The following is a 144,179-nucleotide window of genomic DNA, read 5'->3' as shown; positions in this document are numbered from 1 at the left end:
GGAGTCTGCTTCTCTCTCTCCCTCTGTGCACGTGCTCTCTCTCATATACGTGCACTCTCCAATAAATAAATCTTTTAAAAATTTTTTTGAAAATTGTGATGATATGGTGATCCATCCTGTGAAGAAAAATTTTAAAAAGGGAAAAAGAATAAGGAGCTGGAAGGGAAATTACTTAGCCAGAGGTTCCCAGTCCATGCCCCTCAAAGTAGGGGCTTTGAGGAAACAGTACCTTTCTGTATTCTGTGGCTCACTAGGGACACAAAAGTAATTACTATTATGATAAAATAACCCGAGTATTTATTGGGTGCCTATTACATGAAAACCCAAAGCATTATTCCAATCTGTTCACAAATATTATTTTACTCAGCCTCCATTTTATAGATAAGGGAACCAAAAGCCAATGATGAAAAGTAAGCCACCCAAGATGGCATGGTGGCATTATTTCTGGACCTAGGTCCATTTAGCAACACCCTGTTTTCCTTTTTGATTGTATGATGCTTAGTAGAGTCCAAAGTCACGTTTCTCAGCAACTACCAGCAGTAGTGTTAGAAAAGACAAGGAAAGAGAAAATGAATTCATTATGGAGGCTATGTGTGATTAGATGAGTGAAATCTTTCAGAGGTATCCATGAGAGGAAGTATAAAGGTTTTTAAAGGGTGAAGATAGGGGCGCCTGGGTGGCTCAGTCAGTTAAGTGTTGGACTTTTGATTTCAGCTCAGGTCATGATCTCAGGGTTGTGAGATCGAGCCCCATGTGGGACTCCACACTGAGTTTGGAGTCTGCTTGAGGTTCTCTCTCTCCCTCCACCCCACTCACTCTGGCTCTCTCTAGCTCTCTAAAAATAAATTCTTTTTTAAAAATAAAGGGGAAAGATGTTACAGGATTTCTTTTCCTTAAGTGCCTGCAGCTTTTGGTCAGACCACTTGTAAGGACAAAGAGGTAGACCAGATGAAGAGTGGTGGGCAATAAAGCAAAGTTTACTGAGTGAAAGCTACTAAAGAGGGAGGGGACCTGAGGGGGTGGCCACCGGAGTTTCTAAGTCTGGGGGTTTTTATGGGCTCGTTGGTAGGTTGTTTTAATCTGATTAACCCTCCACGTGCCTGTCATCCAATAAGGTTTTTGTCACCTATCATGAGGGAAAGGGTGGAGGGCTCCTTCCACCATGGTGTAAGATCCTTTTAAGGGTGGTTTCCTCTTGGGGGGGGGTTGTCCCTCCCTGCCTTACTTCCAACTCTCCTTCATCAAAGATAGTTAAGCCTGACCTCAAGAAGCAGCTAGCCTTTTCACCACAATCTTGATTATCTCTATCTCTGTGGCCCCTACATTCCCCCATGTGCTCCCATAGTCATCACCTCCAGGGGCTGCCTGGGGTTTGTCAGAGGACAGGAACAGACCCAGAACATGAAGATCTTTGGAACTTGGAACACTGAGTTAACCAGATTTCAGAGAAAGGACTCCTTGTTCCTTTCTCAAACAAACAAATATTGTTATGGAAACCCCTTGGGGGCAAAAGACAAGGGCAAAAAGCAAAGGGTGCTTTGTGGATACCCTTACTTGGGGCCACTTGACTCTCTCACCCACGTGTGTGTTTTTTTTTATTGTGAGTTAAGTTGTTGGAATGCTATTTTAATTGTATACGTAATACTTGAATGGATTCTCTTTTTAAAAAAGAATCAGGGCACCTGAGTGGCTCAGTCACTTGAGTGTCTGTCTTTGGCTCAGGTCATAATCCGAGGGTCCTGGGATCGAGTTCTGCATCCGGCTCCCTGCTCAGCAGGGAATCTGCTTCTCCCTCTGCCTCTCTCCCTCTGCCCCTCCCCTCCCACTCATGTTCTCTGTCTTTCTTTCAAAAATAAATAAAATCTTTTTAAAAATTTTTTTAAAAATTAAAAAGAATTAAAAGTGGCAGGTAAGTCTAAAGTCCCCTTTGGTTGCCCTCACCAATCCTGGGCTTCTTTTCCCTGCCCTTATTCAGTGTGTTTGGAGTATATCCTTCCAGATGTTTCTCCAAACAGGTCCTTTTGTATAGAATCTATATACTATTTGCTATATGCTTTTTTTTTAATTACACAAATAGTGTCATACTATACATGTAATTCTGAAATTTCCACTCTTTATTTAAGAGGTAGTCAACCGTGGGGGCATCTGGGTGGCTCAGCTGGTTAAGCCTCTGACTCTTGATTTCTGCTCAGGTCATGATCTCAGGGTCATGAGATCAAGCCCTGCTTGGGCTCCACGCTCAGTGAGGAGTCTACCTGAGATTCTCTCTCCCTCTGCCCCTCCCCACCACACCTTTTCTCTCTCTCTCTCAAATAAATAAATCTTTAAAAAAAAAGAAGTAGCCAATCCTAGATATCTAACACCTCACCAGGAATTATTTTTCATGAAGACCCAGGGAAGAAAGCTAATATTTATCACAGTTTCAATAGGTGCCAGACACTGCACTGAACCATTTATCACAAATCTCAGATTTGAATCAAAGCTGTATTTACCTAAAGGTAAATTGGTAAATACATTCCTAACTGCTGTATATTTAAAATAATAATTTAATAATACTATGAAAAAATGATAAACATACTCATATGATAACAAGATGTATTAGTAAGCTATGGATTCATAGTTTGTTCCCAGAGGATTTTTTCCTCCCTTGCTCTAAGATGAAAATCAGACTCTGTGTTCTCTCACCTGAAGGGGCTTGATTGGTATGGAAAAAAGCAAAGCCACCATCTCTGGCTTTGTTCTCCAAAATATTATTTGTTGTGGGACATACGTTGGGTCATCTCTGAGGATGAGGGGAGAAAGACAAGTCCTAGGCCTCAGGACTAGAAATGAGCTGGAACCTGGCACCTCCTTCCACCCTCCCCTCCCCCCTCCATCCCACCTCTTATGACACCTGGGAAGGTAGCAGTGCCCCCAGGGAAATGACCTCATGGGCTCATTTGGACTGTGGCCTGGGGCTCCAGCCTAGCCAAGGCCCCTGCACTCAGCATGAGAGCAGCCAAGCCACTTAAAGCCACTTATCTTTAAAAACCCAACATGTGGACTCAGACAATGGTGCTAGCTACAGTGATCCAAGGGCCAGACCCGAGAGCTGTCCCCAGCCCAGCACCCACTAATGGCTGAACTGACACTTCCAACAGGTCCACGGAGCTGTTCGGGCTCCCAGGCCTTTCATGTGATGTAGGAAAACCCACAAAGTACTGTGACTTTCCTGGCACCCGAGCGTGCTGGGCCTGTCCCACCAAGCTGGCTTTCTCCTTAGCAAGTAGTGGAAGGACGAGTCCAGTGGAAGGAGGAGTCCACTGGAAGGACTCTCCAGTTTGTCTGATGCTGGAGCCATGTGTGTAATCACCCCAGAGTACGATGCCTCCCTGTACTAGCCACGGTGCTTTCAGCTGTATTGTATCACCAAATGAAATGGTCCAAGGGACCATGGTGTACGTAGGTCACAGGACTCTTCTTTTTCTCTGAGTCTCCACTCCACTCCACTTCCTCAGAGTTGGCTGGGTTTTCAGTTACAGTCACCTCCTTGGGATTTCAAGAGGGCTTTCTGAAGTTTCTAAAGCTGTGGCCATCTTTGTTGACATGCAGCATGGAAAAGCAAGTTTGCTTCTCCAGCATTTCAACCCCCAAGCACTGGATTGAGTCTTTTTAGCTCTGGTGATTGGTTTCACTGATGAGGTTTGGTGGCCAAGATGAACATCTCTCCTTGACCCCCACACACCCTCTCCTGATCCTCTAGGTGCCATGATGCCCAAGAGGCTGCCACTGGGGTCACTCCCTGAGAACACCCCTGTTAACATGCCCAGATGTTCCCAGGAGGGTAGCCCCCTTACCATGTAGCTGGGCTCATCAGATTGACTGCCTTTCAACTGGTAATGTCAGCCATTGTGTGTGTGTGTGTGTGTGTGTGTGTGTGTTGGGGGGGGAGTGCCCAGCAGCTCAGATCTCTGGGGACTCAGTTCTGCTGACTTTAGCTCATCTCTCAGAGCAGCAAAAATGCTAAAGAGACTAATAATATGCATCACTGAATAAAAATAAGGGGTAGATACAGGCATAGGAGCTCACATCTCAGAGTATCTTGTTTCCAAAGGACATGGCATGGTTCAGAAGCATTCTTAGCCTTGACCCTGGTTCCTAGTGCTGAAGCATATGATCGTGCCAGTTTTCAACCTGATGATTGATTTGGCCCTGAACCAATCACTAGTAGTTTAGTGATGTGGGGCACATGGATCTGGCTCGGTTACAGGCTCCACCCCTTGAGCCTGAGGTTCATCAGTTTGCCAAAACATAGAGGGAGGCCATGAGGATGGGGTGTGGGTGTAGCATAACACCCTCCAGGCAGTGTCACTATGCTATTGCCTCAAGAAGGGGAATGGCTGATTGGGGCAGGGAGGGGGGGACGGTGGGGGCTGCGGAGGGGTGTGGAGGGGATTCCACTGCTCTCTTCATGTATCTGAGTGTTTGAGAAGCTTCCTGGGGAAGAATTCATGCTGAAAGTGTTTGTTTGGGCTCAAAGATAATGGATCAGAGGTGAGACTTCTGAGACCAGCACTCATATGATCTTCCCACCATCCCCCCCTTAGACACAGCCTGGAGCTTTGGAGGCAGGGAGATACTATTTTACTAATCCTGTAATCTGAGTGTGACAAGAAGTGATGTGTACACTGGTCTCTGGGCATAAGCACAGACGGTGGCTGAAATTGCCAATTGCTTACCTAATATCGATTCTTCTCATTCTTCCCTGTTTTGTTTTGGGCAGGACTGTGCACAATCACCTTCCCATCCTTCTTTGAAGCTAGTGGTGGCCACGTGAAGGCATTCTTGCCAATGACCTATAAGCAGAGCTTTGCTAGAGGTGTGTGGGATAGCTTTGGCTTTTGTATTAAAAAGGTGCACTCAGAATTGGCCCTCCCCTTTATCCATCTCCCTTCTTTTTGCCTTGATCACTGACTTGATGGCCGGAGCTGAAGCAGCCATTTTGTGGCCAAGAGAATCACAGAGACACAGACTCTGATAATGTTAACGTGTTAAAACAATGGCAGATACTAGCTACCTCTTGGTATCTTTTCATTTTTCTTTTTCATCCTCTTTCTAATGTTTGTTTATATGCTTGCTTCTTGCAAATTTGTGAGAAATACAAATCCTTACTATTTAGGTCCTTGTCTAGTAAGTGTGAGCCACGGACCCATAGCATTGACATCACCTGGGAGCTTGTTAGAAATGCAGAATCTCAGGGCTGCCCCAGATTCCACATCAGAATTTATAACATCCTGAGTTGATTCATAGGTACATTAAAGTGTGAGCAGCCATGATTTCAGTAATGTGTAGGAGTGTGGCTGAATGCAATTTAACCAATGCACAGAGGTTGCCTGGACCCCGGCAAGATTGGATTAGGTGCCATTTTTGGCATCATCAGTAGTGGGAGATCATCACAGGCATCAAGAGTGGGGAAAGAGGAAACATGGCAGGGCAGCCAGAGGGACTGGTTTGTGGAGCGTTTTCTGGATATTTATTAAATACTTATATGGTGGTTACAGTTCCAGGCACTGTTATAATGGTTCCCCCCAACCATCTTTGGGGAGAATATTAAGGGAGCCAAGGAACCTGTTATAGAAAGGGATAAATATTCTTTCATGCTCTTATTTTTTACACCCAGCTAATGTGGTCTGAGAGGCCTGGGCTAAATAAGTATTACCTCATCTCGCCTTCAAAGCTTCATTCCATCAAGATGTATTTGTTGAGTGCCTGGTATATGCCTGGAACTGGGGACACAAAGATAGGCAAGATAGCCCTCCTGCCTCCACAGACTTGTGGGGGGATGGACAGGTAGAGAGTTCTGGGTGTGGTGTGATTAGTCCTATGCAGAGGACAAGCAAAGTGGGTAGCACTGTGGGAGCATGGAAGAGGGACACCTGACCCAGGAAGTCTTGAAGGAGACAGAAAAGAGCCAGCTGAGGCCTGAAGGATGACCAGGCGAGATTCAGGCAAAGCTGGAACATGCCAAATGTTAGTGTTACATGGCAAATAAGTAGCAGACACAGGCTTTAAAAATTTTTTTTTAAGATTTTTAATTTATTTGTCAGAGAAAGAGCATGCATGCGCGTGCAAGCGTGCACAAGCAGTGGGAGTGGCAGAGGGAGAGGGAGAAGGAGACTTCCCACTAAGCAGGAAGCCTAACACGGGACTCAATCTCAGGACCCCAAGATCACGACCCGATCCAAAGGCAGACGCTCAATGGACTGAGCCACCCAGGCATCCCGAGACAGGCTTTTAAATCTAGACCTGACACCAAACGCTATTTTCCCTCCACTACACTTTATCCAGCCCCTTCTAGAATCAGGAACCCTATACCTCCTGGTGTCCAGAGCCTTTAATCCAGCAGTTACCCCAGTATCTGATAATAACTAACATCAAAAGTGTCCCTGCCGGGGGCACCTGGGTGGCTCAGTCGGCTCAGCATCCAACTCTTAATTTCAGCTCAGGTCATGATCACAGGGTCATGAAGTCAAGCCCCCTGTTGGGCTCCATGCTGGCGGGGGGAGCCAGCCAGATTCTCTCTCTCCCTCTCCCCCTGCCCCTTCCCCCCTTTTAAGAGAAAAAGGTGTCCCGGAGGGACACCTGGCTGGCTCAGTTGGTGGAACGTGCAATTCTTGGTCTCAGGTCATGAATTCAAGCCTCACATTGAATGTAGAGATTACTTAAAAAATTGGGGGGTGGGGGTGCTCCTGGGTGGCTTAGTCAGTTAAGTGACTGCCTTCCAGGTCAGGATCCCAGGGTCCTGTGCTCCAGCCCGCCCTGGGCTCCCTGTTCAGCAGAGAGTCTGCTTCTCTCTCTCCCTCTGCCCCTCCCCCGCTCATGCTCTCTCTCTGTCTCTGACTGTCTCTCATAAATAAATAAATAAATAAAATCTTTAAAAATATATATTTTTGAGGTGTCCTGGAGATTTTCCTCCACTCTTCCCATTCTCTTGCTGATCCTGGCCCCGGGGAATATCCCACCTCTGAGTTTCCATCCCTGATCCCTGATCTCACACCATTAGACATTCTCCATTTCTCAACACATTAACCATCTCTTCCAGCTTCTCTAACAAAGCTCTGGTCTCCTCCCATCCCACCTTCTCCTGTGGCTAATGAGGAGGACTGACACATTATCACACAGATCTCCCTCTGCTCTTTGGATTTCTTTGGCACTGACCCAATGCCAGGAGGCTGCCAAATGGAATCTGGTCATCCCAGGCTGAATTGATGAAGGCATAGGGCCCAGATCCCGGGAGGTGGACTTGGATCAGTCCTCATAGGGCAAGAACATTCAGTTCTGGGAGGAAGGTTGCCAAAGGCAGACAGTTCACAGGAGATTGTCCAGAGTGAGAGGCCCAACGCCAAGATGTATGAGTAACATTGAAAGAATTGGGGTTGTCTGGCCTGAAGCAGAGATGACTCAGGAGGAGGTGGCTCCAAAACAGGGCTGCAGGGAACTGGAGGGGAACCCTTCAGGAGCTGGGTCTCCTGCCACTCCAGAATTCCTTCCTCTGCTGGCCACAGGGCCCCTGATGCTCCCCAAGCCCCCCCCTGAGTTCCCCACCCACTCCCTCTCCCCTTACTAAACTCTCAGCAACTTTCCCCTCTCCTCAAACCCACCCTCCTCCCCTCTCTCCTCTCCTTTTTGCAAATGATTGTGCCTCCTTTCCTGAGAAAATCGAGGCCAGGAAGGAAAAAAATTCCCTACACCACCAACTAATTAGTATCTGACCTCATCTGTTCCTCCTTCCTCTGGTCTTATGGAAAAGAGACTGGACTCCCTCCAAGGTGATTTCTTCCACCCAGACGCTGGGTCCATCCATCAACCTTAGGCCTGCTCCTTCACCTCCCATTCTGTTGTTTCTTTCTTCTTCTCCCATACAGAAGGCCAGGCCTCAGACACAAGCTCCAGTCCATACTGGGGCGCCTGGGTGGCGCAGTCAGTCAAGCATACAATTCTGGATTTTGGCTCAGGTCATGATCTCAGGGTTGTGAGATTGAGCCCTGCATTGGGGCTCTGTGCTCGGGGGGAGTCTGCTTGAGATTCTGTCCCTCTGCCCCTCCCGCTTATGCTCTCTCTCTCTCTTAAATAAATAAATAAATAAATAAATCTTAAAAATCAAGAAAAAAACTTCAGGCCATACCATAGTCTGCGAGGGCTATTGAAGACAACTGTCAAATATAGGTTGAACCATATGAAATTGCCTTTTTTTCTGGCAATAGCTTTATTGAGATATAATTCACATACCGTACAATTCACACATCTAAATTGTACAACTCACGGATGCCTGTAACTAACGTAACATTATGTGTCCACTAAAACTGCAATAAAAAAAGTAAAGCCTGCTGTTCAGTGGTTTCTAGTATATTCACAGAGTTGTGCAACCATCACAATCTTAGAACACTTTTATCACCTCAGAAAGAAACCCCAATATCCTTTAACTGTCACCTCCCAGGCCCCCAACTCCCCACCCATACTCTAGGCAACCACTAATTTACACGTCTCTATGGATTTGCCTGTTCTGAACAGTTCATATAAATGGAGTCAGTCATAGAATATGTGATTTTTTTTTTCTGCCTGGCTTCTTTCTCTTCACGTGATGTTTTCAAGACTCATTCATGTTGTAGTGTGTGTCGGTAATTCCCCCCCCCTTTCTTTTTTAAAGGTTTCTTTATTTATTTAAGAGAGAGAGCACAAGCAGGGGGAGGGGTAGGAAAAGGAGGAGAGGGAGAAGCAGACTCCCCGCTAAGCAGGAAGCCCAACACAGGGCTCGATCCCAGGACCCTGGGATCATGACTTGAGCTGAAGGCAGACTCTTAACCTACTGAGCCACCCAGGCATCCCCAGTACTTCATCCCTTTTTATGGCCAAATAATATTCCACTGAACGGATATACTCCATTCGTTTATGTACTCATCAGTTGATAGACATTTGGGTTATTTCTACTTCCTGACTATCATGAACAGAACTGTTAAATACATTTATACACAAGTTCTTGCCTGGATGAATGTTTTCATTTCTCTTGGGCAGATACTTAGACGTGGAGTTGATGGATCCCTATGGTAACCATGTTTAACTTTTTGAGGTACTGCTACATTGTTTTCCAAAGTGGCTGCACCATTTTATGTTCCCATCAACAGTATATAAATGTTCCAACTTCTCCAGATTCTTACCAGTCCTCGTTATTATCTGTCTTTTTGATTACAGCAATCCTAGTGTGATGAGTAATATCTCATTGTGGCTTTGATTGACATTTCCCTAGTGACTTATCACGTTGAGCAAATTTTCACGTACTATTGGCCATTCGTATATCTTCGTGGTGGACTGTCCGTACCCATCCTTTGCGCATTTCTTATTTGGGTTACATGTCTTTTTATTCTTGAGTTATGAGTTCCTTATATTTAATTTCTAGATGCAAGTCCCTCATCAAACTTATGAGTTGCAAAGGTTTTTTTAAATTATATGGGTTATCTTTTCAATTTCTTGGTAGTGTCTTTGGATGCACAAAGTTTCTAATTTTGATGAAGTCCAATCGATCTATTCAATTAATCTATTTTGTTGTTGTGTTGCTTGTGTTTTCAGTGTCATATCTAAGAAATCATTGCCAAATCTGAGGTCATAAAGATTTACTCCTGTATTTTCTTCTAAGAGTTTTATAGTTTTTAGCCCTTACATTTAGGTCTTTGATCCATCTGGAGTTAAGGTTTGTATATGGCATGAGATATGGATCAAGCTTCATTCTTTCACATTTGAATACCCTGTGTCCCAGCACCATTTGTTGGAAAGACTTCTCTTTCCCCCATTGAATTGTTTTAACATCCTTGTTGAAAGTCATCAAATGTGAGGTTTTACTTCTGTATTCTCAATTTTATTCCGTTGATCTATGTGTCTATCCTTGCATTAGTATCAAACTGTTTAATTACTATGTTTTGTGGTGACTTTTAAAATTGAGAAATGTAAGTCTTCCAACTTTGTTCTTTTTCTAGCTGCTTTTAGCTATTCTGGGTCCCTTGCGTTTCCATATAAATTTCAGGATTGGCTTGTTAATTTCTATAAAGAATACAGCTGAGATTCCAATACAGACTGTGTTATATCTCTCGGTCAAGTTGAGGAGTGTTGCCACTTAAAAAATATTGAGTCTTTTGGGTGTCCTTCCATTATTTAAATCTTTTCTGACGTAATTGCTATTTTTGTAAATCCAAAACATTGAATATTAGCAATTTGGTATGGTTCAACTTCACAGTGAAAAGAAAATCTTTCAAACTTTTCCACAAAGCCAGCATAATGTTGATACACAAATCAGAATTAGTAGCACCTTAAAACCATAGTGCACCACAACCTGTTAGCAAGGAGGACGGTGGTTTCCTGTGTGGGAGGGATGTAGTGTTGAAGCTGGGAGGAGGATGTGGGGATCTTCTGGGGGTAGAGTTGCATGTGTGTTATTAACTTTTACAGCAGTGCACCCAGCTTTGCACTTTTTGCTCCCATAAATACATAAGTTTGTTTGTTTATTTATTTATTAAGATTTTATTTATTTATTTGAGAGACCACAAGCAGGGGGAGGGGCAGAGGGAGAAGCAGACCCCCGCTGAGCAGGGAGCCTGACACAGGGCTCAATCCCAGGACCCTGAAATCATGACCTGAGCTAAAGGCAGATGCTTAACCCAACTGAGCCCGCCAGGCACCCCTGGTTGATTGTTTTATAAAGGAGGGGACAAAGGCGCAGAAAAGCTAAGAAAGTTTCTAAGTGGACAATTGGGAGATCTAGAACTTGAACCAGGCAGAGTGACCCTCAAGTTCTTTGTCACACAAATTCTTTATTGATATTAGAGAAACCCTTCATACTGGCTGCAGAAGAATGACCACATGACCCTTCTTAGAGACTAAAAGAGTATTTAATAAATTTCAACATCCATTATTGACATGATAAAAACACATTTCAGTTTTAAAATGCATCATGTTTAAGATTGGACATGAGAAGCATTTTCCATTAAAGCTGGCAACGAGATAAGAGGAATATATTACAACTATTATTTAACATTATTCTAGATGTAATAAGATTTAAAAATAAGAAGTTTAAGAATTCCAAAGTAGAGACAATCTGATAGTTATCTTTAAGTAATAGAATTGTATATCTAGATAATCCAAGAGTGCTAATTGAAAATCTCTTATAAACAGTGAATTTAGTCAGAAAGGTAGTTGGTTATAAAATGAATACCCAAATCAACAGCATTTCTATGTTTCAGAAAAAAGCTAGAAAAAAAGAAAGAAAATATTGTACTTAAAAAAACGCCAACACCAACTATTACCACATCAGCAACAACGAAAATGAAGGAAAATGAAAGAAGAAACAAATGAAAGACATACCCTGTTCACCAGTAAGAAGATTTGATGGTGTAAAGATGCATGTTTTTGCTACACTAAACTTTACATTAAGTTTATACCAATAAAAAGTATAGTATGAGGGTTTTTTTGGAAGTTGACTCACTGAGTCTAAAGTTCAAATGGAAAAATAAACAAGTGAGACTAGCCAGGAAAATTCTGAAAAAGGAAAGTAATAAAGAAGGATTAACCCTAGTATGTATCAAAGCATACTATAAAGCTGAAAAGAGTTTGGTACTTGTACATGGAGACAAAGGTAGATTAACAAAACAGATTAGAATCTGGAAATCAACCAAAATATATTTGAGAAGCTAGTATATAGTAAAGCTGTTTTTGAATCAGGGAGGAGGGCTCCCGGGTGGCTTAGTCGGTTGTGTCTGCCTTTGGCTCAGATCATGATCCGGGAGTCCTGGGATCAAGTCCCCCATGGGGGGGGCATCCCTGCTGAGCAGGGAGACTGCTTCTCCCTCTGCCCCTCCCTCCAATTTGTGCGCGCCCTGTCTCTTTCAAAATTATTACATAAAGTCTTTTAAAAAAAGAAAAAAATGAATCGGGGAGGAAAAAATGAAAATATATAGTACAGTAATTGGTGTAGGGGTGATTGGCTAGTCATTTGGAAAAATGTAAGTTAATACTGGATGCCTATCTGATTCCAGATACCAAATAAATTCCAGACAGATAAATAATTTAAATGTAAATACATGAAACAAGTAAGGGAGCCTGGGTGGCTCAGTCAGTTAGATGTCTGACTCTTGATTTTTGCTCAGGTCATGATCTCAAGGTTGTAAGATCAAGCCCCATGTAGGGCTTCATGCTGAGCATGGAGCCTGCTTAAGGTTCTCTCTCTCCCTCTCCCTCCGCCCCCTCACGTGTGCATGCACACATGTACACACATTCTCTCTCTAAAAAAATTTTAAAATAGCTGCACAATATAAAAATATCACAGACTAGGGGCACCTGTGTGGCTCAGTTGGTTAAGCGCCTGCCTTCGGCTCACGTCATGATCTCAGGGTCCTGGGATCAAGCCCAGAGTCAGGCTCCCTGGTCAGTCTGCTTATTCCTCTACCGCTCCTGCTGCTGCTTCTGCTTTCTCTCTCTCTCAAATAAATAAATAAAATCTTTTTAAAAATTGCACAAAGTTAAAAGGTAGGTAACAAGCTTAGAAAAATAGTGTTAAAATCCAGATAACAGATAAAAAAACCAGTGTCTTCAATATACAAAGAGCTCTTAAAAATAAAAAGGAAAATAGGAATAGCTTTAAAATTGGACAAAGAATATATAGATGTAGCTCTTTATATGAATACAAATTGCTTATAAATACACAGAATGTTTCTCAACCTCACTAGTGACTAAAGAAATATAAATTTAAATGAAATAACAGATTGGCAAAGATACAGGTGTTTCATAGTGCCCCAAATGAGTAAGGAAATAGGTGCTTTCATAAATTGCTGGCAAGAGTATAAATTGGCACAATCTTTTTGAAAGGCAGTTTGGTAATATTTATTATATTTTTAAATGTTCATATCGTTTGACCCAACTAGTTTACTTCTATGAATCTATGCCACAGAGATCTCAGATACGTAAACAAAGCTGTAAATAGAATAATTTTCTTTAACCGTCACAAACTTAACAGAAAAGTTGTAAGTACAGAAAAAGAACTTTTTTCTGGAACTAACCCACTGACAAAATCTGGAAATAGACCCAAATACATGTGTCATCACCTTGGAGTAAGTTCTATTTCCTACAAGCTAGGAAATTCTCCTTAACACAATCACTGAAATCAGGAAATTAACATTGATGTTATCTAATCCTGAGACACCTTTTAAGCCCATTATTATCTTAATAATGTCTTTTTAGCAAAGGGATCCAGCTGAGAATCCCAGCATTGCTTTTTTTTTTTTTTTTTAAGATTTTCTTTCTTTATTTGAGAAAGAGCACACAAGTGAGCAGGGGGAGGGGCAGGGAGAGGGACAAGCAGACTCCACAATGAGCAGGGAGCCCAATGCGCTACTCCAGCCCGGGACCCTGAGATCATGACCTGAGCTGAAATCAAGAGTCAGGTGCTCAACCGACTGAGCCAGCCAGGCGCCCCTCCCACATTGCTTTTCGTCAACCGCAAACAGCTCTTGAGTCTCTTCTTGACTTTCCTTAACCTTGACACTTGAACGAATTACAAGCCAGTTTATTCTGAAGAATGCGCCATTATTTCATTGGTCTGAGTTCTCCTCACGCTTCGGTTCAGTGTACGCACCTTTGAAAGGAATCAAGCTAGAGCTTCTTCTCAGTGCATGCTACCAAGTGCCAGATTTTGAGGTGTCCCATTCCTGACAACATTCACTTTGGTGGCTCTGTTAAGGTGGTGTCTCTCAGGCTTCTCTATTGTAAAGTTACTCTTTTAAGTGTCTTGTGGGAGGTGTTTTGATATTATGTAAATATCCTGTTTCTCATCAAGCTTTTTGTTTGTGGAAATGGCCTATTGCATATTTAAAAATGTGTAATCTGGTAAGTTTTGACATATGTACACAGCTGTGAAACTATCACCACAATCAAGATAATAAACCTCCATCACCCCCCAAAGTTTTCTCCTGCTTTTTTATAATCTTTCTCTCTCACCTTTCCTGCATCTTCCCCATCCCCAAGCAAGCACTGATCTGCTTTCCATTGCTATAGAATAAGTTACGTTTTCTAGACTTTTATTTAAATTGAATGATAGTTTCTTCTTTCTTGGGGTCTGAGTTCTTTCTATAGGCATACTTATTTTAAAATTCAATCCGTGTTGTATACAATAGTTCATTCCTTTTAAGTGCTGAAGAATATTCCATTACATGGATATACACCAATTTTTTTCTTCTGTTGATGGACAATCAGGTTGTTCCTAGTTTGGGGGTATTACAAATAAAGCTTCTATAAACATTCACACACAAATCTTTGTATGAAGAAATGTTTTCCTGTCTCTTGGGTAAGTATCTAGGCTGTAATGGCTAGGCCATATATCAGGTATGTGCTTATTTTCTTAAGAAACAATCAAAATGGCTTTCCAAAGTAATCGAGTGATTTTACATGCCTGCCAGCGTGTATGAGAACTACTGATGCTTCACATCGTCACCAGCAACAGTACGACCAGTCTTTTTAATTTTGGACACTCTTATAGTCGTGTGGTGTTATCTTACTGTGGTTTTAATTTGCATTTCTCTAATTAAACTAAAGATGTTGAGCATGTGGTTATCTTATGAACTGAAGTGTCTGTTCAGATTTTTGGCCCATTTAAAAAATAGGTTGTTTTCTTATTATTGAGTATTCTATCTCTTTTGTATATTCTGAATGCAGATTCTTTATTGGATACGTGATTGGCTGTATGCATATGTCAAAACTTATGTCCCAGTCAGTGGCTTGTTTTTGCATTCTCTGAATAGTGTCTTTTGAAGAGCTGAATTTCTTAATTTTTATGTGTTATGGATTATGTTTTTGGTAACTATGAAATCATTGCCCGACTCAAGGTCACAAAAATTTCTCCTATATTTTCTTCTAGAAATTCCATAGTTTTTGTTTTCATATTTAGGAATAAGATCTGTCTGGAGTTTGGTTTTGTATATGGTATAAGGTATGAGTTGAGGTATTATTTCTTCCATATGTATATCCAGCAGAGTTGTCTTTGTACTCTTTGCTGAAAACAGATTGACCATATGTGTATAGGTTTATTTCTGGATTTCTTGTTCTGTTACATTGACCTATTTGTCTCAGTTGATGCCAATAACCCACTGTCTTAGTTATTGTAGCTTTCTAATAAGACTTTTTTTTTTTAAAGATTTTACTTATTTATTTGACAGAGATAGAGACAGCCAGCGAGAGAGGGAACACAAGCAGGGGGAGTGGGAGAGGAAGAAGCAGGCTCATAGCGGAGGAGCCTGACGTGGGGCTTGATCCCATAACGCCGGGATCACGCCCTGAGCCGAAGGCAGATGCCCAACCGCTGTGCCACCCAGGCGCCCCAGCTTTCTAATAAGTCTTAAAGTCAGGTTGTCTATATCCTCCAATTTTGATCTTTTTCCTTTTAAAACAATTTTTTATGCATTCATTTTATTTTTAAGTAAAGCTCTACACCCTCTGTGGGGCTTGAACTCACGACCCCAAGATCAAGAGTTGAGTGCTCTATATGGACTGAGCTGGCTCAGTGCCCCAGTTTTGGTCTTTTTAAGATTGTTTTGGCCATTCTGTCTCCTCTGCAGTTCTATATGAGATTGAGAATCAACTTAGCAATTTTTACCAAGCCAAAAAAAAGCCAGGCCTCCTGGGATTTTTATTATTGTTGAATTAAATCTATAAATCAATTTGGGAAAAATTGACATCTCACCAGTATTGAGCCTTCTGATCCTTAAACACAATATGCCTCTCTTTATATTTAGGCATTCTTTAATCTGTCTCAGCAATATTTTCTAGTTCTCTGTGTATAGGTTTTGCATGTGTTTTGTCAGATTTATCTCTAAGTATTTCATAGTTTTTGAAAATGGCTGTGCTTTTAGTCCCAATTTCCTTTTTTTTAATTTTATTTTTAAGTAATCTCTACACCCAACATGGGGCTTGAACCCACAGCCTCGAGATCAAGAGTCACATGCTCTACCAACTGAGCCAGACACCCCGTTAGTTCCAATTTCTGATTGATTGTTTCTATTGTATAGAAATGCTACTGATTTTTTCTGTGTTGCTTTTGCACTCTATAACCTCATTAAAGTCATTTATAAAACCTTGTAGCTTCTTTGGAGTGCCATAGAATTTCTGCCAAGATCATCATGTCATCCGTGAGTAAAGATGGTTATACTTCTTCCTTTCCACTCTTCTGCATTGGTCAGAAGCTCCAGAACAATGTTGAATAGAAGAGGTTCAAGCAAGCATTTCTGTCTTGTTCCTGACATTAGAGGAAAAATACTCAGTATTTCATCATTAACTGTGATGTTAATTGTAGAATTTTTGTCCACATCTTTTACCATGCTGAGCAAATTCCCTTCTATTCCTAGTTTTCTATGAAGCTTTTGCTTTTTTGGGGCTTTTTTGTTTTTAAAGATTTTATTTATTTATTTTAGAGAGAGAGAGAGAGAGTGCTTGAGAAGGGGGAGGGGCAGAGGCAAAGGTAAGAATCTCAAGTAGACTGCGCTCTGAGCACAGAGCCCCACACAGGGTTATCTCACAAGCCATGAGGTCATGACCTGAGCCGAAAGCAAGAGTCAGATGCTTAACTAACTGAGCCACCCAGGCACCCCACAAAGTCAAATTTTTAAATAGATATAGGACTATGCAGGCCATTGATTTCTTCCTGAGTGAGTTTTTTAGTTTGTGTCTTTCAAGGAATCTGTTCCTTTTACTTAAGTTGCTGATTTTGTGGGTATAAACTGGTTCACAGTATTTCCTTATTGTCATTTTAGTCTCCACAGAATTTGCAGTGATGTCACCTCAGCTATTTCTGATCTTACTACTTTGTGTCTTCCATCTTTTGTCTTGGCCAAAAGTTTGTAAAATTTTTTTTATTTTCTCAAAGAACTAGTTTTTTGTTTCATGGATTTTTCTCAATTACTTTTCCCATTTTCTGTTTCACTTCTTACCACTCTGAGCTTTATTATTCCTTTTTTTCTCTTTAAGTTGATTTTCATTTGTTCTTCTTTTTCTGGTGTCTTAAGGTAGAAACTAAGGTCATAGATATGAGACCCCCTTTTCCTAATACTGATATTTAGTCTGCTATAAATATCCCTCTACTGCATTAGCTACATTCTACAAAGTGTGGTGTGCTGTGTTTTCATTTTCATGTATTCATACATTCTAGTTTTCCTTTTGATCACTCCTTTGACCCTTGGGTTATTTAGAAGGGTGTTATTTTGTTCCAAATATTTTTTTCCCCATCAGGAATCACTGTCTTTCAGTGCTTGATTTTCAGTGTCTTAAAAACTGTTGTTTCATAAATTCTGTGTGTGTCTTTAGTTGTTTTAGGAGGGAGGGCAAATATAGCTTTGTTTGCTCCATCTCAGTTGGAAGCAGAAGTNTCCAAATATTTTTTTCCCCATCAGGAATCACTGTCTTTCAGTGCTTGATTTTCAATGTCTTAAAAACTGTTGTTTCATAAATTCTGTGTGTGTCTTTAGTTGTTTTAGGAGGGAGGGCAAATATAGCTTTGTTTGCTCCATCTCAGTTGGAAGCAGAAGTTCTTGTTCCTCATTAAACATTGGATGGATGGATGGATGGATGGATGGATGGATGGATGGATAAATGTAATACATTTGTGTCTATACAAACATATAGTTTCCTATTTTATTGAGTGGGTTATAATACTTTACTGTCCTTATTTTTTTAAAGATTCTATTTATTTATTTGAGAGCGAGAGAGACAGCTTGCACACAGAGGGAGAGGGGGAGGGAGAAGCAGACTCCCCACTGAGCAGGGAGCCAGATNGGATGGATGGATGGATGGATGGATGGATGGATGGATGGATGGGTGGATGGATGGATGGATGGATGGATAAATGTAATACATTTGTGTCTATACAAACGTATAGTTTCCTATTTTATTGAGTGGGTTATAATACTTTACTGTCCTTATTTTTTTAAAGATTCTATTTATTTATTTGAGAGCGAGAGAGACAGCTTGCACACAGAGGGAGAGGGGGAGGGAGAAGCAGACTCCCCACTGAGCAGGGAGCCAGATGTGGGGCTCGATCCCAGGATCCCGAGATCATGACCTGAGCCAAAGGCAGATGCTTAACCGACTGAGCCACCCAGGCATCCCCTTTACTGTCTTATTTATTTTAATGTTAAAACTATCCTAAGTTTGGTTATTGACTCTAAAAAATTTAAAACATAAAAATGTTTTCAATGAAACATTTCTCCACCCAAATGAATGGACTGAGAGTGAAGAAGTTTGGTCCTCAAACTTCTTGGAAAAGCAGGATGCCATTATCACTTGGTTCATTCATAGAAAAAAAATCAGGAAAGAACAACAGATTATTTTTTTGGAAAGATTTTATTTTTAAGTAATCTCTACATCCAACATGGGGCTCGAACTTACAACCCCAAGTTCAAAAGTTGCACTCTCGGGGCGCCTGGGTGGCACAGCGGTTAAGCGTCTGCCTTCGGCTCAGGGCGTGATCCTGGCGTTGTGGGATCGAGCCCCACATCAGGCTCTTCTGCTGTGACTGCTTCTTCCTCTCCCACTCCCCCTGCTTGTGTTCCCTCTCTCGCTGGCTGTCCCTATCTCTGTCGAATAAATAAATTAAAAAAAAAAAAAGTTGCACTCTCTACCAACTGAGCCAGCCAGGCACTGGAATAACTAATTATTTTAACAGTGAATGTCTAAGAGACCTAGTAAGGGGCAGAAGTGCCCACTTTCTTCTCAACAAAACAGTGAAGGGACCTGGTGGATCTGATGGCAAACAAGTGCATTATAGAAAGAATGTTGTTTGCATCCACAAGATAAAGCAAAACCCAGCAGATCTAAGAAGCCAAGCAGATGTTTAGATGAATTTAGTTCTTGCTGGCAGTCAAGACTGTAACAAGCAAGTACCTGGGAGAACAATGATGACACACATTATGGAACTGCTTGGAACAAAGACATTCATTCTTCATCATTCAACAAGTATTAATTCAATGTTTCATACCTCCTAGGCTCTGCTGTAGGTCCTGGGGAATACAACACTGAACAGACAGGTCCCCACTCTCTGGGGCCTTCCATGCCAGCGGTGTCTGGATAAAATGAGTTATCTTATGAGAACATGTGAAATTCCAGCCATAAATGCTCACAGGGTTCTTTCCAGAGGGCTGAGTTTCCACCTGAATAGGAGGGGACAAGAGTCAGTGAAGTCTAAGTTAGGATTGGTACATGAATCCCATCTACATTGTTATGAGGTCCAGAGAATCCCAGGGAAGGCTCGTCAGAACATTGGAACCAGGCTTTGAAGTAGGAGTTTGTTAGGTGGACATAATAAGGAAGGCATTCCACTCAGAAGAAATAACATGTTCAAGTCACAGAGGCAGTGAAAAACACGAGAGAGTAGGGATGATTCAGTATCACTGGAACACAACATAAGAATTCTAAGAAATTGGGCAGGCTTGCTTAGTAAGAATTCCTGAAGGGCCTTTTATGCTAGGCAAGGGGTTTCAGATAGTATCCTATAGAAGATAGAGAGCCATTCAGGAATTTTAAGCTGACCAGATTTACTTATTGAAAGACCACTTTGGGGGCATTGTGGATGTTTAGATAGAGGGAGGGGAGTAATGCATGGAAGAACCATTCCTTCACTTAGTATTGTTAAGGACCTAATACGTAGTAGGCTTTTGTGATAGATGCTAAAGATACTGTGAGAACAAGGCAGACATGGTTCTTGCTCTCCTGGAGCTCACAGAGTATCTGGAGAATCGAAGATTAAACAAATACTGACAGAAATACTACATTACAAATGTGCTCATGCTATAAAGAAGTAGAGAATGCCTTTAGAATATGTAACTGGGACACCTAACAGGTGGTGCTCAGAAAGTCCTTCCTGGGGAAGTTACAGAGGGGTTGGAGAACCAATGGATGGTTAGCAGTGGGCGGGATCAAGGAGCTGGGCACCTTTTAGAAAGTGAAAGAAGGGCCCTAGAAAGAATCTTACCTGGACTTAAGAACAGGGGGAATAACCAGAGATACCATTGAGGAGGAACCACAGACCATGTTAAAGCTATTAGGCTTTGAATCAAGAGCCTTGGAAAGTCTTTGAATTATTTTAAGCTAGAAAGTAAGATGATTAAGTTTTCATTTTAAGAAAAAGTCATGAAAGATGCTACGTGGAGAATGATGTCAAGAGGCAAAGAGTGAACATGTGCAGTCCTGGCCAAGGATGAGGAGCAACAGAACTCTTCCCGGGCTTGGAAGGGTAACCTGGTGGAACCATTTTAGAAACATTCAAGAGTTTCTCATAAACTCTCATCTACACTTATCCTTTGATTCGGTAATTGTGTTCCTAGTTATTTACCCAAGAGAAAGAAAAACATATGTCAAATGTCCACAAAAAAAGATGTGTACAAGAATGTTCTTAGCAGCTTTATTCATAATAACCCCAAACTGGAAATAACCCAAATGTCAATCAACAGAAGATGGTGAACAAGCTGTGGTGCATTCATTCAATGGAATACTTCTCAATAATAAAAAGAAACACACTTCTGATACTTTCAACATAAATGTTTGTCACAGACATTGAGCAGGAGAAGCCAGGCATGAAGGATAGATACAGTGTATGACTCCATTTGCAGTTCTAGAACGGACAATACTCATTGATGGGGATATAAGTCGAAGCACAGTCTCCTGGTGTCAGGTGTGTGTGTGTGTGTGTGTGTGTGTGTGTGTGTGTGTGTTGCAGGTAGCAGATGAGCGACTGAAAAGGGGCCCAAGGGAATATTCTGGGGGTGATTGACGTGTTTATATTGACTGTGGTAGTGGTTACATGTGTGTGTTTATTTGCCAAAACTCATTGAATTTTTCACTTCACACACATGCATTTTATTTTACATAAACTGTACCACAACCAAAAAATAAAAGAGGGAAAAAGGAGAGAATCTGTGGAGTTTTTAGGGAGGTGGCAGTGGAGAAACAGAGGAAGGGAAATAGAGAAGTTTGGAGACGAAATGATTGATGCATTGGGTGAGGTGGAGGGAAAAGTTGAAACTGATTCTTAGGTTTCTGGCTGGGCAGTTCAGTGACTAATAGCATTATTACTGACCTAAGGAAAACTGTCCCCTTGGGGATACATTTGTGTGTGGTGGGGGAAGGGAGTAGAGCAGGATGAATTAAGCTCAGCTTTGACATGTCAGTCTGAGATGTCTGGGAGGCATCACTTGGCCCCATTATACTACACTTACCCTGTTTTCCCTCCTCCCTCACTGGTTTCTTCGCTGGAGTATCAAACTTCCTCAAGACTATTCTCATTCCATAGCAATGGTTCTCAATAAAATAATACCTCACCTCCATTCCTCAGGAGATTTGGGAAAACCGTTAAAAGTGGTTTCAGTTGTCACAAAGTGGTGGGGGTGTGTGTTAAGATTCAGTGGATAGGAGTCGTGAGTGCTGGAGAGTCCCACAAAATGGAAAATTCCCTGTCTTGCTGGACACTGATGCAGGTGAAAGGTGTGTTTATAATTATCTGAGGACCTAACCCCTTAACGTTTTCAGTTTTAATAGACCCTAACTTTCATGCAATTACCACGTCAGTTGAAGGAGAATTATTGTCTAGTTGTTCAGAACTTGAGAGTTGTTCTGTGTTCCAGAAAAACGTTGCCTCCAACACCACTACAGTTCTTGGTGTGTGAGTAATCCGTGTGACACTACCATGTCAGTCTGCATTTGGAGTTGGGATTCTACATGAAGCTTCCAGCATCTCCCTGCTTTACTAAGGCTTCCAGGGGTCACCATTCCCAAGCATTTACTTAGTGAAAGACATTTTATTTCATATTTACTTTTATTTCTCTTTTAAATCAGAGGTAAGTCATTATATTTGTGTTTTGAAATTATGTGTTAGGTAGATTATATTATCTATGCTGATAATTTTGGGATAGTGAGGGGTGGTGTTACAAAATATTTGTTATCAAAAGGCCCTGCAGAGTCTACTATGGTTGAGATAAACCAGTCTACAATGTAGTGGTTAGTGACATGGGCTCGGGAGTCAGATTGCTTGGTTTTACTACGACAATTTATGTGACTTTGGGCAAGTTAATTAATTATCTTCATCTGTAAAATGGGGATCACATTCCTACCTCATGGAGCTGTGAGGAAAACAATGAATGTTTAGTTAATACTTGTAAAGCACTTAGAACAATGCATGCCTGGCACATAGTAAGTGCCAAATAATTTTAAAAGAAAAGAAATACTGTCTCCAGGAAATCTAATTTATGTTCATGCCTTCAACTCCCATCTATACATTATTGTGGGAAATTTTCTAAATTTAAGAGTATTTTGAGTGAGCTTTGCCTAAAAAATACATATATAGATATATCATGATGACATTTGGTAAAGACTTGGGAGGAAAAAAAATCATTTTCTTTCAAGCACAGAATTTCCCGAGTCAAGCTAGTCATTTACTCTTCCCAGTGAGATAAAGAAGAGAGGGTTGGAGAACATTTATGTTCTGGTAACCTCAAAAACCAAAGAAAGAAGAACCCAAAGAAGAAAGACAAATGGAGAAAAGGTCTTACTTATATTTAAATTTGTACAGCCTCTGCCTCTTATTATGCTCACTAAGAAGAAACAAGAAGTTTTCTGAGATAGTTACAGGTTATTTCATAAAAAGTTATCATTGGAAAGGCATTTCATGCTACAACCAAATTCTCAACAATGTAAACTTCAACAATGAGCCATGCAAAATATTCTAATATTCACTGAATCTAGGGAATATGCTTGTTATAGGAAATGGCATTTGCTTACTTCAGTGAGCAGTGGTAATGAAACCCATTACTCTATATACAAGACCTTGTTCCTGGTTTTGTTCTGAATTGATTATGTGATTAAAATAAAAATGGTGGCTCCAGTGGATTTAAAGCCAAATGCAATGCAAAGCCTGTTTTCCATCCGTAAGGAGGATGCCCAAATGTAAACTTCCAGCCTGAGAACTTTCCTCTCCTGTCCCCTGGGTCCTGGTTGGCTGCCGCTCAGCCTTCCTCTCAGGTGAAGCTTGACATTTTCAAAGAAACCTTCTTTGACCACATAATCTATGTTATGTTCCTTTGTTTTACACATGCTTAGATCAACATTCCTTCTGTGCCCTTGTCATCATTTGTAATTATACACTTTATAGTTTGCTTAAAAAAAAAATATCTCTGCCCCATTAGACTTAATCCACCGAAGTAGTTCCTCACAAATGGCAGGGAACCAGGCCCTAACCCAGTAGCTAGCATACAGTAGGTGCTCAATAAATATTTGTTGCATTGGTGATCTGTCATTTTGGTATTCTGGGGTATACAAGTGAGATATGGGCTAAAGTAGGAATTTGAAAATCATCTGCATTTAAACAGCATTTGGATACAAGAAAATGTATGAGATAACCCATCCCAAGGAGAAAGTGGAGAGAGAGGGGGAAAGGTCTGGAACAGAGCCTTGGGGATCCCTACATTTATTTGGTATACATCGGGAGATGCTGGCAAAGGATACCCAAAAAAAGGGATGCATAGAGAGATAAAAAGAAATTTAGGGAGAATGCGCTGCCAAGACAGCCAAAAGAAGAGACTCTCAAAAGAAGGTAGGAGCGGCCAGTTGTGGAAATACAGCTAAGAACTAAAGACCATGTGAGAAATACTACCATTGAGTTTGACAGCTTCAAGGTCATTTGTGACATTAATAAGAGCAATTTGGGGGGAGGAATAGCAATGTCAGGCAAAAGTGGGTTGGGACAGGAGGTGAGCAGGTGGAAGTAGCTGGTGTAGAACACTTTCCCAAGAAGCTTTGCTGGGAAGGAGAGCAGAAAAACGGAGCTGAGGAGGAGTGAGGAGGCATCAACTGAGTTTTTGTTGTTTTCATTTGTTCGTTTTTTACTCTAACATCTTTATTGTTTTAAAACAATTGTCTACATGAATTACAAAATGGTCAGCAAATCCATTAAAAGAAATAACCCATATCTCCATGTAAGGAGCAAGGAGCATTTTTAGAAAATTATTTGAACATGTATCTTTTAAAAGATAAAGTATAATTAGCATACAGTGCTATTTAGTATCAGGTGTACAATATGACGATTCAACAATTCTGTAGGTTGCTCAGTGCTCATCATGATACATGTGCTCTTAATCCCCTTCACTTATTTCACCTATCCCTTTACCCTGTTTTATATGTTTTCTTTTTAAATTTTAATTCCAGTATAGTTAATATACAGTGTTATATTAGTTTCAGTTGTACAATGTAATGATTCAACCATTCTATATGTTACTCAGTGCTCATTGTGTTAAGTATTATTTTTTGAAGTGGAAGTTACTAGAATATGTATGATACTACGAAATATTCAGTAGAAAGAGAGACTACTTATTTAGTAAAGAGAAATGATAATAAGAAGACAACATTCCTTCGAAGGTTACTGGTAAGGAATCCCTGCTGGTCTTACAAGGTCATTCTTCTTTGATCTACCTCTATCCGTAAGAGCTCATTAAAAAGTGATTAGCATGACTTCATAATGCAGCCCTGGAGGGGTCATGTCAAGTCACTCTGGAAAAATCTTTAAGAAATCCTACCTTCTCAACTTCCCCGGGGCTGGGAATTAGTTCCAGGGCATCTTGGTTCAGATACTCTTGTGTTGTGGGGCTGTCCTTTGCATAGTAGGATGTTTAGTTTAACCCATGACCTCTACCCAGTAGATACCAGTAGCATCCAGTTGTGATAACCAAAAACCAGACATTGCTAAATGCCCCAATTGACAACCATCAGGTTACTCAAACTTAAGGAAGTCTAATTTTTAAAAAAATCGGCTAATCTTAACAGCTCTGTAAATGTTGATAAATATTGTTTTCATTGTGTTATGTTGTCATGGAAAATTATTCATAAACCTGGTATGAAAGCATACTGTGCTATACATACATGTTCATATTTTTTAACTCCTAAGGAAATGATGTAATATAATTTTTAACATTTTAAGTAGAAAGAACCATAAAGGAAAACCAAACCAAATATATGTATGGATGGACCTTAGGGATGATGGCCGGAAAAGGAAAGTCACTTAGCATGTATTTGGTGCCCTTTACATTTTACATTGTTTAAACCTGATTTTTTTAAAAAAGATTTTATTTGACAGAGAGAGAAAGTGCACAAGCAGGGGGAGAGGCAGAGGGAGAGGGAGAAGCAGGCTCCCCACTAAGCAGGGAGCCCCATAAGGGGCTTGATCCCAGGACCCCCGAGGACATGACCTGAGCCAAAGGCAGACACTTAACAGACTGAGCCACTCAGGTGCCCCACCTTTTTTTTTTTTTTTAAGATTTTATTTTTGGGGTGCCTGGGTTGCTCAGTTGGTTAAGCATTGGATTCTTGATTTCAGCTCTGGTCATGATCTCAGGGTCCTGAGATCAAGCCCTGCCTTGGGCTCCGTGCTGGGCATTGAGCCTGTCTAAGATTTTCTCTCTCCGTCCTTCCCTCTGCCCCTATCCCCTCTCTCTGGCTCTGTCTCTTAAAAAAAGATATTTTATTTTTTAAGTAATCTCTACACCCAATGTGGGGCTCAAACTTACAACCCCAAGATCAAGAGTCACATGCTCCACCAACTGAACCAGCCAGGGACCCCCATAAACCCGGTTTTCTTAATTGTATGTGTGTTTTAACACGCTCATAGTATATAAATGAAACAAAACAAAAAAGCCAGATACATTAAGAAAAGAAAATTAAAATCCTCAATACCAACAGTTAACATTTGGTGCATATGCTTTAGGACTTCCTGTGCATTCATTCATTTATTCATTAACTTACTGATTACGCATCTCCCTCAGAACTGGGCAGGGAAGGAAGGTGTTTTGTTTTGTTTTGTTTTTTTAATGGGAGAGATTTGGGCATGTTTTAAAGCCAGCGGAAAGAAAGATCTAGTTTAGAAAGAGGAAAATGGGATGATCCTTAGAGTGAGGTTTCCGAGAAGGAATGGATTTTAAGCAGGAAAGGAGGGATCGTCTTTTGATTAGAAAAAAACAAAAAACAACAACAACAAAAAACGCGTTTTGAGAGGACATAAGGAAGAGCCACATATACACCCGAACACATGTATCTAATTGTAACTGCATGTAAGTATATTGCTGTATTTACCTGTAGGTATGTATGAATCTCCCACGGACACTTACGTAGATATTTTTACTTTACTACACGTATGTATCGTATTGTATCTACATGTTTCCTACCGTGGGACCGAGTTTGGAACCCGCTTTTTCACTTACTCTATTGTAACCACTTTCCCCCACGCCGTTACTCTTCCTCCCCATCATTTCTGCAGTACCCTAACGCCCGCCAGTAGTTCAGTTTTTAAAGCCATCTCGGTGTTGGACATTTTGGCCGTTTACAATTTTTCACCGTTATCGTTGCCGCGACTTAACATGTTGACGGTGAAATATTTGTAGATATCCGGGATTGTTTTCGGAACAGAAATTCATGCCAGTGGAATTGCTGAGTCAAACGGTCTGCAAAATTCGGTGGATAAAAATCGCTTTTAAGCCTCATAGTCCGCCTCAGGTATGCATTCTTTACCTGAGGAGGAAGCAGAGGAGCAGAGAGGTTAAATAACTGGCCCAAGGTCAAAAATAATTACAAGTGGCGGATTTCAAAAGCCGCGCGGGCTCCTCTTGCTGCGGCAGGGGTAGAATTCGCGGTTTAGCCTTTTTTTTCCCCCCCCCCTTGGTGTGTTTCGGTGGGGGAGGGGCCGGGCGGCAGGGAAGGAAACTTGTGTCGCAGCAAAGAAGGAGTGGGAGGGGCGGGACTCCAATCGGATCGCAGCCGGCCGCGGCGACAGAAGCTGGGCCCGGGGCTCGGCGGGCCCCCCAGCCGCTGTGCGGGGCGCCTCTGAGGCGGTGACCCCCGCCCTCTCAGGGAGGTCCGGCCGCTGGCCACGAGCCGCACCCGGGTGGTTGCCAAGGGCCTGCCCTGGCTGCGGGGTTAGTTGCTAGGGCCTCCATCTTGAGGCCAGTGGCCGCGGCGCCCCCGGAAGGGGTTTGCCGAACAGGGCATTCACTNTGAGGCCAGTGGCCGCGGCGCCCCCGGAAGGGGTTGCCGAACAGGGCATTCACTTCCGGTCTGGGGCCTGCGGCGGCGGCGGTGGCGGCGGCGGCGGCGGCAGCGGGTCGGTGTAGAAAATGGCGCTGGTGCAGCGGCTCGGGCCTCTCCCCGCGGCGCTGCGGAGGGCTTGAGGCTCGCGAGCCTCACTCGCCGCGCCCCACTTGCTCGTGCACTTTACACACATGAGGTGAGCGGGGCGGGGGCCTCCCTCAGGGCGGGAGGAGCCTGGGGCGCTGCCGCAGGGCCCGCGACTGCGGGCGGCGGCGGCGGCGGCGGCGGCGGGCGTCCCCGAGACCTCGGCTGCGCCGCTGGGGCCGGGCCGGGGGCTGTGGCTCGCCCGCGCAGCCTGCCCGCAGTCGGGGCTGCAGCCCCGCAGCTTTGTGAGCACCCCCGGGCTCCCCTCCCCTCCCCCATCCGCCCCGGCGCGAGCCTCTGCCGCAGCAGCTCCGTTTTCACGCGCATCTCTCTCTCTCTTTTCTTTTCTCTTGCAGAGAATTGGAAGCTAAAGCTACCAAAGACGTAGAAAGGAATCTTAGCAGGTAAGATGGGCGAGCTTCCGTCTGTCGCCCCGTTAATCGTGTATTTCCACTCTGGTTCGCCCTTTCTGGGTTTAGAAGTTCCCCCGTGTCATTTTCTTTTCGCACGCAGGGAATAGACATTCGGGAAAGGAGGCCAGAGGGAATACTGGATGGAGGGATTGCGGGGAGATGCGTAATTACGCGTGTGTTCTTTTCTTTGGGGGAAGAAAAAACAGTGAAAAGCAATTCTTGTAAACTTAGTTAAAGCATTCTCACCCTTTTAGAATTTAATTAGGGGACTTGTGCATTAATTACTATTGTAAATGGTTGCAGGCATTGTGTGACTCATGATTGAGGCGGCCCTTATGGCGGGCTGTCAAACTGTTTTGGCTTCCCCGTTATTACTTTGTAACTCAAATTGTTGCCTTTATAAGAAGATACTATGTTCGCATTTTTTTCTCCCAACACATTGTAGTCAGGCAGATTCTGTTGCACTGGAAACAGTTTTGCCCTTGAACTTTACCGAGCATAAACTGCGTTTTGTTTTCTTTTGAAACTGCATTTGTGTCTGTGTTCGGTGTGTGCTCTTTTTATCAACTGGTAAAATAATTAAAAATCTGTTACCAATAAGTGGTTATTGTTTCTACTGGGCCTGAGTATTTTTGCACTGGTAACTTAAATCATCACCACAAAGGGAGTTTTTTGGTTTTTAAACGTTGCCTTTATGGAAACGTTTAGCTTTAGTGAGCTGTAATTGCTTAAAGCATCAGAGCATTGCACTGTATTTAACTCTTTTTCAAATTCATTTTCTTACGGTCTTTGTTGGTCGTTTTCTTTTGAATCGTATGGGGAGACTCAGAGAAACTTCTAGATGAACCTTATCAGTGAGCAGCTTTCTTTTTCACTTGGACGGGATTAAATAAAATCTCTCTTATCTCAGGTCTTAATGTAGTTTGTCCTTGACGATTGTAAGTTTTCGGTTTATGGTGAGGTTAATAACACTCCGTTCAAATCATGTGAATATTTTTTCACTGTATAAAATCATCGCAAATTGCCGGTCTTTTGAGGTTTATAGATGTTAATCTGTTAAGGTGATAGTTAAAAAAATCTTTTCAGTGGGTGAAGGTTGGGGATCATTGGCTTATCAAATAAGAGATTTTCTTATAATTATCATTTCTTATAATTATGGGGACTGGTTCAAGGAAATTAAGCCTAACATCATTGATTAAACAACTGTTCTTTGGATATTTAATAAGTTTTGTTGTCAAAAGCTTTAAAAAAAATGTTAAGATACAAGACCATTAAAGAAAACAGGTTGAATTTTCAGCAGCAGAAAGGAGCTTGGAGTCTATTTCTCCTCCCATTTTTGCTTTGTCAGGTAACTGTATCAGTATAATTTCTATGGAGGTTTTCTGGGGCTTAATTAAAAATTGCCTCTACCACAGGTATAATTTTCATATGCTGTTATAGTGGGAGAGAACTTAGAGTGTCTATATCGGTTATGTATCAGAGTTTGAATCCCAGCGCTGCCACTTAATATGACCTTGACTCTTGGCAAATCACTTAGCCTCTTTGTGTGTAACCTATAAAATGAGAGGTTTGGGCCACTCAGTTCCCAAGTTGTGTGAGGCACCTTGGGTTGTATTAAAAAGGAGTTAAGTGTCGTCCCTGGCCACAGAGAGAATGTACAGTCTGGTAGGAAGATTGTCATGTGTACATAAATAACTAATACAAGGTAGATGGTGTAGAGGTTAAATTACCATCTCATTCCATACTTGAGGCTGCTTCTACAGTTGGTAATCAGGCATAAAAAGGAGGAACAGTTATTAAGGAGGTTACAGGGCAGTGTATCAGGACTGTGAGAGAGTAGCATTGCCTAAAGGTTAAAAGGTTCCAAGGAGGGAGAGGTGTGATTAGGTGGGCAGATGCTTTCCTTCAACTCCGTCTCTAGCTCTGTGCGTCCTTTTTCCCAAATAAGGAGAGTGTGTATGTCTTGAAGCATTTATGCTTTCCTCAGGAAATCAAGGCGTTATTCTGTATTCCTTTAGCAAACATTTCTTGAGCATCTTCTATGTTCCAAATGCAAGGCTAGGCTCTTGGGAGGGGAAGAACAGAAGTAGCTAAGTGTACTGAATGCTTACTGTCTGCCTGGCACATTCTTCTGAAGACTTTGCAGGGACTCCTCCGATCTCTGGATCACTGTGTGAGGTAGGTACTATTATTCCTGTTTTACAGATGAAGACTTTGAGGCACAAAGAGGTTAAGTAACTTTCAGGAGTCCACGTCACTGGTATTGGAGGAGCTGTCAGGCTTCAGATCATATTGTATCGTCTCTTACTAGAGGCATGGTTCTTCATCTTGAAAAATTTGAAAATATCTTTGAGGAGGCAGAACCCACAGGTACATTCGATACTTCTAGATCAGAGTTTCTTAACCTGGGCTCTGTTGACATTTTGGACCAGCTAATTGGATCGCGAGGTCTGCCCTGTGCCTTGTGGGATGGTCAGCAGCATCTGCCTGTAGCACTCCCCACCCAGTCGTGACATTCAGAAATGTCTTCAGATATTGCCAAATGTTCTCTGGGGGGCAAAATCACTCCCAGTTGAGAACCGTCATTCTAGATCTTCATATTCCCAGAATATAACCAAATGTATGAATTTTTAATGTCAAATATTTAAATGTTAAATTAATTTTTACATGTTTTAATACCATGGAAATCCACATCCTGTTGTGTAGGCCCCTAGTTTGAACCCTCTAGTTTCTGAATGTCAGCGTTGTGTTGCCATTCTCCTTTCCCTCTGCTAAGTGGCAAATCCTCGAGACAGTGTGCCAGGTAGCCAGTGCCAGTTAAACAAACTTGGCACAAGAGAAATTTAGTTTACTAGCTGGGGTAAGCATTATTTCTTAATTCACTGTTGGCCATTAAAATTGTCACTTTATGTCAGTATCATGGGCATTCAAAAGAGGGAACTGTGATATCTAGATGGGGGTGGTCACCACTGGAACTGAACTTTAATTTTTTCAAAAAAGATTTTATTTATGTGAGACAGAGGGAGAGAGTGCACAAGCGTGGGGGGAGCATAAGGAGAGGGAGAAGCAGACTCCCCGCTAAGCAGGGTGCCTGATGTGGGACTCGATCCCAGGACCCCGAGATCACGACCTGAGCCAAAGGCAGATGCTTAACTGATTCATCCACCCAGGCACCCCTAGAACTGAACTTTAAAGGATGAAATCAATTTTGAAAGGCAGAGAAAAGGGCAGTGTAAGAAGAATAGAACTAATGGCACAAAAGTCAGGAAGTACAGGGAATTTTGAAATAGCAATGGGCAGTTTGGTTGGATTGGCACAGAAGAGCAGGGTCAGACGCTGAGGTTCTTGAATATTAGGTGGAGGATTTCTGGCATAGATCTTTTCGGTAGTATGGAGCTATTACGTGCTCTTGGGTAGGGTATGTGATATGCTAGCATAAGGCAGGTGTTGATGAAGACCTGAATTACAGTGGTGGGGGAAAAGAGCTGAGAGTGGGAGATACTGAGGAAGTGGATTCTGGGATTTGGCAGCTAACTAAGCTGGGATTAGTTGTTTGAGGGGTCTAAACGCCATCCTGGGTGAATGCGAGATTGACGTAGGCTCTGAACAGAAGAGGGGACAGAACAGAAATAGGAGTTTGGTGAGAGAAGTTGGTAAGTGACATTTTCTAGTTGTAAAAAAATCTAAGGCAACTGATCTAATTTTAAAAAATATTTTGGAGGCCAAAGCCATAGAATCATTCAGTATTTAGAGCTGGACCATGACATCAGAGAGACTGGCCAGTATTCTGATCTCTTCCATTTTACAAATGAGAAAGCTATGGTTGAGACATCCAGTAACTCAGTCAAGGTTATATTCTCTCAAGGGACAGAGCTGGGATTCCAACAGGCCTTTTGACTCTAATACTGAGGTCTTGCAAATGTACAATATTTTATTTTATATTGCACAATAGAAAAGTAACTTTGATTTCTCCTTTCTTTCTGAAAATGTTAGAACGCTTATCTTAATGTATTTTGTGCCCATTCTGGTAATTAATTTATTGCTATAACATAGGGTATATTGTCTAACGTAAAAGTTACACACTTCGTGTTAGCTGATTTTTTCCCCCCAAACCAACGATTAAGCACCATCATTTAAGAAAAATTGTTAAAAATGCTGTAATGTCATATAATGTAGCATTTAAACTGGGACATGGTTATCTGAGGCCCTTTTGCTTGGGACAGGTGCTAAATAAGAGAAGACTAGGGACAGCAAGAATAAACCAGAGCATTAGGTCTTGCTAGATACGGTGGGCCCTACTCCTGCAATTCATCAACGTATATCTGAAAAAAAAGTTATCTTCCAGTTTGTTAAGCTTCTCTGTTGCCTTCCTGTGATACGGTTTGTAGGCCAACAAATTCATATTGGTAGGTTTCTTTCTAGCTTAATTTGACAGCTATGTGGTAAGTCAATTGATAGAATAAATGAATCACAAACTGTAAGCTTAATTTAAAAATGCGTAACAACGCTCCGTGGAAAATTTAAATATGAACATCATTAAAAAGTCTGAATGCCACTCTGTAACCTCTTGTGCTTTTAGCATCTGAAGTCCGCAAGTATAAATTAAAGTCCCTTACAGTTCGTTTTCTGACAACCTCAGAAGTATTGCCCGTGATTGGAGAGACTAAAATAGAACGCGCTGTATGTTTTCTGCTCAGACTGACTTATGACAGTCTCTCACTCAAAGTCAAGAAAATGTCCTCCCCTTTAAAATTTTTTAAAAGTCATTCTGATCTTCGGCAAAATAGCAAGAATAAGGCGGTGAACACCTGTATCTCTCCCCAGGTTTGCCGAATATTAGTATTTTGCCATATCGTTTTATCATGCCAGTTCATCCCTAAGTAAAGCCAACACGCATCTCTTGAGAACAAGGGTATTCTATATAGCAATCACATTATCACGCACGGGTAAGTTTAACTTTGTCTCAATGCCTTTCTGTCAATATTCAAATTTTCCCAACCATCCCAGTAATGTTTTTTAAAATATGTTGGCTTTTTCCCCCTTTACTCCCTAACCCGGGGTTGCTTTTAGTTGTCTATAATTTCCCTACATCAGGAGCAGCCCCTTGCCCTTTTCTTCCCCTTTCATGACATTGACATTTTGGAATAGTCCAGACTGGTAGTTACAGGCTTCAGTTTGGATTTTTCTGATGGTTTCTGTAGGATTAGATTCAGTGAAACCTTTTTTGGCAGGAATAGTGCATAGGTGATGTACTCTCAGGACATCACATTGGGCTCCTTCCCCCACCATTTTTGAGCAAATTAGCTGAAAGTGGACCCAGTACTTTTACCTTCGTGCTCGCTCTGTCTCTTTCATTTTCGGACATGCCAACAATTAGGTCAAACTGAGATATAATTTTAAATAGTTGAGGTTGCAGTAATTACAGGTCTTCATGTTTAAACTGATCTCTTGTAACGATTGCACTTTTTGAAGGGTCATTCTGAAGGTTGCTTCCTAATTGTTAGACATAAAAGTTGCTTGTTTTCAACTTTCACCACTGATAAACTGATAACCTAGGTAAGAAAATGAAACATAGGGCTTGGGCTTGTGATCTGCCTCCTGAAAAAGGATGCCAGCAGAACGGAGATTCTCCTCTCATGGTGGATTCCACACAGGGATACGGATGGTGTGAAGTAGTTTGAAAAATTGAATGTGTGCTTTAAAAAAAAGATGGTCCTTAGCATTTATCAGGTTTCAAAGGGTCGTGGCTCCCTGAAGAGTAAGCAACGTGTTACAGGAGCTGAATAGTGGCAACAAAAAGGGGGATTTTAAGATGTAAAGAGAGAAAGTAACATTCGATAAAGGCATAGTTTCTCTCTTAAAAAAAAAAAAGACCCATGGAAATAAATATAGTTTAAATTTCCTATGAAGGTGGTCTTATTTTAAAGTTGATTTGCATACTCTGGGTGTGTGAGCTGGCTCTGAAGCAGAAATCCTAGCCTTTCTACTCTTCTAACTAGGGAAGAGCATTTTGAATCTGCAGCAGTATGTTGGACGCCGATGACTCAGCTGACTTCCCGCTTCAGATGGAATGTTCACAACAGATTGAAACCCGGTTAAGGAATTTTATACTTTGAACCCTACAAGATATTTTCTGCAAACAGCGATTGATTGGATTTGGTATAATAACCAACAAGATTAAACCGAGTCACTTGTTTTGCTGTTCTTACTAGGGGTTTTGAGTCAGCTAGCATTTACTGAGCAGCTTGCTGCAGTGATAATTGAATAGTTTTATAATTTTGACATCTGTGTTTTGTTGACTTTGGTCTTTTCTCATTCTTTTGAAGTATCCCTCTAAAACACAAGGAACTAGTACTATGTGGTGCTCAGATACACACTGCTTTTAAATGTGTTTTTAAGCATTACTTCACTGTCTGTCATTGACCATACAAAGGATGTCAGAGAGAAAGGTTTTGCTTAGTATTCTACTTGTGAAGCTTTAGGTGATATGAGGCATCTGTGTGTGTGAGATTCTTGCCATGTAAAGATAGGAAGGGGCATCAAGTACATCCTCTACGCTGCTGCAACTTTTTTTTTTTTTAAGGTTTTATTTATTTGAGAGAGCATGAGAGATAGAGCATGAGCAGGGGGAGAGGGAGAGGAAGAAGCAGACTCCCCACTGAGCAGGGAGCCTGATGCGGGACTCAGTCCCAGGACCCTGGGATCATGACCTGAGCCTAAGGCAGACACTTAACCCACTGAGCCACCCAGGCGCCCCTACACTGATGCAACTTAATCAGCCTCAAGCCACAGTTCTGAGCTTATCCCTTGCTATTTCTTTGAAACCTTGGCTAACTCCCCAGTGACTGGAATTTAAGCCCAAACTCTTGCTGTGCTCAGCTTATCTATCTCAGTTTGTCCCTTCTAGTCTTGCCCTATCCTCAACTCTTCCTCTGTATGTTTCCCTCAGTTTCTCCCTCATTTATTTATTTATTTATTTAAGTACACTGCATACCTAGCATGGAGCCCAACACAGGGCTTGAACTCACAACCCTGAAATCAAGACCCGAGCTGAGATCAAGAGTCTTATGCTCAACTGACTGAGCCACCTGGGTGCCCCCATCTCCCTCAGTTTTTTTTTTCTTTTAAGATTTTATTTATTTATTTGAGAGAGAGAGAAAGCAAGCAGGAGAAGGGGGAGAGGCAGAGGGAGAGAGAAAGGGAGAAGCAGACTCTCTGCTGGGCAGGGAGCCCGATGCAGGGCTCCATCCCAGGCTCCTGGGATCATGATCTGAGCTGAAGGCAGTCACTTACCCTACTGAGCCACCCAGGCATCCCTCCCTTAACTTTTTTTATTTTATTTTTTTTTAAGATTTTACTTATTTGTCAGAGGGAAAGGGAGAAAGTGAGAGCACCCAAGCAAGGGGAGTGGCAGAGAGAGAGGGAGAAGCAGGCTCCCCACTGAGCAGAGAGCCCAATGTGGGACTTGATCCCAGGACCCTGGGATCACAACCTGAGCCAAAGGCAGACACCCAACTGACTGAGCCACCCAGGTGTCCCTCCCTAAACTTTTTAATAGCAGCTTTATTGAGATGAAATTCACAAACCATAAAATCCAGCCTTTTAAAGTGGCTTTTAGTGTATTCAGAGTTGTGTAATCATCACCCCTACCCGGAACCCCTGGCAGCCGCTAATCTACACTGTCTCTATGAATTGGCCCATTCTGTACATTTCATATAAATGCGATCATACAGTATGTCTTGTCTGTTTTACTTAGCATGTTTTCAAGGCTCATTCATGTTGTAGCATGCATGAGTACTTGTTTTTATGGTTGAAAAATATTCCACTTTATAACACATTTTAAAAAAAAAGATTTTATTTATTTGAGAGAGAGTAAGAGAGCACAAGCATGGGGGAGTGGCAAAGTGAGAGGGAGAAGCAGGCTCCCTGCTAAGCAGGAAGCCTGATGCAGAACTGGATCCCAGTCTGGGATCACTACCTGAGCTGAAGGTAGACGCTTAACCAACTGAGCCACCCAGGCACACCATACCATGTTTTTTTTTTTTTTAAGTTTTTCTTCGTTTATTTAAGTAATCTCTACACCCAGTGTGGGACTTGAACTCAGACCCCGAGATCAAGAGCCCCATGCTTCTCTGATGGAGGCAGCCAGGCGCCCAGATATATCATATTTTCTTTATCCGTTCATCAGTTGATGGGCGTTATTAGGGTTTTCACTTTAGGGCTATCATGAAGAACGATGATGTGAACGTTCCTGGATGAGGGACCATAATGTTTTCAGTTCTCTTAGGTACATACCTAGAAGCAGAATTGCTGGAACATACGGTAATTCTGTGTTTAACTTTGTGAGAAACTGCCAGACTGTTTTCAAAGTATCTAAGCCATTTTACTCTCCCACCAGTGAAGTACAAGGGCTCCTGTTTCTCTCCACCAACACTTGTTACTATTCCTTTTTATAATCGTCATCTTGGTGTGAAGTGGTATCTCATTGTGGTTTTGATTTGCATTTCTCCAATAGCTAATGATGTGAGCATCTTTTTGCATGCTTTTGGCCATTCGTGTGTCTGATTTAGGGAAATGTCTATTCAGATCCTGTGTCCGTTTTAAAATTTGGTCATTTTTCTATCGTTGAGTTATAAGGATTCTTTTTTTTTTTTTTTCAGATTTTATTTTTAAGTAACCTCAAGGGGCACCTGGGTTGCTTAGTCGGTTTAGCATCTGCATTTGGCTCAGGTCATGATCTTGGGGTCCTGGGACTGAGCCCCATGTTGGGCTTCCTGCTCAGCGAGGAGCCTGCTTGCCCTCTCCCAGTGACCTCCCCCAATCATGCTCTCTTGAGTGAATTAATGAATGAATTAATTGAATGAATTAAATGAGTTTAAAAAATCTTTAATCTCTACACCCAACATGGGACTTGAATTTACAACCCTGAGATCAAGCAAGATCAAGAGTCTCATGCCCTATAAATTAGCCAGCCAGTGCCCTATAAGGTTTCTTTATATATTCTAGATACAAGTCCTTTATTAGATACACAATTTACAAATATTTTCTCCCATTCTATGGGTTCCCTTTTATCTTGATGTTGTCCCTTGAAGCATGAAAGTTTAAAATTTTGGTATGTTCAGTGTACCATCTTAACCAATTCTGAGTGTGCATTTCAGTGACCTTAACTACATTTTCACAGTGTTGTGCAACTGTCACCACCATCCATCTCCACAACCCTTCTCATCTTGCAAAATTGAAACTCTGTACCTATTAAACAATAGCTCCCCATTCTTTCATCCCCTCAGCTCCTGACAACTACTATACTGCTTTCTGTCTCTGTGAATTTGACTGTTCTAGGTGCTTCGTGTGAGTGGAATCATATAAATATTTGTCCTTTTGTGACTAGCTTATTTCCCTTAGCATAATGTCCTCAAGGTTCATTCATGTTTTAGCACATCAGACAATTGATTTTTTTTTTTAAGAGAGAGTGTGTGCATGCTCTCATACGTGCTGAGAAGCAGGGTGGCAGAGGGGGGGGATGGCAGAGGGAGAGAGAGAATCCTAAGCAGACTCCAGCCCAGCAGGGAGCCTGATGTGGGGCTTGATCTCGCGACCCTGAGAGCATGACCTGGGCTGAAATCAAGAGTTGGACCCCTAACCGACTGAGCCACCCAGGTGTCCCACTCAGTCGATTATTGTATGTTGATCCTGTATCCTGCAGCTGTGCCAAACTTGTTTATTATTTCTAGTAGTCAGTGTGTGTGCATTCTTTAGGACTCTCTCTCTAGAACATTGTATCATCAGTGAATAGAGATGGTTTTATAACTTCCTTTCTGATCTCGGTGCCTTTTGTGTATTTTTCTTGCCCAGTTTTTCTGAATGGAACCTACAGTACAGTATTGACTAGAAATGGCAGGAACAGTCATTCTTGTCTCAGTTCTAATCTTGGAGGAAAAACATTCATTTTTAACCATTATGTGTGTTGTGAGCTGTGGGCTTTTTGTAGATGACCTTTATCAGGTTAAGGAAGTTTCCTTCTATTCCTAGTTTGAGTGTTTTTATCTTGTTATGAAAGGGTGGATTTTTGTCAAATTCTTTTTCTTTACGTAGTAAGATCATCATGTAGTTTCCGTCCTTTGTTAATATGTTGTATTACATTGATTTTCATATGCTAAACCAACCTTGAATTCCTGGAGTAAATCTCACTTGAGCATGGTGATTAGTCCCTTTTATATGTTGCTGGTTCAGTTTATTAGTCTTCTGATGAAGATTTTTGTGTCTGTATTCTTAAGGGTTATTGGTCTGGAGTTTTTGATATCTTTGTCTTCTTTTGGTACCTGGTATTTGGTTTGGTCTGGTCTGGAATCTGGGGTCTTGAATTGTTCTGGCACCTACCTCATCCTTCATTGTGCTATAATAATTGTTTTTATGTATTGAGTTCTGTTTTCATTTTTGCTTTTTAATTTTTTCCAGCTTTGTAAGGATATGATTGACAACTCATTTCCCCCCCAGTGGTTAGTGCATTGCCCTTGTGTACTGTTTTTTTTTCCCCCCAAGATACTGGAATCTAACTTTGTGTAAGTTGAAGGTGTAGAGTGTGCTGTTACGACATGTTTATGCATGTGGTATGATTAACACCATAGTGTTAGTTAACACCTCTATCATGTCACATAATTAGCATTCCTTTTTGGTGAGAACATTTGAGATCTAGTCTTTTAGCAACTTTGAAGTATATAGTATAGTATTTTGGGCTATAATCATTATTCTGTTCATTAGATTTCTAGAACTTAGTCCTAGTTGCAAATTTGTATACTTTGACAACATCTCCCCAATTCCCCCATTTCCTAGCCGCTGGTAACCACTATTCTTTTTTTTTTTTTTAAAGATTATTTATTTATTTGACAGAGAGAGAGACAGCCAGTGAGAGAGGGAACACAAGCAGGGAGAGTGGGAGAGGAAGAAGCAGGCTCCCAGTGGAGCAGGGAGCCTGATGTGGGGCTCGATCCCAGGACCCTGGGATCACACCCTGAGCCAAAGGCAGACGCTTAATGACTGAGCCACCCAGGCACCGCTAGTAACCACTGTTCTGCTTTGTTTCTACAAGTTCAACTTTTTTTAGATTTCATGTATAAGTGATATACAGTTTTTGTCTTTCTCTGTCTGACTTATTTCACTTATCATAGTGCCCTAAAGGCCCATGCAGGTTATCGCAAATGACAGAATTTCCTTCTTTCTTGTGGCTGAATAATATTCCATCGTGTGTAGACATGCACAACACAGGCACACGTGCGCCACATCTGCATCATTCACCAACGGACACTTGGGCTGTTTCCATATTTTGGCTGTTGTGAATCATGCTGCAGTAAACATGGGAGTGCAGATACCTTCTTGATACCTTGGTTTTATTTCCTTTGGATATATATCCAGAAATGGGATTACTGAGTCATTGGTAGTTGTATTTTTAATTTTTTGAGGAACCTCCAAACTGTTTTTCATAGTGGGTTCACCAGTGTACATTCCCAGCAGTGCACAGGGTTCCCTGTCTTCTGTGTCCTCACCAGCACTTGTTTGTCTTTTTGATGACAGCCATTCAAAGAGCTGCATCCATACTGTTTTCTGCTGTAGGTTCTGCCTTCATTTGGAACCTTTGTGTCCTAACTTTAGCTTTAGTGCATTTTGTACCTAAGTCTTGTAGCTAACAATGAATGTGCACATTATGTGCGTCTCTTAAGCACTTTCTCTGCATTACTTAATTTAGTTTCCACAACAGCCCTTCATGGGAGGAGGTACAATTTGAGACTTCTCATAAATGAGGAGATGGAGGTTTAAGAGAAAAGAAACAAGTTGCTTACACAAGTAGGTAGTGGAGACTGAAGCCCTTGAGTAGGATGGTCCTTAAGCAGAATGTGGGTGGAAGGAAGAGTGAAAAGAATGCCTCTTTGGTGGTGGTGGTAAGGTTAGAGTGATAGTAGAAGCAGGGAGGCAGGAGTTTAATTCTAGTGCTCAATGCTGGGGAGTACAACACAAGTAGAACTGGTGTTTGCCCTCAGAGTAGCAATTAGTCCTATTTGGAAGAGTGAGATTAACATCTGAAATAATTTGAAAATGAGCATTGTTTAATGAGAGGTCAAGGGTGAGGTTTTTGGGAGTTGGAAAGAATCATGAAGGAACTAGTAATTAATTACCTTAAGCCTCAAAAGAGGAGTAGAGTTTAGGAGGGTAGTTTAGCAAACCAGGTTTTGGGGCAGCCTTACCAATACCTCGTACTTAGCGTACAAGTCACTTAGACTTTCTGATCCTTGGTTTCTAAGTGTCAAGGAGGAATGACGTCAGTTGTGTGTGTCAGCATTGCAGGTTCCAGTGGATAATCTCTCAGAGCGCTTGCAAACGATAGAGTGCTTCTGTCATTGTGGTAGGGTATCTGTTCTCCTGTTTCCAATTTCACCCAGCTGTCTTCAACCTAAGCTTTTTATTTTAAAATAATTTCAGATTTAGAGAAATTTTGCTAGAGCAAAGAATTCCTGAATTTCCTTCACTTGTATTCCTCAGATGCGAACATTTAACCACACTGACTTTACCGTTCTCTCTTGTTACATACATACTGTGTTTCTCTGAACCCTTTTAGAGTGACCTGAAGGCGTGATGTTCCTTTAGCCCTAAGAACTTTTAAATAGTTATTTCCTAAAATCAAAGACTTTTCCTTTCTTTCTTTCTTTCTTTTTTTTTTTTTTACTTTTCTTTTTCTTTTCTTTCTTTATTTTCTTTTTTAAAAGTAGGCTGCCAACAAAGGGCTTGAACTCACAATCCTGAGATCAAGACCTGGGCTGAAGTCAAACGCTTAACTGACTGAACCACCCAGGCACCCCAAAGACATTTTCTTAGTAACTACAGTACCATTATCAAAATTGGGAAAGTAATACTGGTGCAGTCTTAAAAGCGAAGCTATAGACCTTACTCAGATTTTGCCGGTTGTTTCAGTAATGCCTTTTAGAGAAAAAAAAATTTGTTTTTGCTTGTCAGATTCAATCCAGGAATACAGGTTGCATTTAGTTTTCATGTTCGTTTAGTCACCTGCATCCTGGAAGTTTCTCTGTTTTTGAAGACCTTGATATTTTCTAGAGAGTCCAGGCTAGTTATTCCGTAGGATGTCTCTTAGTCCATATTTGTGTGACGTTTCCTCTTGATTGGGTTCAGGTTATGAATTTTTGGCAGGAGTAGCACAGAACCGATGTTGTGTGTTAGCTAGTGTGTCCTATCAGGAGGTGCGTGGTGTTCCTTTATCCCATTATCGGAGATGGTAACTGCAATTACTTGGTTAAGGTGGTATATGTCAGGTTTGTAACCATAAAGCTTGGATTTTTGCTTTTGTAAGTAATAATTGTTGGGAGAACTTTGAGACCGTGTAAAATACCTTGTTTTCATCAGGATTCTTGCCTGAATCAGTGGATCACTAAATAGTGACTTTCCAGGGCCGTCATTCTTTCTACATTTGTTGACATTCTGCCTTAAGTTCTTTCCCTTTACCCTGTTCGTTCAGCCACCCATCTGTTTATTAATATCAGTAAGGACTCATGGATTCTTATTTATTCTATTCAATGGGTTGTAATCCTTTATTTGCCTTATTTTGTTGCTTAGATTATGGGGCCAGTGGAAGCCCCCTTTATGCTCAACCTCTTACTTTTTGAAGACACCCAGACTCTGTATCATCAGATAACACACTGCTGTCTCTGTCCTATTTTCCCTTCATTCTTAAGAAGAAGGTATGCTGACTCTTGACTACTACCCATGCCTCCAGCACTAAGCTTTCGATCTGTGCTTTATGGTTCAAAATCAGATAGTATCTAGAAATATACCGTATTGTTGCCATCCTTTCTCTGGTCCTTTTTGCTCCCCATATTCCTGCCACAAATAGATATTATTATTTATGTGTGTGTTTCCAGAATTTCTTTATGTAAATACAAATATCTAGGAATATACATTTTTCTCTCTTCCTTCCTCTTAACAGAAAACGTAGTATACTGAACTTTAGTTTTCTTGCAATTTACTGCATGTCTTCCAGGTCCTTTCCTACCAGAACATGGAGGTCTTCTCTGTTTTATAGTTGCATAGTATTCCATTTTGCGGACACATCACTTTTACTGAACTCCTTCAGCATTTGTGGAGATTAAACTAGCTGTGACTGGAAGCTAGCCTCTCTTGTGCCATCCTCTCTTACACCACTTCCTCCAGTACTTTTATTCCCTGACCCCTTTTCTACCTGCAAATAAGTACTAGTCATCTTTATTTGTAAAACTTCATATTATTCTGTTTTCTTCATATCACTGCCAACGGTTTTGAAAAACTTCTCCAAAGCCCTGATTTCATTCTTGACTATTTTTGCTGCCGCTGGGTTTCCATCTCTACCATGTGGTGAGATCATAGTTTTGACGGTTACCGGTGGCTTTGTACTGTGGGGTGCTAGACTGGCTTTGGTGATTAATTTACGTGTAGGAGGACGAGAAGGACAAAAAGAGAAGGGAGGGTTGGCAAGCAGCTAGAAAAGAGGAAGCAGGAAGGCTGGGAGAAAATAGAGTGTAAGGGGAAAAGTAGGAGAAGAGCATTTTTGGCAGAAGATGTGAAACGTATTTTCATAACCAGCTTGTCACATCCAGCTGGCTTCTGCCTGGTGATGAGCAGCCTTATGGTAAGTTGCTGACCGATAGGATAGTTGGGCCCTCTGGAACACTGCCCTGGGTCTTCTGTTTCATAAAACAAGATCTAACCCCTGTCCCATTACCATATGATTAGTTTTAACAGCGGAGCCTCCATTTTTAAATGTTTGCTTTCTAAAATCTGAAGTTGACATTAACCTACCTTTCCTGTCATTCTTAACACTGTCAACTATTCCAGTTTCTCATGATTACCTTGGTGTTACTTTTTGCTTTTCATTTGCAGTTCAGTCTGCCATTGTGGCTAGGGCATTGCACCTTTACTCAAATTGCAGCAGCCTTCTCACCCTGTTTAGCAATTCATGTCCTACTTTTACACAGCTTTTCCTCCCCTTTTCTTTCCCTGTTGTCCTGTTCTCTGAAATCACAATGCTGACAAGTCTCCCTGCTTTGCTGGTGTCTTGTGCCCTTCTGTGCTCCCTTGCGTGCAAAGGCCCACTTCTCTGTCTATAGAAGATTGTTCTTTAAGATCCTTCAAGATCAACTGCCTACTGCTCCTTGAAGACTTCCATAGCTGTAACAGTTCATGTGCATGTCTTATTTTCCTAAACTTGGCTTACAGCTTCTACCAAATGGCTGCTTGTTTCCTTATTTCGGGTGTGTTCAGTTGTTTCTACAAAATTATAGTTTAAAATCATGTTTTCTGCTTAGGTTCTCCCAGTCCACAGAGACTGCTTGGCTTATAGGAATTCCTAAGCACAGTTTTATTGGTTTATTGACTAAACATTGCATAGATTATCACTAAATAATTTTGGGTACAAAGTCAGCTCATCCAGGTACCTTGAGGGTCTGCTTCCCTACTGTACTGTGGAAAATGTGTACTTTTTAATGGCATTTTCTTTTTGTTTTTCTAACAAATGATACACTGATCTGAATATTGCCCCTTTTTTGACTCAGCAGTGTGTCCTAGAGGTCTTTATCTGTAAAGCCGTGTTTGTCAGGTGGTCCCCAAGACCACCCTCAGGTTTGGTGATTCCCTGAGATTCAGCGTATAGTTATACTCATGGCTATGATTTATAACATCAAAAATATCAGCAGAGGGAAAAAGGCACATTGGACAAATTCCAGAGGAAACGAGGTGCAAGTTGCCAAGAGTTCTCTCCGTCATGTCACACAGGACATGCTTAATTTGTCTAGCATCAAATTATGACAACATGTGTAAAATGTCTACCAGGAAAGCTCATTAGAAATTCAGTGCCCAAGTTTTCTGTTAGGGACCGGTCCCATATGCATCCTCCTGCCTAACATGTACCAAAATCCCAGATTCCCAAAAGGAAAGGTTTTCAGCATAAACTGTATTGTTTGTACAGTTTACCCTTATCAGTTAGGGAATGCTGGGAACCTCTCTGAAATCCAGCTTCCTCGACACCAGCCAGGGGCCAGCCTTTCTAAGGATCACAGTCTCAGACCTGCTTTGTTAGCTCTTCTGCACACCATGGAAATCTACAAGCCCCCTTCCGTTTTTTTTTAAATTACTGTGTAGGAGTCCATGGTATGAGTACATTATGGTTTGTTAACTTTTCTCTGTTGACTGGCTGTTAGGCTATTTTGCAGTATCTAGTTTTGTACAATTTCTTTTTTATGGGCTTTGATTGGAATTGATGGGTCATAACATAGTGACTTTTGAAAATCTGGTATTAGATACTTCCAAATTCTTCACCAGTGGGCTATATTAGTCCATACTTCAACAGCAGTTTACAAGAGTACCCTTTGGAAGTGACTACTTTTAATGATAGTCATGTTGGGGATGTAGGAAAAACTGACCTGTTAAGCATCAGAAAGAGCAGGACAAGGAGGGGCATTCTAGATCCCAGCTGTGTCCTGCTGCCATCATGGGCACTTGCCTTACCGATTCTTGTCCTGCTCCCAGGACTCTTGGTTTTGACACTCTTGCTTCTTCCTCTGTCTCTAATCTCCCTCCTTGTTGCCTTTAATCATTCGTGTGGAGGCTTGTAATTTTTTTGTCTTTTATTATGGAAAATTTCAAACATACACAGATAAGAAGAGAACAGAATCAGGAAGATACATGCACTCATTATCTGGTTTCAGCAGTTGCCAACATTTTGTCAATCATGTTGCATTTTTCTCTCTTCATTTTTTTGAGCAAGGGGGTGGTGCTTGGATAGCGAAAGCAAATCCTGGACATTATGGTGTTTTAAACATTACTTTGGTACTAATTTACAAAAATAATGTACATGTAACACAACATTTCAAATTGAGATATACTTTTTTAAAAGTTTATTTAAGTAATCTCTACACCCAAGATGGGACTCAACCTCCTACCCCAAGATCAAGAGTCTCATGCTCTTCTTACTGAGCTAGCCAGGAGCCCCTGAGATGCACTTTTTAAAAAAATGTAATAATTTCCCTAAATACTTGGTCCAGTTGTGTGGTTACTCTGATATTCCTAGTTCAGGAGGGTGCCTCCTTGTGTCTTTCTCTAAATTTGTGTGAAGTTGTTCATATACACATACAAACAGCTTGAAAAAAGTATGGGATAACATGTTCACATTTCTGCAACTTGCTTTTCTTATTTTAAAAAAGGAACGTTCCTGGGATGCCTTACTGGCTCAGTCAGTGGAACATGTGACTCTTGATTTTGGGGTTGTGGGTTTGAGCCCCACGTTGGGTGTAGTGGTAACTTAAAAAAAATAATAAAAATCTTTTTAAAAATTTTAAAAAAAGGAACTTTCCTTCAAATCAATAAACAGATCAACTCCTTTTCAATACAACATGCTATGCTCTGCCATAGAAAAGCCATTTCTTTATCGATAGATATTCTGTTTTTCTGCTTTTCAGCCCTTGTGAACCTTGCAGTGAACTTTGACGTGCACATGGCCTTGCGTACTAGGGGCTTATTACCATCAGATGCGTTCTGCAGAATGGGGTGACTTGGTAAAATATGTATAACTTCAGTTGTTAAAATTCTTACCACAATACTTCCCAAAAGATTATAGTAGTTTTCCACCGGCAATGTAAGAGAGAACCTCTTAACTCTCATTCTTGCCAGCACTAGATATTATTATTCTTGAACATTTTTACCAATAAGATTAGTAAAACAAAACAAAACAAAAAAAAAAAGGAAAGAAAAAAGGTATAGCATTATAGTTTGATCTTTTAATTTGCATTTATCGAATAGAAAAACTAGCAGTTTGTTTTTTAAAAATAGTCTTTATTTTTCTTTTTAAAGATTTTATTTGAGAGAGAGAGAGCACAAGTAGGGGGAGCAGCAGGCAGAGGCAGAGGGAGAAGCAGGCTCCTCAGTGAGCAGGGAGCCTGATGCGGGGCTCGATCCCAGGACCCTGGGATCGTGACCTGAGCTGAAGGCATTCGCTTAACTGACTGAGCCACCCAGGCACCCAAAACAACAGTATTTAGAATTTGGTTTATACTAACAAATGCAAGCTTTGTTCACTGCTAGAAAATCCATCAAAACAATTAATCTTATCAGCCATCAAAAGGTGAAAATCATATAACCATTTCAATAGATACTGGAAAGAAATCTAACAAAGTATAGCATGCACCCAAGACCGAATCTCCCAGCAAACCAGAAACCAAGAACAGTCTTTTACTTTTTAAATATTAAAATTTACTCATTTAATATTAATGTTTGACATTTTTTTAATATTTAATTTTTTAAAAAAGATTTTACTTATTTGAGAAGAGGGAGAGCACAAGCCAGCACAGGGGGAGGGAGGGAGAATCAGACTCCCCACCCAACAGGGAGCCCAGCGCAGGGCTTGATCACAGGATCCTGAGATCATGACCTGAATTCCAGGCAGATGCTTAACCTACTGAGCCACCCAGGTGCCCCTAATATTTAATTTTTTACTTCTGTCATTCACAGATGAATCAGAAATTAAAATATATGAAAAGGTTTGTACAGGGAGAACCTTCCTCACATTCCCCACCTGCCCAGTTCCTCCCTCCTCCTCCCCACAGTCACTATTTGTTTCTTAGGTGTACTTTCACAGTCATTTTGTACACGTACAGGGGAATGGGAGTCCAGATCCTCTGTCTTGCTTTTTACACAGATGATAGCGTAGTATGTACTCTGTCATGCACCTGGCATTTTCCATGATGAGTTTTTCCTCAAGGACAAACATTTTTGCTCATTCGGGTACCATTCTAGCTACCTTCCTATTTCTCTCTCTGTCTCTCTTTTTAAGCTGTTGAACTCTTCAGATGTGGGATCTTAACAGCCATTCACTAGTTGTGTCTAGTTGTTTCTCCCACATCATCCCCTACAGAGCTTCAGAAAATAAGTGCTGCAGTTGCTGTCTTAAAGATCACCAGTGCCTGGTCGCCTCTTGAGACCAGTGGCTGTTTAGTCTTTCTCTCTGATTTTTTTTTTCCCCCTGTTCTTGCTCCTGATCACACAGCCATGGTTCTTGGAACTGTAATACTTTGTCTTTCCTGCAGTATATTCTGTTATAAGTGTTCTTATAAAAGGTGGAAGGAAATAAGGGAAGGATTGTGGAGTCACACAGTCTGAGGAAAAGATATATTGTAAGTAAGAAGATCTATCAGTCTGTCTAAGGCAAAAGGATTTGTTCTCTGTGGCTCCTTAACGGAGCTAGTACTTAACAGTGGAAGGTTTCATGCTGTAGAGATAAAACCAGGACTTTGAGAGCCTTGATTTGAATCTTGTCTCCACCCGGTACTAGCTGTATGACCTCAGACAATTCATTTCACTTTTCTGTGCTTCAATCTCTTCATCAACGTCTTTATCATTTTTAAAAAAGTGATAATGAAATGGGAAAATATACATAAAGTGCCAACATAGTTACTTACGTTTACTTGCTTATTTATTTATTTATAGAGGGAGAGATGGGGTGGGACGGGGAGGGGCAGAGAGAATCTTAAGCAGGCTCCACACTCAGCACAGAGCCTGACTCGGGGCTTGATTTCACAACCCTGTGATCATGACCTGAGCTGAAATCAAGAGTTGTATGCTTAACTGACTGAGCTACCCATGCACCCTTAGTCACTGACATTTTAATCACTCCGAGGTTTGTTCTCATTCCTAGGTCCAGGACTCGCAGATTTGGGGTACTCTGCCACTAACTTTCAAGGAATGAATGATTGCTGACTGGAATGTTGTCTTTGTGGAGCATATGTTGAATATGATGGACCACTTAGACCTATCAGATCCATCAGCCCTTCCTCCTTTTGATAGATCTGTAAATGATAGGGTCAGATGTCTTAAATGAGTCTACTAGACTTTAAATCCTGAGAGCCAAAGTGGGCACAGGTGGCATATTTATATATTTTTCCACCTGAGTTTCTGAAGGAGGAGATGTGGGTCCAGTATGTTGGCTGTGATGACAGTGCTGAAGAACAGAACTTTCCTCTGTGCTTAGAGTATCAGCTGATACTGTAATAGTTCTTTGAGAGGTAATGTACTACATCTTTTAACTACTAAAGCCACCATTTTGGGCCAGGAAAACACTTGCAAACCTCATTAGGAAGCCTTCAAAATGAAATTTGAGACAAAAAAAAAAATTCTAGGTAAATAGTGAAGGAGCATACCGTAGGGTAGAATTATAGTGACAGAAAACAAGATTGGACAAGGACTTGTTTCTGTAATTCATAGGAGGACACAGAGAACAAATGCTGAAGATTCCTGATGTTTCTGCTTCATAAGTACCCACAAAATCTTGGCCAAAGTGGGGTAAAGACAGTTGTGAGTGCTGCTGAGAACTGGTGAGAGGAGTTCGTAACCGGGCATTTGAGTAATTACTAGGGGCACTGTGTTGAAGTAAGCACCCTTCCTTTAACCCTCCACGTTACGAAGTAGCAGTACAGAAATACTGTCCAGCTGTAAGGGGGACGCTGAGGCCGTAGAAGGTGAAGTCGCTGGAGCTAGTAATGCGCTTTTGGTGGATGACATGACAGTGATGTACGTTCATTTGTTTACTGATTTTACTCTTAATCGTATGCTATGGCTAGCTTGGTGCCTGACTTACCCAGGTTTACAGTGTGAGCTCACTCGCTCGCTCACTCTCCTTGCCTCCCTCACACAGAAGAGGCGAGAATGAGTCATGGTTGTGGTTGGCGTGAGTCTGTTTTGCTACTCCGTTAGCCACATGGCAGTTCTACTTGGAACAAAATGACAACGGAATATAGCAACAGTTCTACTCTCCTTCCAGCTTCTGATTTTAGCAGTCACATACTCAACCTTGCTGGATCACCAGCAGTCATCCATGATGGCACTCAGTTTGTTTATCACTGCCTACCTGTGGCTCCTTCTCAGTTCCTCCATCAACAAACCAGTGTAAGTTGAGTGTGATCTCATTGTGCTCCCCATGTGGCACCCCTTGCAGTTTCCTCTCTTTGCTTGTCTTTCTCATTTTCTCTTCTGCATCCCCACTGCCATCTGCATTTCAGCCTTGATAAATTATTTGCACTTCCTCAGATGTCTACTTCATGTTCCTCAAACCTTACCTTGTCTGCCTGTTATTTATAATGTTCCCTCTGGAAGTTTCCTTGCTTCCTCAGGGCAGAGTTAGGTATTTTCTCTTTGCTGATTTTCTTCTAGTATCTGATTTTTGATTGTTGATATTACGGGTGAAGGTTTAGGGTCTAGAATCTAGGGTTATTAATGTAGGTAACTGGAGTGAGTTTCCTCTAACTTTTCTTCCAACTTTCCTCATTCTCTAAAGGCTCCTACCTTGACCAGAAAGGCTGGTACTGAGCTCTGTGTCTGAGAAGTGAGGTGATTGGCAGGCTTCACTTTAGGGTGTGATGGAGGAGAGTGGTGGTAATTTCCAATAAAGAAGATTTTGATCTGGGGCACCAAAACCCTTACAGGAGCCCTGCCTGCCTCCTGCCTAAATTTTGTTTCTTCAGAGGGTGTTTCTTTGGTTTTAGGTTGGATTCAAGTCTTGCTGCTACATGTAGTCATGTAGTCATGGGGATGGAAAGTGGATAGGAGGAGTTGAATAGTTGTGGCCTTTCTATTTCTTAGGCAGTCTTTTTGCTCCGTGCCTATTTCTGCTCTCCTGTCTCTGTTGGAGCCTCTCTAGAGCTCCACCAGAGGATGGCACATATATCAATTCAAGACTTTTCTCGAGTTTATTCTTGAGTTGTAGCTTTCTTTGCTCTTGTGTATGCCTGAGCTTGGAAGAAATATGTTACCTTGTTTCCTATCATTTCAGTAAGGTAGAGTGGAAAGGAAGAGGCAGACCCATTTACCCAGTCTGTCTGTCATTTTGAAATTCTGAACCAGGGGTTCTGTTGACAGCTTTCAGCATTTGTGATTTTAAGAATTGAAACAAACTTACATAATGAGTGTATTATTGATTCCCACGTATTGAAAAAATAGTTTGGAATGTTTATGGGATATGAAATTATTGTACAGGTGAAATACACAATCTTTTTATGAATAACTTGTGTTTAAAAAATCATTAATAAAGCTTTTTAGAGCAAGGAAAGCCAACGATACCCCAGATACCTGGGCAGAGAGGATTGTGGGAAGTCTGAGGCATTCCAGCTAGCTGCTAATTGATAATTGGGGCCAGAAGCAAGGTAACTCTGGCTCACACAGTGTTTACATTCTAGAATCAGAGGGAGTAGCTTGTTTCCCAGAGTAAAATTTGCTAATTTTAGGTTGTCTTCCTTGACACGACATGAAGATCAAAGCTCTGCTCCTTGTGACTTACTAAAGCAGAGTACTTACTGATAGTGGCTCCAGAGTTAGATGGAGGCTGCAGGCTGGGTTTGATTTCAATGAATGATGAAAAGAGTAATTTGCCATGTCTTCTAATAAGAATGAAAATGAATCTGTATGCAACATTATTTTTATTTCTTAATACATTTTGGGAAAGTTAATTGCAACTGTGTGGTTCAGGGATTTAGTGCAAGAAGAAGAACAGTTGATGGAAGAAAAGAAAAAGAAAAAAGACGACAAGAAAAAGAAGGAAGCTGCTCAAAAGAAGGTAGTATATATGTATAAACTGTCTATATTAAGCGGTCTAAACAGATTTAAAAAAACTACTCTTACTGGATTTTTTAAAGCATTTGTTTGAATGTTTTAATTTCAGTGGAGATTCATTTTAATATTTAATGTTTTCAATATGCATATATAGTAACTTGCCAAGTGTGTACCATTTAATGCATAGTTATTTAATCTTGCCAATAGTTTTTTCAAAGGTAAGTGCTTTTCATAGGTCTTTATCTTTCAATTAGCTGTTCCTAGGTTTTCATGATATATACATCTGTCTGTACATGAGAAGAGCATGGAATTTGTAGCTGCATAGAGAGCTGCATTGAAATCTGGCTCTCCCACATAGCGTACTGCATAGTGTGTCCTTCAGTTTTGTTTAGCCTCTCTGGGCCTTAGTTAACTTTATGTTTTGTAAGATGAGAATTTAATTAAATGAAATAACGTAATACACATCATGCACATAATAGGGAAAAAAGTGTCAGTTTCCTTTTCACTTTTTGTTTAGTACCTGGGCTGATTTCAAGAATTTGCCCTTTACGTTAAGATATTTGAAAATAAGCCTAAGGCATAATATGCTGCAGAAGGTCTCTAGACCGTACATTGTCAGAAACTGTAACCAAAACAATACAAATTGTAGAAAAAGAAAAAATTACGTTCATAATTAGAGAGACTTTTCAAAATTAACAGTGAATTCTGATGACAGCTGGGCACTCATCTCCTACTTTATCAGTGTTTCAAGGACCTTAAAAATGTTCTAAAAGACCCCGTGGAATTACTGTTCTACTTCTGTATTCAGTGACAGTTCTGATTTTAATTTCTTACCTATACCCCTTCTGTGCACTGTGTTAAGCCACACACCTCTCTTCACATTATTTAATAGGGAAGAACACAGCATCCCAATCCGTGGTACGTAGGGAGCTGATGAAGCACAGAAAACTGCTTCACTCAGCCTGGAATGGGGCTGATGGAAGGGAACATTTTCTTAGAGTAGAAATTAGCCAAGTGAACAAGGAGTGGAATAGAAAGGGATTCCAAGCAGAGTAAAATCAGCGGTTAAGTGCCCACGGCTTTATAGAAGTATGGATTTTGATTGGCGGGGGTGGGACGCCAAGGGCAGAAGTGTCAGGATGAGACTGCAGAGGGTGGTGTTAGCTGTGGATGGGTCTCCGGGGTTTGGCCGTTAAGTGTTGGGGAGAACACTGAAGGCGTTTCAGTAGACTGATGTAAAAGTCTGTGCTTGAGAATGTTTACCTTAGCAAACTATGGGCTTGGATTGGAAGAGGTAGAAACTAGAGGCTCAGATGCTGGTGGAGGGAATGTGGAAAGAACCCACAGAGTTTGTGGGAAGGATATGAAGGGAGAATGACTTTGACGCTCCGGTTCCATATTGACTGATGGGAGTACATCTCGGGAGCAGCTAACCAGGTTAGGGAACAGAAAAGAGGAAAGAGAATTTTGTTCTGGAGTGCTGAGCTGACAGTGTGATCAGGGAGAACGGGGTGGGAGGGGTAGAGTGTAGAGCATTGGACGATGGCGAGTGAAGAGGTGATAGGTGGCCTTAGCATTTGGCCTTTTGCTTGCTCTCAGGAGTGACTGGGAGGGATGCATCTGTAATTGTCATTGTCAGGGTTTAGAATAGGTTTCTAGTATAGGGTTTTGGCAATGATGATGCCATAGACCTCTGTCAGAGGCCTGTGATACAGGTTGGTCTTTGCAATGTGATCAGTCTTTAGCTGAGGATTTGTTGTGGAAAAAGTTGTATCCTCTGTAAGTTAAGGTTGGGGAAGGCTTATGAGACTTTGGTCTGTGCTGTGAAGGCCATGAGTGAAGAGAGCTAAGAAACCTGGAGACTTGTTGAAGAAGGTGCTTTAGGTGTACTTTGTGTAGAATCGGTAGTCTGGCAAGCATCTGAGTGTTGTGTTAGTTCCTGTTGATCCCTGCTTCTAAAGAATTCAGAATGTAGCTGGTAAGTTAGGATGTCTGCGAAATGGCTAGAGAAGCCTAAGGTACTATATAATGAAGCATGTTTATTTAGGATTTACCCTATTTACTGAGAAAATTCTGAGAAAGGGAGGAAGTCACTGGAATGATTTCTTTAAAAGTTATATTTTTAAAATGTGTGATGTGAGTAAATTTTTTAAGGTTGCAACAAATACAGATAATGGCTCCAATCGCTAAGGTTCATGTTTACATTCTTTCATAACTAAGGCTCTGACTCACTAAGTCAGTGTCTTTAACACGTGAATGATGCTTTCTTGCCATTTGGCCTCTCACCAGATCTGAAGTGACAGCTTTTCATGCTCTTTGCCATTCCATCCCTGCCTCACCCTGTTCTTCCAGTCTCACCCTAACCCTGTCCTACTGGAATCATCACAGAGGCATAGAGATAATGGGGAGTGTTTCCTTCTTTTGCCAGATCTTCAGCATTGGTAGGGTATTCCTGTGTATCCTGTAGACACAGTAATATCTAGCTACTGAACACAATAATTTTATTTTTAAAAATTTTTTAAAGATTTTATTTATTTGAGAGAGAGAGAGAGCGCGCGCAAATGGGGGTGGGGAGGGACAGAGGGAGAAGCAGACTCCCCGCTGAGCAGGGAGCCCGCCCTGAGACTCCATCCCAGGACCCCCGAGACCATGACCTGAGCCGAAGGCAGAGGCTTAACTGACTGCTGAGCCACCCAGGCGCCCTGGCCACTGAGCACAATTTACCTCTAATAAATGTTAAGTGTAGTAGGGTAGACTGCCACTGTAAATAAGACTTTTCTTCAAATTCCCAGTAATCAGCTTACAACTGAATTTGAATAATACATGTTGTTAGAAGCGAGGACAGCTGGTATTTCTATAGGCTGTTACCAAATAGCTATTAAAGAAAACAAAACAAAAAAGAATCCCAAGTTGGCACGCTTACAGCCCATATGAAAGATTGTGAGTCACAAGAGTTTTAAGACAAGTTTCCTCAAGCTTGTTTTTTGTCTGTAGTAGGAGCCAGCAGGTGTATGCAGGTAGGTGGCAGACATCTATATGAGACAGGCAAGCCCATTTATATGAATGTTGGAACATAAACTCACTACAGTAAAAACAATCTGCCTGTTTTATGTAATGTACGCACATGTTAGAAAAAACCTATATATTTTTATTTCTGAAAAAGACTTCAGATAACTGTCTGTTCTGATCTATTCATTTTTGCTAGAAAGCGGTCAAGCATTAAAATGAGTTAAAGTGGCTGGTCATGGTTTTGTCAGGGTGACAGAACTAGGAATAGGATGGGAAGCTGCTGAGACTCCCAGCTGACACTTTTTCAAAATTAGGTGCCACGGTGTTGTCCTTTGTCCTTTTTTTTTTTTTTTTTTTTTAAGATTTTATATTTGAGTAATCTCTACACTACATCTAGGGCTCAGACTCACAGCACCAAGATTCAGAGTCACACGCTCCACTGACTGAGCCAGCCGGGCACCCCTATTCTTTATACTTTTTGCTTTATTTTTCACAACCTAAAGGTGAACTTTAAAGCTACAAGTAATATATCATGGTAATTTCTGTAAGGCATTTAACAAGTCTTCATTCCATGTGTACAGAAACATGGTCCCCGGTGGCCACTGTGTTTTTAAGGAATTCGAATTCAGATCACAGATTATTTTCTATTTTAAATAGAAACCAGGTAACACAGCTCCTTCTATAAATGATGAGACACCAGCAAGGCTCACTGTAATGTTTTTACTATGGTAGTTTTTTATTTTGTCTACTTAAATACAAATTTCAAGTATTTAGGGGCGCCTGGGTGGCACAGCGGTTAAGCGTCTGCCTTCGGCTCAGGGCGTGATCCTGGCGTATGGGATCGAGCCCCACATCAGGCTCCTCTGCTATGAGCCTGCTTCTTCCTCTCCCACTCCCCCTGCTTGTGTTCCCTCTCTCGCTGGCTGTCTCAATCTTTGTCGAATAAATAAATAAAATCTTTAAAAAAAAATACAAATTTCAAGTATTTAAATTCCTCTTTGAAGAAATTTTACACGAAAATTACATGCTTTTCATTATATTTCAGGCTTGGTACATCTCTCACAATGAGATCAGTGGATGGCTTTATTTTTAGTTTTGTTTCTTGAAAAGCTTTCTATTTCATATCTAAGAGTCAGGGCTGTTTACTTATCTCTTCTAATTCCAAGGCTTAGGAAATAATTTGATACACAGTATGGGAATGTAGTTTCCGCACTTAAAACGGGCAACAGTGGTAGCAGTAGCTTGTTACCATGGATTTATCTCCAGGTTCTGTTTTTAGAAGAAATTTCTAGAAGGAATCTTGAGAGAAATGTAGTGAAGGGAAAAGGAGGTTGAGAAATAGGTTAATTATAGAGGGGGTAATTTAGTATAACCTTTACTTCAAGCATGTAATTGTAGTTCCTAGAAAGCATATAATGGTTGAGGGGCCGGAGGGAAGCAACAATACAAATTGGCATCTTTTAGTGTTGAGAATGTTTTGAAGTCAGTGTTCATGACTGTTTTTGTTACTGTGTTATAGGAGCTGAGGGAATCGTTACAGGCATTGTGGATTTAAAAGTACTCAGTTTGGGTTTAAGCGAGACTTACGTTATAGAAAACTTCCAACTTTCTTTCCCCTTTTCGGAAATTTTAGTATCAATCATCATGTTTCCCAAAGGCCATGTTGGTCTGAGGCTAGGGATCCTGTTCAGCAATGCAAGGAGCAAAGTTTCTCAGTAGCCTGGGGTGGTAACGTAATCAGGCCTGGAGCAGTGCAGCCCTCTAGGGCAGCCAAGTGTTCGCTTACAGTCCTGTCCCCGATTTCAGCTCACTGGTCTCCACTGGTCTCGGTTCCTTTTTTTTTTTTTTAAACACTGTATGCAGCAGACCTGAGGTCTAGGCAGAGTACTGCTGGCTAAGAAATCCTAGAAAAGCTTTCTGACCCCTAATTACCTCATTTAAAATAGGCGAATTTGACCATCAATTCTTTATTCCTGATGTTAGTTTCTAATACCTGGCACTGTGAAGATATGGTAGATGATTAGGAAAAGAGAAAAAAAATGGGACTTGGGAAACTGCAGTGTGTTTGAGTTGGGCCATTTCCCAGTGTGCAAGGACTGAGCCAGGGCCCTGGCAGGTGTGGCTGGTGGTAACACCGTCAGTGGGCGGCTAATACCTCTTGAATGCTTCCTGCATGCCAGTGTCCTTAAGCCCTCCCCCCCCCCGCCCCCGCCCCCAGCTCTTCATGAGTTAGATCCTTCTAGGCTTACAACAGCTCTGGGATAGGTGTTTTTGTTCCTGTCTTACAGTGGAGGAAACTGAGCTTTAGAGAAGTTAACTAATTTTGACCAAGGTCACATCAAGTGCTAGGTGGTGGAGTGAAGATTCAGAGTCTGGCTTCAGACACTGAGCTCCTAGCCACTCAAGTATGCTTAGGGAGCTTAGGGGTCGAGGGGTTGGGACAAGTGGTGCAGAGCCTGACAGAAGCAATGTGGCATGCTGTGTGTCTGCCACTTGTCTGATACCTTCCTTTATGAAGTGATGCAATTGTAGTAATTGCTTGTGGAATCACAGCTCAGGCTTTTTTTTTTTTTTTTAAGTAGGCTCTACATCCAATGTGGGGCTCAGACTCATGACCCCGAGATCAAGAGTTGCATGCTCCACCGACTGAGCCAGCCAGGTGCCCCATTTTTGTTTTTTTGTTTTTTTGTTTTTTTAAGAAAAAGATACTCAATATGGAAATAATTTTGCTTCTAGATTTGACAGAATCCTTTAATTCTGTTGTACAAGAGGATCTACAGTGATACCTCACATTTAAATCATGTAAAGAAAAAGTCCTTGTGTTGTATTTGGGCCTCATAATAGCCCTGAAAGGTAAGCAGTACAATACCCCCTTCAATCTCCCCATTTAAGGAATTAGGAAACTGCGACCCTGAGGGTTTAAATGACAAGGTCATGTAAAAGTAAAAAAGAAGTTTGAAGTTAGTTTTAACATATTTTATGTAACCATATATATCCAAAATACTATTCTAACATGTAGTTAGTATCAAATATTATTAATGAGATATTTTACCTTCTTTAAGTACTGAAAAGTAGAAGTCTGGTATTTTACACATAGCAGTTTGGACTTGGTTTGCTTCAGGGGTCAGCAGCCACAGGTGGACATGGCTGCCGTTTTGAACAGTGTAGATGGATACTCTTAAAATCACTGATCCCATTTGGAAAATTATCTTTTGAACAGTTTGAGTAATATGCTAGGTCCCTGCACCAACCCACAAAGACTTATTTTAAAGAAGTGGCACTTGCTGAGTTCTGTTTCCTCTTAATCTGTTAGGAGCTCTTGGGTTCTGTTCCTCACATTCCTTCAGTATTACTCAGTATTCTGATGGGCAGACACCTTTGGGTGTCTTCTTGGTGCCGTTCTCTGTGGATGACAGAATACTGAATGAGGTTGACTGTTGTTCTGAAGCAGTGTGGATTTGTTCTGAAGTTGTTTTTCCAGAGGAGTTGGAGAGTACATATCCTTTATGTTAAGGCCCCCGAGAGCAACACTGTCTGTCTTGGGGATAATGTGGTGATCATGGCTTCTGTGCATTGTAACTTAGTTTCCTTTTGAAGTAAACCATAGAAGAGCCTAGGAGAGTTTAAAAAAAAAAAAACAAAAAACATTTTCAGCATGTAAAATACGTTTTCTGCTATAATGTTTTGGCTTCAGAAAATTATGTATTTTAATGTTTGACATAGTACTTCTCATAAAGTATTCATATACCAAGTTCTCTCTAATAAGACTGTTTTTCTACCATCAGATTTTAAAACAATTTCTCCAGAAGTAAATTAAGTGTTCAGGCTAGTTAACTGGTCTTTTGCCATTGTCCTTTCATCAGTTTTTTGTTTTTGTTTTTGTTTTTTTAATTTTTGATCCATATGAAGTAAAAGATGGGCCTCCATTATTTAGCATAACACTAGTGCTCTAAAGCTTGGTGAAGGCGCTCACTGCCTAGACTGACTCTCTGGTTCTCCAGGGAAAGATTGTTTGGTGTGGCTTCAGAATTAGGGTAATTGCCATTTAGTCCTTTACCATCCAGCTCTATAATGATCTAATTCAAAAAATGCTATTTTTAGTAACAATAATTTAATATGACTAAGCAAAAATTATCGTGCCCCATGGCACTTAAGGAAAGTTTTCATCTTTATTTAGGAACAATTCCTGGTTATTTGGCTATGAATTATTCAGTCTTTCCTCACCTCCCTGCCTTTGTATCTTTTTTTTTTTTTTTTTTTCTGGACTCCCATGCAATTGGTCTTAACTAAAAAGTTGATTTTTGCTTGTGGCCTCTGTCTGTAACCCGTTCCTTCTTTTTGGGGCCCTTGAAGTTTGAGTGAGGTATCTTGAGGCAGCTGCTGCCCTCAAGCCCTGCTCCTTGTTATGTCAGAGACAGCAGACAACAGGGCAGGCATGGCGAAGCAGGGTTTGTGTCAGTTTAGCTTCTGAACACAGTAATTTTAATGAATTATCAGATGTGTCAGAAGTGACAGATATATTTGAAATTTTTTCCCACTCAAAAATACTTAAAAGTTAACTATGTTTAACTGAGAGAGCAGCCTAACCTCCAGGAGTTAAATTTAATACTGATTTGGCAAAGTGGTTACATTGAGCTTTTCTTCCAGAAAACTTAATTCATTTTTTATCATTTGAAATAAGAATTTTTGAAGCCATTTAAATTTACGCAAAATTCAGTAGATCCATTAAATGTTAAAGGTGACAGTTATAGAAAATTCATTTAAAAACTAAATGAGAAAAGTGCAGTGCCATTTTTTTTATTATTTACTGTCATACAATGATGTCTTCTCTGCTTTGTATCTAAAGAAACATTTCAAACATTTTTTATTAATAAACATTGTATCAGGGACAATGGGGCACATCTGTGGGAAAAGCATGCTTTCTTTGCATATCTTTTCCTATGCAGTTCACCTAAATGACAAATTCCTTATTTAATAAAAGTGTATATGTCTTATATAGTAGTAATATATGAACATTTTATCATAACAATCCATTTCTTTCAGTTTCATATTTACATTGTTTTTTGTTTGTTTGTTTTTATTTTAGGCCACTGAACAAAAAATCAAAGGTACGTTGTTTAAAGCTATTTTTATCCTTTTTTTTCCCTCCATTAAAGCAAGGTTGTTGATATGCATTTTTATTCACCTCCAGGATTGGGAGAGCGAAGAGCGTGAAAGAACAGAGGGGTGGGGACAGACTTCTTCAGTGACATCACCTTGGAGTCATCCCTTGGGGTTAATGGTTTACATTTTACCACTTTTAAAATATACCACCTCAAGACCTCCCTTACAACCGTCTCCTAGGATGGGCACCACTTCCTGACATACTCCCTTGATTTGAGTCTTTGAGCACATGTACCTTCCCTTCAGTCTTCCGTGTAAAGAAGTCTTCTTGTCGGAGGTTATCTCTGGGCCTCTTGCCTTGTCCCTTGCTTTTTATTCCATGGTCTCTGTATACAGTTGTCCCCCACTCCTTCATGGAGGCAGACCATGATACCCACTCCAAATTTAATTAGTGAGAATAGTAGATTCCTAACCTGATGGTCATTTTGCCAGGCTGAACAGCTCCCAGTACACATCAAGCAGGAGCCTTCAGGCTGCTAAGGAAACAGGAACATCATTCCTCTCAGATCCAGGAACTCTTCACCCTCTCAGGAGTTGACTATCTGGTAAAGGTGTAGGGCTCTCAGGTGTTGAACTTGTTACAAGGTTTGAAGATTCTGAATTTTTACATGTAGCTATATCAGAAGTATGACCTCTGCATTTGGTTGAGATACACAGTACTGCCTATTTTTATTCAAGGTCAGCATTTGTTAAGGTAACATTTATTAGGTGCAACTATGTAAGAGCGAATACGAACATTTTAGCTTATATTTTACCAGAGAAAGTGGCAATAGAAGGACACACCTAAACGCAGCATAGTATCATGTGATTTGCTTCAGGTAGAAATGCCATTGTTGTTCTGGAGCACAGAGGAGTAATAAGTAGCTTATTTGACACAGGGGGTTAAGGAAAATCTCCTTGAGGTTATGAATCTTAAAAGATGAAACAGCCAATCCAAGAAAGGATGAAATGACAGAGGGATCAATCAGGTGATTGACGTTACCGAGACAAGAAATAACGTATTTGCGGCAGATATTCCTAGAGCATTAAATATCCAGCAATAAGTAAATAGGGTAGAAGGTCTGAAGTAAATAGGGTAGAAGGTCTGAAGTAAATAGGGTAGAAGGATTTTTCTGAAGGTAGGGGTTGTCAGAGAAGGCCTTATATGCTCTGTGTACTAAGGAACTTGGACTTCTGTTTTATAGACAAGAGCCACTGAAGAGTTTAAGCAGAAGAGTGACATGGTTTTTTTGTTCTTTTTAAAAAGCTGTCAGTCACTGTGCATGGAAAGTGTTGGCTGAAAGATGGAATGAATTGAAGAAAGGCACTCTCTGGGCAGAGGAAGAGGGTGGACAAGAAGAGGGAATATTCAGAAAATAAGTGTGGAGGTGTTGGGGGGAAGGGACAGAATATAGGCCTGGAGGTAGGGGGAAATCTTAGGGCTTCATGCTGGTTAGAAAGAGGGGAGTCAGCCTGGGTGATGTATGGAATTGGTGACACTGGTAACACCGTGTGTTAACTATACAGGAATCAAAATAAATAAACTATCAGTTTGAGTCTTAAAAAGGAGAGTGGCGAGCCAGCAAAGTTCACAGTCTAAGCCATGCTTTAGAAGCGCTTCTTGTCAGTAATGTCTAGCCTCACCAGCAGAGGCAGTTCCAGCGAGGGAAGAGGGGGAGTAGAGAGGGTAAAGACGATTTGAACTGAGGTCTTGGCAGCAGGGGTAGGAGATAGATGGAAGTTGTGTGAGGTCTAGAATTCACAGGATTGCAACTGGTGAGATCGGAAGGGGGTATTGAAGGTGACATTGTGGCTTTGGATCTGGACATGTAAGAAAGTTACAAGGGTGTGGAATGATGCAGGGGGAAGCATTGCCAGATTAATTTAGTAGGAACATGACCAGATTCTTCATCTTTAAGCTCCACTTTTCTCACGCCACTCCCCTCTATAGAGATGTTAAGTTGTCCCTTCGCTCTGCTTCAAGACCAAACTCCTCTGCTTGGCTTTCAAGGCCCTCTTTAATCTAACCTCCCATGATCTAATCAGCCTGTTGCCCCTCCTTTATACTTTTCAGAGCATTCTCATCTCTTTCATGTTCATTCCTGTTTCTGTTTCTTTTTGATCCAACTCCTCAGCCAAGAGGCCTTTCACTGTTTCCAGACCTCACAGAGCTCATCTTCTAATGGATCACTCCAATGGCCATTGATTCTCCCTTCTGATTTCTTAGGATGTTATGATGTATCTTAAATTTGGGGCACTTGAATATAGTCCGTCTTAGAGTTTTGACTGACCCATGGGTATTTGTTTCTCCAGCATGATCTTTGAATGCCCCCTGTTTATATCCTTTCCAAATGTAAATCATTGTTTTACATCCGTACATAAAATATGAGTGTATTTGAATCTTCTTGATTTTAGACTTTCCACAGCTCTGAGAATGTTAGGCTAAGTATATGAAAGTCACTTCAAAATGTATTATGTTGTTTTGCCAGCTATTACTCCACCCTTCTTTTGATGGCAGCTCCGTGATTGGTCACATTATTCTGATTTATGAAAATGTATTATTTATTTTTTGTGCCATGTATAATATCTATGTGGTATTTGTGATTTGGGGTTCATGGTGATTAGAGATTACAGACTGGAGACTTGTGGGACAGGTTTGGTACACTAAGTTGTTACTGTTTACTAAATGTTTGGTTTTGGAATAATTCATAACTTACAGAAAAGTTGAAAAGGTAGTAGAGAGTTTTCCCACATACACCTCACTCAGTTTTCCCATGATTAACATCTTGGATTTCTGTGGCACCTTTGTCAAAACTAAGAAACTGATATTGGTATTAACAGAACTCTAGACTTCATTGAAATTTCCCTCTGTGTTCCGTTAACTTATTTCTAAAATCCAGCGCCAGATACGCAAATGCATCTAGTTGTCCTGTCTCCTCTGGTCTCCACACAGTGTTTTTATTTTGCTTTACGTTTCCGGTTGCCAGCATTTACAAATAGGAGAATCTGCATCATCGAGAATTGTGGTTTCTCTTGCAGTTTTTACGATCCACGTCATTTTTTGTCCTTCTCTAGTAGTCTGTATCGGGGCTAGTAACTTCTGGCTCTCAAGTACTTGAAAGAAATGGGGCTGCTGTGACTGAGGAGTGGAATTTTTAGTTTTCTTAGGGTCTTTGTGATTAGCAGGAGTCCCGATCTTAGTGTTCAGACCGAGCATGACTGGCTAGGCTGCAGCACCCTCTCTGAATTTTGCCTTAATAAGCTGTTCTTTCTAAGGCTACTGCCATTTCTGTTAAATAACACTAATGTTGCTTCCGCCCAGTGGTAAGACAGTTTGTATAAAAGTGGGGGTTTTGTAAAGTATCATAAATTAAATTCTTGACCAGCTTTCTTACATGAAGACAAGTCGATGTTTATTTCTTGGTGCAACGGATTACTAACTCATCTAATGAAAATGTGGGCCAACATAATGCGAGACATAATGAAATTCTTGAAAGTTTTATTCTACCTTGTGACTTGAGCTTTGAATAACTGTAAGGAGCATGCATATTTGAATGTTTGAATATTTGAAGTGTCTTTTAAAAATATCTGAGTATCTGCTTGAAATGGGAGTGAAGTGCTGAAAAATTTATGGTGAGGTATAGGAATAGATGGATAGATTTTAAAAAGATGCCCTGTGGCCTACGTAATGTAAAGGCAGGGAAGGAGTTAATATTCCCTGTTCAGAATGCCTTTGGGAACTTGATTAAGAAAAGTAATTTTTCAAAAACAGCTTTTCACCTCTGACACTGGCCTGTTTTGGAGGCATGCTCATTATACATTCCTTGCAAAAGAATAAGTGCTGTTAATTCTTGACAGCTAACACCTCCCTCTCTCTCTCTCACCCTCACCCACCCTCTCGCCCCTCTCCCTCTTTCCCTCCCTTCCTCTGTCTCATGCCAGTTCTTTCTTAAGGTGATTTTATAAGCAAGTTACATTCCAGAGAATAACAAACCCCAGAGCTCTGAAAAGAGGTGAGAGGAGGCTGGGATGGAAGCAGGAATGGAGAATAGTGGATAAAGATTTTTTTTGTTTTCTGGTAATCCCATGGGGAACATAGTTTATTGCTGCTATTCTCTTTCTGGACTAATTAAAAACTCTTAATGAAGATTGAATCAACATTTAAAACACATTTTTGTTCCTTGCCACATTTGGAAGCCATTATTCTTGCTCCGTTCTTTTTTTTTTTTTTTTTTTAATTCTTACTCAGGTCTAGCCTCACAATTTTTTAAAAGATTTATTTATTTGAGAGAGAGAGAGAACGAGAACAAGTGGGAGGACGCAAGGGAGAGAGAATCCCAAGCAGACTCCGCACTCAGCACGGAGCCAGACACAGGGCTCAATCCCATGACCTTGAGATCACAACCTGAGCTGAAATCAAGAGTTGGACACCCAACTGAAATACACCACCCAGGTGCTCCACAATTTTTTTAAGTCAAACACGATTTTATTGCTTAGCTGCATTGCTCCTGGGGAGTGATCAAAGTATTCAAGAGCTATTAAGTCAGCGGCATGTCAGATCATATTGGAGACATCATGATAACTAACTTGGAGCACCTGCTGTGTGTCAGGCACTGCTTTATATTTACTTCATTTAATCAAGGGGAATATTCTAAATACTTAATCACTAACAATGAATGGCTACCAGTTATTCAGAACACATACTGGAGCAGGGTCCTAAAAGCTTCATATACTAAGAGTAATCTTTAGCTATTGAATTTTGGGCAATGTGTGGAACTTAGGGGAGGGGTGAGGGCAGCAGGCTGGGAACTCTGAGGCTTCGTGAAGTTGGATATTTAAAAACGAATATGGGAGTAGGGCTTCCTTAGTGTGGTACTAGAACAATGTAAGTCTGCATTTAATCCCTTCTGGAGCCCTATGGAAGTAGATAGTATCATCACATTCGGAAGTGAAATTGAGGCTAAAAAGACCATTGCCTTTTGGTTGCAGCTGGTGAGTGTCTGAGCCAGGATTTGCTGACTAACTGTAGTGGGCTTTACTGCTGCTTTCTCTTTGAAAACAGCCCTGTATTTACACGGAAAACAAAGTCGGAAGGCTACACCAGTGCTTTAATAATGTTCAGTGAGTGTACTAAAACAATGCGTGTTTTAAAAATATTCCCAGAAAGATCCTTTAACAGGTTTTATGGTATTTCCCCAAAGCACAAAGATATAAAAAGTTGTATCACCAGCATCATTTTGTGACTCAGGGAGCATCTGACAAATGCAGTGTGTAAAGTGTTTGGCTTTTCAGGAATCTTTTAGAGAAAGCTCTGAAACCGTTTACATCATCTGTGTTGATGAAAAAGAGTTTTGGGGACCAAGCAAGAAGCTGATTTTCTAAAAGCTGCCTCCCTGTGTCAGACCTCTACACAGTGAAAACCAGTCCCTTTTTGGAGCAAAACCCGATTTCTAACTAAGTTTGAAATGCCTTGCTCCACCTCTTTTGGGGGAGATGTAAAGAGACTTTGACAAAACACCCACATGGGCTCCATTTCATGCGTTCTTCAGAAGGAGGGACGACGTACCTTCTGAGGAGCATGGGCAACAGTCATGTCCCTTCTTTTCAGTATGCTTCTTGACCAAGAAAGCTGATAAAGGCATGGGACGCAGTTTAACTGTGGGAATATGATTGAGATGACTGAGTTGAGGGAAGAAAGTGTTTAATTTGTTCCCTTCTCATTAGTAAGTAAGCACTCTTTCCATTTTCTTTTCCTTGTCACTGCCAATACCAGCTGTGTTGTGCAATTTCATGAGGTCATTTTAGGAAACAAAGATAAATGAAAAATAATTGGTAATCCATTCTTCTGAAGTTAGAATCCATAAAGTGTCATTGTTTGGTTTGCTTTTTGGTTTTTGGTTTTTTTTTTTCTGTTTAGCATTCGTGAAATATTTGTGTGCCTATCCTGTTTCGTGTACTTTTGTGGTCATTGTTGTGCATGAACAAAACCAACTCCAAGTCCTTGTACCAACTGCGCTTTCATTCTCATCTTTGTTTTAGCTTAGTAGAGGTAAATATATTTACCTGTATTCTCAGTTTATTACTTCATAAGGTCTTAAGTCTCTCAGTCACAGTCCTGTGATAATGAAGTTCAGGAACTTTGGTGGCTTGGCAAAGAATTCCTGTGCTACATAGATTTTCAGAGGAGAAACTGAGGCCTAAATAGACGTGACTTGAGGTGTGTTGCCTGACCTTGTTCGCATAGTGGCTCACGTATAAAATGGTATTAATGGGGCTGTTAGGGAAACAGAAGGGGCTACTCCCAGCTGAGGCTGGCGGTCCCGGAGAGTCTGGTCATCATCCTCCCCTCAGCACACCTGTGACTGTTTCCGTCACACAGGCAGGGAAGTTCTGTTAGAATTGGGGCTTCCATACAGTGTATTTCTCCATACTATAGAGCAGAAACATGACTTCTGTGTACAGGCAGGAGTTAATTAATATTGGGCAGACCAGGTTCTGATTCCAAATGTGCCATCATAGTATGTTCACTTTATGAGGAATTGTGAAGGCAAATGTGTGCTGACCGCTTTGAAGGAGAAACAAGTTTCTTGCTGGTGAAGAATTTACTAATGGCAAATGTCTTTCTTCCTATGGAAGATGTCTTTGAGCTTTGTAACTCTTTGTAGCTCTGCACTAAAAGGAGGGGGGGAAATGGCCTTCTGCTTCCGAGGGAAATAGTAGAGGTTTAGGTATATGAAGTCACCATTTTTCCTTTCCTTCTATTGAGAAAAGAAAATGATTTGTATAGACGTATATATAAATCTAAATTTATATACTCAATGAGGTAGTGAAGGATGCTAAGGACCCTTTTATGCTTGTAAGATAAGGGCCATTTCTAGCAGATGGAGGTGTGTTTGCTTATAAATACCAACAAATTATTAAAATAAATAACAATGAAAGATTTTGTAACTTCAGATGTTTGTGATGAGGCTGGGGTTGGGCAAAGACAGGGAAATAGGAGAAAACCAGAAATCAGTGCAGTCAGGAAAGCAAACTATTGTTGGAAAATAGATTCAGGGACCAACGATCCCATAGTTGCTGGAGGCTTGTGGGAGTATCCTAAGGTTGTGTACCTAAGCCCTGAGGTTCCGCTGTGGCAACAGTTAGGTCTTCAGTTACAAAGAAAACAAATCAGGGGCGCCTGGGTGGCTCACTCCGTTAAGTGTCTGCCTTCAGTTCTGGTCGTAATCCTGGGGCCCTGGCATCAAGCCTCATGTCAGGCTCCCCGCTGAGCGGGGAGTCTGCTCTCTCTCCCCCTGCCCCTCCACCCCGCTCATGCTATCTCTCTGGCTCACTCTCTCTCAAATAAATAAAGTCTTTAAAAAAATAAAAATGAAAAACCTACGGAGGAACAAACACATCTTTTAAAAAACAACAGCAACAAATCAGGAGCCTTCTGGTTTAAATTTTGGAGAAGTCAGGAGAGATTAGCAAGAACAGCTAATCAGGTAAGAGAAAGCTCCAGACTAGGAAGTAACACAGTATATGTCCTAATTTGCACTTTTATGTTCTTCAGTTCTAATAAGTTTAGTAGCTGTGCTTCAAGAATGTGTACTGAGTGAGAGCGCTCTCACTGCTATAGCCTCAGTAAAAATGCACTTGATAAAATGGGCTGCAAAAATAGCATTTGGCCTGAAGCAAAAAGTATTGAATCTGCTGAAGATGATAATCATGGAATCCTAGCATAAACACAGCATAGTGTTAAAAGTCCAGGCATCTGAGCCAGATAGGATTGGATTTGACTATTGCCTTTATAGTTCTTATTTCCGTGACCTTGGGCAAGTTCCTTAACCTCTACAACTCAGTTTGACTCTTTGGAAAGGAGATAATCGAGGCTACATGATGTTGTGGGAATGAAATAATACAGAACATAAATCACAGGACTGGAGACTAGCAAATGCTGAGTATAGACATCTTATTATAGAAATTTTTGATTTGCAGCTTTCAAAGTGACTAAGCCTTAATTAGTGACTTCTCTATTTTTGGAGAGTTTGATTTTGCTCTTAAAAGTAGGGGGAAACTTAATTTATACTAGGAGGAACATTGGTTTGGGAGTCTGATTTGGTTTTAAATTTCAGCTCTGCCATTTACTAGATGATTGATCATGGGAAGCCTTCTTCTAAGCCCTGATTGCCTCATCTGTAAAATGGAAATAATATTTCAAATTTATAGAATCATGAAGCTAGAGCGATATCAGATAATAGTGCCTGGCGTCCAGCTGATAACTTAGTGAATTTTAATTCCCACCCCATGATTGTGCAGTATCGTAGCAACCTTTCAGCCTCTTGACTGGGCATACCAGCAGTGTCCCCAGTCACTTCAGAGTTCCTCCTCACCCAGATGATGATTTGGTTTTTCCTCTCATTAAAGTAGAGCCCAGCCCAGCATGGGTGAATCACAGTGCAGCGTCTCTGCCTTAGTGCAAGAAATAGGGCTTGCAACATGAGAATGGGATATATCATCTTTATAAATTCGGCAGGCCCAAATTGGTATTTTATTGCTTTGATTCAGATTTGTTTATTGGTAAAATGCAATATCATATGCTTAATTACTTGTGCTTTTTTCATTTTATGACTTGCCCATTCTTGTTCTTAACCCGTTTACCTCCTGGGCCTTAGAACTTTTGTTACCAGTTTACACAAGCTCTTTGTATGATGCGCCTATTAGCATTCTGTCTCATATATTTGATGCAAATATTTCCAACATTATGGACTATATCATATGTTTGAAGTTGTTCTGAGAATGAGATACCAGGCAGAAATACCTAAATTTTGCCCAGTAGTAGACCCCATAAGGGGTATATATGCAGAGGATGCAAATACATATTTCAGAAGAAGAAAAGCAAAATTAAATAACCTTTATACTCTTAGCTAAAACTCTGGCCCTAACCTCTAGTGATTCTGTGGAATGTTTCCCTGTGTTAGCTTTAGGGGCCTTACCCTGAAGCAGTACCTCCTTTCCTTCTGTTAGGGAAAATTTGGGGTAGGCAGTGGGAGAGAAGAGAGAATGCATCCCTTTATTTGTTCTAAAGGACAAATATTTTTCTAGTTTGCCTTTTAATTTGGAATAAACACATACACACACCCTTGCAAAAATAAATTATACTGCATAATTTTATTTGGTCAAACTTAACAATTTTTACTTATTGATTACTTGACTGACTTATGCAGAGAAAACCTACCATTTATCCAGATTTAGAAAAAACTTTGTGGGTTTTTAAAAATTTTTTAAATTTTATTTATTTATTTGACAGAGAGAGAGAGAGCCAGCGAGAGAGGGAACACAAGCAGGGGGAGTGGGAGAGGAAGAAGCAGGCTCCCAGCAGAGGAGCCTGATGCAGGGCTCGATCCCAGAACGCCGGGATCACGCCCTGAGCCAAAAGCAGATGCTTAACAGCTGAGCCACCCAGGCACCCCTGCCTGTGTTTTCTAAAAGCTTTTTAAAATGCCAGCATTTCATAGTATTTGTTGTTCGATTTTTATGAACTTTATTTGATTGATTTCATTCTTTTTTTTGAGAGAGAGAGCCCACAAGTGGGGAGGGACAGTGGGGGGTGGGGCGTGTGGGAGAGAATCCTAAGCAGGCTCCACGTGCAGCTTGGAGCCCAGTGCGGGCTTGATCTCATGCCCCTGAGATCGTGACCTGAGTCTAAATCAAGAATTGGATACTTAACCAACTGAGCCACCCAGGTGCCTCTGAACTTTATTTTTTTTTCTAATAAAAAAAAAAATCAACTAACTGTCCTGTATTTCCCAAATAATTTATTATCTTCAGTGATTTAGGACATTTCCTTTATTGCACGAGTTTTGTGGTCCTTCTTAATTTTTTTTTTTTTTTTAATTTCAGTGTGTTTGGGACTTTGGTTGTTGCTCCTGTTACTGACTTCTAGTTGAATTGTTAGGTGTTATCTTTTTTCTCTTTTGAATCACGAATGGAAGTCAGAATCTCTCTAGATGTAGCTGCCGTATCTGCCAGAACAGTTTTCCAAATTTACTTAGACGTGAGAACCACGTGGGATACAGATTCTGACTTGGTAAATCTGTGAGGCCAAAGAATCTTTTTTTTTTTTTTTAAACAATTATCCCTTAGCAGTTACAATTAAACAAATTTAAGGATCACCTCTAGAATTGTAAGTTACGAAAGAGGCTTCAGGGCAATCTGACTTTTTTTCTTTTAAAGCATGTGCCTCTGCCTGAAAACTATCTTATATCATCCCACTGTTCTGAATCTCACATATTTGGACAAGATTTGATGGATAGATTAACTACAGATCTTGGAAATACCATGCTGTGACTATTGTGTGGATATCCTCTAGCTGTTAGAGAAGGTCTGTACTTTAGAACAGATTGCTCAGGCATTTTGCAGAAGAGTAGAGGATTGTATCAAGGCAAATCAGCTAGGTTTCTTTTTGTGTTAGTAATTGGAGGTGGGAGATGTTTGAGTAGGAAGTTCGAGTTCCCTGAGGGATTGGAGGTAGGTGCTTCCCAAAGACCCAGGAAAAGGCATGCTTCCCATTTCTGGATGATTTGTGAAGTTTATTAAAATTAAATGAATTCAGTGTAATATTTATTTTAAATTCAGTATTTAATTTTGAATTGATTGTTTATGATATCTTGCTGCGTGGTATTTTTCCTTACTTCAGGAACTTTTTTAACTGAAATACTAAGATTTGTTTGTACCTGTGTAAAGTATAAATACAGTGTGTTATATTTCATATTAGTTTTTAAGTCTTATTTTCCAAGTTGTTAAATAGCCATTTAGTTCAACCTACTTGCTAAGGATTAACAGAATTAATGGATTGACAAGCATTTAGGTATCTTCCAGGTTGACTAGTGGCACTTAAAACTGCAGCCATTTGTCCACAATGAAAATTCTAGCATTGCCTCTGTGTGTATCATCTTAAAAGCCAGACTTGCCCCCTCTGTGCCCTTCAGTGCCCTTCAGCATTCCAGAACGAACTGAAGTTAGTATAGGACAGGGAATGTATATCATACAGGGGAATTACACTGTAAATCATCCAGGATGCTTATTAATGAATAAGAAGAGGATTTTCATAGTAGTACAATGTTTGGCCAAGTTTTAAATAAATTTGATTTATAGGCTCAATTTTAATTGAACAGTATGCTCTTCACATTGTTTAACCAGCTGGCTTCTTCTTTCCCCTCCTGTCCCTCTTAAAATATAAGGCGATGGAATTTGAGTTATTGGGCCCCAAATACAGGGGAAGTTGGCCAGCAGTACCTCCATAGCAGTAAAACGACCCTGTACCTTTCCTCCATTTTCTGCTGAAAGCTGTGGAGTTGGAAAGCAACAGAAGTTGGAAGCCCCCTTTGGAATTTCTTGGTATAGAGAATTTTCTAATCTGCTTGAAGTTTTCATTAGGTTTGTGCTTTTTGAAATTCTCTGTCCTGGTGTGACATTGCTGCTGTTACTGATCGGGAAAGCTGGAAGACTTGATGTCACCCGTACTTGTTTGCTCTAACTCTGATCACGAGGCAGATTCTGTAAAGTGAAGAATATTGAAAACTACCTTAGAGTGGTTGATTTGAGAGTTCAAGCTTAACAAGATTGTAATTACTTATTGGAAACATTAACCGTAGGGAAGAAAGACAAATCTTATATGTGGTGTTGCCTGATACGCAGTTACAATTTAAATATACGAGTTTGTAGCATGTTAGCTTTTCTTCCAGAAGTTATTTTGTGGCTTTTAAAAGCATAAAATCATTTTCTGTGATAAAGATTTTAAAGAATGTTTATAGATAACATTTATTTTTTAAAATACCATTTGAGCAACGGTGAGGATTTTCTTAAGTATCAAGCATTTAGAGTAACCTGATTATTGACAGCTAGAAATGTTGCCTTTTATTTTCTGGAAACTGGTGTGTTAAAATCACTTTAGTACATTTTTATCTTGTTGATTGCACCTACTCATATTTGTTTGAGAAGGTGGGAAATTTTTTCTTAATAAAAATAAAAAATACTTAGAAAAATCCTGTACTTTTGCTTTCATGTGAGAATAACATTTTCCAGCTGAGGAGCTTTCATGGGTACTCACTATTTGCCTTCAAAGAGCTTAACATGATGGTTTTGTTTTTCCTATATAACGATACATATTGAGATTAGAAATAGTTACTTTAGGTGAATTTAAAGTTGGCCTAAAGCAGTCTTAAAAAGCACTCTGTGTTCCATAGATGCATATTAAGTGTATTTTAAACTGGTAATTTCAACTATTTCAGTTCTTTTAAGAATTCAGACACAAATCTGTGTATGGTTTTTATTTTTTGGAGGGCAGTTTAATGCTTCATTCTGTTAAAATGAAATCATGTCTTAAAATGGCATTTTTGTATACTACGCTGTTACTTAAGCCAGTATTTCTAGAAGATTTACGATGTAGCCAATATGAAAACTCTTACACAAAGCTCAGTTATAGACTTTGGTGGAAGGATACAAAAAAAGGAAGGGTTTGAGGTATTAAGTGGTGATAATTCAGGATGTTGATGGCTGCTTTTTGTATTTAAACTGTTGTTTCTATTAAACTTGTAGATAGCCAATAGGAAGTTCACTCATTTACTATTTTCTGAAATGAATTTATTTAAATGGTATTTTTAAATGTTATTTTAAAGATTAAGGAGAAGTAAATATTAATATAGTTTTAATTATTAATAACAGTAAATAAGTAAAAAAATTTTACAAAAGTGAGAACTTGGTATATTTAGGATTTGGGATATTAAATTGTCTCTTATCTAATCTTGGTTTTTTACGTGAATGTAAGACAGTTGCTGTGGGGATCCCCCCCGCCCCCCGCCAATTAGCAGACTATTTTTTCAAACAGCTTCAGGTTTACAGAATGATAGAACGTTTATACGTAAGAAATACCAAATACATGAAAGTAGCAAAGGTTAGTAATTTAATTGTAGTATTGGTTCAGTTTCTCCATTCTAAAAAAAATTTTTTTTAATTGTTTATTTCTGGGCCTATTGAAATTTTGCCCATCTACTTTAAACTGCAAAAGACCAGTTGGGTCACAGTATGGCAAAAAATGTAACATAAAAAAATTGTAGTGCCTATGTGTATTTTGTACTGACTGAATGAAATTCCTTCAAAATACTTTTTTGTTGTTACGGACGATACCATGTTATGGCTGATGAGGATATCTTCCCATATTGACTGAACTTGTTCTCTGGATGCTGGTTCTGGATTTTTTTTTTTTAATTAATTAATTTTGAGCAGAGATCTGTAACCACTGAGTTATTCAGCAACATACTAACTGGCTACCATCATCTTCCTTACTCTTTCTACTTCTTTTGATCATTCTCTCTCTCTTCTTTACCCGTTCTTAATTATTCCACCTCTTAAGTGTTGATGTTGCACAATGTTTCATCCTCAGTGTCATTCTGTATTGTTCTTTGGGTTCAGTCATCTCATATGCTGATAGTTCTTCAGTTGTTCATTCAGCTAGCATTTCTTGGCCGTTTGCTGTATTTGGTGCTGGGAATGCCAGTGATAAAGGGAAGGAAAAAGGAAGAACCAGCACTTACATTAAGCATGTGCAGTGAAAGGGATACATTAAGAAGAGTTTTAAGGGAATAGAGGAGGGGAAATTGCTTGTCATAAAATGCTGTTAAGATTAGCAGAACCTAGGATGGGGGTGGGTGGCAATTAGTTATTTCCTAGAAACGGTGGACAGGAAGATTTGCAAGAAAGGCATCAAGGCATTTTAGGCACAAAGAACATCATGAAAAAGAAGGTACCTTTTGGAGTGTTGCAGACCCTTGGTGTGAGAGAGAAGGAAACGCGTGTGGGCATAACAGGATATGAATCTGGCCATGCCAAGGACTTTAGATGATTTCTGAAGTCACTTTAGTGATATAACTTGGGCAGAGAGATGATAGATTTGGGGGAGAGGGTGAAAATGCGGGGGGGTGCGTGTCAAGTTGTAAGCGAAGACCAATCAGGAAGTTTTTGCAAGAGTAAATTAATGGAGGGTGGAAATCACACAGGGACATTGTAGATGATAAGGATGCATTTGAATTCTATCAAGGAGATAATCTATTGGGGATAGGGAGAATTTGAAGAAGAAATCCCTGCTTGAGTAAATAGTGAGGTCATTTTCTAAAATAAATGACCCCTTCTTTCCTACGTCTCTGGCAGTCCTGACTTACTCTTGCCTTTACTTCTCTTCTTCTGTCTGCTACGGGAACCTGTCCTTTAGAGGTTGCCATTTCTTCTCATTCTACTCTCATGACATTTTTTTCCACCTGTATGATGAATCCTAAATTTATATTTTTTAGTTCATACTTTGAACTTTAGAACCGTATATTCAGTTGCATTCTACACATGGATATCCTATGTCAGTGGTTTTCAGAGTTTATCTGAGGACTCCTGAGAGGCTGCCTGAAACTGTCATGAGATCCACAAGGTCAAACTATTTTCATAATGATAGGAAGACTATTTGTCTTACTCACTTTTTTCCTGAGTACATAGTGTTTTCTGGAGGTGCCATAATGTGGGTGTTACAATAAGTTGGATGCAGAAGCAGATGTGAGAATGTACCTGCTTTCTGTTAAGCCACATATTAAATTCGGAAGAATGTAAAACAGTGTATACTTTCACTGGCTTTTTGTTTGGGAAAATAGTTATTTCAGAAAATATATATTCATTCATGTAAGAGTTTATTTTTTAAATGAATTAATATTTTTTAAAATTTCCCTGTTTAAATAATATTGTGAATATAATTGTAACCCACACAAACAAGATTTTTGGTGTTCTCAGTAACTTTTAAAAATGCAAAGGCATCTGGAAGCCAAAATGTTTGAGAATTGCTGTCCTGAAGTAACAAGAAACCTCACACATCAAACACTGAAGTCATTCTCTCTCACGTAGTTCCCAAACTTAGTTTTTGTCTTCTGTATCATGCCTTGGTAAATGGTACCGCTGTCTACCCACATTCCAGGCCAGAAACCTGGGGGTCATCCTTACTCCTCTTTTTTTTAACCTAGATGACAGTAGTGGTCACTAACATTTATTGAGTGTTAGCCAGGTGCCAGATACTATTTTCAGTTCTTTGCATCCATTATCTTGTTAAAACTTCACAACAACCCTACATGGTTAGAGGTATTAATACTTATCTCTGTTTTACAGATGAGGGAACAGAGGTACAGGGTGTTAGGTACCTGGCCCACAGTTATACATGTAGTAAGTTGCAGAGCCAAGATTTGAATCTAGTCTGTGTTTTGTACCTGTACTACTTTCTTCTGGAACAGTTTAGATAGATGGATATGATATGTTTCTTGAGGATTTTATATGCACATTCCCAATAAAGTCATCTGGGCCTTGTGGGTTTTAGAGAGGTAAATCTTGGAGGACTTTTTCAGTGTCTTCTGTTATAGGATCTTCTGCTCTATGAGCTGATTTTGGTAAATTTATAGAGCAGACGCTGGGAAGCTATAGCTTGCAAATTTGGCCCATTGCCTATTTTTGTATATCAGGTCTTGCTGGAACACAGCCACATCCATTCATTTATGTGTTGTCTGGGACTGGTTTTTGTGCTACAATAGCAGAGCTGAGTAGTTTCAAGAGAGACTGGATGGCGCAAACCCTAAAATGTTTACTGTCTGGCCCTTTACAGGAAAAATTTGCCAGACTATGTTATGGAACATTGGTCCATTTAGCTGGGTTTTCTGTTTTATTGGTATAGATTATACATAGTATTTTCTTGTATTTCCAGAATCTCTACATTTGGAGTTATGTCTTTTTTTTTTTTTAATCCCTGGAACTATTTATATTTCTTCTTTTTTCTCCCCATTGTTTGGGATTACTAAAATTTTGTCAGACATTGGAAATGGTGTTGGTGTTCCATCTTCTGCTGTACTCTTCAACAGTTTAAATAGCATTAGACTTAGAGTTACATGTTTCTTAAAAGTATGCTAGTTAAAAAAAAAAAAGTGTTGCAGTATTGATCAAACTGTCTGATCCTGATGGGGATTTCATCAGTTCCTCCATTTCGTCAGTGCTAATCAGTCTTATTTTCTTGCCTTTTGTGGGGTCTGTGTTAAATCCTTCTTCCATCTTTTCAAATTATTTATAGAGTTGAGCCTAAAGAAATATCTTAATTTTATTTATTTATCTGACAGAGAGCACAAGCAGGGGGAGCAGGAGGGAGAGGGAGAAACAGCCCTTCTTCCCTCCCCCGCCCCCCCGCTGAGCAGGGAGCTTGATGCGGGGCTTGATCTCAGGACCCCGGGATCATGACCCGAGCTGAAGGCAGACGCCCAAACAACTGAGCCACCCAGGTGCCCCAAGAAATATCTTAATTTTAGAAAATCCTCTCATTTTTTTCCATTTTCATTTTTTTTTAAGATTTTTTTTATTTATTTGACAGAGATAGAGACAGCCAGCGAGAGAGGGAACACAAGCAGGGGGAGTGGGAGAGGAAGAAGCAGGCTCATAGCGGAGGAGCCTGATGTGGGGCTCGATCCCGTGACGCCGGGATCACGCCCTGAGCTGAAGGCAGACGCTTAACAACCGCTGTGCCACCCAGGCACCCCCCATTTTCATTTTTTTTAAATTAGGTTAACTACTTAATTTTTTTCATAAAGTCATGTGTTGGAGTTATTAGTTCACTTGTAAAGTCATTGATTGCTACTTTTATCTTCAGTAATTACTTCTTCTCCTTCCATTAGTTCATTTTTTTTTTCTAAGATTTTATTTATTTGACAGAGATAGAGACAGCCAGCGAGAGAGGGAACACAAGCAGGGGGAGTGGGAGAGGAAGAATCAGGCTCACAGCAGAGGAGCCTGATGTGGGGCTCGATCCCATAACACCGGGATCACGCCCTGAGCCGAAGGCAGACGCTTAACCGCTGTGCCACCCAGGCGCCCCGTTAGTTTTTTTTTTTTTACTTGAGTAAGATGCTTTATATTCATTCTTGTTTGTTGAAAATAACTAAGACTAGAAATTTTTCCTTGAGCACTGGTTTAGCCATATCTTAAAATTTATTATGTGTATTGTTTTCACTAGTATTTTCTTGATAACCCTGCAGTTCTGGTATTTCTTCTTCAGCTGAATATTTAAGGCAGTTTTATTTGCTAATTTTGTTGTTTCTAATATGATTGCATTGTAATCCAGAAATACCATCTGTATTTTTTGTACTTTTTGCAATTTAGTGATGTTTTCTTTAGTGCTATATGGGGTGTGCGTGTGTGTGTATGTGTGTGTGTGTGTGTGTGTGTGTGTATTTTCTGTGACTGTTCCATGGGTATTTGTCAAAAAGGTGTTATCTGTTTTCAAGGTAGATGGTTTTGCTTTTTTTTTTTTTTTTTACCCTCAGTTTTTCTGTCTTCATTTGATTTACATGTTTTGATACTAAAGCTTGGTACATAGCGTTCTTAGCTGTTTATATCTTTTTTAGTTGGTTTCTTTTATCAGTATGAGATATCTCATTCTTTATGATGCTCTTCCGTTTGAATTTTTTTAACCTGACATTAATGTTGCTTTTATTTAAATTTTATTAACATTTTTCATCCTACATTTGTCTTTGTACTTTCCCCCCCTCAACTTCCTGTATTATTTTATCTCAGGACTGATTTTTGCAAAGTATTCCTTAAGTTTTTATTTTCTTAACAAACTGAAGATACTTTATTAACAAGTGAATTTAACTCATTCATATTTATTTTGATTACAGATCTTTGGGGGCTTATGCTTGGCATCTTTTTTGTATTTTATTATTAACTGCAGTTCTGAAATAATTATTTTATTGCCTTTTCTGTATCTGTTGAATGGATCAGATTTTCTTGCTTTCTCATTTTTTCCCTCTTTCTGATGGTTTGGATATTTACTGACATAATGAACCTAAATTTTAACTGCACATACACAGTAGCCAAAATTATTCAGTAATTATATCTGTTTCCCAGCAACCACATTTTTACCTCCCTACGTGTACACACTGTTAACTTCTTTATTTATCTAGTACGTTTCACGTTTACATGTGAAATTTCTCTTCAGATTACCTAGTTCAGTTTTATAATCAATAGTTACATTTTCTTAATGTTGACTGGTTTTGGTGAAATTCTCTGGCCCTAGAAATGAGGCCCTGTGTCAGCCTTATTTTCCCCGTGACACTTCATCTATAAGTATAGCAGCTCTCTGAATTTGAGCTAGGGATGGGGCTGCTATGTGACGTGTAAATCCTGCTTCTGAATTCCTGGTCACTTTTAATGGAGTTTTGAGGTTCTTGTACATTCTTCATGTAGGCCATTCACAGTGTTTGCCTGTAGGTTATCTTCTAGTTCCTTGAATGTATTAAAGAACATGTTCTGTTGCTATCTCATATAAGCAATATCTTGTTTGGGTTTTAAATTGTTACAATCTTTTCTTTTCCTGCTGGTAATGAAGTGACAGGCGAGTCTGTATTTTAGCAGTGGATAGTATTATAAACGTTATAAGGTTACGTTCAGTTGCCAAATACCACACTGTAGCCGGTCCAGAGCCGTAAAGGCTGCATTAGAGTTTTTGTGTTCTCTGTGATTTCATAGTTACATGTACTTTATCTTTTTGTTTGTTTCAGAGGTACTTTAGAATATTCTAGTGCCTTATTTTCCTTGTGAGAAAGGAATATACATTATTGGNACTTCTGGAAACGTTAAATTATCTGGGAGACAAAAGTTTCACACATAAAGTAGTTTGACCTAGAATGTACTTGTCTCAAATTCTAAATGTGAGGCTTTTCAGTTGCCTTCAAAAGGAATGGAAAAGATTCCAAGCCATAGATGGAATATATGTGATTTTTCAGTGCAGGTCCTCCTGAACGATAATTTGCTTGTATTACTTTAGAAAAATCAGTCACATTTGAAAAAGGCCAGATCACATATTAAAAATATATTAGTATTGGTGATGTNGGGCGGGGGGGCGAGGGTGGTGACGCGAGGTTCGGGTGGCTACTGGATACAGTACTGGTGACCTCTTTATTTCAGCATCATGCACATTGTAGGCATTTGACAAACATTAACTTTATTTGGCCCATGGAATAGCTTCTATCTACTTAGTTTTTACATTGTGCTGGGGTACTAGACCAGGACTGCCTGTACTGTATAGACCAGGAGAAAGACGCAGAGATAACCCAGTTCTGGTGGCGGGCTAGTCTAATTTCAGGCCTGGAGCTCTCAACCCTTGAACAGCGTTTTCTCCTAGTGTCCTCCCTGGTCACATGGAGACATTTCACTTTATTTATCTGACAGTGGCATCTGTAAAGACGCATCAGACTCTCACAGAGACATTCAACTGTTACAAAAGTGTAAGGCGGTGTCGTGCTAATCATTAAAAAATACCCACTATTCATATAGCTTTGTATTTGGCGCTCTGTAAGCAGTACCATATTTAACTTTAGGATAGCCCTGCAAGTTATAGGTTTTATCCCCATCTTACAGAGGAGACCATAGGCTCAGTCAGGTAGACACACCTTGCCCAGAGACACAAAGCTTAGAAAAGGCAGCCCTGGGATTAAAACCTGGGTCTGTCTAGCACCAAAAGTTCATATACCGTGCTGCCTCTCTGTAGTTTTAGAGATTGGGTATATCTTCACCAGTTTAAGGCATTTTCCATCAGTTTGTTTACTTATTTAATCTCTTCTAAGAGTCTAGAAATCCACTGTTTATAGTTTCACATTGTTCATACGGTAGACAAATGGCTATTTCTCAGATTTGTTTAAGACAGGAGATCTAAGTTGTTTCTCCAGTTTTGATTAGTTTCATAGATTTCATTCTATAGTATTTGTATTGACTTCCCCATTCTGAGTTTGTCCTATTTGACCCACACTTTACATTTCAACAACAAATAATGCTGTTAACTTTGCCTTTTTGTAAAGAAACGGTCAGATTGTTTTCTACCCTTTCTGTCTGTTCTTGTGTTGTCTTTCAAAGATGAAGATAAGGCACCAAACACATTACAAATGAGGCAGATTAAGATTAGTTTCCAGGGAATTGAGGATTCTTTTAGGATGACCAAAACTTGATTCAGCACTTTTGCTCTTTGAGCTGTGGTGAGTTCCATAGTTGTATAATCAGTGCTTGTTCTCTGATCAGAATAATATGGGCCAGAGCTGGTGAGCAGGAGCCATCATCCAGACCAGGGGATGCCATTGGCATCCGTGCCCTTGTTGGAGGGGTAGTTGCAGAAGTAAAATTGGACTCTCTCCTAAGAAAACCTGAGCCTGTGAATGAGGATATCCTCACACACTTGAACTTCTGTTCCTTTAGGGTTGTTTTTCTTAGTGCCTTTTTACTTAGATGGCTTACTGTGGAGGTACACTTTACTGGCTAATCTTTTCCACCCCTTTTCTTTTGTTGGGATTAGTGCCAGAACAGATAAAGCCCAGTGTAAGCCAGCCTCAGCCTGCCAACTCTAATAACGGCACTTCCACAGCAACCAGCACTAATAATAATGCCAAGCGAGCCACAGCCAACAATCCGCAGCAGCAGCAGCAGCAGCAGCAGCCACAGCCGCCACAGCAGCCACAGCCGCCACAGCCGCCACAGCAGCCGCCACAGCAGCCGCCGCAGCCAGCACAGGCCTTGCCTCGGTATCCGCGAGAAGTACCACCACGATTTCGCCACCAGGAGCACAAACAGCTTCTAAAGAGGGGTCAGCATTTTCCTGTCATAGCAGCAAACCTGGGATCTGCTGTTAAAGTGTTAAGCAGCCAGTCAGAAAGCAGTGCTTTAACAAATCAACAGCCACAAAATAACGGAGAGGTGCAGAACAGCAAAAACCAGTCAGGTGAGAGAAGGCATTTCTTACGAGACTCCAACCGTCCTCATTAGCGCAGCAAGTTGATACATTCATGGCTTTTTGGGGATGTATTTGTGTCCGTCAGTACCTGCGTTGCAAAATAAGAGTTCCGTGCAGGGAGTTATGAATGGGGGAATCCTGAAATGTTTTCTGTAAGCTGACTGCCCATCCTACTCTTTAAATGATTATTTTAGTCACCCTCCCTCCAGGTTCTACCCATTTTCATAAGCAGCTTATAGCTTAAATCGATAAGACTACAGCTAAAATTGAGCACTGCCCCCCCCAAGCATATGTGCTAAGCAGTTGTACATATTATTGCAATGAATCCTCAACAGCCCTATGAGGCCCGACTTATTCTTATCATCACTTTTCAGTAGAGGAAACTAAGGCACCAGGACTTTCGATCACTTGCCCATGATTGCTCGGTTACCCTGTGCTAGAGAAAGACCACAGCACATGGAAATGGTGTTCAGAGAACACACGCATTCAGTGATGGCCACAGAAGGGCCTTTCTGAGTTCCATAATGATGGGGAGGCAGAAAATGTATGTGATTACAGTTTTCTCAAAGGCCATTTTGTTTCAGTATGTTCTGATAGGCTCTGATGGTTTGTTAGTCCATTCATTCCTCAAACTATTTTGAAGCATTTACTACAAGCCAGATAGAGAATTGAAGAGAATCAGGGTTCCCATGCATGAAAACACTAGCATATACTGGTTATGAACAAAGTCTCTAGAGCCAAATGGACCAGGTTTTTAAGTCCTGGCTCCACATATACCAGTGTTTGTGACCTTGGGCACGTTACTTAATTGCTCCATGGGTCTGCGTCTCATCCGAGCAGCCACTGCTAACTGTCCCAGCAAGAGTTACTCTCTATCTCTGTGCTCTCTTATATGTATCAGGAACTCCTCTGTCCATGCTGTTATGGTACTGCACAGCTAGCAAGTCGCAGAGCTGGCATTACATCAAGATCTTTCTGACTCCAAAGCTGTGCTTGTAACAGCCTTGCTGTGCTTGGGCACCATGCTGGGTGTGGTAGGTAAGGAGGAAGAGGACACAAATGTGATTTTTCTAGCATGGGTAATTAGAGCAGCACATTATTATTGGAACGGATACAAACTTAAATTATGACCCTGAGTTAATACTAACCCCCCTAGCCACTTACTACCTTATAGGGGCTTGACCAAATCACTTAACTTACCTCGACCCTCTCCTAAACTGTAAGGTATGGATATTAGTGCCCAACCTATATGGTTGCTTTGAGTATTAAATTATGTGATGTGTTTAAGCACATAGCTTAGCACCTGATATTTAGGTACTGAATGAATTACCTTCCCTCAGACTTTTGCAGAAGGACCCGTACTTTTCAGGAAGAAGAGTCTGGTTTAGACATATTACATGTAACACCAGGCAGTTAATTTGGCTTGAAGTTCATCTGAGAAATGAGGTTGGAAGCAGATATAGTGAGTCATTGGTATTTTTTTTTTAATGTAATCAAAGCCTTAGGAGAGGTTACTTGCACAGCGAATGCTTGAGTACCTACCTATTACAAGCTAAACAATGGTGGTATCACACTTAACAAAATAAACAGGGAAGTGGGCTTGTAAATTTAGAAAACGGTATGTTGAGTACCATTTTCAAAATTTGGGAACAAAGGTGTTTTTGAAATAGAAACAATAGGAGTGTAAGACTATTTCTCACAAATGGGTATGGGTCAGAAATCCCAAAAGTATTACAGGTGTGCATTCAGATGAAAAGAAGGCCTATGTGAGCCTAGGAAGAAGTCTTCTAGCAAAGGCTAAGAAGGACAAATACCCTGCTTGTTCCATGGAGGACTTGACGAAGGGGCAACGTGTTCATGTGGAGGTGGGAATAGAAGCCAGGAGGGCACAGCAGTCTCTGCCCGAGGTCCGGAATTGATGTAGATGACCAAGGCAGAGCACTGTGCAGGAAAACCCAGATCTGTGCTTTTGTCTTTTAAAAAACATTTGTGAATCCCCACTTACCAGCATATGTCACATATTTACATTAAAATATCTGTGTAGGTGCTACTAGGGGTAGTAGCAACTTCAGCCAGTAAGAGACCATCAGGTGTCTGTGAACTAGGGAGGGCTTCTTAGACCGTTAGGTCTGCCCTGGCCTCTGAGGTTATTTACGACAGTGATGATCACAGTGGTCCGGCGGCTAACCCTCATGGGAGTTTGCTGCCGCACACGCTGTGTTAACACATTCCGTCCTAACCTTACAGACTAGAGATCAGTGAAGAGCAGTGTCATGTACATCATACACAGCCTGAGGAGTAGTCTGCAAACACAAAAGTTGCGTGTTGTGAATCAGAGGTAGTTCAGAACTGTGTGAACATAATCTGAACTGTTTTTATTTTGGTATTTCTGTTTCACTTTTTTGTTTCCTGAGCAAATACAGTTAAAGGAGTAGATTTGACATGTAGGTCAATACATACAATAAATACATACACAGATATTTACTTAAAGTTTTTGTGGTAAAAGTGAGGGGTACAGTGCTGGAGACACTTCCTTTGTCCTCACATAATTCAGTTCCTGTTCATTCAGTGCAATCAGGGAGCAGGGATAGTCCCTAGATGAGAATAGGTCCTTTATAAATCAGAGATCCTAAGCTGAGCACCTTCAGGCTAGCAGGTGAGTGAAGTAGAAGATGAAAAGGAGTGACGGGCACGGGGTAAGTACATCGGCTCTGTGCCCCACCCGAACGCCTTTACAAGCCTTTAGAGCCTGCTCTGGTCAGACGAGACAGCTCTGCGGGCTCAGCTGCCAGTTTGTGGCCATACCTCAGACACTAAGTGATGCTTTCAGTCAACATCAAGGCTTCTCTTGGGCAGTTGATTTCTTAGAGCCTTAGGGTGTTGGGCTCTGCTGCTGCCCACATAACTCTCGAAGCTGCGGGACTTACAGGGCTACATGTAATAGAGGGTCTGGAGGCGGTGGGGGGGGGGGGGGCACTCATATACCTAACAGGGCTGGCAGCAGTATTGTTCTTATGTTTCAGAGTATTCCAGTGCACATTTTATCATCCAGCTGACATGTACCATGAAGCTAAAAGAATAGAGAAACAAATACCCATATACTCTGCACCCAGATCCAGCAGTTGTTAATGTTTTCCCATCTTGACTTCGCACACATAGCTCCTTTCCACTCCTTCCTTCACCTTCCTCTTCGACCGGACGTGTACACCTTCCCCATCATATGTACATACATATGCACACATATGTACATTCATTATATTTCACCTTTAATACTTCCACAGCAAATCCCCTGAGAATAAGGATAGCCTCCTGTACAACCATGATACCACGATCCACCTTTAGGCAAAAGCGGAGGCACATTCAGCAGATCTTGTAATAGGTAGTTTGTGTTCACATTTCCACTGGTTGTCCCAAGAATGTCATTGTTTGTTTGTTTATAGTATGATACCATTTATATAAAATGTAAAGCTTCTGTGTTGCTTAGGGATGAGTTCAGATTTGAGGGTCCCTGCTCAGTGACCCACTGTAGAAGGAAGATGTGATCAGAGAAGGGGTACACAGGAGTTTTCTCTATTAGTGTATTTCTTAAGGGGAGGAGTATGTGGGTATTGTCTGTATTACTCTTTATAGCCTTTACTACGTTTGAATTTTTCTTTTCTTTTTTTTTTTTAAAGAACCTCAAGGACATTTGAGCTGTAATGGTGAATGACCAAGAAATGGGGCTGTTTTAATGGGGAAAAAAATGTTAAAGTTCCCAGAAACATTTAAAGATGAAAATGTTGTCCATCTGCCTGTGCTCTTTACTGTCTTTTCAGTGTGGGATCTATCCTTCCTGTCCTGGAAGTTCCAGTTCTTACTGTCTACTTGTACCCCTTCCCCCTTGGTCTGTAAACATAGTTACGTTTGTATTATCTTTCTTAAGAAAAAAAATTAAACCCCAGTCTCTTGAGGACATTATAGAATTTCTCTCCTCCCCCTTCTTACAGAATAGTCTATGTTTGCAGTCCCTAATACATGACTTCAGTCCTCTGTAATCTGGCTCCTGCTCACTTGACTAAAATAGCTCTTACTAAGGTCATTGGTCTTCCAAATGTCAAATCCAGGCTCAGTGATTTTCAGTTGTAGCTGTGGTAAAAAACAAACAAACAAACAAAAAAACCAAAAAAAAACAGGCTTTTCCGTTTTCATCTTATAGACACTGACTTTTTTTTTGTTGATCACTTCCTCTTCCTTAAAGCTCTTTCATTCTTTCTCTTTTCTTTGACCAGTTTTCAGATTTTATTCCCTCCCGCGGCTTTGCTTCAGATCTCTCCCGAGTTTTAGGTTCATGCCTTCCGATATCTTCAGCTGATGTGGGGCCCCTTAAGCTCCACACATCCAAAATTGAACTCCTCATCTTGCCGCATACCAGTGTCATTTTCTGAGTTCTGTTGCTCAGAAGGTTGGCACACCCAGTCACCACCCATCTAGAAATCTTAAAATCACGTTTGGCCATCTCCATGTCTCATAGGCCACTGGTTCACCCCCATGTCCTGCTGATTTCAACTCCAAAACGTCTCTCAGCTCTCCTCTCTTGTGTGCACGGCCATCAGCGCAGCCGTAGTGGAGGCCCTCACCATCCGGTGTAGAGCAGCAGCCCCTAGGTTGTCTGTTGTGGCTGTCTCCCCACCACCCTGACCTCATCTCTCAGACCAGAGACCAGTCATGATCCGTGTATTGCACTGGTTGGTAGTATTGCTTTTGTCTTCTTTAATCTAGAACAGAGGATGGCTTGCAGCCCATTTCAGTCCGGTTTTATTGGAAGACTGACACGCCCACTCATTTACATGTTGTCTGGCTGCTTTCAGGCGACAATGGCAGAGTGGTTGCCACAGAGACCATCTGGCTGGCAAAACTGAAAATATTCACTAATTGGGCCTTTACAGATGAAGTTTGCCAGCCCCTGGACTAGAGACCAGAATAACTGAAAGAAACATTTGACCTTTGTCACCAAGTGCTGTTTGAAATTGTGCGTGTCAGGTTCTCGCATATTCTCAAGTGATAACATGTCATATTTCTCAGAAATACTAAAACCCAAGTACATTTACTTCTGAAGACTTTGCCCTTCTGGTGACAAGGAAAAGTCTTTAAGGCAGAAGGCACATGTTTAACTATTTTGTTTGTTACATGCTGTATATTTAATAAGAAAAACAAATGAATTTTCCTGGACTTAAATTCTTCCTGAGCAGATTATACTGTTTCTTTACAAATCACTTGAATTATCACGAGTCTTTGCCCTGCCCCCACATAGCCCTTTGATCTTTGTGAGTAGGTGCCGTGAAGTGCACTGTTCTTTCTGAGGTGAGGTGCTAGAGCTGCTCCAGTTCTCCTGTGTGAAAGTGGGGGCTGATGGTATGATTTTGGATTTCCAGTGTTCTTTAGTAAGGCACAGTCTTCCACATCTTCCTTTGCCTACATCAGTGCAGTGTGTAAAAATTTGTATTTTGCACCACACTCCGTAAAACTGAGCTGCCCCCTTTGCTCCTACCAGCTCGGGGCTTCACAGTCTTACTGTTTCTCACTGTTCCCTGGAAAAACTTAACAGGATTGTTGATTATGTTCCTCTGTGTTTATCCTTTGGATCATTTGTGATGATGGGTTTGGCTTCCTGTCTGTAAGGGAAACATTAAAATTCACCTCTCCCAATTCTGAAAGAGTCTCTGTCTCTGTAAAATGTTTTAGTTGCGATTGCTGAGGAGTCCTCTTCTTCTCACAGCTCTGGTTAGACTGGGATCTCCCCACCTCTGTCTGAGCTATACATTTTTCATAACCAAAAGATCCTTGGTAAATGCAGTTTTTGATACAGCCTTTTAATTTTGGTTTTTGAAAGTATCAAGTAGTTTTTAGATTAAAAATGAAATTTTAGCCAATAAATGCTGACGGTGTCTCTCATTTTCCTAAAATACATAGGAATATATAGCAAAAGACAAATTTAGACCATCCTCGCCCTCTCCAAACCAGGTCATGACCAGATTCTGAGAGAAATTTTTACTAACATTAAAGGTGATAGCGTTTGGTTTGCAGAATGGATCCTGCTATTTGCTGGGGTTTTTTTTTTTCTTTGTTTCCTTGCTTGCTTTTGATGTATTCTGACATAAATGACTTCACATTTGGGTAAGTAGTCAAATCTAGTGTCATTTCTTTTGTGGTGTCTTTGCTTTTATGCATAAAAAATTCTCATTCACTGGTAACTTCATGGTTTCATCTTTTAACACATTAGATGAAATTATTTTTGATAAATTTTCTGATTTTAAGAAATCTTTTTAAAGTATTAAATATTCCTTTTCTCCTACTGATTTAAAATACTAATGTTTGACAAACACTTGGGTCTGTCCCTGGCTTCCTTGTGCCATTCAGCTGAAGCTTAGCTACTCTGGCAGTGGGCATTGGTTAGCTGTCGCATAACTCTGCAGCTCCCCCCATCCCCACCCCACCACTGAAGTTTTCTTTCTCGCTCTCATGTTTCATGTGGATTTTTAAATCACTTTAACCAGGTTACAGACTCTTGTTAGCAATTTCTTATAATTAAACTCTAAGAAAGAATATTATTCTGTCTTCCTATTCAGGAACAAGTTTCTGTACTTAATCGAGTTGTCTTCAGTGGCCTGCAATGAAACATAATCATATATGACTTTAAATATTTCTGTTAGCTTTATTCCAAGTTGCTTTATAGTTTTTGTGGCTGTTAGAGTTAGGATCTTTTCTCAATCACATTTTCTTGTCCACTACTTCTGACATACAGGAAAACTATTGCTTTTTACATGTTACCCTATTTTGTTTCTTTTCTGCTATCCTTACCTTTTTTCTGGGTCCTCTTCCGTTGGTCAGTACTTCCAGCACAAGGCGGCGTATTAGTGTTGAGGACAAGTACCCTGCCTTTGCCCTGTCGGTATGAGAATGCTTCTGCTGTTTCACTGTTAAATTCCGGGTCTGTCCTTTTGTGTTCAGCCTAGGTCGTTTTGTCTGACATTCCCAATCTTGCTTTGTTACTCCTGCTGGGTGGAAGTGGCAGGAAACACTGGCGAGTGTGAGAAAACAAATAGTGGCAACAGGTACTTTTACTCACGTCTTTGAGGTGATGATGATGGTGATGGTTGCTTGATTGTTAGATCTGGAGAAAAGTGGATGGATTTGGGGCTTGGTGGTGTTTGGGATTTGCCATGCACAGTAAGTGAGCAAGAATAAATCTTAGGTTTTAGGAAACTTAATGAGATGAAAAAAGCCGTAAAGAAACAGGATTTTTTTTTTTCCCCATTTGGGAAGAGGAATCTGTGGGGGGATAATCCAGGAGTTAGCGTTCTGTTTGAGATCTTTAAGTAGAGATTTAAAGTAAGCAAGTTGTATGATTTCTCATTTTGTTCTTCATGAGGTAGACATGGTGGGGTGAAAAATGTGCTTTGAAAAAATCACGAGAGTCGTCAATATGTATTAATTAGTAATAATAACAGCCCTCATTTATTAAGTATGTAATTTGAGTCAGATATGGTTCATAGCATTTTTAAGTATTAACCACTTAGTTTTCCAGCAACTGTTTGGGGCAGGTGCTATTCTTATTCCCCCTTTACAGATGAGGAAACTAAGGTACAGTCTGGTTGCAGAGTTTTGCTCTTAATCACTGTACGAGACTGCCCCTCGTGGAGCACTTTGGCACTGAACTAAATACTTCACACAGGACAGTATAGTTAACAGCTGGGTAAAGAGGTACTGTTTGTAGCCCTGTTTTGCAGATACAACTGCTGCATAGAGCCCAAACTTGAGTCTTGGTGTCTGTGAGAGTTCAGTCATGTTCTCAGCCACCTTGCTTTATTACCCAGTGCTGAATCTCTGCCTTCCTCATGTGATTTGTTATAACTTAACCTCCGGGCTTCAAATTCCCCATCTACAAAGTCAAGGTAGTAACTGCTCTAGGGTTGTTCCAAGGAATCAGTGACAAAAATGCATAGAAAACACGTGATCCATGATCCGTGCTGAGTGATATTGCTGGTGGTGCAGGTGCTGGTGTATTGGTTTGTTTTTATCCCTTGAGACAGACTGGTCGGTATCCTGCATTTGATGAGAAAAACCTTCTCATGGGCACTGAAAGATGACGGACTTCATTTGGCAGCTTAAAACAGTGATTCCCAAACAGTGAGTGGAGATCAGAGTCTCTTATGGAACTTTAAGATTCTTGTATTTGGTGAATTATATGTACACTTTTGGTCTCTCTCTCTCCCTTTTTTTTTTTTTTTTTTTGTGCTATTCTTTCTAGCTCATAGTGTTTTGCTGCTTGACAATTGTGCTTTGAGAGAAAATGATGCAAGACGAACCTGATTTTCCATATTAGCTATATACCAGCAGAGAGTTTACATTTGTTTTCTAGGCCTGCAGTCCCTGGCAGTTGGTTCGTTAGGTCTGGCATGTGACTTGAACGTGTGTGTTATTTAAAAACATTACATAGGATTCTGAGTACTACTCTAGTCAAGAACTACAATATAAGCAACCCCTTAAAGACAGTCTAAATGCAGACATCTTATGTAGGTTAATATCTCTGAGGAGCTTCTAACTACCAGATTCTTAAACTGAATGAGAGGAACTGGGGAGGTATTAGAAGCATGAGAACTGCCTGCCCCCTACCTGCAGGAAAATAACTATATGATAATACATAGCGGTGAGTCCAAGATCATAGTATTCCATGACTGGTCATTAATGGTGTTTAGTGTCATCTCTTGATTTTTTAATCATCGTAATTCTGTGATCTCCTATAAAACATGCCTATGAAGGTAAACTAAGAATTTTTATGAAGGACGATGCAACTAAAAACATTCCTACTTGCGCGCAGTATTTCAGGTTGAATAAAAACACTAATGAAATGGAAATAAAATGGAAAAGGCTTTGTAGTTTTTATAAACTTGTTCTGATCCCCAAAACAGTTGTGTGAAAAAGCTCCTCTAAGAAAGGGAAGATGGGAAAGGATTTCTGGTATATTTCTAATATGTGTAGTCAAGTTCACCCTGTTCACTTGTCCTCACCCATCTCCTTCCCAGCCCTTCTTTCCCATGTCAGGCCTCTAGGCTTGGGTTGCTTCATCATCCTAATACATTACTACAACCTAGTTCTTCCTCACACCAAAATTCTTTGACTTGCTGATGAATACCCATTTGTTCATTCAGCAGATATCTATTGAGAGGGGCTCTTACTCCCAGGCACTGCCCTAGGCTCATAGGATAGCATCAGTAAACAAAGCAGCAAAATACCTGCCATGTGGAATTACTGATTGGATAAGAAAAGTTGGTGGCTGGGGTATAACCAGTGTCCTTGTAACCATACTGCCAAGTTATTGTCGAGGAACCACATACGTTTATAACATACTTATCGTCTTTTCAAACACTTCATAAATTTTTGTACTTCTCCTTTATTCTAGATATAAACCACAACACTTCAGGATCCCATTATGAAAATTCGCAGCGGGGACCTGTGTCTTCTCCGAGTGACTCTAGCACAAATTGTAAGAATGCTGTTGTAAACGACTCCCCTGAAAAAGAAGCATGGCCCTCAACCCCTGGCAGTGATCCAGAGTTGGCTTCAGAATGTATGGATGCTGATTCTGCCTCCAGTTCTGAATCAGAGAGAAACATCACTATCATGGCTTCAGGGAGCACCGGTGGTGAAAAAGATGGCCTTCGGAATAGCACTGGACTCGGTTCCCAAAGCAAGTTTGTGGTTGGGAGCAGCAGCAATAATGTGGGCCATGGAAGTAGTACTGGGCCATGGGGTTTTTCCCACGGAGCCATAATAAGCACATGTCAGGTCTCTGTGGATGCTCCTGAAAGCAAATCAGAAAGCAGCAACAATAGAATGAATGCTTGGGGCACTGTAAGTTCTTCATCAAATGGAGGGTTAAATCCAAGCACTTTGAATTCAGCTAGCAACCATGGTGCCTGGCCAGTATTAGACAACAATGGACTTGCCCTCAAAGGGCCTGTAGGGAGCGGTAGTTCTGGCATCAATATTCAGTGCAGTACCATAGGCCAGATGCCTAACAATCAGAGTATTAACTCTAAAGTGGGTGGTTCTTCCACCCATGGTACCTGGGGAAGCCTTCAGGAAACTTGTGAATCTGAAGTAAGTGGTACACAGAAGGTTTCATTCAGTGGTCAACCTCAGAATATTACCACTGAGATGACTGGACCAAATAACACTACTAACTTTATGACCTCTAGTTTACCAAACTCCGGTTCAGTACAGAATAATGAACTGCCTAGTAATACAGGGGCCTGGCGTGTGAGCACAATGAATCATCCTCAGATACAGGCTCCGTCGGTTATGAATGGCACTTCCCTTTCTCACCTTAGCAATGGAGAGCCAAAAAGTGGAGGCTCTTACGGTACTACGTGGGGTGCCTATGGTTCTAATTACTCTGGAGACAAATGTTCGAGCCCTAACGGCCAAGCTAATGGTGACACTGTGAATGCAACTCTAATGCAGCCTGGCATAAATGGGCCTATGGGCACTAACTTTCAAGTGAACACAAATAAAGGAGGAGGCGTGTGGGAGCCTGGGGCAGCGAATTCCCAGAGTGCATCATGGGGAAGTGGAAACGGCGCAAATTCTGGAGGAAGTCGACGAGGATGGGGAACTCCTGCACAAAACACTGGCACTAATATACCCAGCGTGGAGTGGAGCAAACTGCCTAGCAATCAGCATTCCAATGACAGTGCAAATGGCAATGGTAAGAAGTTTACAAACGGATGGAAATCTACTGAGGAAGAAGATCAGGGTTCTGCCACATCTCAGACAAATGAGCAGAACAGCGTGTGGGCCAAAACAGGAGGTACAGTGGAGAGTGAAGGTAGTACAGAAAGCACTGGACGCCTTGAGGAGAAAGCAACTGGGGAAAATCAGAGTAGAGATAGGAGAAAAATTGATCAGCACACATTACTCCAAAGCATCGTAAACAGAACTGACTTGGATCCACGTGTCCTCTCCAACTCCGGTTGGGGACAGACTCCTATTAAGCAGAATACTGCCTGGGATACGGAAACATCACCTAGAGGGGAAAGAAAGACTGACAATGGGACAGAGGCCTGGGGAAGCTCTGCAACACAGACTTTTAACTCAGGGGCATGTATAGATAAGACTAGCCCTACTAGTAATGATACCTCATCTGTATCGGGGTGGGGAGATCCCAAACCTGCTCTGAGGTGGGGAGATTCCAAAGGCTCAAGCTGCCAGGGGGGATGGGAAGATGACTCTGCTGCTACAGGAATGGTCAAGAGCAATCAGTGGGGGAACAACAAAGAAGAGAAGTCCGCATGGAATGATTCGCAAAAGAGCAAACAGGGATGGGGTGATGGACAAAAATCAAACCAAGGGTGGTCCGTTTCTGCTGGTGATAACTGGGGGGAAACTTCAAGGAGTAACCATTGGGGTGAGGCTAATAAGAAATCTAGCTCAGGAGGTAGTGACAGTGACAGATCCGTTTCCGGTTGGAACGAACTTGGTAAAACTAGTTCCTTTACTTGGGGAAATAACATAAATCCAAATAATTCATCAGGATGGGATGAATCTTCTAAACCTAACGCTTCCCAGGGATGGGGAGATCCTCCAAAGTCTAATCAGTCTCTAGGTTGGGGAGATTCGTCAAAGCCAGTCAGTTCTCCAGACTGGAACAAGCCACAAGACATTGTCGGGTCTTGGGGAATCCCACCAGCTACAGGCAAACCTCCTGGTACAGGCTGGCTGGGAGGGCCTATACCAGCCCCAACGAAAGAAGAAGAGCCCACAGGCTGGGAGGAACCATCCCCAGAATCCATACGTCGCAAAATGGAGATTGACGACGGAACTTCAGCTTGGGGAGATCCGAGCAAATACAACTACAAAAATGTGAACATGTGGAACAAAAACGTCCCAAATGGCAGCAGCCGTTCAGACCAGCAAGCACAGGTACACCCGTTGCTACCGCCTGCAAGTGCCATCTCCAACAAAGAGGCGGGCAGTGGCTCTGGTAAGTGTTTGCTTAATGTGGTCTGACTGTGTGACAAGATACTTCACAGCCTTGTAAGCCTCTTTTCAATGTACCGTTGCTGCCATCAGATTTTTTTAACAGAGTATTTGTATATGCGCACAAAGGGCTTTACCCCTCTAATCCAGGAGAAGCTTCTAGGGAAGAAAATAATACACAGGGCGTTTAACATCAGGGAACAGAGCTCTGCCTATGGGCCACGCTGGTTGTGAGTCATTGGTTGTGAGTCTCACATACTCCGTTCTCTGCTAGGAAGACTTCAGAAGGCAAAGTCAGGAAAGTGGTGTCACGTGGGAAGGCCCTACACCTCTTAGTTCTTCTGATCAAAGCCGTTGCTTTTTGGTTTTGTTATTTGATTACGGTGTCTCCAGAAATAAAACAAGCATCCAAATACAATACTTCCTAAATACCAGGTGCTATATTTGGCCTTAAAAAGGATTTATTTAAGTAGGCATGAAATCCACATCTGATAGTTATACAGTGTATATGTTTGTGTACTTCAAACATTTGATAATACCTTTCTGGCGTATTCCCACATATTCCCACTCTCACAACGAGCTAATTCCTATCTGCAGATTATCTTGACAATGACATTTTCATGAAGTGTCATTGGAATGCATTGTCTTTGTTAATGGACATTTTAATGAGTAATAATCAGTCCCATCGGAGGTAGCGCTAGGAGTGTTATCATGAGCTAACCTTTCAGCATCCAATTTTTTTCCCCCAAGTATAGTTTATTGTATTAACTTAGATTTAATTCTTACAGGTATGTATCTAAGGGAAAGGCTGTTTTGGTTCTTTTGAGTGATGTTTACGTCTTTGCTTTGGACAATGTGATACCTCAGAATTTTTAAGAAGCATTGTCCAGCATGTATAAAAATAGGATGCCTAGGTATTGTTAGTCTTAGAGTTGGTTTGGTTTTTTGTTTTTGTGGGGGGTTTTTTTTGCCCCAGAACAGTGATGTTGAAAGGTTGCACTTATAGTAAAAAGTGTATACACACAGTTACCCAGCTTGATAACCCTCTTGGATTCAGTAGGTTTGGCTCAGAATTACTTGACTTTTCCATGAATTAAATTCATCTTCAGAGGAGGTTGACTCACCATAATTAAGGTCATTCAGAACAATCTGCTCTGGGGGGGGGGGTTCACACCATGCAGTTAAATTATGATAATGATTTGTCGTCTTTGCATAAAACAGATGCCATTGTTTGTGCCCATCACAGCATCATTATTTGATCTGTGAATGTGAAAGTCTTCATCTTTTGTTCCCTAAGTATTCCTTATTGCCCCTTATTCCATCACCACCCTACCATGTGCTGATGACTTCTTTTCCCACACTTTTCAAAGGCTGGGGTGAGCCCTGGGGGGAGCCTTCTACTCCAGCCACAACTGTGGATAATGGTACTTCAGCATGGGGTAAGCCCATAGACAGTGGTCCCAGCTGGGGGGAGCCCATTGCTGCAGCATCCAACACATCCACGTGGGGCTCCAGCTCTGTTGGTCCTCAAGCATTAAGCAAATCCGGTAAGTTATTGGTAATTCCTGGTAGCTATTTTGTTGCAGTGGTGGTCTCTCATTGTCTATAATTAAGTTATCGGATAATGTTTATATCATTGATAAATATATCCATGTATCATCATATTAGATGATTTCACTGTTTGCCTCTTCGAATTTGTAACTTGGTTTGCTCTTTAGCTTTCTGAATTTTCTTGTCTTTCCTTAGAACTGTGTTAACTAAAAAGGATTTGCATGTACTTCACCAAATCTAAGTTATGTTTTATCAAATAAGATGGCCTAGTCAAGCAACTTCATGTTATCTAACATGAAAGACTGGATTTATAATCCTGTGAACGCATACCCAAACTGTCTTGCTCAGGTTCCAAATAACTCCCTGAATATTATACAGAAAATGAACAAAGTTCAGGAGGGGCCTGATTGAACATTCAGATGAACATTGTCACTATCCCATAAGTTATGTGTGTGGGGTACCCCATAGGAATTCCAAAGGCTGAGTGTAGACTTGAGATACTTTCTGCTTATAACTTGTAATACTTTTTTGGCCATTCTCTTTGAAAATATATATCAATATGAATTTGTTGAAATTTCTTTGATCCTGTTTGCCCTGTGTGTTGCCATGCAGGTTGTTAAATGAATATGAACAAGAAGGCCATCATTGTTCCATGTTAGGAGCCTTCTGTCTGTAAAAAGCATGGGAGATGTTTCATTGATTTCTTTTTTTTTTTTTAAGTAGGCTCCACACCCAGGGTGGAGCCCAGTGGAGCTCTTGAACTCACGACCCTAAGATCAAGATCTGATCTGAGTTGAGATCAAGAGTCGGACACTTAACTGACCGAGCCACCCAGGCGCCCCTGAAATTTTTTATTAAAAAAAATTCTTGTTTAGGCATGCCTCACCAGCTCAGTTGGTAGAGCACGCAACTCTTGATCTCAGGGTCGTGGGTTCTGGGCCCACGTTGGGTGTAGAGATTACTTAAAAAAAAAGTCTTGCTTAGTAGAACCTTCAAATCAGTATAAAACATACATTCCTGGGGTGCCTGGGTGGCGCAGTCGTTAAGCGTCTGCCTTCGGCTCAGGGCGTGATCCCGGTGCTCTGGGATCGAGCCCCACATCAGGCCTCCTCCACTAGGAGTCTGCTTCTTCCTCTCCCACTCCCCCCGCTTGTGTTCCCTCTCTCGCTGGCTGTCTCTCTCTGTCAAATAAATAAATAAAGTCCTTAAAAAAAAAAAAAACATACATTCCTACTATCTAAATTTGGGAAGGGAAATGAAAGTGGGTTTTTTTTTTTTTAAGGTTCCCCACCCAACCCCCTTAATGAGTGCTCATCCTCTATAAAGAATTGTTTGATTAAAGCATGTTTCTCTTTATATCACAAACCTACAATTAGGGCCAAAATCTATGCAAGATGGCTGGTGTGGTGATGATATGCCATTGCCTGGAAATCGCCCCACTGGCTGGGAAGAGGAAGAGGATGTAGAGATTGGAATGTGGAATAGTAATTCATCTCAAGAGCTTAACTCATCTTTAAATTGGCCACCATATACAAAGAAAATGTCATCGAAGGTAAACATTTCAAGGGCAAAGCCCTTGAAACTTCAAATTCCAAAGGTAGTTTACCCTCAGAAAATTAATGTTCTTCCTGCCCATTTATGGCAGTCAGTACAGTCCAGGCAGTCCCCAACTTAGGTATAGCCTCTTGTATGGGCAGCCACCTAGAAAACCATAAGACTGCAGGAACTTCCTTTCTCCCCACTGCTACAGCTTGGGATTTCTCTTCTCCCCGCCCCCCCACCAGTGCTGCCTGGGCCAACCCCTCACCCCAGGGTAGTGCCTGCAGTGGTGGGGGTGAGGAGAAGGGCAAATCTCCATGTTGACTCTTTCCATCCCACTGCCAGTTCATCTCCCATTCCACGTCACCTGCAGTCTCTGACCTACCCTTTACCCAACCAGAATCACCATCTTCCTTTTTCATCCCTTCCCCCACCCTGAAAGGTCCTGTGACAAAAATCCATAGGAATGAGCAGAGTTTGATTTTTCTCTGATAGGTGGACAAATCTTATTCCCAACCTGTTGGTACATCAGAATCCTATGGCATTTGTTACAAGTACATCTTCCTGTACCCCAGGCCTACTGTAGTTTTAGAAATTGGACCCCAACTGTTCTGAGGCAGAGCCAGAGCTGAGAAGCACTGACAGAACACATTTTCTTAAGAGATGGTATTGGATACTGGTGTCAGATTCTCTTGGGGACCTTATTCAGAATATGTGGCCAGACCCCCAGGTGTTTCTCCCCACCCCACCCTGTTTGAGAACCAGTCTTTCCCTCCCACCACCCCCACTCCAGACCTTAGAGGTCAAATATCCAGTAGTTCCACTAGCTGCCCACCAGGATCCCTTCCTTTTAATCCTGGGATTCTCAGTCTAGGACCTACCATTTTCATTTAAAAAGATGTTTCTTTTGGCCAAGTTTGCCTATTGCCTCTCCATATACCTTATGAAGTGCTTTCCCATATTTTACATAAGCCATTTGATCCTCATGACCTTCTGAAGTAGAATACCGATGAGGAATTTGAGACCAGAAAAGGTGATGACTTGCCCAATGATGCATAACTAGTAAGTGACAGAGCAAGGACTTAAGTTTAGGTCTTCCGATTCCAAACCCTGTGTGCTTCCCACTGGACCATGCTGTTTTGTGACTTTGTCTTTCCTTACAGGGTCTGAGTGGCAAAAAAAGGAGAAGGGAAAGGGTGTGTAGCCTTTTTACTCTTTCTCCTTTGTTTCTGCTAGTAAAAATCTTTTAGAAAGCAACTGCAAACATTTATTTAGCCTCTGCTGTGTGCCAGGTACTGTGCTTGGTGCTGGGGGTTCAAAAACACTAGGAAATGAGCTGCACCCTCGAGGGGCTCAGAGTCTAGTGTGGGGCTGTAGGAGAGCGCTGAGGAGTGGCCACTTGAGTTTGGAAGATGCCTGCGGGTGGGATGTGCCAGGGAAAATAGTAGTCTGACATACGAAAGGGTAGAATTTCTAGAAGGGTGACGAAATCTGGCTCTATAGTTAGATTGGGGCAGATAGTCAAGTCTTTTCAGTACTATGCCAAAGAATTTGAACTTTATTCTGTATAAAGTATGGAGCCAATGAAATTGCATAGAAGGCAACATGAGTTGGGTTTTTGGTAAATTACTTTCTTTAAAGAAAGCTAACCAGTGATCCTATGAAAGATAATCAGCACAGAGGAGAGACCAGAGTTGGGGAATCTCAGGAAGCTTCTGCACTCATTCGGGTGAGAAGTGAGGGCCTGAATTGGGAAGCCAGAGTGGATATGTAGTGCAAAGGACTGATCAGAGAGGCATTTCAGAATAGAACAGACAGAAGGCCTTGGCAGCCATTTAGGCATGGGGGCAGAGGGTGGGGGGCAGAGGAATCAAGGAAGACTTCAGAAACCTTGGTGAGGGTTAGGTGCTTGCTTCAGAGACCTGCACTTGGGGGGGGGGGTTGTGGATCGTGAAGCTGTGTTCTGTCCCACAGTCGGAAGGAACAGGCGGTAGCAATGGGAAAGGGGAATTAAGGCAATAGACTGAGAATGGCTGGCCCCGTGGTCTTCGTATTTACAGGAGACCTTGGTCCCTGCGGCGTCTAGCCTCCCTGTCAGCCAGGCTCGTCGTTTTCGTGGACCATATTCCCCTCAATGCATGTCTCAAAGTTGTTTCTGTACTGCCCGTGCCCGGCCAGCCATGGCAGCCAGCACCAAGGTGGAGGGGTCCCCAGCCTCAGCTGCCACTGGGGTACTGTGTTCTCAGCAACACGAATTGAAATTTTTAAATAGCTTTTCATTTGGAAACATGTGGTGCTTTTTCAATACAGTGCACATAGCATAATTAAATTACAGGTTACGTTGGGTTTTTTGGACTAATCTGTGGAACCTGACGACCACTTTTACTTCAGTGCGGTGTCAGAACTCCACAAATCCAGATTATAATTAAGCTCTTAGAACACAGTCCATTTGTAAACTGGAAATTGATGAGCGGTTCTCCGTTAGTCCGAGGACCTTTTTTTCTTCTGTGGGTCGTCAAGGCCCTTTGCTTCCGTCTTTTCCTTCTGACTGCTTGCCTTTAGAGATTTATCTGTGCATTACAGCTATACCAGAGGACTGGAGCAAAGGAAGTTGAAAATCAAATAAGTTGATTTGTAATTGTTAACTACTCTGCTAAGAGTTGGTTGAAGGAGAAATTAATTGGCTAAAAATGAGATTTGGGAGTTGTCTTGAAGTTTTATTAATCCGTCACTGTACCCAGATCAGTCGAGGTGGCCATGGCAGCTTTCTACTCTTTTGTTTTGCAAAGGGAACCATGAAAGGTGGAAACAAACAAGAAGAAGCATGGATAAATCCATTCGTTAAACAGTTTTCAAATATCAGTTTTTCGGTAAGTGTATTTTTCTAGCAGCCCCCTTCCCTTTTAATGGTGGTCTGTAAATTTACCCTAAATTCAGTTTTTTATTTTCTTAACAAATTATTACTATCTTTCAGTCCATATGAATATGCTGGAGGTTAGAGTAAAATTGGCCATCAAACCTTCTTTATTTTATAGTTGTAGCTAAAAACATTGGTCACGTATTTTTAAAATTTTTTCTTACTAGGCAGTGAAGAGAGTTTGCAGTCCACTTGATTTTTGACAAATGAAATAAAGTAAAAATTTTCATTTTTAATTTATTTTCATTGATAAAATAAGGCCTACTAACATGCTGTGTTTTCTTACTTCAGAGGGACTCGCCAGAAGAAAATGTACAGAGCAATAAGATGGATCTTTCCGGAGGTAAGAAAAAGTTAAATCACTTGGGGTTTGTATTCATCATGGATGGACAAATGTCTCTGTGCTGTGATAGTTCTAAGTGAGTTCTGACCTAGACCAGGAGAGGAGAAATCTGGGTTCTTGTCACAGGATTCGTGTGCTCTCAGCATACACTGTAGTGTGATGGTGTATGAGTGGACTGCCTTCAAAGTACAAATCACTGTGTAGATCTAAGGTCATGGTGATTTCAGTCTGTGATGACCTCAGATTTAGTCCAGTCAAGAAGGCGTTATCCAGGTGGGTGATAGAGTGTTAGTAATTTAGGAAACAGTAGGTGCAAAGGCCCAGATTATATGACTAGAGACAACTTGAACCATGCTGGAGAAGTGGAAGTCATTCCATGCAGTAGGAGAAGAAATATACATTGGTTGTAGTGGTGGGAATGTGGTGATGAGAGAAGCTTCCCCTGGCGTAAGGTGCTAAAAAACGAGGCAGGTGCTAAGTCATGAGGAGCTGGGGGGTTTGAACTTCATTCTGAAAGTATGGGATTAAGTAATTTTAAGCAGGAAAATGACATGATTGGGATTTGTGTTTTTTAAAAAAATATGGCTACATGTTGAAAAGATCCCAGGACATAAAAGATTGGTGGCAGAAAACGGACAAAAAGATACTAAACATACCAAAAGCGGTTCAAAATTTGTTGCAGTAGCCAATGAGGATTTCAAAGCTCTAAACTAAGATAGTAGGTGGAAAGACTCTTAATTCAGTGGAGATGAAGGAATTAGAATCAACAAAAGTTGATAACCAATCTGAACCGGTTCATTATAGCGGTGGGGAAGTGGATGTGGTAAAAGCTGATTTCCAACTTGCTTGCTTGCTTTTTTTTTTTTTAAAGATTTTATTTATTTGAGAGAGAGAGGAGCAGGAGAGGGAGAGATTCCAGCTTTCTTGACTGGACGCTTTAGTAGGTGGTAGTGTTATTCTCTTAGTCTGAGTCCAGACAGGAGAGCAAACTACACAGTGATTTGAACAGGAAGGTTTATTAATGCAAGCATAAAGAATTATTAGCATAGTAAAGATTTGGCTAGTAAGAGATAGAGAGACCACAAAAGAAGATAGAGTAGCAGAGGTAAGGAGAAGTCACTAACCTGAGGACAGAGACACCATGCCCCTGGAGGACGGCATCTGAGCCCGGGCTGAGATCCAGACTCCTGGACCTGGCCCTCTGCTCACCGCATGGCTGAGACGTCACTTTGGTGCTACCGCATGGAACCGCAGGAGATCCGTCTTCTGGGGAGGTGTCTCACTTGTGCTCTGCTACAAAACCACCAGGGCGGCTGCTGGTGGGAACAGTGACCCTGGTCAGGGCCTGCAGCTGGGGCAGCTGCCTCTGCGGCAGGAGAGAGCACCCGGACCTGGGAGACACCGTCTGTCTTCTGGCTGTGTCTCTTGCACCCTCTACTGACAAAGCTTCCGTGTCAGCTGGCAAAGGAAAAATATGTAAAGGGTCCAGATCCTTTTTTTTTTCAGGGCAGTGAGAGCCAAGAGGCAGTAGGTTGATGATTGGTACGAGTTTACCCCACGCTCTGAACGCCCATCTTCTATACGCACCCTTCTGCACGCAGTTCTGTTCCACTGTAGTGGCAAAGCGACTCTGTCTCTCTTCTTAACCAGGTACAGCTTTCTGTCCTACAAGTGAGGAAATCTGCCCTCTCACCAAACTTGAGGAGACAGACATAGTCCCAAGAGTCGTTGCATTTGTCATTGCTGTATTATTACTGCTCAAAGTCAGTCACAATTGAGACCGAAAGACTAAGTTGTAAATTAATTTTCAACAGCTTGTGAGTAAAATAAAAATGGGAAAGAGAAGGAAGAAAGTGGTCAGCCTATACAGACAGCCACACTCCTATAACAAGCCATAGAAACATGCAGAGCAAGTCCCGCCCTCGTTTCTGTTGCGGTCACAAGCTGTGGTTGGTGTCCATGGCTTCTTTCCTGCAGCACGCATTCCTACTGCCCCACTCTCAGCCACACCTCAGCACCCTGGGTTCCTTTGCTGGTCGAGTGACTCAAACCTCTGTTCCCAGAGGGTCTGAGCCCTTATTCATCTGCCTTTTCTTGATTGCTGTAGTTTTCGTTAACCTTTACTGTAGTGGGCCTGGAAATACTAAGGTGCGGCCCCCCCCCCGCACCGCGCCACGCCAGAGAATCCCCTGGGTTTCAGAGTCTTTGTGGCCTTCATTTTGTATTAGAAAACCCATTTTCCTTTGGTGATCAGAGGATCCAGCCAGTAGATAAGCCCCTTTTTGCCTTGTGGTTCAGTGGCACGAGGAAGGCAAAATGTCCAGGTCTTCAAATGTCTTAAAATTCAGCAGCCTGATGTGTGTTCTGGTAGAACCATTTTCTCTCTTGAGGACTAAGATTTCAAACCTGTAGAGTTGCCGAAACAGGAAGCGAGAATTCTCTGAGTGGCTTATGAGGTATGATAGTGAGAGAAGCCACTCCGACTCACACCTTCTGTTCAGACCTCTGTATTCTGGTGATGTTGGAGACACTGTGTCCTGTGAGGCAGAAGCCTATCCCCCCCACCTGTTTTTTAAGATTTGTTTGTTTATTTGAGAGAGAGAGAGAGAGATAGCATGAGCAGGAGGGACAGAGGGAGAGAAAAACTCAAGCAGATTCCACGATGAGCGCAGAACCTGACATGGGGCTCGGTCTCATAAACCTGAGATCATGACCTGAGCCAAAACCAAGAGTCAGACGTTTAATCGACGTGCCACCCAGGTGCCCATCCTTTAAGGATGTTGTCCCCTGACTTGCTTTGTAACCAGTTCTACCTATCAGTTTGGCTAGCTACTTGGGGTGATGATGTATGCAGTCAGACCAGTTGATGCCATGGGCATGATCCCATTACTGTCCTCCTTTTGCTGTGGAGTGAGTTCCTTGATTAGTCGCAGTGTTGTGAGAATGAGGCCTTCCGCGAGACCATGCATGGTAGAAGCTTTACAGGCAAGCAAAGCAAATTCATATCCGGAATACGGGTCTATTCCCGTGAGGACAATGCTCTGCCTCTTCCCTGGCTCAAAGAATGGCAGAGAAGTTGCTCTGCCACTGTGCTGGTGGGACTTGCTGGAAATCTGCCCTCTAGGGTGCTGGGAAAAGCTGTTCATAGAGAGGTGTCTCACCATTGGGAGGTATGTGGGAGTGCTGGAAGACGCTGGTGAGGGGCTGTTGCTGAGCACCCTGCACGACAGCAGTGGGGCAGTGGGGCAGTGGGGAAGCTGCCAATTGAGCACTTTAACTTCCTCCTGCAGTGGCTCTCCAGCGCCCTCTACTGACAAAGCTTTGGAGCCAGCTGGCAAAAGAAACATGTAAAGAGCCCAGATGTGCTTTCACTGAGCAGTCAAAAAGGGTGAATTTGGAGCTGAGAGACATTATATCAGTCAATAAGTGCTATTGTTAGAGATAAGAAATATATAGGAATAACAGGTTCGGTAGGCAAGAACTTGAGTTTAAAGTTGCAGAGAAGTTAAAACGAGGAGAGTAATGGACAGAGGAAGACCTGAGAGAGAGGAAGATATGAACCGGCCTGGTCTCCAGTTTCCTCATCTGCTAAACGGAGGTGATAATATTAGCGTTACCAGCATTAAATTCGAACACACATTTTGAACAGTGCCTGACACATAGTGTTCATCTATCTGATGGTGCTTTGTCTTGGCTGTTTTTATTATTAAATTAAGCAGATTGAAGATCACCAAAGAAGTCTTAACCGTCTTGTTACTGGTCTGTTTTCAGGTTAATTGGTTCAGTAAAATAACGGTACCTACTAAACCCAACTTCTGAGGAATGCAAGATTTATTGAATGCATATTTCACATGTTCTTGTCAAGGCAGAAGTCATCTCGGGGAGTGAATATTTTGCTTTCTGCTGTAAATTTATCTGAAGCCAATGAGATTGTCTTCCTACATGATAACATAGTTTCCTGAATTTCTTAGGAATGTTACAGGACAAACGAATGGAAATAGATAAACATAGCCTAAATATTGGTGATTACAATCGAACGGTCGGGAAAGGCCCTGGTTCTCGGCCTCAGATTTCCAAAGAGTCTTCCATGGAGCGCAGCCCTTACTTTGATAAGGTAAGTTGTTTGTTTTGTTTCGTTTTGTTTTACCCCTGTGGCTGATAAACCAGTACACTTAATAGCATAATTTTCTCATCAGTGGTTTAGGGCATTTAATATAAGGTACTATAATCCAGTGCAGTTACTGGATTTGTAGTTCATTCTCCTCTTTATGTTTCAGTTTAGCATAGGGATTGCATTTGTATTTTCTTCTTAATCCCGTAAAATGTGTCTGGTTCTTTTTATGTACTCTAGAATTAACACTAATCTCTTCTGTTTTCTACCCGTTTCCTGTTGGTGCTGCAATGTCACGTGACTTCTCTTCTGTTCCTGCAATGATTTCTCCCTTCTGCTTGTTTGCTTGGCTGGTGTTGCACATCTTTCTGTCTGTCCACTCAGGATGGCATTGTAGCAGATGAATCCCAAAACATGCAGTTTATGTCCAGTCAAAGCATGAAGCTTCCCCCTTCAAATAGTGCACTACCTAACCAGGCCCTTGGCTCCATAGCAGGGCTGGGTATGCAAAACTTGAATTCTGTTAGACAGGTAAGTCCACGTGTGTATTTTAGGCTCTCTGTTGAATGATTTGTATAAGTAATGAGATCTCTCTTACATGTAGTTACTGTGTTTAAATCAATAATACAGTGTGGTGTTGCTATGTCTGCCCCTAAAGAATCCCACCGGCATTCTGTCGCTGTTGCTTGGTTTTGTAGAATGGCAATCCCAGTATGTTTGGTGTTGGAAACACAGCAGCACAACCCCGGGGCATGCAGCAGCCTCCAGCACAACCTCTTAGTTCATCTCAGCCGAATCTCCGTGCTCAAGTGCCTCCTCCATTACTCTCCCCTCAGGTAATCACTTCCACCCTACTCTCTTCTCTTGACCTGGAATAACTTGATATTTGAATGAGGCGGCTAATTGCTCATCCTTGTGTCTTTGAGATGCAGCTAATTCAGGATCAGCCATCCTTACGGAAGGATGTGGGTAGGGTGAAGAAAATGAGTCCAAGTTTAAATGAAACCTAAAATTTACCATTACCTTCCATAAAACATCTTAAGGGGAGGAGGACAATAGCGTTTGTCTGGTAAATTGGCTGGTTTAAGATTCACCCCCCATCATCTTCCAGTTAACCCAGGAAAGTATGTATGATCAATAAAGAAAAACAGAACATAACCAGCCCTCCAAGTAATAGTCCACAGATTTAATTCCTCTATTGACAGTTCAGAAAACACCGTACATTTAGTTAGTTTGGAGTTATTTGATCAACGTTATTAACTTGCGGTTGTGATCCTAAGGTTCCAGTTTCATTGCTGAAGTATGCACCAAACAACGGTGGCCTGAATCCGCTCTTTGGCCCTCAACAGGTAGCCATGCTGAACCAGCTATCCCAACTAAACCAGCTTTCTCAGATCTCCCAGTTACAGGTAAGTAGAGTAACAGCCTTAGTCGGTATATACGTTTAGTGAGTGTCTACCGTGTGAAGGAAGTGTCGCAGCAAACAGAGCCGGCGTGGTTGCCCTCAGGGAGCTTACGGTCTGTCGGTGAGGACAGATTGTGAACTCGAAGGGCAGGCTGCGAGCACCCCTAGCCGGGTCTGAGGGGGTGGAGGGGGTAAGGTGGTCAGAGAAAAATGCCCCTGATGAAGTGCAAGTTTAGATTGAACAAGAGACTGAATTGGAGAATGGCTTGAGGCCAGGAAGTCCCAGGAGGAGGTGACGCCAGATGAGGCCACTCGCAGATCTGTGACGTGGCAATACTGACGGCCTTTCGCCCTTTTCCCTCCAGCGATTGTTAGCGCAGCAGCAAAGGGCCCAGAGTCAGAGAAGCGTGCCTTCTGGGAACCGGCAACAGCAAGACCAGCAGGTAGATGACATCCTTAACCTGAACTCATTGCAGTAGAATTGTAACGAGATGCAAAATGCCTTTATTAAAATAGAAGGAAATACGTTGTTTGCTAAGTCTCTTGTTTGCCCAGAAGTCATATTAACTGGTATGCGGTGATGGTTCGCCTTCCTGCTGGGGAGGAGGGGGTGAGTTTGGCAGTGAGGACGAATATGTGGCTATCTGGGAAGCCTTTCTGTCCATCGTGTTTTCCAATCATCTCGCTGTTTCCAGGGTCGACCTCTTAGCGTGCAGCAGCAAATGATGCAGCAGTCCCGGCAACTCGATCCCAGCCTGTTGGTGAAGCAGCAGACCCCGCCATCTCAGCAGCAGCCACTCCATCAGCCAGCCATGAAATCTTTCCTCGAGAATGTCATGCCCCACACTACACCCGAGCTGCAAAAAGGGCCATCACCAATAAACGCTTTCAGCAACTTCCCGATAGGTGGGTTTCTTGTTGCTGTGAGCATTCAGCTGATGCTCAGGGGCCACGGGCTTACTGTGTCTTCTCCCCGAGCGGCACAGTTCCATCCCCCCGGGAAAACCATGCTGGCCCTGGGACCTGTTCCTCCCCGAGAGCTGCCTTGCCTCTTGTAGGTCCAGCTTGGGGGAGGGCCTCTCTCCACACAAGAAAGTTACACTGTTTCCACAATTCCCCGCTCTTCTACAGCAGGTTAGAATAAAGGTGAAGTCGCTCTTAAGCCACCAGGTCGCTTCCTCACAGGGCAGAAGGGGGAGCGTTACCAGAAACATGCCAGAGACACCCTGAGCCGCGCTGCTCTGCGGGAGCAGCTGGGAACAGTCACTTCTGTGCTTTGGGTACCTGTAATTGTGATTCTTGCCTACATACTTAGAGATGGTCTCTGGTCTGAGTGTAGAAAATAGAGGCGAGAGGAGGATTGCCTTGGTTGCCCCTGCAGTTGCCCCCTCTTCCCCTTCTTCATTCTGTCCCCAGGCTTTTATTCTCTCTGGAAATTTCAGGCTTGGATGTTTTCTCCTTCTTTGGGTCTCTTTTTTCCTTGTGCCTTTGATTCTATTTTGAGCCTTGATTGTTCACACTCTCTTCATTTTGCTTTCTCCTTCTGTCTTTTCCCTTAACAGTGGTTTCTTGTAAACCAGCTTGGTTGCTGGCCCAGCTGGGTCCAAGATGGTTAGTTAGGTTGTGTGTTTTGGGCTGTGGGGCAGGGGCTGGGGCCTGCTGTTGCTTTTCTCTGGCTGGACTGTACACGATTTGGCTTTCCCTGGTATTGTTGTGGACTCTTCAGCCAGGACATAGGTTGCATTTTGAGTCCTTGGGATTGTTAGCAATCTCTTTATGTTTCCAGAAGCAGTTCCCTTGTCAGTTAACCATGGCAGGTGAATACCTTAGAAGCCATTTGTTGTGACCCTGTGGTCCCGGAGACAATAGTAGGTAGAGTAGTGAAAATACCCAAGTATGTTGAGACGTGGTCTTACCAGTGAAGGGAAGTGACTCTTGCTGTTTGCGTACTAGACATATAAATTGGGCCAGTGAGGAGATAAGTTTCTGAATATGGTATTTCCTATTCCAGGGGCTCCTGGGTGGTTCAGTCCAACTCTTGGTTTTGGCTCAAGTCATGATCTCAGGGTGGTGAGATTGAGCCCTCTGTCAGTCTCTGCACTCAGTATGGAATCTGCTTGAGATTCTTTCTCTCTCTCACCCACCCCCCTCTGCTCCTCCCCCTGCACGTAGTTGTGCCTGCATGCACACGTGCATGCTCTCTCTCTCTCAAAAGAAATAAATAAAATCTTAAAAAAAAAAAAAAGTGCTGCTCCTTCCTGATTAGGAAGTCTGCTGAACCCATGCAAACACAGTATGGTTGTCTAAATCAGGCATTGGCAAACTAGAGCCTGTTGGCCAGATTTGTCCAGCTGCCTGGTTTTGTAAATAAAGTTTTATTGGAACAGAGCAATTCTCTTTTGTTAATGTATTATTCTGTGGCAGCTTTTTTGCTACAACAGAGTTGCATAGAGACACTGGGACCTTGTGGCCCACAGAGCCTGAGATAGTTACTATCTGAACCTTCACAGGTTCACAGAAAAATTTGCCAGGTCTTAGGTCTAGTTGAGGAGTCCAGAGAGCAGCACATGTAATTGCTCTCCCCCAAAATAGGGATGATATTAGAGAATTCACGTTGTTAAAGTCTCCCAAGTTTGACTGACCTGATACCACATGGACTGTAATGAAATCCAAGTATTTAAAACCATTTGTTTAAAACTTTAGAATAAGAACCACCTGGCTGTGTGTTAAACAGAGATTCTGGTTCCCACTGGAGTCTTTTTTTAACAAGCATCTCTGAGGATTCTGATATTGATGGTCCTAGGATCACACTTAAGAAACCTTGGCTTGGGGCGCCTGGGTGGCACAGCGGTTAAGCGTCTGCCTTCGGCTCAGGGCGTGATCCCGGCGTTATGGGATCGAGCCCCACATCAGGCTCCTCTGCTATGAGCCTGCTTCTTCCTCTCCCACTCCCCCTCCTTGTGTTCCCTTTCTCGCTGGCTGTCTCTATCTCTGTCGAATAAATAAATAAAATCTTTAAAAAAAAAAAAAAAAAGAAACCTTGGCTTAATGGTCAGTTTTCTGACCAGAATATCTACGATGGAAATTTCCATCCTTGTTCCAAGAGAGTATCTGAATCTGATATGTGTCATCAGCAGAGTTCAAGGGAATTGTGCCTTGAGGTATGAGAGTCTCACCCTTAAATATAATTGTTAGAGCAGTGCAGTTTTACTTTTAAATGGCAGTGTCTTTGATCTGGCCAGCCAGTTGAAATTTGTTATTTACAAGCAAAAAATAACAACTGAAAGTGATTATTAATATTTCTTCATGCATGGTGCTCTTGGGGGATAGCTAAAGAGATCTGTTTTAGGGGTGCCCTGGGTGGCTCAGCTGGCTGAGTGTCTGACTCTTGGTTTTGGCTCAGGTCATGATCTCAGGGCTGTGAGATTGAGCCCCATGTCAGGCTCCACGCTAGGCATGGAGACTGTTGAGATTCTTTCCTTCTCCCCCTGCCCCCCGCCCCCACCCTCCCCCATGCACACACACTCTTGCTCTAATACATAAATAAATCTTTTTTAAAAAATAAAGATCTGTTTTATTGAAGATAAATTTTTAATATTTGGCTTCCTTAAAATTATCTTTTCTTTTATCGAGGAATTTTAAAATAATCAAAATTATATGGAGAAATAGTTTTCCACAGTTGACAGAATTATGGTTTTAACAGTTTTATGGTTTGAAAACACTGAGTTATTGAATATTAGAATAGCTGTGTAGGATTTCTATTTGTTGCTCTCTCTGATAATGTAGCCATGGCTCTTCTCTTGATGTTATTTCTGCACAACCTTGGCCAGGGGCCCAGAGTGTCTGTTCTGCCTGCCTTGCCTTTGTCTGTAATCATTTGGCTGTGCCACATTGGCAGGGTGATATTTATTAAGGAAAATTCACAGGATTGAAAACAGATTAGTTACACGTGCTTTTCTAGAAAATGGAAGTTGTGGTATCAGAAGGAAAATGTGCTATATTTTATAAAGTGGTTTTTCTATTGAAGTATTGTTTTGTTTTTAGGCTTGAACTCAAACTTGAATGTAAATATGGATATGAACAGTATTAAAGAGCCACAGTCAAGACTAAGGAAGTGGACTACAGTGGACAGCATTTCTGTGAACACATCTTTGGATCAAAACTCCAGCAAACATGGTAGGAAATACATTCTTGCATGTTGCACTTAAAAAAACAAACAAACTGTAGAATACTAAATTTAGGCCTTTGTTTTATTTTATTTATTATTTATTAATTTGTTTTTAGAGGGGCGGTAGGGAGGGGCAGAAGGAGAGGGAATCTTAAGCAGGCTCCACACCCAGTGCAGAGCCCGGCTCAATCTCATGACTCTGAAATCAAGAGTCGGATCCTTACTCGACTGAGCTACCCAGGAGCCCCAGGCCTTTATTTTATTTTAATGTTTTTTTGTAGCCGAATCCTCTTAGAACCTTTCCTCGTTATTGGAAAATGCTTTATTAGTTATTAAATCTTAGTTAAAATCAAAAGGCAAAATTAACCTTTATTACACTATTGTACAAAGCAGAGGTTGAGTATACATTTGTGTTTTAAAAATTATTCCCCCTTTGATGGTCATTTAGGTTTTTGCAGTTGATCTTATTGTTCTCATGTTCTGCTTAACGTTTACTCAATTTAGTATGATAGGGAGGGTATTAAAAACTCCCAGCATAATTTAATTTCTGCCAGTTTTTTGTAAAACGGCACATTTTCTTCATACATTTTGTTGCCATGTGTAAATCATGTAGATTCAGTATTGTTTTCTCATCTGTTAAATTTTTAAAGAAACATCATTTTCATCTTATTTAATATCATCAGTTCATCTGGCAGATGTTAATGGAGTATCTTCTGCTTTCCAAGGGTGGTGCTGGAATACGTAGATACACATGAACGTGTGTGCACACAGTTGAGTGTATGTAAGCCAGGAAGAGTCCTTACCCTGAAGGAGCTCATCGTTTGGTCATAGAAATAAGCATGTGAACAGCTTTGGTATGCTGTGATAGGTACTATGAACGTGAATCCATATGATGGTACAAATAGTATGATAATGTGCAGGCCATTGGAAGATTGAGTCAGGAATGAGAACTGTGGGTGTGGTGGGAGTGGAAGGGCTTCACGGACTGCTGAGCCGAGTTTTTCGGCTTTACCACACAAAGGAGTAGAGAAAGAATTAACAAAGAGTCTGTAGCATTTGAAAAGTTCAAAAACAAGACAGCCTGGTGGGTTCTATTGTGCGGTCCTGTCACGGAGGTGAAGGGACAGAGGAAAGAGGAGGAAGGCAAAGTTACAACAGTAGGTGCAGAGCAAATCGCAGACAACTTTATGCCATAAATCATTTAAAACTTGGAAGTGGTGACTCTCCAGAGGCACAGAAGACTCAGAGCAGTGTGAGACGGAAGGCAGGGGTATGGAGGGAGTGCTCCAGAAAGAGCCTTAGACGTGAGGATAGGGGGCTGGGTAAGTGACCTAACTCCTTGGGCCAACACGTGATCATCCGTAATGTACCTGCTCTTGCGTGGTCGCTCCGCACGCTGCGGCACTGTGAGCGCTTGCTGGGCGGGAGTGTTCGAGCGCGGGAGCACAGGAAATGGTGGTGGAAACGTGGCACTCAAAGCAGGTGTGCTGGGACAGATACTGAATTGATCGTAGGCTTGTTGAATGTAGTATTTTGGAGATTGCACAATGTGGAAAAGCCCAGTAAGAAATTAGGAATAGAGGCCAGCACTCAGAAGAAAAATCTGAGCTAGAATAAGGTGTGGTATTCATCAGAATGTTGAGGTCATGGACATGGATGAGGTTGCCCAGAGGGACAGAGCCTAGAAAAGAACAAGGACAGGATCCGGAGTCGCTAGCGGTGAAAGGAGTGTCTGGAGAGGTCAGATGTGGAGAGCCCAGAAAATGCTTCTCCTGTGTGGTTTGCTGTCTCTTCAGGTTAAAATGGATATTTCCATGTCTGCTTTGCTTATCCGAGCCTCAGTTTCTTTGTAATAATAACCTCTTCCCTTCCTTGCACTGCTGTAGCAGGTGTACCATCCGTCACCTGTTCTCTGGGGTTCGGCGTCCTGGCGGATGGTGTCGTATACAAGGGGTCCTTGGGCAGCATAGGTTTTGAAGTCAGATAATACTTGGGATTCCATCCCCACTTTGTTTTCTTTTTTCAAACTTACTATCGATCAGTTTTTCACTGCATTTTATTGCATACATAGTTTTCTTTTGCACAGATCTGTAGTGTGAGCAATAAATTGTTTTTTAGTAATTAGCTTAAACAATAAATATCTTTATTCTTGTACACATAGCAATGCAATGAATGTATTCTAGAAATGTTCCTCTTTTCAGAATAAGGAGGAAGAGGTTGATACTTTTTCTTTACTTGAGTCTAGATCCCTACCATTCTATTTTTTTCCCCCTACTATTCTTCATTTACTTAATTGACACTTGAAACTTAGTCGTTCACGGGCGCCTGGGTGGCTTCATCGGTTAAGTGTCTGCCTTTGGCTCAGGTCATGATCTCAGGGTCCTGGGATCGAGCCCTGTGTCCCGGCTCCCTGCTCAGTGGGGAGTCTGCTTCTGCCGCTCCCCCTCCTTTTGTGTGTGCATGTGTGCTCTCTCTCTGTGTCAAATAAAGTCTTTAAAAATATTTAAAAATTATTTTTCTATTAGTAATACTAATTACTTAATATTTATCTGCTCCCCCACCCCCAGAATGTTCTTATTTCCTTTACTTTAGCAAGTGGTGCGATTAGTATTAACTAACCCAAGGCCAGTAGTCTTCACTTCATAGGTACTGTTTGATATCTCCAGGCTTTTATTTTATCCCCTTAAAATCAAGACTGATAAGATGTATAATGTTCGGTTGTTTCTATTCTTTCTTTGTGGTTGTATTTTTTTTTTCTTTGTAAAAATGTCTTCAGAAATACCCCTTGACCTGGTTGTGGTTTTGGTCTTCAGCTCCAGAAAGAAAGTTTGATATCTGTATGTAAGAGCCTTCTAAATTTCAAGTCTTGTTGGGTTTTTAGGGGCACCTGGGTTTCTCAGTCAGTTAAATGTCCAACTCTTGATTTCGGCTCAGGTCATGGTCTCCGTGGAGCCTGCTTGGGATTCTCTCCCCTCTCCTGGCTCATGCTTGGTCGCTCTCTGTCTCTCTCGAACAAAAGGAATGTTGGCTTTTTAAAAAAGCTTTCAATCTGTTTAAAGAAGGTGCTTTTTCTTACAATGATAACCCTCCAGTTGCTCATACTCTCGCTTCCTCCCAGAACTGCTCCTTCTTGATCAGTAGTTCCTCTTCATTTCTCTCTCTCCTGGCAGAGACTTAGCATCTTCTTCTCAGGCACATTCTTTTTATTTGTTGGCTTTGTTTTCCCTTTTCCTTTATTAGAAAAAGAGAGAGAAATGTTAATCATCCTGTCCCTTAGACTTGGGCAAAAATAAAATTCATATCCAGCTGCATTCAGGAGAGCTCCCAAAGCTGCCAGCCTACAATTGATGTTTTTTAGACCCTCATTATTTTTGAAAGTCATCTTTTTGAACCATATCTCTGTAAACATGCAGGAAATTTCATGTACAGATTCAGACTTCTGGCATCTCTTTGGAAATATGCAGGTCTGGCAGCACCGAGCTCCAAAGCAGTAAGCAGCCAGAGCAGAGCAGCTGCTGTCCGCATGCTTGCGGCTCCTTGCCACTCCGCGGTGTCTTCTCACTCAGCTCAGTGGTGGCGTCATTTGCCATTTGCCTTTGCACTCACTGGGGAGTGTGGTTTGTTTTGTTTCATTTCTCTTCTCACTCCCCTCACACCTGTGCCCTCCCTTCCATTGGTGGAGAGAGATTTTCCTGTAGTCCCTAACCAGAGAAATATTTGCCTATAGTCATACTTCTCTTTGGGGAAGGACCATGGAATTTTGCCTGTTGCCAGCCTCTTTCACTTCTTTATAAACCCCGAGCGGCCTTGTTGGCATTTGTGTTTCCCCGTTGTAGGAAAGAGGGGCTGTTGTCCTCTAGCAGTAGAGGTCATTGTCAAGAGGGGTGATGTGATAAGTAGTATTCAGGCTCACATCAGACATAAGCTGAGCCTGGGGAGGGGAGAGGCCTGTGGGGAAGGCCTTGGGCTGGCACTGACCACTTGCAACACAGTCTAAGGTGGGTTCTCTTTTTATCACCATTTTTATCTTTTATCTTAGAGAGCCAATAAATTGTGGAGCAGAGAAGAAAGGGCACATGCAGGAGACCTGTGTCAGAGCTCCCCAAGACCACTTTCAAGTTCAGTGGTTTGCCGGAAGAATTGACAGAACTCAGAAAAGCTGTAATACTCATGGTTATGGTTTATTACAGCAAAAGAATCAGATGAAAACCAGCAGAGGAAAAAGGCACTTAGGGCACAGTCCAGGAGAAGTTTCCTGTTGTCCTCTCCCAGTGGAGTTTAACTGGCCTAATTTCTCCAGAAACGATGTGTGAAACCACGTACAAACTATTGCCAACCAGAGAAGCTCCCCCAAGCTTTAGTGTCCAGGGTTTTTACTGGGGGTCAGTCACATAGGCATCAGGCACCTGCGTGACCTCTCAGATGTCAGACAAAACCACAGTATGACCCAGGCCTCAGGCAAACAAAAACATGTGTTCACCAGAAGTCACATTGTTGCCGTCAACTATCTGGCATGGCTGAGGCCCAGGGTCTGCACAGATAGTCTTACCTGCAGAATATTCTGTGGACTTGGAGGAGCCCAGAAGTGGTTGAGGGCCAGGCCTGAAGCACTTTACAATACATATGCCGGGCCTACTGTGCTAACCCTTTATTCTACACTCTCCAGAGTAAGAAAAGCCAGATTTCTTAAGGGAAGTGGGGTGGAATGGAGGCAAGGACATCTGACCAGTAAATTGTGCGTCACAGAAGGGTTGGACTAAGTTATTTGCAATGCTTTTTCGTCCTAAGATCCTGTGACTTGAAGGCCATTTATAAAATCTTTTTCCCTTGTCAGCCAGCACGCAGCACAGTGTTCTGGGGACCGATCGCCTATACAGAAGAATATTTCAGCCTTACGGTTGAGAGCAGTAGGGAATGAATTCCGGAAGGTCTGTGATCTCTTAAGCAGAGATACAAAAGATAACAGGAGTTAACCAAGCAGAGGTGATGGGAGGGGACCCCAGGGGTGGTGGGTGAAGGCCTCATAAATGATTGAACAGTTTGAGTGTTAGGCCCTCTGTCCTGGAGGGCTAACTGTTGGAGAGTGTTAAGCTGGGAAGTGGCGTGATGTGTGTTTGGGGATTACTGTGGCTGCAGTGTGGCAACCTGGGGAGTGGAGGTAGACGGGCAGATCAGCTGGGGAACTTCAGAGCTTAGCCAAATAGGAGACGACTGTAACCTGACCTAGTGTAGCAGTGCTCTGTCATCAAGAGCTGTGCCTCCATTTTGCAGTATATACACATACCGAATCATTGTGTTGGACACTTGAAACTAGTAATGTTCTGTGGCAGCTATATTTCAGTAAAAATACTTTGAAGACAAAATTAAACAAGTTATAAAGACACCCACTAAAACAAAAATTGAAGCCCTCCACATTTTCAGAAAAGATTGAAACAGCACACTTTCAAAGAGTTTTTAAAGACTCTACAAAGAAATAGAAAGCATCATATGAAATAATGAGAAACTGGAACCAAATATATGTCAAATTGATAACTATAAAAGGACCAAACTGATTTATTAAAATAAAAGAAATTCGCATTGAATCATAAAGCAAAATCCAACTCTTTGCTGCATACAAGGAACCCAAAACAAAGTAATTCAGAAATCTTTGCAGTTGTGCCAAAAAAGCAAAACAAAAACAAAGCAAACAACTGTAGGAAGCAATTGATAGGACTTAGTGATTTAAGATAATGGGAGGGGAGCCAGGAGAGCCTCTCTGCTTTCTAACTTAAGCGACATCACATCCTTTCCTCTGATTAATACCAAAAGGACATTTTTGTGACATTTGTTCCTTTCTGTTGGATTTTGTCCTGTAACTTAATTTGACTAAACTTGGCTTAAAGGTCAGTTTGCTGGTTTGTGAACATTGAACTGATGATTATCAGAAATTGAAGGTGAAATGGTCATGTGGTAGAAACAACATTGGACCCTAAATCAAACAGAGCTGAATTCTAAGTCGAATTTGCCACTCAGTGGCATATATCACATTTGGAGTTTTTCTCAAGAGTGGGAATGTTAGGGACGCGTGGGTGGCTCACTAAGTTAGGCGTCTGCCTTCGGCTCAGGTCATGATCCCAGGACTCTGGGATCAAGTCCCAGGTTGGGCTCTCGGCTCAGGCAGGAGCCTGCTTCTCCCTCTACCCCCTGCTCCCCTCTTGTACTCTCTCTCTCTGATAGGTAAAATCTTAAAAAAAAAAAGAAAAAGTGGGAATGGTCGTTGACTCAGATGACAAAATGGCAAAGTAAACACAGGCCCTGGATTTGAGAGCTAGCTCTGCTGTGTATGCGCTTCCTGTCAAGTAGCTTAACCTGTGTGTGCTAAGTGGGGGATATGACATAGTACCCCGAGGTGGTGTGAGGATGAACGCAGCCGCACAGAAGCACTAGCCTGTCGGTGGGGGCTTCCTTACTGTGGCTGCCTTCATTGTTCACTCCCCGCACGCCTGCCTCTAAGACAACAGTGTGTCTCCGGTGAGAATCCAGCCTGCTTGCGTCCCACTACACCTGCCACCTGGACAGCTGTACCTTCCATTTTCCGCACCTTCTCCCACGCAGCAGTTCGTAGAGTGTGATTGGATTCCAGCTGCCTCTGTGTCAAGCCTATTTTCCTTTTTAATAAAATGAAGTTTTAATAAGTAGAAATGGATTTTTGGTACTGCAAAGGGGGAATCCTTTTATCAGCTCAGGTCCTTGCAGAAAAATTAATCACTGAAAATGTGGCATCGATGCCTGCTTACTGTGTTACGCAACTGCTGCTTTGTTCCTACCGTTGAGCTCCCAGCTGGTTTTAATTCACTTTACAAAAAAGATACACAGTTTACTCAGATAAAAGTAACTAGATAAAGAAGCCAGAGAAGAGAGGGGATGAAATTGGTGGGATAACTAGGCCTAGTCAGGGGTAGGTTAGCGCCCACTGGTGATAGTGCCGTGAGGTCCCGTCGAGCCAGCTGTGCCCCGAGTCACTGATACGGAAGCTTGGGTGTTGTGACTGCTACCAGGGGAACACTGGTCATGGAGTAAATGAGGCTAAAGCAACGTTCAGGGCTCTGCTGTATTTCTCCAAGAGCTCCTAGGGTCTGTGGCGAGGGCTTTTCCTCACACCTGCTTCAAAGCTGGCACGAGTTGGGTGGGTGTTTGGTTTTCTTCTTCACCCTCACTCCTCCTCAGCCAGCAAGTGTGCCTCCTTCTGTCGGGTTATTGAAGTTAGAAGCTGGAGAGCGATTCCCCCACCACGTTCATTGAGATAATTTACATATAATACAATTCTCTTTATAAAATATACCATTCGGTGGCTTTTAGTATCCTCCGAGTCATGGGAGTCAAATGTGTCCCCTGTGCCAGATGAGCCCCTGAGGGGTTGCTCCTCGCACCTCCCAGACTTCCCTTCCCTCCCAGCCACGCGTAAACAGGAGTCTGTTTTCTGTGGCTTTGCCTTGCTGGACCGCTCATGTCAACAGAAGCATGTATTACCTGGTCCTGCGTGACTGGCCTTTTTGGGGGCATAATGTTTTCAAGGTTCATCTGTGTTGAAACGTGCATTAGTGCTCGTTCTCTGTTACAGTTGTGTTGGATGATGCCACATTTGGCTTATCCGCCCATCCCGTGCTGCATGTCTGGGTGTAAGAGATGTTCTTGATTTCTTCCTTTCTCCGAACTCTACATCCAGTCCGTCTGTGAATAGTGCCCATTCTTCCAAAATGCACAGTGCATCCTTAGCACCTTGCTGCCTCCATTCTCCACATGCAGCAGCAGTGATCTCAAACGAATCAGGTTGTCTCACCTCTCTTCTTACAGCACTTGCTGTGTCCTGCAAAGCCCTGCATGAGGGTGTTGCGAAATCTGATGCCTTCAGGGAACAGGCAGGGCGTAGGCCAGTCTGGGGGTGGCAGGGCCTGGGGCAGCTGGAGCAGGCCCTCCTCCCCTCTGGACCTTCTAGTTCCAGACATTTAAAACAAAACCTACGGGGTCATCCCTGTGCCTCAAGGTCAGGCTCCACCACTCTGTATTATTCACTCTCCCGCTGACTTTTCGGTTCCTCACACGTGCCAAGCTGCTTTTCTCCTTGGGTCTTTGTGCGGGCTGTGCCCACTGCCCGGCATCTCCTTCCTGGACCCTTGCTTCATGCCATTGCAGCCCTCCCTGCCACTAACCGGTCCCCTTTCCATTCTCTGTGTGCTCCCCGGGCTGTGGGGAGGGCCGGCACTTAGTGAGGCAGCCAGAGCCCATCCACCAAGAGAGGGATGTGTTTGCCGCCTGTGTCAAGCATTAGTCATTTTAAGATGTGTTCAAAGATGGGGGCACCTGGGTGGCTCAGTTGTTAAGTGTCTGCCTTCAGCTCAGGTCATGATCCCAGGGTCCTGGAACCGAGCCCCGCATCGGGCTCCCTGCTCTGCTGGGAGCCTGCTTCTCCCTCTCCCACTCCCCCTGCTTGTGTTCCCTCTCTCGCTGGCTCGATCTCTGTCAAATAAATAAAATCTTTAAAAAAAAAAAAAAAAAGATGTGTTCAAAGATGAGTGTGGAGAATAAATCGCCAGAAAACGAATGACCATTTCTAAGCGAGAGTAAGTTGTCTTTTGTGGGATTTCACGCTCATTTCGATAACAAGTATCTTTACCGATACTGGTATAATCACAAGGGGGTGTGTATGGGTAGAGCTGTAAACATCCTGATCGAAAAGGTTATTTGTTTTCATCACATACAGGGGTCATGGCAATTTCCTGGATTCTTGGATACATCTCTCTGCCACTTAAAATGTTTTCCACAATTCTTTCTTTACTGTAGCTGGGTTTCTTGCCTCCAGTGCTCCTCATTCAGCAACATCACACAACTCCCTGACAAGGAGTCCACTGTGCTCGTTCTCAGTTTAGGCCAAAATACAAGTGTTTTAGTGATTTGGAAGTAAGTTTGTACCCATACTCTGGTTACTTATTGACGATTATGGTCCTTATTCTCCTTGAAATAAAATTCACTATGATAATGTTCAGATCTCAGGACATAAGAGAGTTAAAAGTGATTGGAAGAGTTCAGAGCTGGCTTTCCTCCTTGACTTTTCACACAGTCTACAGAACACAGTTTGGAACCCACAGATCTCATACAGAGTCATCTTGGGATGTTTGAGAAACTACAAGAAATAAATTCACTGGTGTATTTTGCCTCACAGTCACTATCATTTTTCTCTCTTAGGTGCTATTTCAAGTGGTTTCAGGCTGGAAGAGTCTCCATTTGTTCCCTATGACTTTATGAACAGCAGTACTTCTCCAGCCAGCCCTCCGGGTTCAATAGGAGACGGCTGGCCACGTGCCAAATCGCCTAACGGCTCTAGCAGTGTTAACTGGCCACCAGGTAAAGTGCTGACCATTTCTCTCACGAGGCTCTGCTTCCCTTATGGTGTCCTTACCACTGGGTGCTCTAGTGATGTAGGCCAGTTGGGGCGGATCGTGGTGGGAAGGCACGCGGGACGCATGGAGAGCGGACTGTCGGGTCTCAGGCAGAGGAGCCAGGCTGGCCTGTTAGCAGTGCCTTTATGCTGCAGGCAGTGAAGGCCCGCGTGAGGAGTAACATAAAACCTTTGTGCAGGGTTCCTCTTCATCTGCACCAGGGGACTAACTTGACAGTGTTTCATCTGCACTGAGGCATTACCAGACATGGACTCACAGCCTTCTTTTCTGTTTGCATCGCTACGGCTTGTGATTTGCTACAGCACTTAAAATGTTAACGGTTTAGAGGTGCCTGGCTGGCTCAGCCTATAGAGCACGCGACTCTTGATCTCGGGGGTGTGAGTTCGAGCCTCACGTTGGGTGTACATATTACTTAAAAATAAAATCTTTTTTTTTTTTTTTTTTTTTTTAAGATTTTTAAGAGGGAGAGAGAGAAACAGACTCCCTGCCAAGTAGGAAGCCCAACATGGGGTTTGATCCCAGGATCCAGAGATAATGACCTGAGCCCAAGGCAGACACCCAACCAACTGAGCCACTCAGGTGCCCCAAAAATAAAATCTTAAAAGAAAAAATGAGGGCTCCTGGGTGGCTCAGTCAGTTGAGCATGTTCCTTTGGCTCAGGTCATGATTCTGGGGTCCTGGGATCGAGTTCTGAGTTGGGCTCCCTGCTCCACGGGGAGTCTGCTTCTCCCTCTCCCCTTGCTTCTCCTTCTGCTCATCCTCACTCTCTCTGTCGAATAAAAAAATAAAATCTTTTTAAAATAAAAAAATTTAAAAAGTTAAATGTAACTGTTTAAAAATATATAAACCCTGAGAAATGATTTCATTTGCAAAAATACACAAGTTATTCATAAATAGCAACTTATGTTACAGTAACCATAGTACTGAATCAGCCTCTTAGAGTGCTAGTATTAACTGGAAAATATTTGAGAATTGCATAGGCTTAGGAATACAAGTTTTGGATATTTAATAATGGATCTTTAAGTGACGATTAAGCCTGAACTAATTTAAGAACTAATTTTAAGTTTTCGTTTCCAGAATTTCGCCCTGGTGAACCATGGAAAGGTTATCCAAACATTGACCCTGAAACTGACCCTTACGTCACTCCTGGCAGTGTCATAAACAATCTTTCAATTAATACTGTGCGGGAAGTTGACCACCTCAGGGACAGGAACAGTGGTACGTAGCCGGATACAGTCTGAATCTCTGAATGATGCTGGATGACGCGGTTTGAGAGTGGTTCACAGAGGGGGTGCCTGGGTGGCTCAGTCAGTTAAGCGTCTGCCTTCAGCTTGGTCATGATCCCAGGGTCCTGGGATTGAGTCCCGCGTAGGGCTCCCTGCTTAGTGGGGACTCGGCTTCTCCCTCTCCCTCTGCTCCTCCCCCCGTGCTCACTCTCACTCTGTCTTAAATAAATAAATAAAATCTTAAAAAAAAAAAAAAAAAAGTGGCTCACAGAGGATGTGAAACTTTCAGCCCATCACAGCACCTGGCATTCAAGGGAGTCATGAAAATAAAAAGTGAGTTCTCAGTTTTCCCATAGGTGATTCTTTGCCACTTTAAAGATGATGAGGATTTGTTATCACTTGTTACGGTAAACACATGTAGTCACTTAATTAACCCAAAGGACCAACAAATATTTGCTTTCTAGGAATTGTAGTAGCAACTGAAAGGTTGTTACATACTTTATAACAAGTTTCAGATCACACAGATAGTACAACAAGTTGTGATTATTAAGAAATGGATGTTTCATATAAAAGATTACATTAATTTCATATTACATTACATATGTAATATTAATTACATATTACATTAATTTTATATAAAAAATTACATTAATCATTCATTTATACACTCTTGTTGTTAAAGGACTTTTGTGTGGAGAAGAAATTTACCTTTCTTTGTCTCTCCAAAAGTGAAAAGTTAGGATCCCTTGAGGGGTCCCTCCAGTTCAGCAGCACTTTTAATAGGTTATCAAATACAGTCATCCGACCACCTACCGTATAGTTTTCCCTCGCTCCGGTCATTTAAAGTATTCTCTGCGTGCACCTGAAGGAAGGGGAAGGGAGTGAAAGAAAATACTTTGTTTCCATCCGAAACCTACCTCCTCCTATTCCGCTGAACAGTTAGCATTTTACGTTAAATATATGATTTTGTTAACAGGTGGTTGGATGTATCACAGTGGCAAGGAAAGAATCCTCCTCATTCTAAAATGCTGGATTTAACAGACGGCTATGTGAAAGTAGTTAAAGTACCCACTGCTGTCCCAACAGAACAGCGGGGACGGCGCCAAGGGTAGAGCGTCACAGCCTTGTGTGTAGCTAATGGAAGAATCCGGCAGCTTGCAGAAACGGGCTTCTTGTTTCTGGAAGATTGTCAGTCAGGAGAGGAGTTTAGATTTGATGTTAGAAGACATGAACCATTGAGGGTTTTGAGTGGAGGTCTTGCCACTGAAGGCAGGTGGTCTGACAGTGGGGAGCAGAAGAGACGGAGTGGGAAGCCAGGTCGGAGCTATCACAGATCCAGATGACAGTCCAGCCTGCAGCAGGGCGAGTAGTCGAGGGGGGTTCGAAAAAAGGGGGAAAAGCCTGCGTTTGGGAGGCTGCTGTGGGGCGAGATGGAGGGACATCAAGAGCTGCTGGTGCTGGTGCTAGTGCTAGATTCCCCTGGGGGGAGGGATTGTGGTGAGAAGTTGCTGGAGTTCAGTCAGGGGTTAGGGGCAGGAGGAGGTAGGCCACCTCCTGGAGCCCTGACTGGGACACGGAGCCAGTGTGGTCTCGGTGTCAGGCAGAGGAGGGCAGCTATCTCCCTGAGCCACGGTCAGAATAGTGAACAGGCCTTCTGGGTGCGCTGTTGTGAAGGCAGGAAGGAAGGTGCAGTCGTGGGCACCGTCCCCCCGACCCCAGCGTCCGTTTCCTTTCTCGTGGCTCACTGTTACATTGCAGCCTCACTGGAAGCTTCTGCTTACTCTTCAAGTGCCATGGCTCTTGCTCTGGGAATGACTAATTGGGCTCTTCCCCCCACATAGGGTCATCCTCATCCTTGAACACCACGCTGCCTTCAACTAGTGCCTGGTCATCCATTCGTGCCTCCAACTACAACGTTCCCCTCAGCAGTACAGCACAAAGCACTTCAGGTGAGCTGCGTCCCGGGCCGGCCAAGGCCGTCAGAGGGACGGGGTTGTCAGCACCGGGGCTGGGGCTCTTGTGTGGAACCCTCTTCTCTTTATCTGAAGTCTTCTCAGGGGGGTAGGAGAATATATTTCTGAGCCTGGGAAAATACTTGTAACACCATTTGTCTGTTTTTAAAATTGACTAGACCCAGCAGTCTTTTCTAAAACAATCCCCTTCTGCTGAGCCGCTCTCACTCTCTTGTCTGAGAGCCAGCGCGTTAAATGCAGTTTCATTCGAAGCAGTTCTCAAATGAAGCAGCTTTTATTTTTGTAATTTCCAGTCCTTTGCAGACTGATACTTCTGCAAAGTATAGCAAACCTGACCTTGGAATTGCTAGAAAAGCAATCACGTTCTTGGGAGCCGTGGCCATGTCCGATTGCTGTCTGCTTACAAACTCTCGCTCTGAGTTTCTGTACTTGTTCTGTCAGAGACCAGTGGGAACCTGTGTGGTGACCAGTCTTCTGACCACACTTTTGAGTCTCGCTGACTTAAAGGACATATACTTCATGAATCAAGTAGAAACATAGTGACAGAAGTTACAAAATTTTGCATCCACTTCTGCCCCCTCATGGTTTTTAAGGATTATTTTAAACAAGTTAACCGTGCGCCTGATCCCTGCACACCCCCATTGCCATGAGGCAGCACACATCAGGACTTCTTCTTTCTTCTTCTTCTTCCCCCCCGCCCTTTTTTTTTAAGCCAGGCAGGCCTAGCTATTCACAGAACCCATAGGCAAGTTGCTTAACCTCTCTGACCTTGGCAGGATGTGTGTCAGGACTAGAGCTAGTAAGCACCAAGTGCCCACCATTCTGGCGTTCGGCACAGAGAGGTGCCCGGTGAACGCTGCTGTGAGGACTCCCTGCATTGGGGCTACTTTTGTGGTCCTTTTTCCCGTGTGTAAACTAGAGAGTTCTAAAACCTATTTGATGACCTATGTGATGATCTCAAGTGACTGAGTTACGGTCATAGCGGTGCAAGTCCCAGTTTCTGTTCAAGAGCAATTGAAAGCAGTGTGTTTTGTTTTGATGTCGATTGCAGTATAGTTTTGTACACTGGGCTAAGAATTTCGTTAAGTCTTGAAATTTTTAATAACAGACAAATGGTTTGAGTGTTTTGAATCAAGGGAGCAATTTCCTTTTGGCTTTTGTGGGGGGTTTTGGCAGTTTGAGTTGGGGATTTTTAATAGAGCCTTCTTTTTGGTTGATTTGCTTTTTGTGGGAGAATGGGTGCTGTTGTTATTTAAATTTTCTCTTTCCTAAAAGCATTATTTCTTCCCCCACTCTCTGCTGTGTTTTCTCCCTGTGAGTAGCCAGAAATAGTGATTCCAAATTGACATGGTCTCCTGGTTCAGTTACAAACACCTCTCTGGCTCATGAGCTGTGGAAGGTCCCTTTACCACCTAAAAACATCACTGCTCCGTCCCGCCCACCTCCGGGACTGACTGGTCAGAAGCCACCCTTGTCTACGTGGGATAACTCTCCCCTTCGTGTAGGTGGAGGATGGGGAAATTCTGACTCCAGGTACACCCCAGGTAAGACAAGCACAATGCTCGGGATGGCTTCTTGGGGTTTCTTTGCTGAACAGGAACAAGTACGCACAATTATCTCATAGGCCTATGCGTTACCCACTACAAAGTAGGATTCAAACTTAGACACGCGTCTCCCAGCACATTGCCATCTTCTGCAATTTCTAGGTCTTTGTGAGTCTTAAATTTTACTTGAAATTGTTCCTGGTTTACTTAAGAACATGTGACCAAAGCCACACAGAGTCAGTAGTCAGGTTAACGTAATGGACGTCATGTCTCTTTCGGAAGTGCCCCAGAGCCTCTCTGGGAACGTCTGCTCACTTCCTGCTCGTGGCAGGCGCGCAGAGTAGCACCGTGCCGTGGGGAGAGGCTGTGGAAGGTGGGAGCAGCCCGGCTGGGCTTTGAAGAAGGGGGCCTGTTTGGGTGGAAGCTTGGCCTGTATACTTCAGGTGATCCTACCGAGTATTGTTTCAGCCGGGACGTGCGAGAGCGGAAGGAGGTACTGGTAGTTAATGGTGCGGGGCCGGCAGTCCCAGGAAAACCACCCCCACGTCCCCTCCCTCCCTGCTCCTCCTGCACGTGACTCGCACTGGATTCAGACTGGGGTTGTGTCCCCGCCCTGACACACACACACAGATTGAACTAGCCGTCTACCAATTCTACCGGTAAATACGGTCTTGGTCTTCAGTCTCCTTAGTCCCAGAACTGTAGCTGACTTCCTCATCTCTAGGCTGAAAATAGTAAAACTTGATAGCAATGTCCGATCTTTAGACAGGCGATTGGATAAAAGAAAGCTCGGCGGTTTCCTCTGGGAGAAAGTTTTAAGGGAGGGGGTGTGGAGTTTCAATTCCATGGAGGGATCCAGGCTACTAAATGCTCATGAATGTAGTCGGTGTCCTGTGTGAGTGGCTCTGTCGGGCCACAGGCACACCTGGGTGCCAGCTAAGAGGCCGGCAGTAATACACAGCGACAGGAGAGAATGCAGTGCTCAGGAGGTTGGTGGAACCGAGTAAGGTCAGCCCAGCACAGCAGAGAGGACGCGTACGCTAAGGCGAGCAGCCCGGGAAGGCACAAGCGCTCCTTGTTGGAGTGGCTGGAGACTTGCAGGTGGGGTGAGCCGGTGCAGGAGAGATGAGGAGGCAGCGGCCGTGTCACAGAGCCGTAGTGCGCAGGTGTGCTGACGTGCGGTGAGGTACCTCAGGTACTCCTAGGAGTGACTGGGTCATGAAGTCGCGCCACCGGGAGCGCGGGCCCCCTGGGGCTGAGCAGGAGGGCCAGTGTCGGAGCTCCTCGGGAGCCAGACAGACACGGAAGTGTCTGGGCGATTGCGAGACACTTTCTGATTGAAGTCCAATGGACACACAGCTCTTTCTGATTGAAGTCCAATGGACACACAGCATCACGGTAGTTTCAGATGTGTGACACAGTGATTGCGCAGGTCTCTCCATGACGCTGTGCTCGCCACAAGTGTAGCTACCATCTGTCCCCACACATTATTCCAGTACCATCGACTGTATTCCGGACGCTGAACCTTTTCCTCCCTGTGTCTTACTCATTCTAGAACTGGAAGTCTGTACCTCCCTCTCCCCTTCCCATTTTGTCAACTCCTCACCCCCTACCCTTGCCCCGGCAACCATCAGTCTGTTCTCTGTATTTATAGGTCTGATCTGGCTTTGTTAGTTCCTTTGTTTTATTTTTTTTAATTCCACATACAAGTGAAATCGTGCGGTATTTGCTTTCTCTGTCTGACATATTTCAGTTAGCATAATACCTTCTAGGTCCATCCGTGTTGTCACATGAGGCAAGATCTCATCCTTTTTTGTGGCTGAGTAATACTCCATCGTGTATCTGTGCCACGTTTTCCTTTCCGTATTTGTCTGTTGATGGACACTGATTGCAAGCTTTTCAGTCCCCTTAGAGCTTCACACCGTGTGAGACACGCACGCAGTCAACAGACCGTACCTTAGATAATTGCAAATGGAGGCCTTTCCCCAGAGCTGCCATTTTGAGATAGTTTTAGCTTTATAAATGAAAAGATGGAAAAAGGATATGCCTTTTTGTGGCTCCCTAGCCTGCTGTGTGATGAGCTGGGGGCTGTCTGAGCTCACTCTCCCCAGAGGCAGAGCCACTTGCCCCAGGAAGTCATGCCTGGTCAGAGCTGGTGCGAGTGGCACTTGGAGCTGCGGGGGAAATTACCCCACGTAGACGTGCAGGCAGGTGGGAGGGCAGGGGGGGACGCCAGGGGCCCCGGCGTGCCTCCTGCACAACTGTCACTTGACTGGGATGTGTTTGTGCTAAGTGTCATTCGGGCCACAGCTGTGAAAAACTGACTTGCCCTGCTTTGTCCTTAGGTTCCAGCTGGGGTGAGAGCAGCTCAGGGAGAATAACAAATTGGCTTGTTCTAAAGAACCTTACACCTCAGGTAAGAATATCAGACATCCTGGCCAATAGGCACGTGCCAGGGAGCACAGGAACAGAGGGTTCCAGTCTTGTTTGAGAGGAGTTTCTACCCAGGCCTACCTAGGGCTACCGAGCAGACGTCAAGGCCGGGCCGAGGAAGGAACAGGATGATCTCTGGATGCCTCAGGCAGGCTGTGGTCTGACCCAGCTTGTTCACACTATAAACTGTATGGAGCTGACCAAAATAGCTTCCTTGGTCTCACTGCAGAGATGCTGACTGAGTAGGTCCGGGTGAGGATCGGGGTCTGCACTTTCATGCAGGTGGTCCTTGTACTGCAGTCGAGAAACCCTGGTCTGCCCTTGTAGATGAGAACATCTCCTTAGGCCCCGGACCACCCCTCCTCTGGAGGCTGGATATTAAGAGCCCACCCCCTCCTCTCCCAGGGAGCAGTGCCTTGATGAGTCCTGTCCTCAGGGCAGGGAAGAGAGAAGACATGAAGCCACAACAGGGGCATGGCTAACTAAGGAAGTGGGGATCTGGGGAGTGTCCAGGAGTCTAGAGGCCACAGAGGTACGGCTCTGGGACCAGTGGAGGTGGGGAGGGGGGCACTGGGCCCCGGCACAGCAGTGAAGAACCTCGGGCAGGAAAGAGAGGAGCAGAGTCCCAGCCTGGGACGCCCTCGCCGGATGGTCCTTGTGACAGCTTGTCTAATTGGCGGCTCCCCACACTCTGTCTCCTAGATCGATGGCTCAACTCTGCGTACTCTGTGCATGCAGCATGGTCCACTGATAACATTCCACCTGAACCTCCCACATGGAAATGCTTTGGTCCGTTACAGTTCAAAAGAAGAGGTAGTGAAGGCACAAAAGTCTCTGCACATGTAAGTTGGCCCTCGGGTGCGAGACACCTGGATAATGCCCTTGTGATTGGAAGAGTTTGGGGGTCCCTTGTGTGTGGAAGCCCAGCCGATGACACTGTGTGTCATCTCCGGGCCAGCGTGTGGGGTCCTGCCGTAAGAGGGCTGCTTCGTAAGGCGGCAACCTCGCTCTGTCTTGGGTTCCAAGGTCAGTACTCCTAAGAGGAAGCATCGCTCCTCAAAATGGCCGTAGAAAATCTAGAACCTAGATACCACAACCACACATGTGGGGCAGGTTTTGCTGTGGGTCCTGGAGAACCCTGGGCCAGGCGTGTCACCGCCACTCCCCTCCACCCCGTCCCCCTTGGCTTTTGAGCTGAGGCTGAGTGCTCCCCTCACTTCCAGTCAGACCCTTGAGACACCCTGAGTCTTCACTGCGTCCCCTGTGTCTCTTCCCTCCAGGTGTGTATTGGGGAACACTACTATTCTTGCTGAGTTTGCCAGTGAAGAGGAGATCAGCCGTTTCTTTGCACAAAGTCAGTCTCTGACCCCTTCTCCCGGCTGGCAGTCTCTCGGGTCCAGCCAGAGCCGGCTGGGCTCCCTCGACTGTTCCCACTCGTTCTCCAGCCGGACCGATCTCAATCACTGGAATGGTGCTGGGCTGTCGGGAACTAACTGTGGAGACCTTCACGGCACTTCACTCTGGGGGACCCCACATTATTCCACAAGCCTGTGGGGTCCTCCCAGCAGCAGCGACCCCCGGGGAATTAGCAGCCCATCCCCCATTAATGCTTTTCTTTCTGTTGACCACCTGGGTGGGGGTGGAGAGTCCATGTAATGTGTAGGTGTTGACTCACGAACTGTGACCTCAAGAAGCGAAAGAAAGGAGCACTAAGTTGGGCTCGCCGCCTGCAGCCAGGGGCCACCTGTGGGAACAGCTCTTCTCTGCACATTTTCCACTTTGTTTTCCCTGAAACATATCAGTTTGAATACTTGAATCATGCAGGCCAATATTATAATGTGAAAAGGTATCTATCTATTTACACTCCCAAATAGCGCCATACATGCTAAACCGTATAGAATGAGCTCACTTGTGTATATTCATCATGTTTAGCCTTTGGGTTCTTTTTTTTCCTCCCCACCCCTTCCCCCCTTTCCCCCTTCCCTTCCCTGTTCTCCTCCCCATCCCTCACCCCTTGTTTTCCTTTTTTTTCCCCTCTCTTTTTTTTCTTCCTTTTTTTGCAAAACCATTTTTTTGGGCTGATAATGTATGAGCTTTTAACTTTGCACTGAATGATGTTCTCTCGTCTAATCGGCAATATGGGGGGGCAGCTGTTCCAGTGTAAATGTTTACTCAAGGATGTTCTTAAAGGTGTGCGCTCCCTACTATGCCTTGATGTTTGCCTACCTTACTGTGGTGTCGTGGAGTTTAAAAGACCGAGTTCTGATGCTGACTTAGGACTATAAATGAAAGTATTGCACCAGTGTTTTCATGTTCTAAAACTAAAGAATTTCGCTCTGCAGTTTGAAAAACTGTGGCCACAGCTGTGACTTGCAGCCCCCCTGCCACCCAGGACGGGCCCTGCACTTTGAATAGGCTTTCCATTTTGTTTTGAAGGTTCCCACGGTGAACCTTCTTGTTTACAGATTTTTTTGTTTGTTTTTTGAGAAAAAAAAAATGTTTACTCTTCCATCATTTAAAAAAAATTTAAAAGACAAAAAAAAAAAAAAAAAACCAATGGAGGATGATTTACAAGATGCTTTCTATCTCTGGGAAAAAGGAGCAGCATTTGGCCATGTTCTTTTGTTTTCTATTCCTGTCCTAAATCCAAGAGCATGGTTCTCAGGAAAACCAGTTCCCCAGTTAGGAAAAAAAAATTTTAAAAATAAAAAAATAAAAAAAAAAATCTCCTTGTAGTTTCTTATAGGAAAAAACAAAACCCCAACTTTTAGCACTGATACTACGTATTGCTCTGTTAAAGAATTTTCTCTGCCAAAAAAAAAGAAAAAGAAAAAAACAAAAAAAACCCGCTTAAAGCTGGAGTTGACATTCTGCTTTCAGATGCTGTCTTTTTATTAGTGAGTGATGATGGTTTGCTAATAATCAATAGGTGATAATTTTTTGTAACCCCATCAAGTGGCTCTCTCTGTTTCTGCTTTCCTGTGACTGTGTTAACGTTGAACTGTTGTACCTTAAAGCCGAAATCAGTAACTATGCATACTGTAGCCAAAATATTGGGCTTACAGAATTGTTCGTTGTATAAAGAAAATTTTAAATGTCGTTGGAAACTAACGAGTTACACCATTTTTAAACTTACTTTCTCCTCGCCCCTTTTTTTGCCCACAAATGGTATTATAATGCTTGCTTAGTCAAAGAAGACGGGCCAAACAAGGGTAAACATTTTAACAGCGCAGAATTTGCCATCATTTCATTGCCTTGATCTGTTTGTGTCCTAATATGCAGAAGAAGTCAGTGGCTTTTAACTGTTTACAAATAGAATGTGATTGTAAAATGTACAGTTTGGTTGTGTTTGAATTATGAAATCCCTCCCGATATAATAAACCATGACTTTTTGGCTGCTCAACATTAATTGTCTCTTTTTTGTGAATTTCTTTGTACGCTCTTTTTTACAATGAACGTTTCAACGTTGCTGTATATGAGGGTCCTCATAGAGCAACCGAGTACAAATCTAAGCAAATATTTGAACATTCTATCCGAACTTCTCCACAATTTCACCCTGAAATAATGTGAGAACAATGGGAAACTGTAGCTTGCTCCTTCCTGCCCGCTCTGAGCGTCTTTGGGATCTTGTTGCTCAAAGCTCGCCTGTGACTTCATCTGCCCCACCATTTGTGCCCATCTCAAGCCTCAGCAAGAGACCATTTGGAACATGAAGCTTAATGACTTGCCAGTGTTCTAGTGTTAAACTCTCATACCTCTGTTACAAAATGAGAAATGCCACAACCTGGACTGGCCTTTTCCTTCCCCCTTCACGGCCCTCCCTCCTGACCACGGGAGTTCTGGGGCAAAACCTGTGTGTGTATCCCAGTGTATGACTTCAAATCCTGCTCCGGCTTGCCAGGTGTGAGCTCATGTTGGACACCTTCCTATAAGCAAATGTTGTTCAATGCATTCAATGTATATTGACTTCCATACTGGTTTTTCCAAAAACCAAAGGTAGCTTTGAAAAACCACGTTTGGAAATGTTTGGAACGTTAAGCTGATTGACCTTTTGGGGCTTTGAGTAGTATATAATTGAATTCATAACTGCGTTAATTGTATTGTTAAAGTGTTTGGGAGTTTTTTGCGCTTGTTATGTGGAAATAAAGTGTTTGATTTAAAAAATTTAAAAGTGGTTTTGATTTTTGCCTCGTCCTTAAATCCTTACAACTCTGTTCCCTAAGTGGCCGTGGGATTCCTAAGTCCACCGTAACCTCTCTGAGCTGCTCGGGCCGTTATGCTGACCTCGACGTTCCCGTGGCCAGATGGCCTCAAGTCGGTGACCGCCTGCGGGAGGCGGTCTAGATCCTTTCCATGTCGGGTCATGCATTATTCCCAAGTACAGCTCACAACAGCCACGTGGCTCCCCCACCCCCGGATGCGTGCCGGGCTTGGCATTGCTGCCGGGCTTGGCTTACCCGCGCGCGCTGTCCCCAGCACGAGCAGGCACCTCTGTCCCACCTCTGTCCCACCCCCGCCGTGGCCGCTTGCTACGGGATCGGGCACTGGGCCAGGCCACTGGGGTGAGCCACGTGCTCAGATGGGTGGTAGATGCTGGGTAAATCCTGGAAGGAATGACAGCCAGTCCCCTGTTGACATTTGAAAACCAAACATCGCGATAGTGCCACTTGTTGAACTGGGTGCACTGGGGAAAGTCAAGGTGAAGTTATTGATGGCGGCGGGAGAGGGGGGTTAAGTCCATGTTAAAGGGCACGGAGAGAACAGCATGAAGACGGGTTGGGGTCAAGGGGCAGATGTTTGGATCAACAACAAATGGAGGTCGCACTGAGCAAGTTGGCTCGCTTGTCGGGTTAAATTAGACCATTTCCGAGCATCGAAGCGTCAGTCTTGCCCCTTCGCCAAAGCTTACGTCATTTCCTCTGGAGCCTTTGATGCCAGATGCAGGCAGCGGGGTCACTGGGCCAGAGCCAGAATCTCAACCCTAGTGAGCTTTGGGGGTCCCTCCAGCCAGCCAGCCCCGGGCCTTGCTGGCTTCCTGCCCATCCTCCAGCATTTCTGACCCTTGCCGCCTTGTCAACTTTGGTTGCCCCTGTTGGTGAGGGCTGGCTGCTCCTCCCCCAGCCGCTCACCTCCTCCTCCCCCTCCTCTTGTCACAGCCTTCCAAGCAGCCCCTTCCCCCCTGCCCCCACCGCGCAAGACTTGCTGAGGAAAACAGAATTGGTCCATATTCAGGGGTGGGAGAGACACAGTTTCCCCAGTGGTGCAAGGACCAGCCCAAGTTCCTGCTCTGGAGCTCCAAGGGGCCAAGTGTAGGGGTGGGGGTGTGTAGGAACCTGGGGAGGGAAACGGGGTCTGGGCCACCCTGCTGTCCTAGAAAGGCAGCCAGCTGGGTGGTGTGTGCGAATGGTGGTTGGGGAAAGAGGCTGAGCCAGAGAGGGGCTTGCAGCGAGAGCCTGACAGACCCTGGTGGAGTACAGGCCTGGTGAGCGGCCAGGTGAGGGGAGTGTGAGCTGCCCAGAGGAGCCAGACCTGGAAGAGCAGGGAACGGGGTTTCTGGAAACCAGAAGTGGAGGGAGGGTACACAGGAAGTTCCAAATCCAGATTGAGAGTGGAGTTTCAGAATAAACAAGATGGAATCTGGGATGGTTAATTTTGTGTGTCAGCCTGGCCGGGCCACAGCCAAGTACTGTTCTGGAAGTTTCTGCAGGGGTGTTTTTGGATGAGATTGACATTTAAATCAGTGGACTTTGAGTAGGACAGATTGTCCTCCGTGTGGGTGGGTCTCATCCAATCAGTTGAAGGCCTGACTAGAACAAAAAAGGCTGCCCTCCCCTGAGCAAGAGGGAAGTGGGGGCAGCAGACAGGCTTTGGACTTGAACTGCACCATCTTCCTGGAGCTCCTGCCCCCTGGACTACCCAGCAGGTTCTGAACTTGCCAGTCTTTGTAATCATGTGAGCCAATACCTTCAAATAGATCTCTTTCTCTATGTACATATTCTGTTGTTTCTGATTTTGTGGAGAACCTTGACGAACGAATCCCAGAGTGAGACTGTTCTCATAACAGAAAGCCGCTGAGCGTGTGGACGCCAGGTCGGTAACCACTTCTGAGTCCCTGGATGTAGACTCGTGAGGAAAACAGTACTTAGCAAAACGGAAACTATTTCAAGGGGATGTCTCCAGTGGGCTGTGGCTTCTGGAAAAGATGGACTGTGTTTTTGTCTTTATTGTTCTGTCCCCACTCCAAGAGCGTTTACTTCTTTTTTTTTTTTTTAAGATGTATTTATTTTAGAGAGAGAGCACATGAGCGGGAGGGGCAGACGGAGGAGAGACAAATCTCCAGCAGACTCCACACAGAGTGCAGAGCCTGACACGGGGCTCAATCTCACGACCCTGAGATCATGACCTGAGGTGAAACCAAGACTCAGACACTTAACCAACTGCACCATCCAGACACCCCTACTTCTCCATTAAAAAAGATTTTTATTTGTTTTTAAGTCATCTCTATACCCAGTGCGGGACTCGAACTCACAACCCCGACATCAAGAGTTGCACGCTCCACCAACTGAGCCAGCCGGACGCCCCCACTTCCCCTTTGTTAATAACAGCTTTACTGAGATACAATTCACATGCCATACAACTCCCCCACTGAGACTGTATACACCAGCCACAAAGTTTGTGCCCTCCTGGCTTCAGTTGAGTTTAGAACATTTCCATCGTTCTCCCCATTAGAGCACCGATTCCGCATTTTCTCTCCAACCAGCCAGCCCCAGGCAAATACTAATCCACTCTGTCTCTATAGCTCTGCCTCTTCTGGAAGCTTCATATAAACCCTCTATGTCCTACATTGTGTAGCCTTCTGTCTGGCCGAGCACAAGTTCCACGGATCGTCGTGTTTTCCAGGTTTATCCACACTGTGACATGGGTCGTACGTCCTTGCTTTGATTGCTGAACAATACACCATTGTATGGATGGACCACGTTGTGTCTATCCATTCATCCCTTGACGGACGTTTGGGTTGTTTCCACTTCTTGGCCGTCGTGAATAACGCCGCGCTGAACCTTCACAGACAGTGTGTGTGTGAGCGCGGTAGCTTCCTGGGAGAATGTGGTTGTCTGTTTTGTGACCATGTGGTTCACGGCAGGTGCACAGTCACCATGCAGGGCACGAATGCTTGTACGTGGTACGTCATATTCCGAGTCCGCTTCTTCAGCTGTAGGCATACAAGCTGAGTCTATCGTTCTGAAATCCGGAAAGCGCTGGAAACCGGAGGCTCTTTGGTAAGTTTGTAGCAAACCGTTTGGTGCAAAACTGACTGGAGGCTCTTCACTGGTATTATTTATAGCATGAAAAGTTCTAGGTCTCACCGCAGAAATAGTGATGTGCTTGATGATGGAGAATTGCCAGAGTCCCCACCAGAGTGTTCTGTCAAATACAGGAAGAATAACAACAATGGCATCATTACCACCACTCCCAATAATAATAAAGGTGTTATCTTTACAGAACTGAGATGAAACGGAGTCTTCCAAATCCAGCCCCAAGAGTTTGGGATGAGGATAAAGCCCACCTCCGGGGTGACGTTGCAGGGACTTAGAGGAGCACCGTGTTGAGAGTGGCCATTGTCTGGGTGCCTGGGTGGCTCTGTCGGTGAAGCATCTGCCTTTGGCTCAGGTCATGATGCCAGGGTCCTAGGATTGAGTCCTGCATCGGGCTCCCTGCTCAGCGGGGAGTCTGCTTCTCCCTCTGCCTCTGCCCTCCCCCTACTTGTGTGCTCTCTGTGTCAAATAAATGAAAATAAAACTTTGAAAAAAAAAAGAGTGGCCACTGTGGCAAACATGGCATTTGGTGTAAGGTGGGCAGAAGCTCCCATCTTGAGGAATTTCACAATCCGCTGGGGAGGGTGGTGAAGGCACGCAGCAGGGATTTTAGAACTCAGTCCAGAGTGCCAAGCAACAAGTAAAATGAGTAAACTGAGGCTTCCAGACATTTATGTGCCTGATCCAAAGTCACGTGGCTGCTGAGCAAGGGATTTGAACCTGCAGCTGCCCGACTTCAGAGTAGAGGTCTTGGGGAGAAGGTCTGAGGAGCCCTCTGAGCCACAGGAGCTCTGTGACCCTGCTGGTGGGAAAACAGTTTGGCAGCTTCTTCAACAGTTATACACACCGACCATGTGATCCAGCCTTTTCCCGCCTGGGTATTTACTCAAAGGAAAGGAGGAGATGTACTACTCAGAGACTTAGGTTGTTCTTAGCCCTTTACTTCCACTCACCCGAAACTGAAAACAGCCCAGACGTCTGTCAACATGGATAATCAAATGGTGTTATCTCCATACAGTGAAGCTATTGTTAAACATGATATGGATGAATCTCAAAATAATAACGTCAAGTGAAAAGAGCCAGAAGAAAAGAATGCATATTGTGTAATGCTTTGGGGGACAATGGATCGTATCCTGTAATGGTTTCATAGGTGCATGCATATGGCAAGGCTCATCCATTGGACTTTTTTTTTTTTTTAAGATTTATTTATTTATTTGAGAGACAGAGCACGTGCTCAGAGGCAGAAGGAGAGAATCTTCAAGCGGAGTCTCTGCTGAGCACAGAGCAGGGCTCCATCCCAAGACCCTGAGATCATGACCTCGAGGTCACAACCTGAGCCCAAACCCAAGAGTCCGACACTTGACTGAATGCTCCACCCAGGTGCTCCCCATTGGACATTTTCAATGCATGGTTTGCTATGCATCCATTATACTTCCATATAGCCATTTTTTAAGACCAAAAAAAAGAAAAGAAAAAGAAAAAGAAAAGGCTCTCTTCGGCCAGTCTTGCATTGTAGTGTTAAAAGTACTCTTGCAAGCAACACTTATGTGACCTGAACGTTGCAGCCGTTCTGGCGAGGTGTGGCCTTGAAACTGCGCAGTCAGCCTCTGCGACAGCATAACCCTCCTTTGCTGCCGGTTCTCTAGCCCAACGGCTGGGATTGCAAAGTCTTTTAGCCCGGGACCCACGTGCCTGTAAGTGGAGAAAGTGGCCACCAGGGGGCGCACCGCGACTCTCTTTTTCAGGAGGAAGCCTTGAGAGGCTATCTAGGAGATTTAGCTAGCAGGCTTTCCCACACAATCCTACTTAAGCCTTTGAAAAAACAAAATCAAAACGGCCAAGCAAACCACGGTCAAAAGCTTTCGTAAAGGGCCGTCCTCCATGGACCAGCAATCCCACGTGGAGGATCTGGCCTAGAGAGAGATGCTATCCGGGCGAGAGCATTGACCACAGTGTTCACTGCAGCCCTGCTTTGAATGGAAACCTGCAAACAAGGGCAACGCCCTTCATTAAATGTATCAGAGCATTTCTTCAAGGACTGTAATGTGCATGGAATCGCCTGGGGATCTTGTTAAGATGTAGAGTCAGGGGTCACCTGGCTGGTTCAGTCCGAGCAGCCTGGGACTCTTTATCTCGGGGTCATGAGTTCAAGCCCCATGTTGGGTGTAGAGATTACTAAAAGTAAAATAAATAAATAAAAATACATTTTAAAAGGTCATGCTAGAAACAAAATTTCTCCCTCTTTAAAAAAAACGCATGCAAAGTCAGCTTTCTCAGGTGGGGGGTGTGGCTCAGGCCATGCGGATGCTGCTGGTTGGAAGGCCACGTGCTGAGGGCCACGTGCTCCACCAGCTGGACTGGAGACCCCAAAGCGCAGTGGCTGAAGCAACAGTTCTCTGCCGCTCAGCGGTCTGGCTCTAAGGAGTCCATGGCTGGTGCTCATGCACCCTCCCTCCTTGGTGTCCTTCCTCAGCAGGGACTGCGCTATCTCCCTCCCACGGTCAGTGCTAGCCAGTGAGAAGAGAGCGGCCGCGGGGGAAGGACCCGGATGTGGGTGCGCCTGATGCTCACGTCCCAGGAGGCAGAACTTCATGGCGCCCACCGGGGAGGCTGTGACTTTTGATCTTTACGCTGAATGTCATGCCCCCGTGGAAAATGTGAGTGTTCTGTTACTCGAGAAGAAGGGGGGACTGGATATTGGGCAGTAACCAGCAGTATTTGTTTCAAAAAAGGGCTGGTCAAATATGAACTCTGTAGTTCATCCAGAAGCTGGAACGTTTTGCCACTGAATCCAGATAAAGCTGCGTCAACCGCTATGGAAGGGGGTCTCTGACATAGGTAAGTGAGAAACGTCGTTGCAGAAGACCCTCTAAGGTTGGTCTCATTTTTATCGGGGCGGGGGGGGGGGGGAGAATCAAATCAGTGGGTTGCACACCCATCAATGTCTATGGCGCTTAGTTTTAGAAAGAGTCTGGAAGGGTTCACAGGGTGCGTGTGGACCCCCAGGGGATCGTGTGCTAGGAAAGGAGTAACAGAAGATAAAGGCCTGAATCTATCTCCTCTCCCACGAGTCTGTGGACATCTGATTTCTGAGAGGGGAGGGATGTGGCCACACATTTGTGGGAGAACCCATCACAAGCTGTGCCCCAGCCAGACATTTTCCATTTCATGCTCCTAATGAGCCAGTGAGCAAAGGCAGTAGATAGATAGGCATTGGTTTTGTCTGTCCAGCATAGCCTCCCCCTTCTAGAAATTCCAACCCGATTTTCTTTCAGAACACCCCAAGGACTGTGGGGCACAAAGAGCTTGCCAGCCGTGGCCCAGGCAGTTGAGTCAGGAATAGGCACGTGACTGATGTAGACCAATAAGAATCAGGCCAGGGACTGTAAGGGTGGTTGTCAGGTCTGTTGAGAAAGCTTTGTTTCTTACTGGGCTGGAAACTGAGTGGCTGTTAGCTGGGGCTTCTCAGTGATGAAGAAAAAGGCTGCTTGAGGACAGAGATAAGACAAGAAAGCACAGCTGGAGAAGTCAAATCCTGCTGACATGATCTGGGACCCTGGATCCTGTCGGACCTGAAGCTTTGGATGGTACCGCTGTGTGAGCCAGTAGTTTTACTTAAACTCCTTTGAGTTGGGTTTCTGTAGCTTGTACCCCAAAGAGAATTTGATGATACAACTCCCCATTGCCTGCAGGAAGAAAAGAGTTCTTTAAAAATATTTTATTTATTTAGAGAAAGAGAGAGAGCATCAGAGGGGAGGAGCAGAGGGCAAGAGAATCTTAAGCAGACTCCACACTCAGTGCAGAGCCCAACTCAAGGCTCGATCTCACGACCCTGAGATCATCACCTGAGCTGAAAATCGAGAGTTGGACATTTAACCGGTAGAGCTACCCAGGCGCCCCAAGATTTTTTTAAAATCAACTCTACCCCCAACTTGGGGCTCAAACTGGACCGCAAGATCAAGAGTCACCTGCTCTACCAACCGAGGCAGCCAGGTGCCCCAGGAAAAAAGAATTTTTTAAAATTACTGTTTGAAAGAGCAGACAGCTAGACCCAGGGAAGCCTTTTTCCTGGAAAACCCTACTAAACTTTTGCCAAAAAAAAATCAAAGTACGCTTACACACGCAAGATTCCAGGAACAGAGGAGGGAGGGTAAACATGCGGGAAAATAACATCCCAGTAGAGTGTGTCACAGGGAATTTATCCTACTGACAGGGGGAAGCCTTGTGAGTCCAGATTCTGGCATGAAAGAGAGATCACACTCCAAAGAACTTAACTAAAGATGATTTCATGAAGAGACTGTTTACTGAGATTTATGCAGCGTTAGGAGTACCAGCGAGGGCTGATGAAAGAGAGGGAGCAGGGCTGGTGTGGGGCAAAGGAAAGCCCAAAAACTTCAGCTACCCTCCTCCACCCTCTGATCTCCTGCTGGTGCCTCCCATTGACCAAATGTAACTGGATGCCAGATAGCAAAGCGAGGCCAGGTGATACAGCCCATGGCACTCAGCCTCCTGGGGCACAGAGCCCAGCAGGCAGAGCAGAAAAACGAGCTAGGGTGGGCAGTGTGGTTGAACAGTGGAGATTAACCATCTCTGGATGGTTGTGGAGGAGGAACTGGGATGGGAGTGTAGGCTAGCCTGGAAACTGGAATGGAATTAAGGCAAAACATTATAGCGGTCTGAACAAGGACTGTGGTGTAGAGATGGGGAGAAGCTAAACGCAGGAGGGAGAACCCATGAGATTGACTTGGCTCTGTGAAGAGTGAAAGAGAGGAATCTAGGACGCCCCCCGAATTTTTGCCTTTCCAACTGCTACCATCTGGGCAGGGGTCCTAGAGGATGAGTGGTTTTGTGGTGGAGGGGGTCGCAGAGAGTTTGGTTTGGGTCTTGGTGAGTCAGGGAACCTGGCGAACAGCCCAGTGGAGCTGTCTAGTTGGCAGTTGGGTGGACACTGTATGTGGACACTAAATTTCTTCATTGTTGTATCCTTTAGGTCCTAGCCCATGGCCTGGCACATAGTAGGTAGTCAGAAAATATTTGTTAGAAGGAAGGAAAGCTGGAAAGAATGACAGAGAGAGGGAAGACGGGAAGGAGAGAGGGATGGATGGATGGATGGATGGATGGATGGATGGATGGATGGATAGGTGGATGGATAGGTGGATGGATGGATGGATGGATGGATGGATGGATGGATAGGTGGATGGATGGTTGGATGAGTGGAAGGATGGGTAGAGATAGAAAGATGTATGTATGTATGTATAAAGAAGAAGTCACAGGTAGAAATATTAGCTGGGGGTTTATCAGTCGGGTTGAGGGCTGATGCTGTGGAAATGGCAAAGGATGTAGAGTGAGGGTTCAGGTAACACCATCATCTGAGAAACAGAAAGGAGCCTATGTGCCTGAGAAGGGAGAATCAAAAATTCAGAGAGGCATGGGATGGAGAGGTGGCAGGAGAAAATGGAATCTCAGAACCTGGGGGGTGGACAGACAAGTGACCCGTGTAGACAAGTCTCCCAGGGAACTGATCTAGAGAGAGAAAGAGGGAGAGACTGAGTGGCCACTAGAGGGAGACAAAGAGCCAGAAAGCTTCTGTGTGTTTCTGTATTTGATCATTTCGGAAACACTCAAGTGTGGCTTTCGGCTGGAAGGAGGAGCCCTTGGAGAAGGTGAGCCTACGGGAACTGAGGGAGAATAATGATGCAGTGGGGCCCGGTGAGAGCAGGTCTGCCCCGTGCTCTGCTTCATCCCCAGAGCGCCGAACGTGGCCTGGCACAGAGCTGCACTTATTAAATGACTGAACCCATGAATGAATTCATTCAGGACATTTTAACACTGAATGGAAGAAACAGAGCACCAATATAAATGCCGTTTAAATGTAGGAATGTACTGGAAAGAGGAACCAGGACACCCAAATCCTCTCCACCTTCATAACCATGCCCTGTGGCACGCGCATGACACTGTGGAAGCCCCTCAGGCCAGGCAGGTACCCCAGCCCTGATTCTCTGGGCTTCAGTCCTTGCCCTTGTCTTTCATGCTGTGATGGTTTACGTTTCTCTGTAAGAATATGGTTATAGAAAGACTTTCATGCTTTTTTTAAAAAGAATTTATTTATTTATTTATTTATTTATTTATTTGAGAGAGAGAGTGCACACATGAGTTGGGGGGGAGGCGGAGGGAGGGAAGCAGGCTCCCCACTAAGGAGGGAGCTCCATGCAACGCAGGGCTCGATCCCAGGACCCTGGGATCATGACCTGAGCTGAAGGCAGACGCTTAACCAACTGAGCCACCCAGGTGTCCCCAGAAGAATTATGTTTACATTAAAATCCTCAAAGTAAGGGCACCTGGGTGGCTCAGTTGGTTGAGTGTCCAACTCAGTTTTGGCTCAGGTCGTGATCTTGGGGTCCTGAGATCAAGCCCCGTGTCGAGCCCCATGTTGAGCCCTGCATCAGGCTCTGCACTCAGCAAGGAGTCTGCTTGAGGTTCTTTTCCCTCCCCCTCCGCTCTGCACCTCCTCCGCTCTCTAAAATAGATCCATCGATCGATAGATAAGACCTTTAAAAAAATCTGCACAATAATGTTTGTAATGGCCTGTGGTCAAACTGGAGGCTTCTAAGAATGGCTTATTTTGTTCCAAGACAGCTGCTTTAGACTATGCTCCCTTCCACTCGTATTTCCACCCCGAGGGTTTTACTATGTTCTGAGAGGAAAAGATGGGGACTAAAGTCTTTCCTGTCTGTGCCTTGTACTCTGGGGACACTAACCCACCAGGTGATGCTGTAGGCAGGAGCACAGCATAAGTTTTCTGCAAAAGGCCAGATAGTAAATATTTTTAGGCTATGCAGGCCTCTGTTACAAGTATGCAACATTACCGTTGTAGCACACAAACTGCCAGAAACAATATGCAAAAAATGAGCGTGGCTGTTTTCCAATAAAACTTTATTTACAAAAACAAGCAGGGGGCCATAACTGGTGGGGAGGTAGAGAAGAGGGAGGAGACACAGTTTTCTGACCTCCATAGGTAATGGAATATTGTGGAAAGCCTCCCCTTCTGCTGCTCATGATGCGATGTCTTTATGATGATGATGGGGGTTGCAGAATGTAAAGGACATTAGAGACAATGATATAATATGTGACCTGAGTCAGGCTTGGATTAAGGCACAGACTAGCAGTTATGGCAACAGGTACTGTGAGCACAGTGACATTTCCTAAGGCATGGCCACTGGGTCCCATTGCCTACCTTCTTTATTTTATTCTCTGTCCCCATGGGCTGTGGTTATGTGGGGACAGGGAGGGACCTGGGACTGGAAACCAGATGTCTCGGTGATCAGCCTCTGGGCAAAACACCTACTAGACCCAGTGATCCAATGAAGATTCAGCATGACTGCAACAGGTGGGAATTTATGAGGCAATCTCTACCAGAAAATTCGAGAACAGTCACTAAAATAAGAAAGCTCATTTCTTTAGCATTTATACAATAAAACTCAACAGTTCACATGGATTATCTCATTGGAGGCTTACCACTACCCTATGTGGGAGGTATTCTTACTTCTCCCTCCTTTAACAGACTCCTGTCTGGGGAGTAACTTGCATAGGTCACTAACTCAGTGGAGTCTAAAAGCAACGTTAGGGGACTTTGCCCAAGAGTAAGAATGCAATGAGACAAAACTAGGTGTGTCCTTTTGGAGAAAGACAGCAGGGTCCTAACTGCAAAGTGTACCGACCCAATGCTTCCCCCGCTTTGCAGAGACGTTGTTGGATAAAAGGCTGGGCTGTCCTAACCCCGACCCACTTAGTGCGTGGGAGGCTCCAAGTCAGTGGCTTCTCTGCTCCGTTGGGAGCCCAGACCGCTGGCCTCCAAGGCCTTTCTCCAAGTCACCATCCTGTCCAGTGGGAAGGTGGGAAAGAGAGGACGTTCAGGGCCTGGGGCTCCCTCTTAAGCAAGGGGGGCAGAAGTCACGTCCCCCTGGTTCCATTGGCTGCACCCCACCACACATGAGGCTGGCCAGTGGGGTCCGTGAAGGAAGAAGGGCAGAATTTGTGGCCAGTCCACCTCTCGGGTCATTCTCTTATTTAATCCTTACAATAAGCCCAGTTGACAAGTGGAGAGCCTGAGAGGCATGGGGAGGGGGAAGAACTTGCCCTAAGCCACAGTTAGCAGAGCCCGGGCACCCGGGTACCTACAACTGGTCCTGCGCCAGGACTCACACAGCGCCAGTGACAATGGGCCGACCGCACAACGTGTCTCTTGGAACCCATGCTTGGGCTGGTGGCAGTTTTGGTCACGCTGGCTTCCACGGGGCTCTGTTCCACTCTGATAATCTCCAAGTGTGTAAGATTGACGCTGCAAACATCAACCTCTCTGCTGTGAATGACCCACTGCTAAAGTGTTTAACAATTAAGTCAGGTAGAGGCCTTGTTCATTCATTAACAAGCCACTCCACGCTGACCGGCTAAGTCTAGGAAGTTATAAGCAACTTTCCCACACAGACCCTCACGCCACAAATGTGCTTTCCAAGGAGGGCTTACTTGCGGCAGGACACACCTTTTCACATCTTGCACAGGTTTGGCCTTAAACAGAGAGTTCACAAGAGTTTCCCCCATGCACAGACTCCTGTCAGCAATTCTCAGACCTTCTGGTCTAGGACTCTTCACAAGAACCCCAAACAGCTCCCGTGTATGTGGGTTCTATCTACAAGCAACTTATGGAATTAGACATTTAAATGAGGAAGCAATTTAAAACATGCATTATTATTTAAAAGTAACAATAACAAACCCAGTGCATGTTAAATAAATACTTTTTTTTTTATGAAAAGCAACCATCTTTTCCTGAAAGATTTAGTGAGAAGGGTGGCATTGTTCCACATATTTGCAAAGTTCTTGAATGTCTGGTTTAATAGGAGACAGCTGGATTCTCACATCTGCTCCAGCATTCAGTCCATGGTGACATCGTATGTCCTGCAGCTTCTGGAAAACTCCACCGGACATTTGGGAAATAATGAGAGAAAAAAAGAAAAGTAGCATCTTAGTGTTATAAAGAACATTATAGGAGCACCTGGGAGCCTCAGTCGGTTAAGCGTCCGACTCTTGGTTTCAGCTCAGGTCGTGATCTCAGGGTCCTGGGATGAGCTTCAAGCTCAGGGGGGAGTCTTCTTCCTCTCCCCCCTCTCCCTCTGCTCATGCACACTCTCTCAGATAAATAAATAAATAAATCTTTAAAAAAATATGAAGAACATTATAGGTATTATCTCATTGAGACTTCCCGATAAAATAGCTCATTACTATGATGACATCCTTCTTTTTCAGAGGAGAGAACGTGGGCTCAGAGCGCTCGATTCATTTATACCAGAACACACAGCTAGGAGCAGAGAAGCTGGAATGAGGACCAGGGTCTGCCTGCCCCGCCCCCTGTCGGCTCCCCCCCACGGTCCCGCAGCCACTGGCAGATGGAAGTCCACCCAGGTTTGTGAGAACCCTGCTCTGGGAACAACAAAACCAAAGGGGGGAAAAAAAAAGAGAGAGAGAGAGAGAGTGGAGAAAAATGTACAATTTTTCGTCGTTGGATCCATCATCAAGAAAAAGGCTCGAGATTCTGAGTAAATGCAAGGCCGGCAGCCCGTGGTTTAACTCCCGGGTTGGGCGGGGAGGGGAAGGAAGCAGCCAGTGTGGACAGAGTCCCCCGGGGAGATGCTCCTCCGGGTCCGGGGATCTTGTTTTATCTTCATTTACTCCCCTGCGAGGTGGGCTTTCCACCGGGAGGAAGCCAAAGGCTCCTGAGAAGCGTAGAGACCCGCTCAGGTCTCACAGTAACTAAGTCTAAAAATGTGTCTTGCTTTACTCTTGCGTTTATTTATGGACTTGGTTTTACTGGAATTACCCGGTTTCCTCTAAACTACCCTAGTCCTGGGCTTCAAAAGCTTGCCTTACCTCAGGGCTGAAGGTTTGCCTCTTCTCAGTTGTTAGAATAAATAGCAACCTTGGCAAGTAGGAGAATGGGTGGGTGTCAGTGTTTCTAAACAGGCTGTGGAAAAACTCAGGAAGGAATCCCAACCTGGAGTTGAGGTCAGCCTGGATTCGAGTTGGAGGGGGTGTGACTCCACACCACCACGCAATTCCGTGACACCAGTGGGTGTCCTACAGTTCAGCTCAATGTTGACACTGATCTACTCGGAGACAGTGTCTGAACTCACAGGTGAAGGCTCGGACCCCTGAGACTGCCCCTCCCCGACTTCGTCGCCTGTGCTTCTGACCCACCCGCTGCAGGTGGAGATTCTGACAGCTCCCTCTGGTTCGATTGATCTGTTGGAGTGTCTCACAGAGCTCAGAGAAACATTTCACTTAGTAGATCAGCTGTTTATCATGAAAGGATCTAACCCATAGGGCAAGGCAGGGGGAAAGGGTGCAGAGCTTCTATGCCCTCTCTCTCCAGGGACCCCACCCTTCCCCAACCCCACGTGTCCAACAACTCCAAAGCTCTCCAAACCCTGTCCTTTCTGGGTTTTTTTTTTTTTTTTTTTTAAAGATTTTATTTATTTATTTGACAGAGATAGAGACAGCCAGCGAGAGGGAACACAAGCAGGGGGAGTGGGAGAGGAAGAAGCAGGCTCACAGCAGAGGAGCCTGATGTGGGGCTCAATCCCAGAACTCCGGGATCACGCCCTGAGCTGAAGGCAGACGCTTAACCGCTGTGCCACCCAGGCGCCCCTGTCCTTTCTGGGTTTTTATGAAGGCTTTATAACACAGGCACAATTGATTAAACCATTGCCGTGGGCAGTTTATACCTCCAATCCCCTCTCCCGTCTTCCCCTGAGTTCAGTGCCTGGCACGGAAGGGTCGAACGCTTTTAGGCACAGGGTCGGTTCTCCTGGCAACCAGCCCCCACCCTTCTGGGTGGGTCCAAAAGTCACCTCAATAACAGAACAAAAAGTCACTTGATCTCTCTTATCTGCTCAAAAAATTCCAAGGGCTTTAGGAGCTCCGTGCCGGAAATGGAAACGAAGTCCAAATATCTGTTATTATAAATCACAACTTCAGTATCACACAGGGTTACAAATGACCATTTTTTAATTTTTTTTGTTAACGTCAAATTACTTGCCGAACCTTATAAATCAGGTGGGGTCATGTAAAATCCAGACTTACTTTGGGATTTCTCTCTAAATATCAGGCCCTTTGGCAGTATTGGGACTGCACCGTCCTGTGGAGACAATGGGCTGGGACTAGCTCCTGGGAGGAAATATTTGGGCAAGGACCACAGCCTCCACCACCAGAGAAGCAAAGGCTGCATTCGTACAACTCCTTGTGGGCACGTGAGCTCTCCTGTTTTTGTTTTTTTAAGATTTTATTTATTTGAGAGGGGAAGAGAGTGCGCGAGCAGGACTGGGAGGAGGGGCAGAGGGAGAAGCAGACCCCCCACCGAGTAAGGAGCCCCACGTGGAACTCGATCTGAGGACCCTGGGCTCATGACCTGAGCCAAGGCACTTAACCAGCTGAGCCACCCAGATATCCTCTATCTTTCCTGTTCTTGAACCTCATAGAAATGGAATTGAAAGAGGACTTCAGGGGCGCCTGGGTGGCACAGCGGTTAAGCATCTGCCTTCAGCTCAGGGCGTGATCCCGGCGTTATGGGATCGAGCCCCACGTCAGGCTCCTCAGCTATGAGCCTGCTTCTTCCTCTCCCACTCCCCCTGCTTGTGTTCCCTCTCTCGCTGGCTGTCTCTATCTCTGTCTAATAAATAAATAAAAAATCTTAAAAAAAAAAAAAAGAAAGAGGACTTCAATGACCTCCATTTTGACCTCAAACTTTCTAATTGATTAAGTTCTTGGACACCTGGGTGGCTCAGTTGGTGAAGCATCTGCCTTCGGCTCAGGTCATGATCTCCGGGTCCTGGGATCTAAGTTCTGCATGGGGGGGTCTCTGCTCTGCAGGGAGCCTGTTTCTCCCTCTCCCTCTGCTGCTCCCCCGGCTTGCACTCTCTCTCTCTGTCAAATAAATAAAATCTTAAAAAAAAGAATTAAGTTCTTTCCAACTTATCTCTTAACTCAGGCAAAAGGCTGAGCAGGGAAAGCATCTTGTGTCTGACCTGAAACTACCCCTCGAGCAGTAAGGACCGCCCCGAGCCAGCAAGACCCCGCCTGTGATTGACCCTAAGACACTGATGACCTGACCGTCACTGCCCACCTTTGTCCCACATTTTCCCTATATAAACCTGGAAGTATTTTTCAGCACCTTGGTGATTTCTCTGCCTTTGGATTTCCTCAGCGGCGAGTGGCCGGACTGGGTCTACGCAGGACTCCGGAGCCGCACCCCTGCGCCCCGGCTCCAGGATCATAAGGTGTGTATTCCTTCTTGTCTGCCTCAGCTTCTGAGGTCCATCCATGGCGGTGCCTGCTTGTTTTCCTGTAAACCAGCAGTCTTCCTCGTCCCTTCTCCTGTGGGTGAGCCCTGAACCTATTGTGAGCAAGACCTTGGTAGGTTTGTGTACAAGTCTTCGTGGGAACGTCTCTTTTCATACCTGGGGGTGGAATTGCTGAGCCATAGAGTAGGGGTGTGTTCACCTTGGAAGTAAGAAACTTCCAAAAAGTTCTTCCGAATGGTCATACCATTGTCCGTCCTCTCCTGTCTTCACAGCACCAAGAGAGGGTAGAAAATCGGGGAAGCTGTCACAGGCGATGAACCAGGGGCCAGTGGACCACGCCTGGCCTGCACAGATGAAGAGTCATGTGAGTATACAGAATTCTGGACTTCTTTTTCTAGAACACGCAGAAGGCCTGGCCCCATTGGGCCTGGGTTCTCCACATTAGAGCTGGGTCATGACGACCCCCTTTGGCTGGGACACATGCTCTCCAGTGGGTCACAGCCCAGCCTGGCCAGCCCCACTCATGCCTGCTCTGTAAGCGCTGTGGCCCCCCCCGCCCCGCATGCCCAC

General features: G+C 43.0%; 1 protein-coding gene across 6 annotated transcripts; it reads left to right on the top strand.

Annotated features, from left to right (window-relative positions):
* Positions 1 to 27,127: 27,127 nt before the first annotated feature.
* TNRC6A (trinucleotide repeat containing adaptor 6A) lies at positions 27,128 to 128,110 on the top strand. 6 transcript variants are annotated; one of them, XM_034670241.1, is made up of 25 exons: positions 27,128 to 27,319; positions 27,624 to 27,671; positions 50,223 to 50,310; positions 58,402 to 58,423; positions 78,847 to 79,269; positions 88,721 to 91,303; positions 92,670 to 92,846; positions 94,227 to 94,402; positions 95,553 to 95,585; positions 97,179 to 97,259; positions 97,598 to 97,649; positions 101,621 to 101,763; positions 102,145 to 102,291; positions 102,459 to 102,596; positions 103,041 to 103,169; positions 103,531 to 103,608; positions 103,861 to 104,071; positions 107,210 to 107,341; positions 116,556 to 116,714; positions 117,848 to 117,988; positions 119,838 to 119,945; positions 121,292 to 121,513; positions 123,859 to 123,929; positions 124,649 to 124,788; positions 125,227 to 128,110. In XM_034670241.1, exons 1-25 carry the CDS (start codon positions 27,315 to 27,317, stop codon positions 125,600 to 125,602), a joined length of 5,883 nt encoding a protein of 1,960 aa, XP_034526132.1. In that variant the 5' UTR covers positions 27,128 to 27,314; the 3' UTR covers positions 125,603 to 128,110. The 6 variants fall into 6 exon arrangements, 5 of the variants coding, with proteins under 5 accessions (XP_034526132.1, XP_034526128.1, XP_034526129.1 ...); XM_034670238.1 differs by lacking the exon at positions 102,145 to 102,291 and adding an exon at positions 29,886 to 30,050 and having other exon boundaries at positions 27,129 to 27,319; XR_004628448.1 differs by lacking the exons at positions 102,145 to 102,291; positions 125,227 to 128,110 and adding an exon at positions 124,352 to 124,478 and having other exon boundaries at positions 124,649 to 124,786.
* The last annotated feature ends 16,069 nt before the right edge of the window (positions 128,111 to 144,179 follow it).

This window comes from Ailuropoda melanoleuca, chromosome 10, assembly GCF_002007445.2.
Source record: "Ailuropoda melanoleuca isolate Jingjing chromosome 10, ASM200744v2, whole genome shotgun sequence".
Taxonomy (NCBI): Eukaryota; Metazoa; Chordata; class Mammalia; order Carnivora; family Ursidae; genus Ailuropoda; species Ailuropoda melanoleuca.
Note: the sequence above shows the minus strand (reverse complement) of the source record. Positions and strands in the feature narration are given on the sequence as shown.

Excerpts from the sequence above, each read along its gene's own strand:
- TNRC6A (XM_034670241.1), top strand. Across the intron at positions 107,342-116,555 it reads TCAAAACTCCAGCAAACATG|GTGCTATTTCAAGTGGTTTC; the intron begins GTAGGAAATACA and ends TTTCTCTCTTAG. Across the intron at positions 119,946-121,291 it reads TACAGCACAAAGCACTTCAG|CCAGAAATAGTGATTCCAAA; the intron begins GTGAGCTGCGTC and ends CCCTGTGAGTAG.